At 36.1% G+C, this 144179-nt stretch overlaps 2 protein-coding genes across 6 annotated transcripts; both read left to right on the forward strand.

Moving 5' to 3' along the window:
- The first annotated feature begins 11342 nt into the window (after positions 1–11342).
- Positions 11343–107889, forward strand: MTHFD2L (methylenetetrahydrofolate dehydrogenase (NADP+ dependent) 2 like). 5 transcript variants are annotated; one of them, XM_033105293.1, is made up of 9 exons: positions 11600–11611; positions 13889–13977; positions 24921–25105; positions 25714–25836; positions 47141–47293; positions 48467–48574; positions 64144–64236; positions 89443–89568; positions 106557–107889. In XM_033105293.1, exons 3-9 carry the CDS (start codon positions 24952–24954, stop codon positions 106667–106669), a joined length of 870 nt encoding a protein of 289 aa, XP_032961184.1. In that variant the 5' UTR covers positions 11600–11611; positions 13889–13977; positions 24921–24951; the 3' UTR covers positions 106670–107889. The 5 variants fall into 5 exon arrangements, with proteins under 5 accessions (XP_032961181.1, XP_032961182.1, XP_032961186.1 ...); XM_033105292.1 differs by lacking the exon at positions 11600–11611 and adding an exon at positions 11650–11908; XM_033105290.1 differs by lacking the exon at positions 13889–13977 and having other exon boundaries at positions 11343–11611.
- A 5559-nt stretch (positions 107890–113448) lies between these two features.
- EPGN (epithelial mitogen) lies at positions 113449–120304 on the forward strand. The gene is made up of 4 exons (XM_033106425.1): positions 113449–113530; positions 116556–116676; positions 117390–117542; positions 119051–120304. The coding sequence occupies exons 1-4, from the start codon at positions 113473–113475 to the stop codon at positions 119103–119105; spliced, it is 387 nt and encodes a 128-aa protein (XP_032962316.1). The 5' UTR covers positions 113449–113472; the 3' UTR covers positions 119106–120304.
- Positions 120305–144179: the final 23875 nt, after the last annotated feature.

A 144179-nucleotide genomic window follows, 5' to 3' on the forward strand; every position in this document is an offset into this window, starting at 1 on the left:
CAATTACCTTTTTAAATAGTCTACCTCCAAATAAGGTCACATTGTGAGGTACCGGGGGTCAGGACTCCATCACATATTATTCTTTTTGGGGGGTGCGGGACAAAGTTCCTTCCATACAAGTGCCGCATTCATTTGATTCTTTATAAAAACTTGTATTATTTGTGCTTGTGATATGCTTCAACACATACTAAACAATTAGTTGGCCCAAGAACTGGCCAGTCTTCCTTGAACCTTTCAAAATGTAATAGTCCTGTGATAGAAAGCAATCCAAATTCCTAACTACCTTTATGATCATTTTATAATAGGCACGTTACTCAACATGCTGTTACTCATTCAAAAGCTAAAATTTACATCAAGTAGGTAAACCGGTTATACTTATTATTAAAGAATAAATATGTGCACATCGTAAAAATTCAAATGGTTACAGTTAAAAAGAACAGACAAACCCTCAAACCTCTCCTCCCACTCCAGAACTTCATTTCTCCTTCCCAGAACCTATTAGAAGTATCAATTTTCTGTGTGTCAGTATGTTATGTTAGATAAAATATTATACATAAATCAGCACACATGTTTATGTTGTGGACATGCACACACATATTCTCTATTTTACACATGGGGAAATACCATGCACACTGTTTCACACCTTGCTTGCTTTGCATAAAGATATGTTTTGGCAAATGTTCAATTTCGGCGAGTATTTTCATATGTTTCCCTAGAGGCAGAAAGATGTGAGTCATAGTATCTTATTTTTAGAATGTATCACTGTTTATTAAATAAGTTCTATATAGATATAATTTGGTTGTTTCTAGCCTTTTACTTTTATTCCCCTCTAATTACTGTATCTCTAATATCTTTCCCTTGTCTAATTGCTTTGTCTAGTACTTCCAAAATTCTGTTATGAAGTAATGGTGGTTACAGACATCCTTGTCTTAATTTCAGCTCTTCCTTCTATTGTTTCACCATTAAGCATGATGCTGGCTTTTGGCTCCTGTTATACATGTAGGTTGTTATTTTTAATATTTCAGAAATATCTATTGGGAAACACTATTCCATGACTCATGTTTCTTTTAAATTGAACTGGTCAATTTGCATAACATTCCTAATCTTTACTTTTATGATTCTGTTCAGAGGAGAAATATTTTATTTGGAAAGAATGAATCAGGCATGCTCAATTCAGTACTTTTTCTTCTTGGAAGCAGGCCCTCCATGTGGATGAGATACCTCTGGTTCAGTATTTACAGTGACTTTGTGGCTGTCTGCTTATTTGTGGTATTCAGCTGGCAGCCTATTAGACTCATATCCTAAGCTACATCTTCCAATGCTTATTTTTATCAATATTAAATATTAAATATTGATTTCATTTGACACTCATTTGACTTTTTATTTTATTTTATTATATATATTTTTTAGTGCTGAGATGGGTTTCTTGATCTCTTTATACACCCCAACAGTAAGAGTGCAATCATATTTTATGAAGAGTTTTAAAAATCTAGAACAGATCTTTAATGTATTTTTATCAATGAGTATAGATAATTTAATCCATTACCAGCTTATTAATGTGGGCAGATAGTATATGCTGAAAAAAACAGTTATTAAATTAAATGTTAAAATCACTGTATTTGTACGTTCATAAATAAATACATACCTGCCTTCACTATTACATGTGAATTTTCAGGTATGGTTCCCAAGTTTACTCCTATTTACACCAGACCTATTAAAAACTGTCAATAAAGAACATCATGGGGATGTGGTTTATTCTCTTCTAGTTTTAGAGGCTAAGAAAGGATTTCATTTTCACTCAAACATAGTACCAGAAAGGTGTCTTATAAAACCAATTAATTATCTGTACAATTATCTGTACATACAAATAATGTTATAGCTACCAAAATATAATAGCCTCTAGACAATGGAGATAAAGCAATCAAGTACAACAGCAAATCACTCGTTGTAGTGTTATTTGTTAAAGTAATAGATTTAAACCAAGAACCTCATCTTTGGTTTGCATTAGGAATGAAATTGCCCTTTGGAGTTCTTTTCTGGGACTGAAGTAAATATAATTTCTTTTAAGTTAATTCTTTAGGCTGAGGTTTCTCTGAATACAACATCATGATGGTGTTATACCTTGAAGTGGGAAAAAGAACTCTTGTTTTGAAAGGTTTATACATATATGGAAGTTCCTGGAAATAAGAGTGTGTAGGTTAAAGATATGGCTGTTATAGTCAGACAGACTTACGTGTGAACCCCAATTTGGCACATATTAGCTGTGTGATTTTGGAAAAGTTTGATTTTGGAAAAAGCTCTCTGAGTCTCAGATTCTATATCTGTAAAATGAGAAGGAAAATAGTAATTCCCCTTAAACCCTTATGAAGCTGTTGTAAAGATTAAAGAAAAGGTAATGATGAAACAGAATACCTACCATACCAGGAATATAATAATACATTTTCAGTGAATATTAGTAAATACTATTTGTTTTTAATATAATTAACATTCATATTAATTCTCTTCTCTTTATCCCTTCCATCAGTTAAAATCTACATATAACTCACTTGTGCCAAATGGATTTAATAAAAGTACAGGTAATTCCACAAACAAAGCTCAAAACTTACTGTTTATTATCCATTTCATTGTCTTCTCTACTTAAGCGTGAATATCTTTTTGTTATGTGGCAAGGTAAGCTGAATTAGAATGTATGTACGGTTTCTTTTTCTTGGAAATGTACTATAAGCCCAATATGTAAATTACGTAAAAGTTCTTTTTATCTTATATTTTTCCTCTTCATAGATTATATATTTTTTTTCCTTTAACACTTAAGTGGGGATTATTTATAATAAGGAAAAAGGATTCTGCCATCCACTGCCCACCACTTTCTAGTTGTAATGACTCAATTAAGTGTTCCTGCCTAAGAGAGTTAGAGCCACCTAAGAAATATGGACAACTTAACATAGCTACTAAATATTAGTAAGCTTTTATTATAAATTTTTAGTTGAGTACTATTAAAAATTAATTCAAAGACACAATTAATGTAATTATGAATGTTTCACATTATGAATATATATTTAATTTACACTTTATTTTCATGGTTAGATAGCAAATAGTGGTTAACATTGTGTTACATGTGATTACAATAAAATAAAAATAATGTGTAAATAAAAGCTCTGGGGCAATACACCCAAATATTAACAGCATTCTTTTTACAGACTGTGAGTATTGTGCAGTGGCTTCTATTTATTCTTCTCCTCTTTGTCTTTTTTTGCTTTCATTCAGCTTTTCTGTAACTTTCAAATTTTCTGTAATGAACATGTATAACTTTTGTAACCAAAAGTATAGCCTTTATTTTAAAAAATATTCCAAGGTAATGAAAGGAGCTTCATCCCTTTCATAAATAACGTATCTATTTTCTGTGCTATAATGGCCAAAAAAGGTTTTACCAAATTTTATTACTAAAGTCTTACAAATCTGTTAATGAAAACTTTTCATATGTATTATTCTTTCTGTGTATTTTCGTCCATAGCTGATGTGCTTTTCAAATCATTGCCAAACTTTGGAGTTCATGAAATATGGGCCCTCTAGTGGCCAAATTAATTATGGAAAAGCAATATATTAGAAAAGAGGCTTCTTAGCGAGTGAAGGATGTGGACTACATCTCTCACTCGCTAAGAATCAACAACGCTTAAGCTCTGTTTTTTGTCAATTTTCATTGAGGTATAATTTACATACAATAAAATGTTCCCATTTTAAGTGTGTAATTTGATGAGTTTTGACAAATGTATACATCATGTACCACATACCACAATCAAAATAGCATTTATATCACCCCCAGAAGTTCTTTTGTATCCTTTTACAATCAGCCTCAGACAAGCAGGACAATATGCAATAGAAATGGTAAAAACAGACATCTTTTTCTTGTTCTTAATCTTAGGGGTCTTTTACCATGAAATATATTATTTGTGGGTTATTTATAGGTGTCATTTTTCAGCTTGATGAATATATCCCTCTATCTCTAATTTTGTGAAATATTTTTATTTTTATCACGAATGAATGATCAATTCTGTCTGTCAAATACTTTTCTACATCTATTGAGATCATCCTTATTTTTTCTTTTTTTATCTGTTGCTATGGTGAATTACATTGATTTTTGAATGTTGAACCAGACTACATTCCAGCATGAACCCCACTTGATCATGACATATTACCGTTTTAATATACTGCTTTATATAATTTGCTATTGTATTGAAGATTTTTGTTACTATGTTGTTGAGGGATATTGGTATTTACTTGTTTTTTTTTTGTCATATTTTGATATCAGGTCAATGGTGGGCTTTTTTATAAAGTGGGTTGGGAAGTGTTCCTTCCTCTTCTATTTTCAAGAAATTTGTGTAGGATTTTATTATTGCTTTATTAAATGTTTGAGAGAAATCATCAGTAAAGACTACTAGGCCTGGAAATTCTTTGTCAGGAGGTTGTTAGTTACTAATTAGTATTTAAATTATTATATAGAGTTATTAAATTTTTAAATTTCTTTTTGGGTCACTTTTTGATGATTGTGTTTTTAAATAAATTTGTCGATTGTGCTGTCAAATCTGTTGCATTAAATTTTTTTATATTATTACTTTATTAATATTTAAGCTTTTTATATTATAACTTTATCAACATTTTAATGCTTTTAGTGTCTGTAATGATATCCCCTCTTTGATTCCTTATATTGATATGTGTGTTTACAAGGAAGTTAATTTTGCCTTACTTACAATCTAATAAGTTAGCCTTCCACAGTTTCATGAAGACTTATAGAAGACATGAGACTCCTAGACGGAGACAAAGAAATTTGTTACAGCAAAAGTAGTTGCCAAAAATGACCAATCCAGAAAGAAAATGAAGAGAATAATTCCATTTACAATAGCATTAAAAAGTATAAAATATTTAGAAATAACCCTAAACGAAGAAGGACTTGTACAGTGAAAACTACAAAATGTTGCTGAAGGAAATTAAAGAAGTCACCAATAAATGGAAAGACATCCTGTGTTCATGGACTGGAAGACTTAATATTGCTAAAATGTCAATACTACCCAAAGCAATCTATAGATTTAATCAAGCCCCTATCAAAATCCCAATGGTGTTTTTTGCAAAAATAGAAAAATCCACTCTAAAATTAATATGGAATCTCAAGGGACCCTGAGTAGTCAAAACAACCTTGAAAAAAGAACAAAGTTATAGGTCTCACACTTTCTGATTTTAAAAGTTATTACAAAGCCACCGTTATCAAAAGAGAATGGTTCTGACATAGGCAGTCATTTAGCACAATGAAATAGAAAAAGACAGCTCAGAAATAAACCCTTGCACATATGCTCAAATGATATATGACCAAAAAAAAAGTAAGTGTCAGTGTGTCAGCATCGTTGTTCCAGTTTCCTGAGCTCTATATACCACAGAGTGATGTGGTGGACCACAGATGAAGCCTGCATGTGTAGTGGGTTGGGCCACAGAAGAAGGAACTCGGAGCACATGGAATCCTTCACTGTGATGGCAAGCCTGTAAGGAAGCACTTTCTTTGCACAGAAAGAGACATTACCTCAACTCTCAGAATTATTAGCTTCATGAAGACTCTGGAGAAATTGTTCAGCTAAAAAGAGGTTAAGGTAGTGATAGGAGATGTGCAGTGATTCCTCACAACCTCTAGAACTATTTGGTTGGAATTGGAGAGTGGAATGGAGATTCCACGTGGCTACGTAGTGAAGTCAAATGTACTGTTTGTGACAATTACTGTGATCTAATTCTTTTGGTTCACATTGGTGTGGCATGGAAGCACAGGTTTGAATTAAGACTCTCTGAGAGCATTAGTCCCAGAAATTTCCATATTGTACTCAGAAGGGCTCTTGAAGGTTTGGGGAAGTGTCTCAGTGGCCAAAGACAGAAGGGGAGAAAGACTGAACAGGCAGAGTCACTTGGAACCCATGTCAGCTGAAGCAGTCCTATTTTTCTCAAACACCTTCGAAGTAAGATATTTCATCCAGACTTCATTTGCAGAATGTATTTCGCTGCTTAAAAAAGAAAATGGTTTGACGTTATAATACTAGAATATTGGTGAGGGAATGGATGGAGGAGAAATTTACTGGGCTATGGAAAATAAGACAAATTATACCCCTCAAGAGGAAAGCCAAAATTTTTGAGACTTGGACAGAGTACTTTAATCTCATTAGGTGCTCAATAGTAATGTAATTTATGAGAGAGGAAGAAGTATTATGTCCAGACAAGATAAAGAGAAGAATTTTAAATAAATATTTTTAAAAATTTCTAGTTGTGTGATTTCAGCACCAAGTTAGAAGTTGTGTCTAGACTTTCATTTCTGCATAAGAAGTTAAATTGTAAGCTGGAAATTGGAGAAGACTAAATCAAAGAAACATTCCTGGGGGCGGGGTACGGCAGAGAAAGTTAGCAATATGCCATGTGTACGTGGATTTGTGTACAGTGTTCTATATCCTACCACTGTGCTAGACTGTTGAGAAATCTGCTGTTCTTATCCATGTTCCTCTGTATTTAAAGTATTTTTTCTCCTTCTTGATGCTTTTTAAGAATTTTTCACTTTGTCATTGGTTTTGAGCAATTTGATTATGATATGCTTTGATACAGTTTTCTTCATGTTTCTTGTGCTTGTGGTTCACTGAGTTTTTTAGTTATATAGGTTTATACTTTTCACCAAATTAGGAAACTATTTTACCATTATTTCTTCAAAAAGATTTTTGGTCTTCATCCTCTCTTTTGGGAACTCCAGTTATATTTAGCATTTTGAAGTTGTCACAAGGCTCACTGATGCATTGTTATATTTTTTTCTCTATACATTTCACCTTTGATAGTTTCCATTGTTTTCAAGTTCACTAATCTTTATTTCTGCCACATTATTCTTCCATTATCTCATCCAAAAGAAGGAGCAGCCTTATGCCTATATAGCAGACCTATGCCTATATAGAAAGGTCATATAAGAAAGAAGAGGAATTGAAGATGAGGAGAAATGAATGGATTAGAAATAAGTGCTGCTGGTATAATTGTTATGCATAATTTTTTTAAAAAGGAAGTTGATTCCATACCTCACACTGTACATTGTAATAATTAATTAGAGATTTAAATGTGAAAGTCAAAACTTTAGAAGCTCTAGAATTAATAGGATTATATCTCTAGAATCTTGAAATAGGAGAAGATTGCTTAAACGTTACAGTAAACTCCAACCATAGAAGAAAAAATTGATGAATTTGACTACAATTAAGAAAATCTATATATAAGAGACTTGAAAAGGCAAGTAAAAAGAAAGCCACTGAGAGAAAACTCTTGTCACACATGTAAATGATAATGTATTTATATTAAAAATATAAATAATTACTATATCAATAAAAAACATGAAAAAGAAAAAACTAAAATGGCTAATAAATAGAAAACAGATGCTTCACACATTAGTAGTCAAGAAAATATAAATTAAGACTTCAGTGAATACTATTTGTTGCTCACTAAATTAAGTAAAATTAAAAAGACTGGTAATACAAAATGTGCTAAAGATGTGGCTCAATAACTCTTTTTCACTGCCATTGGGAGTTAAAAAGAAAAAAAAACTGTTACTAACTTTTAAATTTTTAAAAAAAATTTAAATTGTGGTAAAATATACATAAAGTTTATCATCTCAACCATTTTTAAGTGCATAGTTCTGTAGTGTGACGTGAGACATTGTTATATAACCAATCTCTAGAACTCTTTTCATTTTGCAAAACTGGAACTATATATTCATTAAACACCAATTCCCCATTCCTCCTTCTGCCAGCCCCTGGCAACCACTATTCTACTTTCTGTCTCTATGAGTTTGACTTCTTTAAGTACCTGATATAAATGTGGTCATACTTGTACAGTATTTGTATTTTTATGACTGGCTTGTTTCACTTAGTATAACGTCTTCAAGATGCATCCATGTTGTAGCACGTGTCAGAATCTTCTTCCTTTTAAAGGCTGAATAATACTTTACTGTATGTATATACCACATTTTGTTTATCCATTCATCTATTGATGTACGTTTGGGTTGTTTCCACCTTTTAGATATTGTGAATAATGCTTTTATTAATATGGAGTACAAATATCTCTTTGAGACCCAGCTTTTGATTCTTTTGGTTAAAAGCTGGATTTTACGGTAATTCTATTTATAACATTTTAAGGAATCTCCATACTGTTTTTCATAATGGCTGTGTCATTTTACATTTCCACCAATAGAACCCTAAAAGGGTTTCAATTTTTTCATATCCTCACACTTGTGTTTTTGTTCTGTTATGTTTTTTTGATAGTAGCCATCCTAATGGGTGTGAGGTGGTCATTGTGGTTTTTATTTGCGTTTCCCGAATGACAAGTGTTGTTGAAATAGTAGCCAGAATTAAGCTTATGTTTGCTGCTAAAGTTAACTTACAAAAGAAAAAATATATATAAGAAACTAGGATTTATAGTTTCAAAACCAAGTGCAATTGTTTTTGATTATAGGGTCATAATCAAACTTTCATACTTAGTACCTTGGGAAAGTCTCTTCTTCAAACAATTCCTCTCAATAGGTTGAAAAACATTTCATGTTCTCTGTAATGCCTTAGATTCATTAAAATCAACATTAATATATATTGCTCTCAGTTAAACAATTAAAAATGGCAATGTCACTCTTGTCTAGAAGTGATCCAGATTAGCTTTCAGGGGAGTTACAATTCTGTTGGCCAGGGCATCATCCAGAAACCTGGGGAAAATTTCTTATGGTACAACCCAGTTGGCTTTAAATTCCCCATTTGCAATAACAATAAGCAAAATGTTCTTTTTTATTAATTGAAAAGGGTATTTTATTAATTGAAAAGAAAACCAACATGTGCAAGAAAACTTATAGTCACCCAAAACCTGGCAGTGGCCTACAACACACATTCTCTGGTATACTTAAAATCTCTGGGAAAAGTTTAACTACACACACTAAACCTCCGGGTGGGAGTAGCAGTTCTGTCAAAATCTCCTTGGAGGTGACTCTGTTGGAGTTTGTTGGGCATTTCATTCAATTTCTGCTGAGTCTAGGTTCAATTCATTCATTCATTCATTCATTCATTCATTCATTCAACAGATATTTAGTGAGAACTTAGTGTGTGTCACCCATTGGGCGAGGCTCTGGGGATAGTGCCATGGAGGAGACACTGAGATTAGACAGTAGGCAGGCTTGCTGGTGGGGCTACCTTCAAACGACAGAAGGCAGTGGTTTTCCTTTATTTGATGCAGGCTGTTACCTCAAGATGACTTTAATGAGTTACTCAGAAACAGTGGAAGTTTATTTTTTGTTTGAATAGAATGTAAGTTGGGTTGTTCATTGGTAGGAAATATATACTATTTATGTGTGAAACAGAGAAAGGAGGAGCTGGCAAGGCATTAGCATGAGGCAGAGGATAAGGAAGAGCCATGATCAATGCATCTCCCTATGAGACATATTACTTGCAAGAACAAATGATTAAAGAAAGCTTTGAATTGAGGAGGCTATATTTTGAAATGTGGTGGTGAAATGGATTTCTTATAAAATTTAATTAATATTCAAGAAATTACTGAATACCCACTCTTGGCCAAATATTATACTAGGCATAATGGAGGTGCCAAAGAAGTGGATGGAGTATGTGGTACTGGGCCTCATGGATGGCATTCCTTCCTCCATTCAACAGAAAGCACAGAATACTGCCTACTTTGCTAAACTAAGAACTACTTCTGGGCAGGAATCCCTCAATCAGGACAATCACCCCTGGCCTAATCAGACCACAACCACCAGGGACAAACCTATAGCAATACAAACGTAGAATAATTGTCTCCTTGTATTGAGGGAGACTGCATACCGGAGGAATCCAGAAGTGTCTCATCAACTAAAACGAGACATATAAGTTATTATAGGATTGGGGGAAGTGGAATTTGAAAGCAGCAGTATTTTTGTAGGCTCAAAGCGAAAAAGCTGTCTGTAAAGGGGCCAACATCAGGTTGGACAGCCAAGTGGGCCTAGGGGCCTGTTTTCTTGGAATTGATAGTTAAAGTAGATGTGGAATGTGTCCAGAAATCCCTCATCTGAAGCTCTGTACCCTGGTTTGAAATAAAAGCTGCTTCTTTGTGTCAAATTCACTTACATCATCCAGGCAAGAGTAGGATGTTTCATTCTTACTGACAGGATTTTAAACAGAAAATGTTCTGGCAGTCTACGATTTTAGAGAACAAAGATTCCAAGTAAGAAAGCAGTGGTCAAAGAGATTGTGATGATACTTCACAGGCTGCAGCTTGACTTTGGGAGAAATATTGTCTCCTGTAACTTTGTAGCTGATTTTATCTGTGTCTACTATCTGTTAAAAAAAACAACAGGCCTCAAATGGAGTTGCTTATGCTAAGGCCATGTCACCAAACCGAAACTTAATTCCAGTTTCAGCTCTCCCAGAAATGGAATCTGAAACCAGTCAATCAAGAATCACCTAATCAGCACTAGTTAGGTAATACTGCCTAATAGACCCCTGCCATCCTTGTTTCCACTCCGTCCTGCTTATATAATTTTGCACAGCTCCTTTTTGCTACACTGGATGCTGCCTGATTCAAATCAATTTTTGCTCAAATAAACACGTAAAATTTTAAAATACGCCTCACTGGAGTTTAACATACTCCAGTTTAACATACTCCAGTAGAATGAATGACTAGTCTGATTTTTAATTTTTTAAAAGGAGGTGATATTTTGCTTTCTCACTGCAAATTCAGCACACAACAGCAGATTCCTGGGCTGTGTTAACTTGATCATAGACTTGTAAAACGTAGACATTGGTTAATTTTTTTCTTGTAAAAGTGTAAATTATAAGGTAGAGATATATAAATGCTAAGATCCAGGCCTTGTCCAGGCCACGTCCCCCTCCTCCCTCTACACAATCACACCTTTGTTTCTTTCTCCAGCTCCTAAGGTATGCCAAAGTCGCACAAAGGGCTTGAGAAACAAAGAACCAGTAACATCCTTCGGCTAAATCAAATTACAGGTAGCCTGGGAGGGTGCGGGTTGGAGATCTGGCTTGGGAGGAAGGGGGCGTGCTGCTTAAACTGATTAGTTTAGACTTCCCTGTGTCCTCGCTATGGGAGGATCAGCGGATTGTCGAGTGGGGTAGAAGCCATGTGGCCAGGTCACACTGCAAGCCACCAGCCTCCCAGACTGACCTTCCCATTTTGTGCCCAGAGTGTCCCGGAATTCTTTTAGTCCAGCGCCCGGCCCCCCCCCCCGCCCTGCCCGCCAGGCTTAATTCCACGGCCCCGCCTACCGGCCGTGAGCTTGGCTCCTGGCCCCGCCCCGGCAAGACGCCCCGGAACCGCTGCCAGTGGGACTCGTTATCCCGCAGGGCTGGGTGGGGCGGAGCCCGGGCTGCGGCTGTGAGGACCCGAGCGAGCGGAGGTAGATTCTCGGTTTGGAGGCGGGGGCTGCAGCCATGGCAGTGCCAGTCCGCCGCTTCTCGCTGCTCTGCGGCCGCCTGGGCCAAGTGCCGGCGCTGGGCGGGAGCGCGGCGCAGCTCGTGGGGGTGCCAGGAGCGGCCGGGCGCACGTTCCGGGGCTTTCGGAGCAGCGGCGTGAGGTAGTGGCACTCCCGTACGCTCGGTCTTCTCGCGTTTGGGTGCTTCCTGGTGTGAAGCCACTGGCTGTGGGAGGGACTGCGGGGCGCGAGCGCTTGGCGTGAGCCGGGCTTTGGCGCCTGGCTCGGGCCGGCTTCTGCTCGGAACTCTGCCCGGCGGAGCACGCGGGCGGGCCGAGTCGGCATCGGTCCCGCGAGTTGGACGTGCTCAGCCCTGGGCGCCGGCACCAGCACGTACGTTCCTCTTAGCAGCAGGTGCAGTTGAGCGTTTTAGGAAGACATTTGAGGCCCTCACGAAAGGTATCATAAATACTCACGATCTGCTTGTTCAAACATTTGTTTTTGTTTGGGTTCGTGTTTCGTAAACAAAGGAGTGGACGTTATCCAGATGGTTTACTAGCTTTTGAGTTTTTGAATTCCTTTGTTGGTGGTAATATTGAGGTCTTTCTCAGCTCTAAAATTCTTATTGATTTCACAAACTCCGACGTTAATCTTGATGTCTCATCCTTTTTCTATACGGCTCTTCCGGAACCTCTTCAACCTAAGATTGAAGTGATCAGGCTTAACATTACTTGCATCTCTTTGGACATTGTTGCTGGCTGGTACATTGCAAACAGAATAGTACTGTTTTAACTCTTCTGCACAGGGGTGCCCAGGAACACTTCATTTACTTGTAGTTGCAAACTCAGACCTACGAAGCTAAAAATATATCCGCTTCACCCAGAGCCAGTGAGTTCAAAAGAGGTTTTGTTTTCAGGCTGTCAGGGCTACCATTGATGCGCTTTTACATGGCCAGGGATGGTGTCTCAACTCTTCTTTGAATCCCCAGTGACCAACACAATACCTGCTAGAAAGTAATGATCAATAATGTGGGAGCATAGTTACTGCTTATTTAATTTAAATTGATGAACTCTCCATTGTATGCATTTGGACGTTAGTCTTGAGTAACTGAAATAACACTATTTCCTATAATTTGGGCGTAGTTTAGTTTGCGCCTAGTTTCCATGACTAGGTCTTTCACAATGATACGTGAGAAAATAGTGGTTCAGAGTTCTGGTTGTGTTAGTTCTCTTGATGTCTTAGAGATTTTGCCAGTTGGTTTGGAATTACCAACTCTACTAGGAGAAGATTTCCTCTATCTACATAGGAAAAGGACATTCTGTAGAATTCTATTTGTCTTACAAAATTGAAGGAATGATCTACTCGTCATTTTATCTATTTATTTAAATAAATTTAAAAAATTAATTGTTTTAGGTCTTTCCAAGGTGAAGATAACCTTTTCAAATTGTACAGGTTGATTAATTGCCCTTCGTCAGCTTGATCTAAATAACCTCATCACCCCATCCTCTCCATGTGTGTTGAATGGGAGTCACAACAGGTACAACCCAAACTGTTGGTTGTAGCCACTTGATTCCTGCCTATGTGCTCTTCCACACACGGATAATTCAGATCTTTTACAATGATATTTAATGGCATCTTTATACTTTAAAATAGTTGACTGCAATCATTTTTGGAAAGCTCTTTTAATATAGCTAAGAAGTATTACTTTTGATCCAGCTGCTTTCAGCCCTATTTGATGCAAATTACAACTGTATAAAAATAAACAATATTTTTGATAGTTTTTTTTTAAGGCAGCACTGATTAATGCGGCCGACCAGCAGCCACGAATCAACGCGGATCCTGAAAGGGGGAGTGGGAATGAAAAGACACTCACAATGATGATGATGCGGCCGGTCTCCAGTGATACTGAAGCACCTCTTTATTGAAAACTTCCACTTATATACCCTATGCATACGTGCAGCATCTATAGTTCAATGCTTACAGGAATGCGTGACATCACAAACAGTTAATCTTTACCCCAAATACAAAGTAAAATCTTCAAGCAAGCCCGAAACCCACTATCTTAAGGCAGAAGCTATCCATTATTCTGATAACCATCAGTGGTCAGCGACTGAGAGACTGACCATCCTCCCTGCATGCCTAGGCGGCTAGCACATAGCCCCCAGGTCCAGGCAGAAACAATGCCTCAGGAGCAGAAACAGATTAATTATAAACAGAGCTTGGCCGAACCAGTCTCCAAGGCTCCAAAGAGCTCAGGCCTTTGCGGCTCCCCACAGATTAAGTTAGGATAGGGTGGTGTTCTTGATATTGGCACTGAATACCATATATAAAGGTGAGGTTGGCTGTAAGGTTGAGAAACACCTGTGGACTGGCGGGTCTCGGGTGGGGAGGAATTCGGACAGTGTGTTGATGCTTATTGGTGTCTCTTTTCTCTTCTAGGACCAGCAGAGAGAAGAGATTCCATCTTCCAGAGGTTGCCACTGTCTGCCTCCCCACTTGTCCCCACCCTCAGTCATCATTTTTTAAATGTATAGTGACACATTAGTTGTCTAGTTCTTCATAGTAAATGTGGTTTAAATCTGACATCCTTCCAGTTGACTTAAAATTTGAACCTTAGTGTTATTCTTAACTGAAAATTGTCTTTGAGTTTGATAAACTCTTCCCCCAAAGATACTGTTTTAAATTAACAAGTTTATTGCCAGTATCTGAGCTATATAGAGCCTTAAATGACAAAGTATATTTGATTATTTTTTCATATTTTTGACTATATATTTATTATAATGGAACATATAAATACTTTTTTAGTGGAGTTTTTTTGTTTTTTGTTTTTTGTTTTTAACAAGTAGAATTTCAAATAATGTTTGATGGAATTTGAAAGTTACAAAATCTTCACGTGTCATTTAACATTTTTCTCTCAATGGTTTTTCCTTGAAGATTTGCCATGAGTTTTTTTTTTCTTCTTTACTCATAATAAATGTGATCTTATTAATTGTAAGAAAATGTATTTGGTGTCAAAGAAATAAATAAGCTCTTCTATTTGTTGCAGCTTATTGTTTCTTGAAATGAATGACCTAAACAGCCAAAAAGTTAAAAGTTAAAAATTCTTGGTGATTAATTTTTTCCCATTTTGCTTTGCTGTGTGAGAAGTTTACAAATCAAAATGTCCTTGGGTTTCAAACATCATATGAGTCCTTGGCCCAGTGCTTTTCAGTTTATGGAGCCAGGCAGCAATCTCTCCCATTTGGAGGGGAGGTCATAGACCTTACATTAATGTCACGCTTCAAGCAGATTTGCAGGTGTCCTACAACAGGGACTTCCTCCAACCCTGCTTTATTTTAGATCATTCTACCTGAACTAATTTGCAGTAACTAAACGGATATCCCAAGTGTTTGTTCCATGTTTACCCTGTTGCTCAGTGATTCCTAAAAATCGTGAATTTGGCTGATCCTTTCTTTTTCTACCTCCTTCTATAATTCCTTTGAGCATGTGTAATATTTTGGGTACTGCCCTACAGCTGTTTATGGAAGCCTCACCTTTCTGTATGTCTCACTGCCAATGCTTTGTAATTTTTGCATCTTGGCTGGCATTTTTTTTATAAAAAATCTACATTTTTGGAGCTAGTAAAAGACACCGGCTTATGTTATTTAAATATTCATGTCTTATAGAGTGGGTGGTTGAATTTAATAATTAAAAACAAATTTTATCAGTAAGGTTGTTCATTTTTCTTCAGGTTCTCCCTTCTAGTACTTACTATTTTCTATCTCTGTAGTTGAATTACTTCATTAAAGACCCTTTTATCGCGTGAGGCTTGAAGGACCCAGACTTCAATTAGGATCAACTAAAGCTGATTTTCTACAGACTGATTTCAGCCAAGATACAGTTAGTCCCAATGATTAACAAAGGCAGTCTCTCAAAATGATATTTCACTTTATTGATAAATGTGGTAGGGAGTGTGGTTTTCCCATCTTAATGCCTTACCTATTCTAATGAAAATGAGATATGATAGCTATCTCGCTACAATTTTGATTTCTAAGTGGTTCTTATGTCATTTTAAATTTAGAACTTAAATGTTTCACCATTTAGTGACATATATCTTAGTTTTATGTCTGTGCCCCAGCTAGTCAGAGATAATATGCTCTAATATATTGTTTCCAAAATCAAGTTTTCTGATTACAGTGGATCAGCATATGAAAAATGGAGACTAATATTAATCTCAGATTTTGTCAGTCATAGTTTTAGTAATAATTTAGCAATTTCTTTAAAGACTCGATCTTTGTTTTTCAAATGCTTTGAAGTTATGTTATCTCTTCATGTTAGTACCTTGATAGTATGATAAAAACAACAGGGAAAAAAAGCACCGGTGATCTTCCATGCTCACATCCTCTTGTGCAATTCCATGGAGCTCAGTGAAGAGTTTTAAATAGTTTGGCTTATAGATGATTAATTTGTGTGAGGAGGTTTAAAGAGATAGGAGTTTGGACGAAAGTTGAACTGTGAATGGGATAAATTAATGTTAGTAATAAATGAGATTTTCTATTAAGTGCAATTTGCTTCAGAAAAAAACATACCTAAAAGGTATAAAACTTTGTAGTCATAACAGAACTTAATCCAAATCTGAATTAGTTTCACAGAACTCAGGGTTGTATATTATTCTAAAAGGCTTATCCAGCTGCTCCACTTAACCTTACATCATAAGCATTTTCTGTGCTGCCATTGTTTTGTTAATATTTTGTTGGCTGCATCATATTATATTAGGTCAATTGACCATAATTTAACCTAATCATCTTGCTGTTGTTCAATGTTTAATCCTGGGAACATATGAAATAATTTACTTTAAGATTCAAGTCATGTTCTCGTCAGCATCATACCAACCAAGTTTTTTCACTCAATATTCTGAACTCTATCTAGGTGTAATTAATATTATTAAAGAGTGTGCCTAGAACTAAAAGACTATCCAAAGATTCATAATTCTATAGTGAGGGCATATATATATAGTTTAAAATAGATGATGGACTTCCTTCCCCTTTTGGCTATTTATGATTGATTTTGCCTTTAAGTAATTCAGTTGTGTTGTTGAAAAAATAAATTCTGAATAATATTTAATGAACCCTTAACTCTGTTAAGCACTTTGCTGACATATTTCTTATATAGTATATCTATTAAACCTCGCGGCAACTAAAGGAAGTAAACACTACCCTATTTCCCCGAAAATATTAGAGCTGATTGTCCGGCTAGGTCTTATTTTCAAGGAAACACGGTATTACTATTACCATTCAATAGATTGGGAAATAGAAGCTTAGAGAAATTAAATAATTTGTGCAAGTTAACACAGTAAATAACTAGTGAAGATAGGGTTTGAACCTACATGATCTACGCAGTGCTTTGCTCTACAAGAAATTTATAATTGTTGATATATCTCACTATTGTTTTTCCTCTTTTTGAAAACATTTATTAAATTTCATAAAGCTTTTGTGAATCAAGAAATTTTTCATATAAATCTTAATTTTTCATGTAAATCTAATTTTTCGTATAAATCTTAAAAATTATATTATCAAATTCCCTCAATACAGGGTATTTCTGAATCTGCGACTTCATGCATAGAATTTAGGGGATCCTTAAACTTAGATGGGAGGTCACTAATCTGTAATAAATCTAGTGTTTTCTCTAATTGTGAATTTTGGCAACAAACCACAGTAATATTAGCAGTATGTATGATGTTGCCGGTAAAAATCACAGATAATTTTAATATCACAGAGTTGATGCAGAGATCTCAAAACATCATATCCATGCTTCACTATTTTGCCTGTAGGTTTTGTTATTTAATGCTTTTTTTTTTTAAAAAAAGTGTTAACAATATTTCAGTAAAACTGGTTTCCTTGTAAACCTGTGTAGTTTATATTAAACATTTAAAAAGATAGTTCTGAGAAGGTGTCTATAGGATTCAACAGTCGATCCAAAGGTTCTCAAGGTATAAAGCATCTAAGATGCTGAAAAAGCATGAATGTTGTTTAGGTAGCTACTGATACTCTAATTTACAAGTTAGGGCCCTGAAAGAGTTAAGTTACAAAATTGAATAACAGAACAAATCATACATAATGAGAACTTGCTTTACTTTTTATTGATTTACAAAAGTATAATTTCTGATAAAATTACTTCAAGGTGTAAGTAAAGTATTTAGGATGTGAAATGAAATGTTTCTCAAAGGCCAGAAACTTAACATTCCTAACTATTCATTTTTTAAAAAGCATTCATTTACTTTGAGGAAAGGCTCCCTAGTACTAGTGATTGGCTAGTACATATGTAATTTTGCTCTGGTTCCCCTGGGTTTCATTTCTGTTGTATTGTTCAAACTCAAAATCTCTAAGTTATGCCCTAAGGTACAAAGTAATTAAATTATATTAGTTCCTGAAGAGAAATTTGAATTGTTGATGATCGTATGAGGCTTTTTCATAAAATATTTCATTGCAGTTCTAAAGTTGTGGTTGAAAATGAGATTGTAACCGATGCAGAAGCAATATGCCAAGTATGCAAATGAAATACACTGTTAATCTTGGGTAGATATTATTTGTTATTTTACACTTTTATGAAGGAGTATTTTGATACACAAGAAAAGTAGTGATTTCTTTTTACTACTTTCCTTTAGTTAAGTAAATACTTCATTTAGTTCTAGTAGCCATAGATTAGTATGGTTACAGTTTATTTTTTTGGGAAGTACAGGTAAATAAACAAGCTCAGAGAAACAATACTAAATGCTGTTGGCTTTCTGGTCCCATATTGTTCCAGGTTATCTGAATATTTCACCCTTTGTTACTTAACAAAGACTAGGCGAGAGAGCCATTGTTGCAAATCAGCCAATCAACTCTTAGCCAAATACTTTTATGTAAGGTCAACAGAGAACATTTCCATTATATGGATGAGGAAATGGCATGCCTTTGGGCGCTGTTAAGGGACTTGTCCAGCTTCAGTTGCTAGTGGTGACTCAGGGCTGACACTCAGGACTTCTGGCCTGGGGTGAACAATTTGTACTGTATTGTTCTGCTCTGTTACTTATCCCCCTCCACCCATTATTTATTGCTTTCTAAGGAAGCCACATTTAGTGCTAGCTCAGCAATGGTGTGAGAAGTACTGAAAAGGAGTGCTTGTCCTGCCTTCTTTGGGGGTCATTTAGAGCATTTCTACCTTTTCAGAAAATGTCTCCTGAGCTAGTGTGTAGTGTGATAGATATCTAAGGGGTCATATTGACTGCCCTTTTGATGTGTATTAATGGCAGTGTGCTATATAAGTTTTTGACCAAGCCAGCACATTTTTTTTTACTTCTGACCAAGCCAGAGTAAAAAGAGACATTAAAGTAATGAAAATGACATATTTAGAATATTTATTGACTAACATATATTAGTGGACCTATAAGAATTCTATTCAAAACTATTTTCCAAATTAACATTTTAAAAGGTAATTTATGTCCTTACATTTTAAAACAATTTAAAACTTTTGTCTTAATTTTATATATTTAATTTTTTAATTACGTGAATATTAAATTTTAACACACTGAATTCTTGATACACATTTACATACCTGAATAAGTTTCTTAGTCATATCTTGCTGTGTGTGGTGTGGGACTTGGTGAGCACCGTGTTCTTTAGCAGTGAGGCTAAAGAAAGTTCATGCAGGGGCTTGAAGCCACAGGAAATTTGGATTTTAGTTAAAACTCCCTTTTCTCAGTTTTTCAGGTCAACATTTTGAAGTCATATTTGACTTCTGTTCTTTTTCTCACACCTTGCACTCAATCTCAGTAAATTCCAGTGGCTCCACTTCAAAATAGATTCAGAATGAGACTAATTCTCCACTGCTACCCCCTTCCCCAAGCCACCATCATCTCTTGCTTGAAGAACCCTATGTGATCTGAGGTCTCTCTACTTTTCCCTCATGTCTGTCCTCACTTGTTCTTTCCAAGGTAGCCACTGGCTTCCTTGCTTCATCAAACATGCTAGGCGTGCTCTTGCCTGAAGAGCATGTACTTGGCCTAGAATTCCTTTCTCCAGATAGATCACATATTTCCTCATTTCCTCCCTTTATAACTTAAATGTCACCTGATTAATCAGAGAAGTCACACTGACCCACCTATATAAAATGGCAACTCTGGCCTCCAGATACGCTCTTTCCCTCCATTTTCCACATGATATGTTAAATATTAGGTCAGTGCAAAAGTAATTGCGGTTTAAAAGGTTGAAAATAATTGCAAAAACCACAATTACGTTTGCACCAACTTAAGAGTTGCTTTAAAAAAAATTGCTTATGTCTTCTTCAACTAAAAAAGTACAATATGAAAATGGATAATTTGTTTTGTGCACTATTATTTATGTTTCTGGTGCCTAGAATAGTGCCTGGCACATAGAAGGTAAACCATGTATTAAAACAATGGACATGTAGTGAGGAGTTTTACCAAGGAACTGATATGATTGTATTTGGAAAAATCACTGGCTGCAGTGGAAAATGAATTGGCCAGAGATCAAGACTTGAGCCAGGGAGAACTCTTAGGAGCTGTAGGCTTCTGTGGCAATACATTTGAATTCTTGCTGATATTTAACATTTTTCAAAAATGTGCGTGTAAAAATCTCATTTGTTTATTCACTAAGGACTGTGAGCTAGATATTACCAGTTCTTCCAGCATATGGACTGATACAGGCATCCTTCCATCAGGCCTCCACTAGTTCCAGGTTGCTTCATTTATCCTTATGTTGATTCCATTGCATTGATTCCCTTAGTCACTGCACAGCCAGGCTTGAGGCCTGCAGTGACTAAGGGAATCAATGCAGTGGGCCAGCTGCTCCTGAAAATACTCGAAGTCCCTATTCATAATTGGGTGGCTGTCTTATGGGTGTTTACCCATAAACACCAGCCAAGCCAGGCTATCTCATGACAGCTATAATTAGCAAGCTTACTTAGCGTTTTAGTGCTGTAATGTAAAGTAAGCCCTATCATCTTCTCAGACCCCAACATGCAGGGCACAGTAAAGTTAAATCTGTATATTGTCTCCTTGGAAGCCAGGAATCAGTTTATGCCATTGTCATCTCTGACATTCTCAGGGTCACGCAGCTTTGTACCGTGTTTCCCCAAAAGTAAGACCTAGCTGGACAATCAGCTCTAATGTGTCTTTTGGAGCAAAAGTTAATATAAGACCCGGTCTTTATAATATATATATAATATAATGTAATTAATACCGGGTCTTATATTAATTTTTGCTCCAAAAGACACATTAGAGCTGATTGTCCAGCTAGGGCTTATTTTCAGGAAAACAGGGGAGTGCCTAGGCCATAATTATTCTGGGTTGTGTTCATTGATTGCCAGTTTCGCAGTAGCCTATGAACAAATTATTGGATTTAACAGAGAATCAACTAATAAAACATGTCAGCAGCAGCATTGCCATTCATATGCTATAAAATATTACATGGAGTCCAGGTGGTTTTGTACTTTAAAATATAAATGTATATTCTTTACTGTGAGTGAATTCTAGCACATTAACAGATAAACCTGCTTCTATAATAGAATATTTTAGAATACTGATGAATGCTGCTGACACAATTTATGGGAAGTATTTATTTTTTTTACTACCTTTTAGAAATGAGTCATGTTGGAATTAGTTGCTGTCTCTGCAACTCTTAGTATTTGCTAATATAGGAGGTTCTTATTCTCTTAGTATTAAAAGGCTACTTGAATTAATTAATAAAAAATGAGCAACAGAAATTCCTAGTAAATACTGAAAAAGTTTGTTACTTAATCTTTAAAAATAAAATTTAAGCTCAAAAGTAAGTGTATTTTATTAACTTGATTTAATCTATCATTGTAATTATGCATGAATTATTAGAATGTGCAAAGACACAAGCTCCAAAAACTCACTCAAGAAAAAATAGATAATCTGAATAGCTCTTTGTATTAAAGAATTTAAATTCATAATTTTAAACCTTCCTGTGAACAAAGCTCTAGTACCAGAGGGCTTCACAGGTGAATTCTACCAAACATTTAAGGAATAAATAATACCAATTCTATAGAAACTCTTCTGCATATTTGAAGAGAGTGGAATACTTCTTAAATCATTGTATGAGGGCATCATCACCCTGATACAAAACCACACAATGACATTACAAGAAATGAAGACTACTGACAAATACCTCTCAAATACCTCTCAAATACATCAATGCAAAAAAATTAAAATTTTAGGTGAAATCCACAATATCCAGGTTTTTACAATTTTGATGTAAACAGTATTCTAAGAAATGATTCTGAAATGTGGCCTACGGATACATACATCAAAGTTGCCTGGGAAGCTTTTTGAACTTGTAGGTTCTCAGACACACCCATATAGGTACGTCATGACCAAGTGAGGGAATGGAAGGTTGGTTTAACATTTGAAAATCAATCAATATAGTTTATTATATTATCAGACAAACCAAAAATACCATGTGATCATCTCAATAAATACAGAAAAAGCACTTGATGGTATCCTGATACTAAGTCTCATCAAACTAGGAATAGAACTAAATCATGGAACTAAATGTATAACCTGAACTCCTAAAACTTCTAAAAGAAAACACTGGAGAAAACCTTGGTGACCCTGAGTTAGGCAAAGATTTCTTACATCTAACACCAAAGACATAATCCATAAAAGGAAAAGAGATTGAAATACATCAAAATTCAGAACTGATCTTCTAAAAAAACACTTAAGGGAATGAAAAGGCAAAACAGACTGGGAGAAAATATTTCAAATCACATATCCGATAAAGGACTTGAATCTAGGATATATGAAGAACTTTCAAAATTTCAATAATAAGGAAACAACTATTAAACAACAGGCAAAATATTAAATTACACAATCATGCAAGAAGACAGATGGTAAATAAGCACATGAAAAGATGCTGAACATCATTATTCATTATGGGAATACAAATTAAAAGCACATGTGAGATACCACCATATAGGCATTAGTATGTCTAAAATTTAAAAGACTGACCAAATCAAATGATGACAAGTGTGTGGAGCAACTGGAACGCCCATGTACTGCTGGTAGAAATGTAAAATTGTACAACCCGTTTGGAAAACAAGATGACAGTTACTTACAATTTAAACATATGCCTACCATATGATTCAGCTATTCAACTCCCAGGTATTTGCTCAAGAGAAATGAAAGCATATGTGTATACAGTGACTTGTACACGAATATTTATAGCAGCTTTATTGGTCATGACTAAAAACTGGAAATAACCCAAAAATCCATCAATGATTGAATGGATAAACAAATTTTGATAATCCATACAATGGAAAAATATTCAGCAATAAAATAAACTATTGATACATGCAACAACATTAATCTTAATTATGCAGAGTGAAAGCTGGATAAAACGGAATATGGAGTGCGTGATTTCATTTTTATAAAATTCATGGTAACACGAACTAATACAGTGACAGAAAGCAGATCAATGGTTGCCTGGGGATGGAGGGGGTGCATGGCAGGGACATGGGGAGTGGTGAGATTACAAAGGGGTACCAGGAAACTTGGGGGTGATGGCTATGTTAATTTCCTTGATTATGGTGATGGTTTCCAATATACATACATTAAAACGTGATGGTTTCCAATATACATACATTAAGACGTCAACTTGTACACTTTGAATACGTGCAGTTTTATTATATATCAATTATATTTCAATAAAGCTATTACAAGATTAGGACAGTGGAGTAAGAGTGATACATTGAATTTACCGTGTTCTTCCAGGTCTTGAAAGCTATTAAATTTTTAGTGAAAAGTCGACAAAATTAGAAGCAAAAGTAGAGTTTACTTGTAATTATCTAGCAGTAATTATATTGTCTGACCAGTTTATTTGCTCAGTTAATTGTTTACCCAGGGTTATGGCTGTTATTAAAATATATTTTTGCATTGAATTGAAGAAGTGGTTTCAAACAACATGGTCGCGTACAAGAATATTTGTGTGAACTTGACAGATGTGCATATTCCCAGGCTTCACGCACTAGGGATTCTGAATCGGGGGTGTGGTCGTGGGGTCTGGAAATCTGCAAGTTCAGCAAGCTTCCCAGGCAATTTTGATGTATGGATCCATAGGCCACATTTTGGAATTGCTTCTTAGCAGAACATTGTTTACATCAAAATTGTAAAAACCTGGATGAACACTAGGAACTACTGGGTCCAGAATGAAATAGCATATTGTTAATCTGGTTCTCTCTCTCTCTCTCTATATATATATGGGTGTGTGTGTGTGTGTGTGTGTATGTGTGTGTTTTAGCTATATCTATAGATATAGATAACCAACTTACTAGAGAGGGCAGCTGACTTATTTGGAAGGGGCAACAACTTTGCATTTTGTGTGTTGGCTGATATTCATGATGCTTACCCTCATTAGAAAATAAAAAGTGTACAAATACTAGAAAGAATTAAAGTAATACAAGATTTTCCTTTCCTTCTTCTTTCTCCTCCTCCTCCTCCTTTTCCTCCTCTTCACAATAATCATTGACCTGCATTTGGCATTTTGTGTAATAATCATGTGCTACAGATCATGCTTTCATTCGGCCTTTTAATAGTGAAAGGACAGGGGCAGCAGGAAGAAGGAACCATTTTATACTTTATTAGGTACCTTTAAGAAATAAACACACAGAGTAACATAATTCACCACTCTTTAAGTTTGATATCATGGATAGCATGATGCAAGTCCCATAATACATTTCTTTGTGCCTTTCCAGAGATAGACTTATGTCATCTATCAAAGTATAGCATTTCTTACCTTCTTCAGTATAATACTTATGTAAACTGCCAGGAAGTAATGTTTTTCCGCTAGAGCCATGGAGTGGGGAGCAACTGAGCCATTTATTTACTGACCTAGTCCCTACAGTAATCATTGACAAGCATGGCAAGACTTGTCCTAGGGCTGTGGAATAAAATTTTCCCTTGAGTAAGTTAAAAGAGTTGTGTAGTAAAGAGCTCATGACTTCACGGTCTTGTGCAGGGTGCAGGAACTGAGAATGAATAGACTTGCCTTAGAGTCGCAAGACTGGGTCCACGTCTATACAGCATGGTGCAGGGCTTTGGAGATGGGTGACAGTTTTAACTAGACTGCTTATTTATCTTCTGAAAAAATAGTGGAGAGCCTTTAATAGAGCCAGTTTTATAGTCCACATCTTGAGTATGTGGTTTGATAATTTAAAAAAAATATGAAAATTATACAGAAACGTATACTATAGATAGATCATAATATAGATCTAAAAAGCAGAGTTGGAATCTCACAAACTTATAAATATTATTTATCAACCTGAAGAATGGGTGTCAAATATACTTGAAAAAAATTCAAATTTTGGTTCCTCAGTTAGAGAATCATAGATGTTTTATTTACTCTTGTATCTTAAACTTATGTGGTTGAATGTCCTTAATGTCTTTTTAGTGCTACATTTATTCTTTTGTTTTTCATAGACATGATGCCATTATTATCTCAGGAACTGAAATGGCCAAACAAATCCAGGAAGAAATACAGCGAGATGTGGCATCATGGATTTCCCTTGGGAACAGAAGACCTCACCTCAGTATCATTTTAGTGGGTGATAACCCAGCAAGCCACACATATGTCAGGAAGAAGATCACAGCTGCCTCTGCTGTAGGTAGGGACGGTTTAGTTGTACTTGTTACTAAATAATGTTTTCAGCTTTTACTTCAAAGTGAAATAATTATGAATGATAGTTGTCAAATGAGTGCTATTTGAATAACATGTATTGTTCTTAAGGATTATTTAGTTACCAAAGTTTATATTCATTTCTTACTAACTTTCTTTAAATTCCTTATCGAATCAATTCAGTGTGATTTTAGATCCTATGGTAAGACGTGAGAGGAAAACTTTACATTTAAAGGGCCCATTTTTATTACATTTGCTTTAATCAGATAACAGACCTGGCCAGTTCACTCCATCAAACTTGGCCTGATATTGGTGGTGATGCTATTTGTGTTTCTACTGTATTTAAATTCACTAATAGAAGCTTATCACAAGTAAGTGCAATTTGCCACATGGGATACTGGGCCAAAGAATGAATTTGACTCATGAGAAAACATCTGTACTATTTGGTGGTGCTCTGAAAATCGTTTTTGTAGAAGGGCCTTTCCTTCCAGTGGGGCAGGAGCAGAGGAAACCAGTTACACACTGTGTAAGACTGCCATCAATGAAAAAAACTCATCTTTGTTCGTCAAGTAATTTTCTATGCTTATTTTCTTCCAGGTATCTGCAGTGAGATCATTCTAAAACCTAAGGATGTTTCTCAGGAAGAACTTTTGGATATAACTGATCAGTTAAACATGGACCCAAGAGTCAGTGGTATATTAGTTCAGTTGCCACTGCCAGGTATTTAATGCTCTTCTATATGTCTGGTTTGGTTAGAAGAAAGGGCATCTTTCAGCATTATGTCATGACACTGCAAGTAATTTACACAACCTGCTCAGAAAGGGACTCAGAAAGGGACTATACTATCATGAAATAGGCGACAATTTCTGAATGACATGCTCACAATGATTGAAATTGTGAAAGAAAAACATAGGCACTGACAGTACATGCAGTCCTTGCTTTGCGCAATTGTGCAAGACCATGAATAACTGTATAAGCTTAAACCGGGCAAAGCGATCTTAATAATCAAGGGCAAATATAACAATTGTTCTGTGACCTTTAAAATGTTTTCTCAAAACATTATAACTCCTCACTGCAGTTTATAAATGAATAGGGAAATGAAAAAATAGTAAACCTAATATTTGTTCAGTGCATTATATTTTAAAACATCAGAAACATTGAGAAGTAGAGTTTTCTTTCTTTGCAAAAAACTTGTCTAGAGGAGTTTGAACTGTGCTTGCCTTTTTCTCATCACATAATTTATAATATGGAGAAAGTATCTTTTCTATGCTTTGGTGACTTGAACTGTCACATTTCTTTCTAATTTCGGATCAACTTCTATTTTGTCTTTTGTATTTTCAAAGTTGTGAAATATCTCTGAATTTCTTTAATGTGAAGTTTTATGCTGGTCACTTTCTCTGGGACTTTGTCATTTTTTTGTCCTAATAGCTTTCCTCATTGATGTCGATAAGTTTGCCTTCTCTAAATTCCTGTGGCTGCGTAGGTATGTAACTCCAAAGGATGCAGTGTCAACATTCCAGGGTAACCTATCTCTTGTACAACCCATTTATATTCAATTAGAATCCTATTGAAGTGACTTAATTAGTTTTTTACATTCATATGTCTTACCTTCACTTCATGCTGACCTAGGTCTCTCCTATCTTTTCTTGGCTGTCGCCATTTTTTCATCATATCCAATTTAAGTTCTAGCATCAGCACATTTTGTTTCTTTGCTGCACTTTCATCTTTATAGGCTAATTCCATCTGTCTGTTATCCACTTTTGCAAAATGTCATGTGAATTTATCACTGGGAGAGAAGGAGGCAAAAACGCTTTGCCGTCTGGTGTGAACTGAATAACCAGTGTGGTGACCAATCATCACTAATGGACTTTGAAAGTAGTGACATGCTGGTCACTGCTCATGATGCTACATCTGTTATTTACATAGTGAGTTGTGGACCAAAGAGCCAGCAGATCTTATGTAATTACTCACAGTTAATATACCACGATAACTGACATTTGAACTGCGTTGTTGGAAGACTGGTGTTATTTAACTAATTGTGGCTCTGAAATTTGCACATTTTCAACTGAGCAAAGCATGGACTACTAGTTTAGTATAGGCTACAGTAGTTTTGTGCAGTTTTGAGTGCGTCTGTGAGTTTTGACTTTGCATGGGATTTTATATGATATTAACATTTTAATTTATCCAACAATATAACTTAGTATCTTAGAATATGTTATTAGTTGGTGCAAAAGAAATTGTGGTTTTTGCAATTATTTTTAACCTTTTAAACCACAATTACTTTTGCACCAACTTAAGATTACTTTTGTACTGATTAAATTATACCAAATACATTTCTAATTTTAATTCCCATATGGCTGCATTTTTAAAAAAATCATAAAGTTGGAAAGGATCTTAGAAGTTATCAAGGTTTCTGCTTCTGATAGATAATACTGTAGATTCACCATGTTAAAATTATTATACTGGTTTATCACTTATTTTTAGAACTAGAAAGGAAATTGAAATTCAGTACATACAACACCTTCATTTCATATCATAGGAAACTGAGGTCTAGAAAATATAAGGGATTTATTAACATCACAAAGCTGTCCAAAAAATCGTGACAGTGGGTTTAAACCCAGTTTGGCTCATGTGGAAAAAGAAAAGCAACAAACTCCTTTTTGTGCTGTATTTGCCAAGCAATCTACTTATAGTTTGCAGTTTTTGAAATATCCCCCATCTGTATTTGTACTATATTCAAATAGTTATATAAAGTGTCACAAATTTTCAAATAACCACATTAGATTTAGTTTGTCTTAAAACATTAAATTTGTATCTGTAGACATTTTACTGCTTTGAGGGCATCGCTCCTTATTTGGTGAAGCAATTAGCCACTAGATGGCACTGGTGATCTATCTGAACTGAAATAAATTGGCGTGAGTCCTGAGTTCATTTTAAAGGATGAGAAGCGTGGAGCCCAAGGGACCAGATTGATAACAAATATCTGGGTGCTCTGAAAAGTGGCAATTTTCAATCTAGCTGAAAAGCCAGTAATATACAAAATAATAGTGGCTCACATTTATTACATTAAGCATTTGTGTCTCAGGCACTTTACATTTATTAACTATTAAATCCTCACAATAATCTTGTGTGTGAGGTTGGAGCTATTATTGTGCACATTTTACTGATGAGGGATTTGAGGCACAGAGAGGTTGTGTAACTTCCCCCAAGATCACAGAGCTGCTAAGGAATTGCACTGGGATGTGAATCCTTATAGGCTGGTTACTCATGGCATTCCTTCTGACCGTTAGCACCCTCACCAGTTGTCTCTATGTTGGCTGGTGAATAACGTGTGCTTGTTATGTGGAAGGTGTTTCTTCATATGGATTACTCCGTTGAATCTTCAGCTTTATGGGTAGGAATTATCGTCTTCATTTTACAGATGAGAAGACTGAAACACACAGGTTAAATGAATTGTCCAGTATTACTTACTAGTAAATGGTAGAGGCAGGATTCAAATCCAGGCAGTCCAATTCCAGAGCCTGCCTTCTAAACCTTTATTAACCTATGTTATGTTAAACTTTAACCTTCTTAACCATTAGATTACGGTTAATTTATACGTTAACCTTCTTAACCAACTTTATACTGCCTCTGTGAACATTACAAGCACAATTTTTCAAACATTTACATACATACAAGTTGTTAGTGCTTGTAACTACCATCTCAACGAGAATTACTTCATTATTGTTCCTTGCTTTCCACCCTTGTAACCTATGTTTTTTATGGCTTTGCCCTGCTCGATAATGATGTTTCTATCATTCATAATTTCTTTTTGTAAGGTTAAAACTTAAAACCTTTACAGAATAAAGACAGATATTAAATATACTATTTCTCCGGCCTGAAGTGGCCCGTGTCTTAATTTAGGAATCATGTAGTGAATGGTACATTCTTGCTAGCAGAAGATACCCTTCATCTATGGATATATACAGTCTGGGTTTGTAATCTGGCCTTGTGATTTACTGATTGTTATTTAACTGATGAATCTTTTTTTTTTCTTCTCATTGTAAAAGGGGGATTGAAATTTTATCCAACTCATCTGGGACATATAGTTTGTTAATAGAAAAAGATGGTTAAAGTAGGAAGTCATAAAATAATGCATATTTACCTTAAACATTGTATTATAACATAAAAAATTTAGATACTCACTTATCCATCAATCTCTTTATGTAGGTCTAAGGCTCTTTGGAATCTACTGATTGGAATTTTGTATCATCCTCTGGCATTAAGAATACCTATGATTCACTGCCTTTAATTTTCAGTTTGATGTGAAGCTACATGAGTGAAAATTTGTCTAGATTTTTAAAATGTCTCCCATTCTTCATAGTTGTCTTGCCCTATCTAAGTCATTACTGATTCTTTTCAGTTCTCAAGAGTGTTTCCAAAACACTCAACTTAATTTTTTAAAAAGTAACAACTATTTTCTTTTCACACTCCATTGTTATTATGTTATACCATTTTAAATTAAATTACATAATTTACTGCAAAATAACTGGCAAAAACCGACTGGGAAATATACACAATTGTTTCTTGATTATCATGAAACTTAAATGATAAGGGCAGGGGTAGTTTATTAACTACTCTCTGATATTCTTTTCGGCAAGTCCTGGCCATTAGCCTGCATGTTTTACAGAAGAAATGGAACAGATTCGTCTTTTTGTTAGGTTGGCTATATGGACGTAGGTTGAGATAGCCTTTATATATCTTATAGAATTGTTATAATGAACCAATGAAACAAGGAGCAAATGAACAAAGGAAATGATTCTAGTCAATTATACCTCCACTTTTCTATTATTTGGTTAATAGTCTGAATTCCAAATTATATCATGATTAGAAATCTGAGATTATTTTTTACAATTAGGGCAATATCTTGAGTAAAAGAAATTCCAAATTAGGACTATAATTCTGATGTTGGAGGACAAGGTTGCATAAGGATTAAACAGAATGTACAGGCAATTTCCATGTATCTCATTTGGGTAGAAAGCAAAGGAATGAGATGGAATTCTGGCCTTTTTGGTGGGAATTAATCTGTCACAAGCTAAGCCCCTGATTATGTTCAGAAGCTGTGTGACTTTGGTCAGGATTGGAAGTACTCAGGATATAGTTGTGTGTCCACAGTCCCGCGGCCTAGCAGTTTGTCCTGTGCTCGTCCTAAAACTAGGGAGAAATAAAAACAACCATAGGCAGATGCTTCCCTATGCCTGTCCTGTGTATAGATTCTATCAGTAATAGTAAGTGATCATTTTTTAGGGTCAGAAAGATGCCTGCTATTCATGTTATATGTTTTTCCCTTCTAATTAGGTATTATTTGCTTTTAGCTTTTATTGAGTTATATTTATTAAACTGGTATATTAAAAGTTATATCATTTTTAGAGTATTTATCAGTATGTAGAGTAAAAAGGTGGAAAATGTTGTGTTTTTTTTTAACACTGAGAACCGGTGACATTCTTTTCAAACTAAAACAGTGAAAGGGAAATGATAATATCCATGAGCTTGAAGCACACTGAAATTTTGCTGTAATATGGGATTTGGTGCAGACTGAATTTGTTTTTTTAAAAAAAAAAACTTTATGAAAGCATTCAGCTGTAAGACTGGAAAACAGAAATCAATTAAATTTTAATGTTGTATTTTAAGTGCCAAGAAAGACGCTTGTTCATCCCTTCCTGTTTGCATGCTTTCTAAGAGTCTACTTCTCATCTATTTCTGAAACAAAATTATTAGGCAGAATGGGAAGACTTACTCCATTTTATCTATTTTCTAAATTACTTTCTAGAGTAGTTTTTCAAGTATTACCTTACAATTATCTAGTTTGGAGCCTTTGAGGATTAACATCTTCCAATTTATGTAAGGGAATTGAACAGAGAAATAACAATGAAATGTAGAACTAAAGAATTAAATCTGGAGGAGCTGAGTAAGAAGAGTTAGAATTCACTGTAGATTTTAAAAAGATAATTTTTTTAGTAATTAGTAGACATAAAAATCTGGATATTGATGTGTAGATATGTACATTTGACTAAAAATTGATTCATTTGGAGAAAAAAAATAGTCTTTCCATAACTTGATTTTTCATTTGAAGGAAAAAAAGTTTTTCCATAATTGCTTTTCTTGCACGATTATGAAAGTTATATATGCAGAACATGTATTGCTCTCTTTTTAATGTTCTTAACCAGAATGGGAAATTTTCATCACCTTGGACTCCTTAATGTTTGAGAGCCATTTATTGTGTTTATTTGTAAATGATTTATAAAATTTTGACTTGACCTTTGTTATAGAATTTTTCCCCTTTCTCTATGGAGAGAAACTTCAGTTCTGTCTTTGGGTATTTAGAACAATTCCTTATAGAATATTTCATTACTTTTTTAGTAATATGTTTCCTCCACTAGACTACTAGTTCCACCAAAAAGCAGGGAGAATTTCAGTCAACACTTTATTCCTAAAATTCAGCTTGTATCTTGGTAGACTGTTGGTGAATGTTATTAAAGGAATGGATGAAGCCTGTAGGTTTTCAGCCAGTGCTTTTTTGTTGTTGTTGATGTTATTCAAGTCTCATTCTTCTCCATATTTTTTTCTCCATTTGAGAGGATAGTGTGTAAGTTCTTCCATTGACTGAGATTTGGCGAGGACCTTATATCCCCATAACCTTGAAAGTTTCCTATAGCTATAGTAATTACTATACAGATGACATGCTAGGAAAATGCATTTATTTTATTACTTGACGATTGTATATGTTTATAGTTGCATTTTATTTTGTAACTTGAATAGAACTTTAGGCTCTGACCACTTAACTACATTGGTCATCTGTCAAACATACCAGGGCTGGCTTTTTTCTAACCTTCAGGTCTTAGTTTAAATACCATTGCCTCAGAGAGTGCTTCTTAGCTCACACCCTCTGAAGTTGTTTTAATTCTGTCATTCTCTATTTCAGACCTAATTTTTTCTGTGGCAGAGACAAACAAAGTTCTCTAAATATCCCCATGCCCCCTACACTTCCCAGGTTCTCTTGGCAAATAGGTTGGGGCCATATGACAACTGGCCACGGGATGGACAGTAAGGGGAAGTGACGTTTTTGAGTCACTTCTGGACTGTGATGTTTAAAACCTATTGTGCTCCTACCTGCACAGCTCTTTTTGTTGCAGTTATCATGGAACCCAGATGTTACAGACAGCTGTACATTGCAAAAGGGAACTGAGATTCTTATGGAGCATCACATGAATAAGAAATAAGTATCCTTTCATAAGTGACTGAGATTTCAGATTTAGTAAAAGGCCCCATAAATTTAATGAAAACTATAAGCCCACAGATCTAAGAATCTCAACAAATTTCAAGCCCGTGAAATATGAAGAAAACTATACCAAAGAACACCGTAATCAAATTGTTCAAAGCTAATGTGATAGAAAAAATATTGAAAGCAGGTGGGGGTGGGGGATATGTTATATACAGAGGAACAAAGAGAAGGAATATAGCAGATTTCTTGTCAGAAAAAATGTAAGCAAGAAGACAGTGGGACATCTTGATCTTTAAAATACTGAACGAAAAAAACCTATCAACCAATAATTCTAAACTCAGTTGAAATATGTTTTAAAATGAAGGCAAAATAAAATATTTTTTTCTGACATCAAGACAGGGGAGAACCCAAACAGAGTTGAAAACAATTACCAGCAGGCCCACAGTTTAAAAAATGTTAAAGGAAGTCCTTTCGGGAGAAGGAAGTAATACTAGATGAAAATACGTATCTATCCAGAGGAATGAAAAGTACTGGAAATGGTAACTTTTGAATGAAAAGTACTGGTAATGAGTAAATATATATGATATTTTTCTTATTATTCAAATCATTTTAGAACATAATTGATGTTTAACCAAAATAAAAATAACATAATGTGTGGTTTGTTAACATATATGAAAGTAAAATATATGACAACAATAACACAAAAGTCAGGTAGGAAATGTAGGATATTATTATTAGACTCTTATACATATGTGAAGTGATATAATATTACTTGAGGATAGACTGAGATTAGTCAAAGATGTGTGTTATAAAAACAAGCAGCTGCTAAAAAACAAAGATTTATAACTAATAAGCCAACAAAGGAAATGAAATGTAATCATTAAAAATATTGAATTATTCTAAAGGAGGGAAGAAAAAAGGGAAAGACAACAATAAAAATATGTAGCAGTTGATAGATTTAATCACATAAAATGTAATGTTGTAAATAACCCAATTAAATGTTAGACATTTTTAGTGGATAAAAATAAGACCTAACTATATGCTGCCTAAAACAAACACACTTCAAGTATAAAGTTGCAGTGAGGTTAAAAGCAAAATCATGGAAAAGATATATTATGCTAACACTAATCAAAAGAAAGTGAAGTGGTTATGTTAGTATCAGGCAAAATATATTTCAGAGCAATGAGTATTGTCAGGAATAAATAAGGTCATTTCATAAAAATAAAAGAGTCAGTTTGTTAAAAAAATAAAAATTTTAATCATTTATATACCTAAGAAGAAAGCTTCAAAATACATTCAACAAAAACTGATAGAATTGTAAGGAAAATATACAAATCTAAAATTATAATATTTTTTGACTTGTATGCCTCTTAGTACCTCTCCATAATTGAGAGAACAAGTTTGCAGAAAATCAGTAAGGATATAGATTTGAAGCACAATATTATACGAGTGTATCAACAACTGATTTTTGATAAAGGTGGAAAGATAAATTAGTAAATATATGATACGCTTTGTAACAAATGGTGCTGGGACAATTGGATTTCATGTGGATATGAAACAAGAACTTGATAAGTTAGACTTCATCAAAATATAAAACTTCTGCTCTTCAAAAGACACTTTTAAAAGAATGAAAAGATAAGATATAGACTGGAAGAAAATATTTGTAAAGCATACTCATATATCTGATAGCATTTGTATATACAGAATATACAAAGAGCTCTCAAAAATCAGTACCAAGAAAATAAAAACTCAAGTAAACAAAGCCCAACTCCTAGCCGTCTAACATAAATCCTCTTGTCCTTACAACAAGAAAAAGCTGAGCAAACTTAAAATCAATACTTTTCTTGACCTATCAGACAACTAAGTTTCGGGGCAAACCACCATCCGAAAATCTAGAGAGAGAGAGTCCAATAAAAATCACAACTGAGACCTACTTGCCTGAAAGAGAAACTACTGGAGCCATAAACTGATAGGAACACTTAAACAGTAGTTTTGATGAATTTCTAGAAAATAAATACATGCAATAAAATAAGGGAATTGTAATAAAGGATTCAGGATAAAGTTTACATCAGGTTGGAGCAGGAAAGGGAATAGATTAATGGGTGGATTATATACCGTGTTTCCCTGAAAGTAAGACCTAGCCGGACAATCAGGTCCAGTGCATGTGGAGCAAAAATTAATATAAGACCCGGTCTTATTTTACGGTAATATAAGACCGGGTCTTATATAACATAAGCATTTTTGCTCCAAAAGATGCATTAGAGCTGATTGTCTGGCTAGGTCTTATTTTCAGGGAAACACGGTAGCTAAGTATATGCTATTGTCAAAGCCATAACTTTTGGGTGGTGGATTTGCATAGGCTTACCTTATGAAAAATAACTAATTAATTATTTAAAATTGGATGGTGCTTGGACCAATATTGAGATTGTGTCACAAGTCATAAGTTATTATTCAACTAACTTACGCATTTCAAGTTTGTTCAAAGAAAAAAGGCCAGATTTTGAACAGAATATTTTATTTCAAATCCTTTCAGACAAGATTTTAGTGTTCACATAGAAACAAAGCCATCCCCACAACAAAATCTCATAGGTAAAAAAAAAAAATCTCATAGGTAACATTTTTATCAAACAATTTATGAGCAAGGGGGACAAAATGGAAGGTAGTTCTCCTGTGGAATGTTAACCACATGATAGAAAATCACATTGAGAAAGCAGTGTTTGTTTTTCTGTTGTTGTTGTTTTTTTAATGTTAATGGTTTATCCTGGAAACTGAGTAAATCACTGAGATATGATATAAGTTTTTATGGGATTGGTTAGTCCCTGTGGCCATTTATGTCTCTTTCCTTTCATACCCAGGTGGAATCTATCCCAATAGATTTTTAAGTGACTTAAATCTGTATAATTACATCTTTTTAAGTAGTTGCTATGACAAACAGGTTATATCATATAACTTGAGATGATTTACTTCTCAATGTATCTTCAAAATCTGGAGTTCTTGAACAATAGTAGTTACTTCTTTTCTTTCTAATCTTTCTTTTTCCTTTCCTATGATCTCCTCATCTGTTTTTGAGTTCATTCAGCTTTGGTCAAAAAGCTGGCAAAATCGAAAGGCCCTTTGGAACATCTGGATATTTCTTTATATACAGTTGTTGAAAAGATCTTTTTATACGATTACTCTGTGACCCTCTTTACTCATTTACCAGTTCAACAAATAGTTACCTAGAATTGAATCTGTATATATAATTCTGTGCTAGGCTTTAGGGGAGAAGGGTAGCTGGAAAACAATTTGAGACTAACTGTGCTTGAGGTTTGCAAGCAACGTCCCCCAAACACAGCCATCTTTTTTCCCTTGTGTGTGAAAGAAGCTTATTAGAATAGACATGCTCACCTATCTGAGTGTTTTCCTCTGTAGAATATAGACTGCTTTGAGTGCTGTACTGCTTGTTTTTTGTTTGTTTGTTTTATTGAAGTCACTTTGTACAGTGAGTGCCTAGGAAACTGGGAGCTTGATAAACCAGGGCGTCTTCAACACTGCTTCTGAAGAATAAGGCAAGTTTTGGATCTCCATTTACTCTCAGATCACTCAAGAAAATCATGCAGGGCAGAGATAGCCTATGCATAGCCTCTGCGTGATGTGTAGGTTCTAACTCCATAATTATTTTTTATAGCCTGTGAAGCCTGTCTGTGACAGTGTTGCAGTTTCTGTGGCTATAGGAGAAAGAGGCTAAGGAAGGGTGGAGAGCCAGGTCCTCCCCTTTCTGGCCTAGAAAACACCTCCCACTCTGTCTCCAAGCTCTACTGTGTTCTTAAATTTGGGGGTGGAGAAGCACAGTGATATTTGAGTCACTTCCCATTCCTTTTTCATCCCCTCACTCCTTGATGATGAAATAACTCTTAAATGATATTGGGCAAGGGGTAAGCACCTGATTTGAGTATTTCCTGTCATGAAACCTTGATGTAGAAGCCATAAGGTATAACTTAAATATTATTTATTAAGAATGGTGAACATAGCTTCCAAAATTATCTGTCTCATTTACTCCTAGAAATTAATTAACTCATTAAGAGGTTGTAGCTAAATAATTTGACTAGGCAGACATTTATTTCATTAGAATGTATGTTCCAGAGGGTAAGGATTTTGTCTATCGGTTCTCTTATATGTGTATCCTAAACCCTTAGACAAGTACCAGGCACATGGTAGACAGTACGTATTTATTGAATAAATATGTAAATGAGTGAATTTTTGAGGGCCTTGTATTCACATTTATTATATAGCATAAAGCTTTGCTTGAAATTTCTGATTTTTCAAGTCCTGAAAGGAAGGAATAAATGAAAAACAAACATGAATCTATCTCTTACATTAAATTTACATCAGAAGACATAAAAGTGCTAGGTATCTAATAATGTACATGCAAAGGTATTGACAAATCAAGATTTTAATGAAAACCACCTTTGGTTTTTTATTATATTTTAAAAGGTAGAAGTCAGAGGTTATAGAAGATATAAGAAACATCTTTTCCTTATGGCAGCCTTCTCTAATTGTCCTCAGCTGTCCACTAATTTTGTCTCAGTTTCTTCATTTATTTAGTAAATGTCTAGGCACTGTTCTTTGTGCTAGGACTGCATCAGTGGAGGAAAAAAGATGAAAATTTCTGCCCTTGTAGAGTACTAGGAAAGACAGACAATAAAAAATAAACACAATCCATAAGCAGTCATATTTATTAGAAGTTGATGTACTATGGGAAAAATGAAAAAGTAGAGCATGGCAAAGAGGACTGGGATGTTGGGGTACAGGTTGTGTTTTTGCTTCGAAAAATTTCAAACGTACGGAAAAGTTAAAAGAATGGTGCAGTGAACACCCATATGCCCCCAACCTAGATTCTATAATTTTTAACATGTTGCTATATTTGCTTTGTCACATCTATCCATTTATTCCTCCATCAATTCATCTTATTTTTGAAGCATTTAATGGTAACAAAACTTAATGTACCCCTAAAACTTCAGGGGGCATATTATTAACTACTGTTAAATGTTTATATTTTCATGTGAAATTTACGTGCATTGCAATGCAAACATCTTAAATATGCTAGTCTGTAAGTTTTGAAAAATAAAAACTCCAATCTAACTTAAACTCTTATCAAAATATAGAATATTTTTATCAACTGAGAGCTTCCTCTTTACACAGTCAGTCCATGCCCCTGCTTTCCATCCTCCTCCTCAGGTAACCACTGTTCTGATGTTTTTCACATGCATGTTGTCTGTTCAAAAAAACTTCCTTTGTAAAGTGCATGTTAAAGAAGCTCATTTAAAAAAACTGAGATATTTTTAAAGATTGAGGTTTGAGGATTCTTTATCTGTCCAAATATACATATGTGTTCTTTGTCAGATACGTGTTTTGCAAATAGTTTCTCCCAGTCTTTGGCTTGCCTATCCGTTTTCTTAGTGGTATCTTTTCATAAGCATATCATTTTAATTTTTTTTAAATCTAATTGATATTTTTCATGTTTTACGCTTTTTGTGTGTTGTTTTGTTTTTCCTAAGAAAACTTTGCCTGTATGCAGCACACAAATTAAAAGTTTTTCTCAGATACTATTTAGTTTTATCTTTTATATTTAGGTGTATAATCCATTTCCAATTAATTTTTCTGTATGGCATGAAGTAGATAATCGTGGTTCATTCTCCCCCTCCCCCAGTTTGGCTATCACGTTGTTCAAGTATTGTCTATTGAAAAGACATTCCTTTTCCCATTAGATTGCTTTTGGAACCTTTGTAAAAAAAAAAAAAAATCAAATGACTGTTTAAGTGTGAGCCTAAAGCTGGGTTCTCTATTCTAGTCCATTGATTTATTTTTCTATCCCTACATCAGTCCCACACTGTCTTCATTACTGTAAATTTGTAGCAAGTTTTGAAGTCAGGTGTTGTAACTTCTCTAAATTTGTTCATTTTCAAGATTTCTATGGTTATTCTAAATCCTTTTCATAGCCATATAAATTTTAGAATCAGTTTGTCAGCTTTTACCAAAAAACCCTCATAGGATTATGACTGAGATTACATTGAATCTAGAGAACAATTTGGAAGACTAGACATCCAGCAGTGTTTTGTAGTTTTCAGTATAGAGGTTATCTTCAAAAATTTTAAATTTCTTCCTAAGTGTTTTATGATTGGTAAGCTATTGTAAATAGATTTTTAAAAATTTCATTTTCTATTAGTTGCTGCTTGTACAAACATACAATTGATTTTTTTGTATATTGACTTTGTACTCTGTGATCTTGCTAAATTCACTTTATTGGTTCTTTTGTTGTTTTGCAATTTTTTTAGTGTATTCTGCATAAACAACCATGCCATCTGTGACTAGAGAGTTTTACTTCTTCTTTTTTGATCTTTAGGCCTCTTTTTTTAATTTCCTTACCTTATTACACCAGCTAGGATCTCCAATAAAACATTGAATAGAATGGAGGGAGTGGATACCCTTGCCTTCTTCTGATCTTGAGGAAAAGGTTCAGTATTTCATTATTCAGTAAAATGTTAGCTGTAAATTTTTTTGTAAATACCTATCATATTGAAGACTTCAAGCGTTGTTTTAATCTTGGTGAGCCACAGCTGCAATTTGTTTAGTTCTCTTAGCCTTAGATGGACTTCTTGGAGTTTGCCTCCTATGCGTGTTGTTCAGGGGTCAGTCAGAGATGTGGGCAGGGTTTGTAGACACAATTTGAATCTCCCTTCTGTGGCTTTCTCCTTTCCTGGTTATATCCCTTCAATTCCCAACTACTGTAATTGCCCCAAACTTTGTCCTTTGATTCCTTATGCCAGTAAGTCTGCAGATTTTTATCCATATTCTGGCTGTCCCATGTCTAGAAAACCTTAAATGGGAAACTCTATCAGTGACATTCCTTTCTTTCAGATGTCCACTTCTCTAAATCTGTCTACTTTTAGTGACTCTGCAGTGTTTTCAGATAGTTGATTTTAATACAATTTTTCCAATGTTCACAATTGTATTCTGTGAGAAGTTTGGTCCAGCATAAATAATTTCAACATTATCAGACATGGAACCTATATTTTCAAATAATGTGGTTGGAATAGTCTTTAAAGAGAATGTGGAATTTAAGCAAAAATTTGAAAGAAGAGAGGGACTTAACCAAAGTGATTTTTGTTTTTAAAATCCTTCAGGCAGACAGAAGAGTGATAGCCAAGGTGGGGGGGAATACCTAAAATGTTGGAGGAACAGCAAGAGGAGCAGGGATTTGAGGAGAAGAGTGGTATGATCAGACATGCATTTTAAAAATATAACCCCTATTTTTTTATTGTAAATAGATTGTATGGATGCAAATGCGGAAGCAAAAAATTAATTAGGAGGCTGTTGCAAGAATTCATAGGATAGATAATGGCTACTCAAACCAGAGTAATATCATTGGACAAAGTGAGACTAATGAAGTGCTAGGTAATGTTATGAAGGAAGAGCCGGCACATTTTCCAATTGATAGGATGTTAGGTGTGAAAGAAAGTAAGGTGTTTAGAATGGCTCCTGGATTTTTTGGCAAGTAGCACAAAAGAATGGAATTGCCGTCAGCTGAGATGGAGAAGGCTGTGGGTGAATCAGTTTAATAAGACAAGGTCTGTGCCCTAAAAGACTCACCATCATAAGTGAGAGAGATAGTTAAAAAACTAATGTGATCAACTAACTGAACTCACGTGCTAAGAATGTTTTATAGTAGTTCTGTGGGAGAGCAGAGGAGAAAAAAGTATTTCAACTTATGATGAAGGAACAAGTGACAATGGATCAATGTATTGAAGAATAAATTGAGTGTGAAAGAACAGGGAGGAAGGAATTAGTAATGGAAAAATAATCATGAGCAATATCACACAAATGCAAAAATTAATGCTAAGAGCTTGGGGATGGGACACAGTTTTGTGTGACTTGAGTTAAAGATGTGTAATGAAGATGGTTGGAAAAAGGATGGAGTACTTTACAAGAGGAAATGACAGGGAAAAGATATAACCAAGCTAAAGAATATATTATTTACTATGCTAATGAGCTTGCAGATCCAGTAGGCATTAGGGAAGTAGAAAGAGGTACTTTTAAGCAGTAATGTAAAATCCTTGGGTGGAAAATACTCAGTAATTTGTTTTGTTTCTTATTTTTCTGTTCCTTGTCCAAAGGCAATTAAACATATTGTAAATAAATCACAAAAATATAGATTCAGTGTTGTAGTTGTATCAGACATTTCCTGAGCTGTTCTATCTCAGTGTTATGAATTTAATTTGATGTGTGTGTTTTCTGGCATGATTTAATGACTTCTCATGATCTTAAATAGAAGGGAACAACATACACTTACAAAGTGAATAATTCCAGTTTCTTCAGTAATTTGGGTAGGGAATTAAGTGATTAGTCGTTTGCTAACTCATTATGAGTCAAAATTGTTTTATAATCATTGTGAAAATATTAATGCTATTGAATCTTGTGGTTGTTTCTTCTCTTCAGATTTTGGGCCTCAGGGCTGAGACATCAGGAGATTTTCAGTAGCAGTCAGTCAAAAGCATGACACATATTTATTTCTCTTACTCATATAACAAAAGGTAGTATTGGTTGTAAAATGTTTGATGCTTATTTTGCATGTTTTAGATATACGTAGTAGTTAATCTAGGAATAGTGTTGTTGGAAGCCTAGAAGAAATAGTATATTCCTTGAGATATTTTAGAATTATCAAATGTCTTGCTTAGAAAGGGTGGGGGGGTCGTTTCTAATTTTAATTTTTGAGCAGTATTGAAAATGCTTACTATTTACGATTTCTGTGTAATTCAGAAGGAAAAACTGGTTTTAGGACAAAAAATGTGGATTTGAATTCTGGATCCTCCTCTTAGTAGTGGTTTAAGATTGACTGAGTCTTAACTCTGAGTTTCCTTTTTTTTTTTTTTTTTTTTTTTTTAATAAATCTATTCCTGCTCACCATTTCCTGGAGCCATTTTATGTTTTGTTTTCTGGTAACGTGGTGTCTCCATTATTTCTTTGCCCATGTATTTCTCTCTGTTATTTTAGTGTGTAGTAATTTATGTTATTTTCCCTCTATTTCCTCTTTTTTTATGTTATGTGTCTCAGTTGTGGATTTTTTGTGTGTGGTTACCATTAAGTTTATGTAAAAGAAAGTTGCATATATACAGTAGTCCATTTTCTTCTGCATGCATCTTATCTCCATTCCCCTTTGCAAATTCAGACCTTTATCTCCTTCCCTTTTATGTTTTTATTATCACAAATTATCTCTATTTATGCTATGAGTTTATTTCGGAGTTGCAGTGGCTGTTATCTTCTTTCCTTTTTTTTTTACGATTTTACCTCATTTAACCTTTATGTTATACTTAAGTATATAGTGCCCTCCCTATTCTGAAACAGAGTTGCAATTTTCTGTTTCTGTCTGTCTGTTTTAGTTATCTTACTAATAGTTGTGTATCCTTTTGTCTTTTTTGTTCCAGGTGCAATAACCTCCTTCAGTATTTCCTATAATGCTGGCTTTGTGGTGGAAAAATTCCCTCAGCTTCTCTATATCTGGAAGGGCCTTTATTATTCCTTCACATCTAAAGGATACTTTTGCTGGATAAGTTATTCTTGGCTGGTATTTTCTCTCTTCTAATAGTTTGAATATTTGATTCTACTCCTTCCTAGCTTGTAGAGTTTCTGCTGAAAAATCTGATGATAATCTAATGGGTCTTCCTTTATAGGTTACTGTCTTCTTTTTTCCTGGCTGCCTTGAGAATTCTTTCTTTGTCATTAATTTTTGACAGTTTTAATATAATGTGCCTTGGAGAAGGCCTTTTGTATTAACATAATTAGGTGTTCTGTTTGCTTCTTGGGTTGGATGATTCAGTTCTTTCCATAGGTTTGGGACGTTCTTGTTGACTATTTGAATAGACTCTCTGTTCCCTTCTCCCTCTGTTCTTCTTGTACGCCCATTATTCTTATATCACTCTTTGATGGAGTCAGACAGTTCTTGTAGAGTTCTTTCATTTCTATTTACTCTCAAGTCTCTCTCTTCTTCCAGATTTCTATCTTCAATATTACTAATTCTTTCCTGCATCTGGTTAGGTCTATTTCTTGAACTCTCTATTTCATTCTTCATCTCTTTTATTGAGTTCTTCAGCTCCAGAATTTTGATTTGATTCTTTTTTTAAAGTTTCAGTCTCTTTGGTAAAATATTCCTATTGTTCATTGATTTTATTTGTGAGTTCATTAAACTGCCTATCTGAGTTTTCTTGCATTTCATTGAATTTTTTCAGAACTGCAGTGTTGAATTCTCTGTCATATAAGTCCTTGTCTAAAGTCCTTGTCTATTTCCTTGTCTTTAAGTTTATTTTCTGGAGATTTTTATTTTCCTTTCTGAGATGTCTTGTTAACTTGGTTTTCATAATATTGGATGGACTGTTTTTCTGCCTAGACATTTATAGGAGTGAACTCTGCAGCTGGTTGATAAGAGGTCTTTCTTTTATTTTCCAGTAGGTGGCACTGGAGCACAAGTGTTTGACTTTCTCTGGCACTGTTCCCAGTTCTCAGATCTCTGCTGGGTGGTGGAAAATGCCTTGTATTCCCTGGGGAGCTGCGCCTCTCCTCTGTGACCAGGTCGCCTCAGTCTCAGGGCACCACCCCTGTGGGAGAATGTGCTGAGCACTGTGGTTCTGAGCCCCTGAAATTCCAGTGCTGCCCCTGCAGCCTGACACAGTGCTGTGCTGCGTGAGCTGTGCCAGGAGCCTCTGCCTGGATCAGTGGGATGGGTGGGGGCAGGATGGGCTGGGAGAGGTTGCTGGTGTGTTTGTAGCTTTTTTCTCCTCCCAGTAATGGCAACTGTCAGACCTCTTCTGCCTCCTCACCTCTGTAACTCCACCCCTCGTTGGGATTAGCTGCCCTGTCAGCCTGCTGCTCAGGAACTGTCTTTCCAGTTCTCAGAGCTGTAGATACTCTGCTCTATAACCCAACACTCACTGCTACGGATTCTTCTGGGTCCCTCTGCCAGGAGGTGAACCCTTGGAGGGAGAGGGGAGGCAGCCAGGGTCAATAGCGTTGTTTTCTGCCTGGCATTGGTGGCTGCTAGAACACGGCTGTCTCAGTATTTGCACTTCTGTATTCAGTTCCTACTCTGCTCGCTGGGTTCAGCCATATTATATGCTGATCACTCAGGCAGGAATGGTTGGGGGAACAGAGAGTGCACCAGCAGCCTGATTCCTCCCCTCTCTCGAGACCTGCAGTGAGCTCTGTACTGCATCCACAGTACTTGTCTCTGCTCTTCTCCTTTCCTGCCTCCCCTGTTTTCCCGGATATGCCCACCTTCAGATTTTCAATGCACAGATCTTTCAGACATGTTTGTGTGTTGTGCATGGAATCCTTTGTTGACTTATAGCTGTTCAACTTGTTGTAACTTCAAGGTGAGAGATCAAGGGTACCCCTTATGCCGCCATGCTTCTGGCGTCACTGCCACATTAACCAAAATTTTGAACTTAGAATTGAACTAATTGAAGCCCCAGCTCAATAATGGAGATTTCAAATATAATTGTTTTTCTTTTCATTTACAAAGCTTTTGATTTCATTAAAAAATATCTATGGCATGAACCTTCTGCATGAGTGATTATACAGTTAAGTGGCCGGCTACAAAATCTACATACAAAGTCCATTGCATTTCTATAAATTAACAATGAAATCTCAGAAGAAGAAAAAAAAATCTTTTTGATATTGCAACAAAAAGAATAAAATACCTAGGAATAAACTTAACCAAGGATTTGAAAAACCTATATACTGAAAACTATAAGACATTCTTAAAAGAAATTGAAGAAGACACAAAGAAGTGGAAAGACATAACATGTTCATGGATTGGAAGGATCAACATAGTTAAAATGGTCATATTACCCAAAGCAATATACAGATTGAATGCAATCCCTATCAAAATCCCAATGGCATTTTTTAAAGAAACAGAACAAAAAATCATTAGATTTGTATGGAACCACAAAAGATCCCAAATAGCCAAAGCAATGCTAAGAAAAAAGAACAATGCTGCAGGTATCATACTCCCTGACTTTAGCTTGTACTATTGGGCAACAGTAATCAAAACAGCATGGTATTGGCAGAACAGACACACAGACCAATGGAATAGAATTGAGAACTCAGAAACAAATCCACATAAATATGGACAGATAATTTTTGACTAAAAAGCCAAAACTATACAATGGAAAAAAGACAGCCTCTTCAGTAAATGGTGCTGGCAGAATTGGGAAGCCACATGCAAAAGAATGAAACTAGACTGCTATCTGTCACCATGTACCAAAATTAATTCAAAATAGATCAAAGACCTAAACATAAGACCTAAAACAATAAACTGCTTAGAAGAAAACATAGGTACTAAACTTAAGGACCTTGGGTTCAAAGAGCATTTTATGAATTTGACTCCAAAGGCAAGGGAAGTAAAAGCTAACATAAATGAATGGGACTATATCAAACTAAAAAGCCTCTGCACAGCAAAAGAAACCATTGACAAGATAAAGAGGCAACCAACCGAATGGGAGAAGATATTTGCAAACAACTCCTCCGATAAGGGGCTAATATCCAAAATATATAAGGTACTCATACAACTCAACAACAAAAAAACAAACAATACAATTGAAAAATGGGCAGAGGACCTGAAGAGACATTTCTCCAAAGAGGACATACAAATGGCAAATAGACATATGAAAAAATGCTCAACATCACTAATTATCAAAGAAATGCAAATAAAAACCACAATGAGATATCACCTCACCCCAGTTAGAATGGCTATCATCAACAAGACAAATAGTAACAAGTGTTGGAGAGGCTGTGGAGAAAAAGGAACCCTTATACACTGTTGGTGGGAATGCAGACTGGTGCAGCCCTTATGGAAGGCAGTGGGGAGGTTCCTCAAACAATTACGAATAGAATTACCATATAACCCAGCAATCCCTCTCCTGGGTATCTACCCAAATAATCTGAAAACATTTATCCATAAAGACATACGTGCTCCAGAGTTCATTGCAGCTTTATTTACGGTGGCCAAGACACAGAAACAACCAGTGTGTCCTTCGATAAATGAATGGATAAAGAAGTTGTGGTATATATACACAATGGAATACTATTCGGCTGTAAGAAAAGATGAAATAGTACCATTTGTGACAACATGGGTCAATCTTGAGATTATAATGCTAAGCGAAATGAGTCAGACAGAAAAAGTAGAGAACAATATAATTTCACTTATATGTGGTATATAAAACTGAAAACAACCAAAGAACAAGACAAACAAATGAAGAAACAAAGACTCAGACAAAGACAATAGTTTAGTGGTTACCAGAGGGTAAGAGGGGAGAGGAGTGGTAGATGAGGGTAAAGGGGGTCAAATGTATGGTGATGGAAGGAGAACTGGCTCTGGGTGGTGAGCACACAATGTGAGATGTAATGATATATTACAGAATTGTATACCTGAAACCTATGTAACTTTACTAACAGTTGTCACCCCAATAAACTTTAATTAGAAAAATGAATCATCAACATCATCACCATCACCATTATCATCCAGATTTAAAAAAAAAACTATTTTTGTCCTCAAATAGTAAATTAATCATGTAATTTTTTAAAAGTTCTGCTAAAACCTATATAAGTTTTCTAACTGCAGAGAAAACAGATGGAGTTCTTACTCCCAGATCATTATAAAATGAATACAATTCTTGAAATTGAAAAACTATTGCTTGGAGTGACCCAATTTCTATTTGAATATGATTTAAAATACTACTTTTTATATGTAAAGGACTTTGGTAGTCTAATAATGACAGATTGGATCTATTTAAAGTAAGATAGCAGGAGTGGCACTTTTAGAATATCAAAGATCTTTGATACAAGGCATAGATCTTTGAAAACAATTTGAACTTGGGCTTTGATAATGTTTTAAAAATAGATTCTGAATGGAATCTGTTATATAATGGGCAAAGAAACTTTAATGTAGCAAATGTACCTTTATTTTGATATTTTATGCACGTGGATTAATTGTTGTTTTTAGGGTGAGCTAAGCTACTCTGCACAGAATGGTGAAAGCCTATTTTTTATTTCTGTAGTTACTACTTTTCAGAATGAGATGATTGGCATCTCATATCTCATTTGATTATTTCATCACTGAAGTTGTATTCTTTTTCTTTCATATAGGGAACCATAATGATATTTTGGATTTCAATGTTCTAATGCTTCTGGGAAGTGTGTGTGTGTGTGTGTGTGTGTATGTGTTTTGTTGCTTTTTTGTTATGTTATTTGGAAGCTAGGCACTAATAATATTATGATTATTTTTAGCACTAACAAAGTCCTTTTAATCTATAATGCTAGAAATATTTAATGAAGCCTATTTGAAAATATCTTGTATAGTAAAAATGCAAATTTATTATGCAAATAAATTACACAAATTTAAATATGCAATTTATTTAGGAAAAGACTTATCACCTGGCTGTTCCCAGATCTCATTGGTATTGTTTATTTCACAGATTTTTCCCTTTCACTAGGCCAGCCACTCTGGCCCTGTACTTGCATACTCTCTGTTGCATAACAACAGTTAATTACAGCCATTGGTCAAAAGCACTTTGGCTTACTGTTTTGGTGGCAAGAAAAGGAACACAATAATGATTTTATGCCTTCACTGAAGCTGAGTCATAAGTGATCTGGTTGTAGGGCCTCAGATTTCATTTTCCAGACCTCCAAATAAAAAACAGTTATAAAATGAGACCAATTTTATTTACCTTTCAGACCATGTGGATGAACGAACAGTATGCAATGGAATTGCCCCTGAAAAAGATGTAGATGGATTTCATATTATCAATATTGGAAGACTGTGCCTTGATCAGCATTCTTTCATACCTGCCACTGCCAGTGCTGTTTGGGAAATAATCAAAAGAACAGGTTGGTAACTTGTGGTCTACAGGTCGTGGGCGCTAAGTGCCAAACAAAGTGTTTGTGTTTTGCCCTGATGGGACCATCTCAGTTCCACTGAGTGAAAGAATATGATAAGCCATAAAACGTCAATCTGTAGAAAGATATAAAATTATGTAAGTCGAAGAATAATTAAAAACAAAACAAAAACAGGTGATATGTAACTGCTCTTACATTTTGTATGGAGTGAATTTTCTAAACAGTAGATTTTCTTCCCTACTTTTAAACTAAAAACAATATATTTTTATGTACATTTTCCAAAATGTATTATTTCTTTGTCTTTAAAAATAAAATGTGCTGAACATATTTGAATCTCTAGTGACCTAGGTTTTAATATAAACATTTACCCTTGAATTGTGTTCTACATACCGTATGTAGAGTCCTTATAGTACCTCAAGGTGTGTAGAGATGTTACTGCTGCATTAATTGACTCCATACTGCTTTTTAAATCGGTGATTCTCCTGCCTCCCTCACTGTCACTTCTATGTCTGACAGCATTTTCTCCTTTCTAATTTGCTGTTTTCTAATTAAAGGAGAAAATTTCCAAGGGAAAGCAGATCCTGGAATCATCCTAGAATGTTAGTACTTGAAAAAAATCTTAATTGTAACTTCTTCATTTTACTTATGAAGAAACTATGCCCAAAAGAGGTAAAATGTGTTAAATCTGCAAGTTTTATCCTTCATACAGTTTTAAACCCCTAGTGCTTCTCTCCTATGGAATAAAGTGCATGAACTTTTTGAAAAATACTTTTTTCCCTATTCATTTTGTCCCAGTTGTGGTCAAAGTGTGATTGCCAATTAAACTTGACATTGTTGTACTTTGCTTATTTTATAATTAGCAGTTAATATATTTTTAAATCTCTGAGCTTCTAATTCTGCATGTGAATCTCAATGTTTAAAAGTAATTAATGGCAACTTTAAAATATCTGTGTTTTTTTAGTTGAAGACATAATTGAGAGAAAGTGACAAATGCACAAAGTGTAAAAATAAATATTTATAAATAATGAATGTGGATACATTATAGACAAGCCACACAATAATCCAAATTTAATTAGAAGTTTTTAAAGAATGTTTCAGTTAGCTGTTCAAATGTTTGATTTGCTTCTTGTTGTTCTTTATTTAAATTAAACTCTCTGTTTTAAGGGATTGAAACATTTGGAAAAAATGTGGTTGTGGCTGGAAGATCCAAGAATGTAGGGATGCCCATTGCCATGCTTTTACATACAGATGGAGACCATGAACGGCCAGGAGGTAGGTGGCACCTTGGAGATTCTCTATACTTTTACAATTTTCTTCTTAAAATCATCAAATAAAGATATTTGCAATTGTGACTTAGTGTATGTGTAGGTTTATGCAAAGATTTCCCTTATTCCTCATCTGATGACATGAGTGCTTTGAAGAGAATAAAGGAGATACTGGAAATAGGTGGCCCCTTTGTTCCTACTTTTCCTTTTGGCTGTACATACTTTCTTTAAATCCTTAGCAATATAGACATTAAGAAAAATGGAAAGCCATTAGATACATAAAATCACATGTTGGTAGACATCTGCATGCTCATACGCACACACATACACACTCACACAAACACCAACATACAGATATATAGATTTGTTAACCTCGGCAAATTCCAGTTTCCTAATCTCAGATTTCCAAATATAATACTTGTCTTAGGATCTGGGTTGACATATGCACATGAGATAATTTTTTAAGCTACAAAGCCCTATGGAAAAATATGCCCGATGATAATATATCACTTGTCTAAAATGATGAACGATGAGACTATTGAATATTATTTTTCCTTCCTGAGCCTAAGGATTTAAACATTGTCACAAATCAAAATGTGTATGTGGATCATAGTAAATTAGAGCCTCGTAGTGACTCCAGGTAACTAAAAAGTCTCAGTTTGAAGAGCTCTTTGAAAGACCAAATCTGATGGATTGAGTACGGCTTTTTTGATAACCATCTACAAAAGTACATTTCTAATTTTACTATTCACTTACAACTTAATCTATTTAGTACTTACCTATCTATCTCAGGGTATAATGAAGATATTGATTCATATTTGCTTTTATGTAAGAGTTTCTGTGTTAAACAATGGAAAACAACCGGAAAATTTACCTGGGTATAGTGTTTTTGTTGGAAATTTTTGACAAAGAGCCAATGAACAGATTTTTCTTTTTCAATATTTCGTTTTCAAATCTCATCAATGACATAACAATAACATAGCTGTACAACTTGCAGAATACTTTCTCATGAACTATGTTATTTAGTTCTCAATAATTCTGGCATATATTAATATTATTTTCATTTTGCAGCTAAAGGAAATGAGCTTTAGAGACTTCAGGTAACTTAGCCAAGGCCACACAGGAAGTAATGAATCAGCGCTGACAGCTGGGTGCTGACTGTATGGTTAGGAAGATAGACTTGGAGTCAGACTCTCTCCTGCCAAACCCTGTGTCCTTGGACAAGTCTTTTAATCTGTGTAAGCCTCTACTTCCCTCATCTGTAAAATGCATATAATATTAATATTGCCTGCACTGGATAATTATGAAAATTAACCAAGATTTGAATGTAAAGCACTAATTAAAGTGCCTGACACAGGTAAGTAAGCCCGTGGTACATGTGAACTGTGGCTATTATTTCCATTATTATGCATAAGTTCACAATCTGTGACCATGCTAATCATAAAGTTTAGAGTAACTTGATCCAAGATTAGTGATGTATTTTTCACCTTCATTTGAAATTCTTTTTTACTGGTGGGTTTTATGTTTGTTTTATTTTGGATCAAATCTAGTTTTTGTTGTGATAATTTGCATAAATGTAGACTTTAAAAAGCCTATCAAGTATTTGATTAGAAATATGATATCATAACACTCCAAATCATACTTTAAAGTGCACTTCTTCTTGTAGACATAAATATATAATATGCTAATTTCTTGATACATTTCAATTTTGAATTATTTGTCTATATAATAAGAAAATTAACTTACTATTCATGCAATTTTAAAGTATATATTCCTATGTCATAAAATATTAACTTTTAAAATATTTTATACTTTGTGTTATAAAATATTTTTACTTGACTATATTATAGAAGTATGGTTAGTTATAGTACTGGTTACTTCCAAGCCAGGTAGTTAAATTTACATTTATTATAGCGGCTCTTAGGTGCCGTTATAATTACAGTATCTAAAAGGTAATAAATTATATTAAAAATGATGTTGGACAGTATGTAACATGCGTGGTGTTTAATTTCATGCAAATTTAATAGGAGTATGATGACCTATATGATTAATGTAATGAATTGTTGAGAGCTGCTTACTGAAGATTTGGAGTCTGTGGGAAAGTTAATATTTCAAATGTCCATGTCTCTTAGAGCAGTAATTATGTGTAATGACTATGTGTGCATTGTTAGCTAATAGAGGTAATGAAGGAGGATTAACTCCGCCTATTTGTATCTATAGACCTTGTTCTGGTGACACTCACAATGTTGAGCATTCAGTTCACACTGCATTTCTTTGCCAAAAGAGAGTCAGAACCCTAATGATTCATTTGTGTCTTAAAGCCAAAGATAATACTTTAGAAGAAAAATGGCCATAATGTAATTTAACTTGATTAATATAGATCTACTCATGGCTGGCTTTTAGTCTTGATTATTTAGGATGTGGATCCCAGCTGTTTGGCGAGAAAGAGCACCTTTTAATTCTTCAAGAGCTTGAAATATTTAGAGGACTGAAAATGTGCTAAAATCTTGAGGTAACGAGGTAGTGCAGGTACTCCATTCTGCGGAATACTGCAGGGTGATCATCTTCTGCTTAGGACATGTCATCACAGAAGGCTTTGTAGAGGGCATGACATTAGAGCCAGTACGTAGTTTATACAGAGTAGGTGAGAGATGGTTCCTGTCCTCCAAGAGCTTCCAGTCCTGCTGGTGGTGCTGGGCATGATATACAAGTATGGATGATTTATAATCAAATGCATATAATATTAATATCTCCTCCAATATAACATCTGGGAAAGCAATTATAAATATGCAGTGGCACAAAATAAAATTTGGCACCCTTAAGAAAAATTATATTTGCATTGGGAAGCCCATGATTGTTGGGGGACATAAAGAGAGTGACAGTGGAGAGTCTCGTCTTATGAGCCCCACTGCTTACGAGGTTTGAGTACCATTGTGATCATCTATAGACCACGGTGTATTCTTTTAACTTCTTTGTATATAATAACCTACCCAGTTTCACCTTCTTTCAGAATGAAAATTGAATACCATTGGCTTTAGCACAACGTCTTTAGTTTTAGTTTCACTGTGAGGAAGCAAGAGAGAAGTTCTGCAGTTTCTGCAAAACAGTTTTATTTTTCCTTCAAGATAACAAGGTGCCATGATGATTAGTAATCATCAGCAAAGGAATACAGAATCTGATTTTATTTCAAATTCTTTTAGAAAATTAGTGAAAATTTTTCTTGCATGTTTTTATAGTCTTATGTAGGACATCTCATCTAAATAGATCCCCCTAAATGGCCACAACACGGGCCTCCTTTAACTAAAAGGTTGTGGTGTCCTTGCAGTGGCTTTGATGCTGGGACGTGGCCCGGCAACCAACTGATTTTGCTTCGAGTCTGTGGACTCCAGGATGTTCTTGATTTCATTCAGGCAATATGCATTTAGTACTTATTCTCTATGGAACACTGTGGGTGACAGTGGCGAAAATGACTTAGTCTTCGGTTTCCAGAAGGTGATAGTCTGCATCTGAAGGGTTCCTTTTTGGATACTGTGTTTTCTCAAAGCACTGCTTCTGCACTGGTGTTCACCTTTTGCACTCAAGCTGCCCTTCTGCTACAACAACTTTCTGTATATCAGGTATGTTTTATTCAAGGAACATCCTATCTAAATGGAAAAACACAAGATATTTTGCCAATGGAATGTGTTTCCTTTGTGAAAATTAGTCCCAGTTGTGAACATGAACGTGTTTGCCAGCCCAAGAGCATTGCCTCCCACCTACAGGAGGTGCCTTCAGGTAGTCCTACAGGAGTGGATGTTCGAGGCCATGCAATGTGATGTGCATGGTATGTGTGATTAAGCTCAGCCTAATGTCAGATGGGGCCAGACACTCTCGGGTTTCAAAGAGAGGAGCCAAATAGAAACACCTAGAGGAGCCAAATAGAAACGCCTAGAGGAGCCAAATAGAAACGCCTAGAAATGCAGGACTGATGCAAAGCGATCATGACTGAGATTCAGCCTTGGCACTGGAGTAGAGTAGGATGTTTGCTGCCTCTGTAGATTGAACTATTGTCAAACTGGGGCAGGGAGGATGGCAGATATTTGGTCTCTGCTCCTCCCATCCTACTACTAAGTTAGAAGTCCTCATGATGAGATATTGGGATATTATGTTTTGTGATGCCTTCAACTTTACTGAATTACAGCTTTGAGTTTACATAGTGGAAAGCAATAGACAAGAACAAATACTTGTCCTAGTCTGGTTTTCTAAACTGAATAACAAGAGTGCTGTTTCATTTTCAATGTCTCCTAAATCCAGCCAGTTAGGATCTGGAAAGCACCGTACTTGGAAAATACCATATATTCTCACATCACACAACTGGGTCTATTATGTTTAAACTAACATTAAACATTATTTAAAATGTAAAGTGAAGTGCAAATCTTTCTCTTTTCCTTCCGTTTTCTCTCTTTTGCCATGACCTCAGAGGCACTTACTTTATTACCCGCACAAAACATCCATTTTTGATGTCTCTAAGGCTGATTGTTGAAAGCATCACTCATAAGGACATGGTGGTCTGCTCCACCCTACCTTTTCACCCATTCCTTCTGTCCCTTTCTCCCCGGTACCTTCTGCTGAAGCTCCATAGAACTACCCACTCTTCCCCAAGCACGCTGTGTCTTCCATGGCTCCTTGCCGGTGTATACCCTGTTCCCTCTCTGGAATGCCATTTCCCATCACTCACCTGCTTTCCTCTCATCTCCCACCGGTCTTTCAAGATGCCACCCAGATTTTCTAAGTTTTAAGCATTGTATTTGCTGCCATCACAATAATCGTCCTACTCCATATTGATTATCTACCTGTTCCCTTTTCCTACACTCACAGTAAACATGAACTTATCAATGACAAATATTTTGTCTTAGGCTTTTTGTATTTCTGAAATTTAGCACAGGGCTTGACCTGTTATAATGCAACTAGTCAGTCAATCAGTGAAAGTTTATTTAGTGCCAGGGATTGTGCCAGTATTGTAGAAAGTAAGATCACAGGCAAGGGATTTAAAATAAAACATCGTCATTTATTGCAGAAAAATCCCCGTTTTAATACAGCTATTCCCTGTATAATGGAAGGAAGGAGAAGAGGGAGAGAAGTAGCTAAGTGCTTCCCACACACTAATTCCTTCACATTTTAAAATTATAGGCATTTACATACAAGCGTTACTTAAGACTCCTCTTTCCCCAAGAATCTGGTTACAGGGGAAGAGAGTGCCGCGTGACCATGACAAAGGGGAGAAGAGATCTCAGGACTCTGGGAGGGGAGGGCAAGTTCTTGCTGATAGCCTTAATCGAAAGGTCGCAGTGTTTTTCTGATAAAACATTTAGTATTTATCATTTTGTTTCCACTAACGTTTTTCCCTCAGCTGCTGACATGTAACGCTGCCTTCCGACAGAGGGGCTGAGTTCTTTGCCACTAAGAATGGGAATGCTATGATGAATAAATTAGATATTGCCCTGTCTTCTTGAGCTTACACTCTAGTAGGAAAGACAGTCATGAAACATTTAGGGATAAATGGCTAACCATTGTAATTTTGCCAAATGCTGCAGAGGAGAAGCAGAGCTTTCTATAATAAAAATCTTAGTTGTAGGAAGGAATGAATGATTTCTAATTATATTTACATATGATTGTTATACCCTTTTTTTGTCTACCTTCTGTTACTGTTGTAATGGGATGTTTTTATTGCATACTTTCTGTTACTGTTCTTCACTTCAAACTAAACAATCCCACCTCAGGCAAAAATAAAATTATCTTCCACTTGAAGTTATTAAAAATTCCCAAAATCTGGAAGAAAGTACTTTGCTCTCTACAAAATAAATAACTCATACCATGAATATAAATTATTTGATTATTTAAAAAATCAAATTAATGCCAAGCAGTGTTACGTAAAGGTAGCTAAGTGCTTAAAAGAATGTGGACTGTATTCTGTTTGATCAATTGATACCTGTGAAGTTTCTTCTATTTTTTTATTCTTCACTTGCAGTTTGTTGCTCTTCTTTTATCTAGGGTCTTTTTCTGTCTCCCTTTGTGAATATTTCTGTAGACTCTAAGGACTTTCCAGCATTGCTTCTATTTGCCCCCTCCCTCATTGTTCAAATTTAAGCTCTTACCTATCATCCTTCAGCATCCCAAATCCTGAAGGTTCCCTCCTGCTCATCCATTATATCTCAGCTCAGATGTAACTTCCTTAGCAGGATTCTCTGATAATCCCTCTCACCCTGCTCACACACACTAGTGAAGAACTTTTCCTTTGCAACATTTATCAGTTTGTGATTGTCATTTATTTGTGTCATTATTTGATTAATCTTCATCACACTCACTGGACAATTAATTTCACAAGAGCAAAAACCAGATGTGTGTTTCTTCCCATTTTATCTCTAGCATCTAGCTGTCTAAAAAGTCTTCATCCAATACATGAATGAATAAATTTACCTTATTTGTAGACGAAGAGTATCATGAAATAATACGGCTATTCCTATACTGTATTTTTAGGAACGCTGATATACCACAAGATCTTAAATAGGTTTTAATTTTTTAAAAAGGGGAGAAGAGTTGGTCAAATTAGTTTGGGAAATCTAGGTCAAACAAAATCAAAGATAACTTGACTGTGATATTTCCAAAGGTATTAATATAGTAATAATTAATATATTATAATTAATATATAATATAATATATATAATATAATATAATATATTATAATTAATATAATATAATTAATATAGTAATAATAGAGTAATATTACTCTGACAGAGTAATAGTATATAGTATTGGACGCTGGAAACTGTTTTCATATATATATGTATATATATGGCACAGTGTATCTATTTGTATTTATATTTGCTCTATTTGTACTAGTATATCCCAGAGGTCTACCCTTTTTCTAGGAAAGGATGAATAGGAAGGCAGTCAACAGCACATTGTTCTTTATGACGTCTCATTTTTCCCTCTCAAATGCAGGAGCCTGGAGAATACTTATTTAGTTTTAGTCTGTGATCTTATAAGCATGGTTGCAGAATCAGGCGTTTTAGTAAGAGTCCTGAGTTTATTTTCATCTGTTAATCGTGGAAAGCAGAAAGTAAATACAAACTTTATACAAAGCATTAGCAAGCAGACCTCATACACACACCTAGTCAAAACAACTAGAAAAGGAAAGGGCAGTGCTTTTGCTCATGCTAACACTTGCCTCTGTCCCACGGCTGAGCTCACTGGCTCATGTTGGGTGGGCATCAGCAGGATCCGATTGCTTTAAAATTCAGTTTTTTTATAGCTTAAAATCTGTTTCACATTCAGGAATACTACTGTCAACCTGACCTGGTAATTTGTTACCATGGAGTATTTGGTCACTGATTCATGTGGATGATTCAACACGTTTCACCCTGATTAATAGGAAAATAATCCTAAAAATATAAGACTTCAAAGCCAACATCTTCATTTATAACTGCCAACTTGTTCACATCATAGTTGCAGTCTTGATGGATAAAGATCAATTCCTGGGGCACGAGGGCCTAGTGTTAAATAGCACAGGCTCTCTTAGTGCACATTCTGTCCTTGCACTTCCCTGCAAGATAAGAACGTATGAGGTCCTTGGGAGAATTGAATGAGCTAATTCCTTCAAAGAGCTTGGGGTTCACACATAGTAAGTACTTGATACATATGTATTAGCTACTACAGTGTACTTATTCTGAAAAGTATTTAAGGTGGACCACAGCAATATCTAATACAATGCAAATGAGACATAGTTAAGAAAATGGAAAGCAAGGCCTGGAACTAAAATGGAGCCAAGAAAAAGGCTATTACTAAAAATAGGCATATCATTAAATCCTTATGGGTATATTCTCACAGCCAAGCATATTGCTTTTTATATACTAGTGCTGAATATATATTTGGTGAACTTATTTAATTGAGTATAAACTATGCTTTCTATGATTGGGTTACTAATTTCGTTCTGAGAGCTTTTTTGCAAGGGAAAAAAAAATGACTACCCAATTAAGTGTCTTTAAGATTAAAAATAAACACATGTTCAGGATAAATAAAATATTTTCTGATATTAAGACCAAAAAGTAATTTCTCCTGAGGGTTCTTATAGGCAGGAGACTATGTAACAGACTGAGTAATATTAATAATATGCTTTTAAATTTAATGAAATGGCCACATTTTATAGAGCTATTAATTTTATTATTTAAGCACAGATTAAAGCTACCACTGGCATACATTTATCTTAATTTCACTAAACATTTCTTCTCATTTTCTGTTTCTGTTTCCCAACTTCTAAAGCAGTGGTTCTCAATCCTAGCTGCCAACTACAATCATCTGGGGGCTTTTTAAAACATAGCTGCCTGAACCCAACACAGAACAATTAAATCAGAATCTTTACAAGTTGGACTTCAGCATTAGTATTTTTTGTAAGCTCTATAGATGATTCTAATATGGTCAGGGTTGAGGATAACTACTCAAAACATTGGAGTGAGCCCAGGGCTTCGCTTCTTATTCCAGAGCTATTCCCTAAGTGATCCTTTCCAGCGCCATGGCTTAAGTACCATCTGTATTCCCCCTTGTACACTGACCCATGTAACCACCATCCGCTTGACAGCTCTTGGATGTCCATTAGGCACTTCCAAACTTATCATCTACAAACCTTCACTCTTAATTTCACTCCCCATAGTCTTCCCATCTTAGTAAGTGGCACCATCACTCCACCCAGTTGCTCAAGCCATCCTTGAATTCTCTCTTTCTCTCACACCCCATATCTTATCCATTAGCAACCTGAGTAAAATATACCCGTGATCTTACCACCTCCACTAATAAGATCCTAGTCCAGATAGCCATAATCTCTCACGTGGTTCACTATAAAATTTATGAAATAGTTTCCCTGCATCCACCCTTGTCCCATCTCCCATACACAGTCTATTTTCCATGGTGGGGTCTCAGTCATCCATGGCTTTCCGTAACACTCAGAACAGTGTAACACCGAAATAAAATCAAAATTCCTCACTCTGATATGAAGACCTCTTGTGATCTGACCTGGGCTCCATCTCCTTACTCATTTCCTACCATTTTCCCCCTCCATCACTGCCCTCCAGCCACAGCTGTCTTTTGCTTTCCTAGAACATATCATACATGCTCATGTGTCAGGGTCTTTGAACTTGGTTTTCCTTCTTCCTGGATACTCGTTTCTGAAATTATTTACATAATTTATTTGCTCACTTCCTTCAGGTTTCTGTTCACATGTTACCTCCTCAGGCTATTCCTGACCACCTTATAAAATAGCACCCATGCTATTATTCTCTACTCACTTACTCTACACTCCTTTCTTCATAGCACTTATTACTATGTAAAATTGTATTAGATATGTATTTGCTCATTTGTATATTGTCTTTGTTGAATAAATTTATACATGATTTAGATTCAATAATTTTTTATCACATCTTGGAACAGATTTTTAAAATATCTAGAGACAGTGGTGGTTAGCATTCAGTCAGTCCTCCCTAATTGTCTTTCTCTCAAAGGAACTTTGAGATAGGTGTTTTAAAGGAGTTAGATTGAAACAGTATTTTGACTAGTTAAAAGTGAAATCAAAATCCTTAGCTGTCATCCACATAGTGGCCCAAGGGTGTTTGGACGATAACTGAGGGACTTATAAACAGCAAATCAAACCAGTCAAGTCTTGACCAGATACAAATGCATGAAAGCCTAGCCCATTTTAAGCATGGACAGAGTGCTTAGATCTGAATGCTCTGTAATGATACCTAAAATTTTTTGAACAATTTAATGCAGAAAAAGCAGCTGAAGTTGAAATAGCAAGTGTACAGTAAATGGAATTCTGAGTCAGGACAGTGCAGTGTTATTTTAAGGTCCATGGAGTGCTGTTCTGGTGATGAGTACTGAGTTTTCCTTCCTGCATTTTTCTCAGTGAGTTTTCTCTGTTAAACTATTGAGAATGACTCCCATTTTTCCTTATCCAGAAAAAGTAACAAAGCAAAACCCTACACATGAGATTCTAGCTCCTATTGGGTTTTCCCTTTTGATTCATTTACTGATGCAGGTACAAGCAGGTATTTGAAGATTTGCCTCATGGCAAAGGAAGTTGAGACTTGTTCTATGTTGTTAAGGATAGATCTAGAATCATGGTAAAGGTTGCAAAAAAGTAGACTTCAGCTCTTATAAGAAAGAAGTTTTTAACTGTCTGGGCTAAATAATAGGCCCTTCTGATGTTTTTATGGAAAATAATTTACCATGGGAAAGAATGGGCAAAGCAAAGGGGTATTGAAGCAGAAGCAAAACAAATTCCTACTCCTACCAAGAATCTGTCTTCTTTAAGATCTTTTAACGGCCCCTACACTGTTCTCAGCTAGAGTAGATGGCAGTCTGTGCCAGTACTGTAACTTACGCCTCCTTTTAGCATGGAACTCGTCACACTCTATTATAATTCTGATTTACATATCTGTTTTTCACATGAGAGTATTGTGTATCTCCATTGCTTAACATGGTTGTGGGATTCTTTCTTGATCATTAAATAAATGAAGATAAGGAATGACCTGGAAGTGTCCAACAAAAGTAATCTCTTCATTTAGGTAATTTTAACGACAACAACAATAAAAAATGATACTTTAAAATGAAGCATTATTGTGGTGTTTGTTCTAGCTTTCTTTTTTCTAATAGCAAATATTATTTTCCTCACATTGGCACTCTGTGTGTTGTCAACAACTCTTTGCTGCAATCTGCAATTTTGCATAAATTACAGAGGTAATGATAGCCCAGAAAACTGCCCAGGTGGCTCCTAGCAGATAATTATTGATCGACTGTGGACTTTTACCTGGTAAGAAGCTTATCCTGCCCAGCAGTCAATTATTGAATTCTAACAGAACTCTAAGATTCTAGGAGATAGGTTCTAAGTCTTTTATTCTTGCTGTATCTTACAAACATGAAATAAAACAGTGGGCACAATGACGTTACTGAAGACTCTGTTTATAAAAACTTTTTATCTGGATCTGTGTAATAGAAAAATTAGGTCCTCATCAGGGCCATTATTATGAGCAATAAAGAGATAAAACTGAGTGTGGGAAAAAGTCATCTGAGGGTCAGAGATATGCATCATTCCATGGAATAGCTGCTGCAGCTTCTTAGTACTGGTTATGTGAGGGGAAAAGCCAAGGAGACAGAATAGTAGGGATTAGGTGCAGTAAGCCAGAGGATTCATTGAACAAAAGTAATGGGACACCAGAACTGAAAATAGGAATGACAAGAATTTTCTCAATGCCAAGTAAAACACGTTAAATAAGAATATTGTTAGCAGGTGTCAAAAGTGCAGACGTAACAGAAGAAAAGCCAGTGATCACCAAAGTAGTGATTAGTGCAAGTTTATTGTGTGCACACCAAAAAAAGGCCGTTTGCAAACCAACACATGGAATGAGGCGTGGGTATATTATTACAAAGATGCTTATATAGTGGGAAAGCAATGACTGTTTATTCTTCACAGTGATCAGTTATAACATTAGAATTTTCTTAAACGATAGGGAATTGGTCAATAGTTACTTCATATCAACCTTGGCAAGCAGTTCAAGTTTTGCTTATGATTTCCAGAAGCATAAACAAAAATGATTCAGGTCAAGTTAGTCTTGTTAAATAAGTTAAATTTAAGCTTTGCTTGACTAAAATGGTTTTGTCTGCTTAGGGAATTTTCACGGTTAATCTCCATTTGTTTTTTATTTTAACACAGGCTACCTAGCTCTCAGAACCAGGAACAGGCATGTATCAAGGGGCAAAGGCAAAAGAGTCTGAGTCATTATTTGCTTTTAAGTCCCGTGGTTCACCTACCTCTCTTTGCTATCATCATCTGGTCTACTGAATAGCAGGCTAAAAACCTTTCCATGGTTTGTTATCACCATAATCAGAAACAAGTCTAAATATGACTTTGATATTTCCCATGGGTCTGTCTAGCCAAACTTACCTAGGAGTAATAACAAGTTAACTAGATATTATTGAAGGGGAGTGGAATTACCTAAAAGATCACTCCATATTGATTGAAATTCATCTCAATATATTTTTTATTTTGCCTGAAATACATACATACATACACACACACACACACACACACACACACACACACACACACACACACCGGGGGTGGCAAAAAAATGTAGAGTGGACACTTTGGTCAACGTTGCTCACGTAGTAGTTCGTCATAATCAGAAGTGTCTGGAAGCTGATGGTAACCACTTTGAGCACCTCTTCTAATTGCAGATGTCAAATGCGACTTGCATTTATCTTTTGTTATCGGTATATATTATTACCATTTTAATACAGTTTTCCTTTCTTACTGTATCTTTCCTTTCCTTTCTCATATATATGTCTATATATCTATATATATATATGCCACTGGATTATGATGCATCTCTCAATTCCTTGCTGAAAACATCAGTACTGATGAAGAGGGTGGTTTTGGTTTCATTTTGGTTTTAATTTTGTTTTTTTTGTGGGGGTTTGGGAGGCTCTCATTTGGAAGCAGAGAAGACTTGAGTGGGTTGCTAATGTATACGAGGACCTTTCTGAATATAGGAGAACTGTACTAAGATAGAGATGGGAGGATGCTTCACAATGTTGGTGCCTTGGGATGGTTCTAAACCTATACTCTACATTTCCTGATGGTTTATAGCATATGAAAGAAAGAGAAAAAAACAAGGGAGACTTTTACTCTGTGTAACTGGGCAGAAGATAGTACCATTAACTGAAATGAGAAAGACTACTATATCAGGTATTTCTAGTTCCCGCTCATTGTTCTTTCTTTTCAAAGATTTTCCAGTTGTTCTCTTTTATTTTTTCATATTAACTTTAGGATCAAGTTATAGTCATCCAAAAAAAGTAAAAATTCAGTTTTTTATTGGAGTTGTATTAAATTTGTAATGAACATAGAATTGTTACCATGATGATGTTGAGTCTTTCTACCCAAGTACATAGTTTATCTTTGTAGTTGTGTCTTATATAATGTATAGAATTAGATTTTGCTTTGTGAGCCAATTTGAAAATATTATTCTTTTAAATAAGATAACTTAGTAGGAAGTTTATTGTTATGGTAAATATATATGGTCTGCAGTTATCGTATTATTTCCTGTTTTGTTTGTGGTTTTTATGTTTTTTATTTTTTACATTTTTTTGTGTGTAAGTGGTTCTTCAGATAGAGAGGTTTGTGGCTATCTTAGCAATTATAATTTTATATAGTTGTCTGAGTTCGCTCCTTCTTTATACGGTATCTATTGGTTTTATTCCGTGATTCTGTTTCTGTTGTCTCCTACCTGGTATTTGCCAATAAAAATTATCTTTATAATGTGTTTACCGTATACTTTTAAATATTTTTATGCTTCTATTATTTGATCAGTCAACTTTAAATGATATCTATTGATTACAGTCATTAGATATTAGGCAATAGCAAAGTTTCTCATCTTTGCCCTTCCCATTCTAATTTTGTTAGTTGCACCATTTCTATGTAACGGAGCAAATAGCGTTTGCATTTTGTCTGTCACCCCAATCCTCACGATTTTTTTTTGTCTTAGTTTTGAAATTTGATATATTCAAAACTATCCAGTATTCCTTTTGCTAGCTTCTTCAGATATATTTTGATTCATTAAAGTTCATCTTTTAGCAAGTTCCATAGGAAAAAGTCATGGAAACAATATTTCCTGAGTTCTTTCAAAATCGTTTGCAGTCTTTAGTATTGAAGGACAATTTGACCTGATATAAAATCCTCAGCTCCCAATATTTTTTACATGAGTCTTTTGTAGTTATTGCCCTGTTTTCTGCAGTTAAATGTAAAAATTTGAATTTTTGCCTGGTTGCTCATAGGATTCTTTTTTTAATCTTTAAAACCCAGCTATTTTACTGAGATTTGTCTCAGTATTGACCATTATAAGTCAGTTTGTATGGAGTCAAGTCTTTTTTCCCTAATTTTTGTGACTTTAAGTTTTGTTTTGTTTTGTTTTTGGCATAATGTTTGGTCATAATGTTCAACTTTTTTATAACATTTACCTGTTGAGCTTATTAGTACGTTGGTAAATTCTTAAAAGAAGTTGTTTTGCTTTTGTTTTTTCTTGGGTCTGCCACTTTTAAAATGTATCCTTTTACTTTAAAAAAATTGCATATAGTGAGATTTTCTCTTTTTGGTGTACAGTTCCATGAATTTAGACAAATAAGTATAGTCATGTAAACTACCACTAGAATCTGAAGAGTTCCATTACTACCACAAATTCTCCTGGGCTGATCCGTATATAGCATCCTTTTATTAATGCTTTGTCAAATGCTTATTTTATTACTTATCATTGAATGAGTTGGATCTGCTATTTGCAGGATACTTCTGCTAGGGGTTGGGGAGGAGGTGCTGGGCGGCCTTCAGATTCCTCCTTACCACCTGCACAGAGTTAAACTGCTTCGGGTTGAAACAACTCCCTTGTGTGAGGCTTTGTTACCACATACTGTGAACTATACTGGATCCAAGAGGGCTTCTTCTGCCCTTATTCCTATTTTCTCTGCTACAGATTTTTTCATTTTGATGTGAACCCTTCATCCTCAGGAAGTATACTTTTGCAGTCATTTTCAGAGAGCTGCTGCTGCTGGCCATATTGTTATTATCTGTATTTCTTTGCTGCCTTTCTCCCTATATGGTATTTACTAACTCTGCTGCTCCTGGGTAACTCTTACATGTTTTGGGGGTCCGTGGAAAATACATCTGCAAGCTTTGCTAAAAATAGAGATTGTGCAGTTTTTGTTGTTGTGTTCAGGAAGAGAAGAGAGAAGATACTGTCTCACACAGCCCTGTTCTTTCTGGAAGTCCTTCCTTTGACATCACTTATCACTGCCTTTCTCACATTCCTCTTCCTTGGCTCACACTTTAAACACTGGAATCCCTTAGGTTACTAACCTCTCTTATTCATACATCACTTCCGTAAGCATGCATGAATACTTCCTGTTATAGCCTAGACTTCTTCATCATTCCCTAAACATATAATTTCAAAGTTGGTCCATTTTTTCCCCCGCTGTTCTTTTTGGCTTGGGATGCCTTTTTTATTTTTCCCTGATTAGTGTACTCCAGCTCATACTTTATGACCTAAAGCAGTATATTGTCTCCTTTAGGAACTCTTCTTGCTACCTCATCAAGATGAGGCAGAGTTAATCTCTCATCTGTCCTCCCACAATATATTGCCCTATTTTTAGTGCACTTATCTGGCAGTTTTCAGTATTTATATGTCTTATTATCAAACCAGTGAGTATCCCTGCATCTATCTCTGTAAATAGGAACTTGGTTTCTAAGATCCTACTTATAGCTCTCCTACGATGGCCAATACATACCCTCATTTGGCCTCATTTGATTTTTCACTGGTCAGTTGAAAGGTACCTTATGGATCATCTATATTTCTTTATTTAGCTTTTGTTCTCAAAGTGATTTAATCATTTCAAAGCAGTTTTCCTACTATTAGAATGTGACTGAAACTCATCTAGCATTGAAGCATTCATAAATTATGAAAAAGCTCAGTAATCAGTAATGGAAGTTCTTCTGCATTTCAGGTGATGCAACCGTGACAATAGCTCACAGGTATACCCCCAAAGAACAACTGAAGATCCACACTCAGCTGGCAGATGTTATCATAGTAGCTGCAGGTAAGTCTTTACTGGCTATTATTTGGTGGAATATCGTCATTAGAGTAATTCCTACCCTAATTGCTAACGTGTCCATAAGAACCACTTCTTGGGAGAGTTAGGTACGTGTATGATGAACTTTCATCAACTGGATTCAGTCCCTTGGCAATCATCATACTGGTCCATGGTGCCTATGTTGGCATTTGTCACTTCATCATGGAAAACCAGGACAGCCTTTGGAATGACAGATTTAGCACAAGAACAAATGTGCACTTTGCCAATTCCTTTGGCAGACATAATAGATTCTAAACATGAATGAGTTGTGGGGAGACTGGCAGGAAATGCTGTTGAAGGGCTAGCCAGGGCTAGCACACGTAGGACCTTGTAGGCCATAGGTAAGGACTTTGATGTAAGCTAAGATGACTGAGAGCAAGAGATTGACATGGTCTGGCTCACGTTTTTAAAAGATGACCCCTACCATGTCAAGGAGAATTGACTCTAGAGAGGCGAGAGTAGAAACAGAGCAGTTATTACATTTTCATTTAATGGATCCAGATTTCTTTCCTAATTTGTTTTGTATTTGAACATACAAAATAATTCTACCCTTTACTTTTACCTTTACTCTTGCCACATAGTATTTCTATGTCGCAGACTTTGTGACTCTTCTTACTTTATCCAAGTTTTAAATGTGAGCCTTTTTCATTTTGTTCACCAATTAGATATTATTTGTAATTTCTAGACTTTACATTTGAATTACTGAGTATTTACTATCTGAAGAGAGAGTAAAAGTTCCAGAGGAAACTGAGTTTGACAAAGGGAATAATGGTAATTTAAATTAGTTTCAATCAAATTTAGTTCACTTTCTTTTTATAATATAGACCCTTTTTGTGGACCTCAAAATATATATGTGATAACTTCAGGTGGAGTAATTTGCCTCCTTTTAAAGTAAAAATAAACATATTCCCATTTCTAGAAATTACCAGTAAGCTGGTATACCTAACCACATTTCCCGTTTTTCTGAGAAATTATATTCAGGTGATATCAAATGCAGGTTTTTTAACTGGATTGACAGAAGTCAGACAGATGTTTTGAGAGGCAGTAAACTTTTTCAGACCATAAATCAACATTAAGTGAAATACTGCTGCAGCAACTGATAGATTCATGGAAGACAAATATTTCATTGACTTTTTTTTTTAGAAACACTTGGATTCATACACAATACTCAGAATTTAGTGAGTAGATAGGGATTTAAATTGTCATTTTAGTTCATCTCTAACTTTAGACAGAATGAAATTTACATTATCTTTAAAAGGTGTGCTTGACTTTCAGGTTAACAACTTGTAGAAAATATTTCACAATTGATTTCATTTCCCATTTATCAATTATTGCATTGAATATTTTCTTCTAGTGGATCAAAATCCCTCAGTATTCATTCATCCTCATGTTTTTCTTGTCATGAGAAATGACAAATGGGTGATCATAATTCTCTTTCAAGAACCACTGCCATTCTGTTGTGACTAAATCAAACCTTATGTAAACCAAATCACAAGTCATTATGCCAACACTGTCATCATCCTTGAGTTTCTCCTATAGACGCACCATATGCTCCTTTGTAAAGGCCTAAATCAGCACTGTATACAAGTTATTAAAAAATAAGACAGGAAAAGAAAAAGGAAAATAAAGTAAGAGAAGGGGAAGGAAGGACCGATCCTACATAAAATTAATAAAATAGGAGCCAGGAGGTTCTCAGGTCTCTAGGTGGTGATACAGTATCTAGGCTCTATACTGCAAGGTATCCTCTTACCACCAGAGGGCGCCAATGAGATGTGCAGGTATTTTAGGCAGCCAGTTGGCCACACACCATCCTAATCCTGGCGGAAAGACATTTTGAATGAAGGCCGTGCAAACAGGTCTTATTCTTTGCCTTGTATCCCAGCTTTAATGCCTTTAACTAGATACAAAGGTATGCTGAATGCTGGAAGACAGCCTGTATATAGCCATGCAGTCATCCTGAGAAAATAAACATTGGATAATGGGCAATTTCAGGGAAGAATATGGAGAATTTATAAGAAATAACTAAGGATTGCTACATTCTCACTTACTTCAAAACCACTTGGAGAATTTAAGGATCAAATATGTAGATATTGGTAAATTACAGTGAAATTATAGAGAAAGCATGAATTAATGTAAAAAAATTCATGTAACCAGATAATAAGAATGAAATATAACTAAAATGACCACATTATGCATTATGTGTGGGAAATAAACAAATACAATTAGCAATGAATATTAAAGGAGATAGTGATCTAATAGCAGAGGTAGCTGGAACAGGGAGGGCTGGATTGTTGTCATAACTAGAATGTCAGCATATATGGAAGCAGTCCCATCTAGAAGTCGGGAAGAATAGGAGGAGGAGGAGTGTGTGATGTATCAGAAACACTGATAATGTCTGAGAGATGACAGTAAAGAATGTGGTGATGAAATCTTGGAATACACTTACAGAAGAAAAAGTAAAAGAGGAAATTATGTGTGAAGATCCTGGGGCATGAATAAAATTAGCTTATGTTCAGATTAATCTCACCCCTCCAGTTTCTCAAATCCCCATATTCCTAATCTTATTATTTTGACGATATCTCATTTACCTTTTAAACATTCACCACAAATTCAAGATTTAGACTAATTTAGAAACTCAAATCTGAAAATCAGATCCTATCCGACTATGCCTTTAGAAACAAAAGGCTTTCAGTCGCTACTCAAAGCTACCTCTCTGAGTTCACAAAGAGAATGAAGCTTTTTCTAGGGCACTTTGCTGTACCATGTTATAACACTTAACATCTGTTTATAGTTGTCTATCACCTTCACCAGACTAGCAGGGACAGGACTTATTTTTTTAGCTTGGTAGCCAAGTGCTTAGAACAGTATCTGTCACACAGTGTGTACTTACTAAATGTATACTTGCATTGGTTTTGAGATTATAGCTGGAACAAAGCCTTCTTCAGATTGATACAAATTTAGCTGATAAATTTTTAAGAATTTCATAAAAATGGATTTTATAAGTGATCTAGTTATTGGTTAATTTTCGTAGTGGTAGCATTATTTTATAATAATGTGAATATATAATGTGAACTACTAAACATTCTTAGTTTGTCATTGTAAAGCAATTGATAAAGCCATAAAAGTGAAAGATTTTTTAATAAAAGAGTAGTTTTATTAAGTGGATGAATGGACTGATCTGAGTATAAATGTTAAGATTAAGAAATTATGAAAAGGGTGAAGAAAGTAAATTAACTGTTATAGGTGTCTAAAGTATAGAGTATGAAACATTTGAATGGAAAGAAGTATAATCGTCTCCCCTCATCCACAGTTGATACGTTCTAAGAACCCCAGTGGATGCCTGAAACCACAGGTAGTACCGAATCCTGTATATACTGTGTTATTTCTTATACATATATACCTATGATAAAGTTTAATTCGTAAATTGGGCACAGTAAGAGATTAACAACAATAATTAATAATAAAATAAAACAATTATAACAATATAGAGTAATAATAGTTATGTGAATATATGCTCTTTTGTTCTCTCTCACTCTGTCTCTCTCAATATTTTACTTGACTGTGCTAACCTTTTCACTTAAGAAAGTGCTTCACAGCTTCTCTTTGGCATATTCAAATTTCCAGCATCACCACTCTTGCACTTTGGGCCATTATTAAGTAAAATAAGGGAACATGAACACAAGCCCTGCGATACCGATAACCAAGAGGCTCCTGAGTAACTAACGGGAGGGGAGCATGAAAAGCATGGATACACTGGACAAAGCGATGATTCATGTCCCAGGCAGGAGAGAGCAGGACAACACAAGATTTTATCACACTACTCATAATGATGTACAATTGAAAACTTATGAATTATTTATTTCTGGAATTTTTCATTTAATGTTTTGGGACCTACGTTGACCGCAGGTAACTGAAACCACAGAAGTGAAACCAAGGATAAGAGGGGAGTGCTATAGTTTAGGGGAAGGCTAAATTGGCTTGTGTAAGGCTAATGATAAAAAAAGGGAAAGCTGGCTAGAATAGTGCACCGATTCTAAAACTGTGTTAAAAGGTCCTTTGGTTCTCTCATATCTCATGTTTCTAGGAAACTGGGGGAAATCCTAAATTTGTACAAGTTTTAGGAATCTTCATTATCCAGACATGGTAACCACATTTTTTCCAGACAGTCTCCAAAGGACCCTCCAGCCATCTGAGTAAACTTGGCGGAACTAGCTTCATTCAGAAGATGAGTTGAGGAGTCAATGCCACTTGCATATTAACCTCTGGATACAGAGTGTCATAGTTAGTGAAAGCTGGCATTTTGTCTACTACGCCATCCCCTCCAGCATGATGAATGAACTTTCACAATCATAACTCTAGCGTCTCTATTGCAACATTTTAAATGACGGTGTAATATAAAACAGGATAAATGGGCAATTCAGTAGAGTAATTTGTAGTATTCGTACTTGTCATAAAATACAAGGTGCCCAATCAACTTCTTTTCACCACTTCTCCCATCATATTAATTAAGCTTTAGATACACACCCATCAAACATCATCCTAGGTACTCAATAGAGTATTTCCCTCTGTTGGATTTCCTCTTCCTTAGAGCAGGGTTAGTAATTTTCAGCATGCCAGGACAATGAGAAGTTCCAAGGGGTGCGGCATAGAAATAGTCTATTCCACCATCCACAGCTCATGCAACTCGGAAGTGGAACTGGCTCCCTTACAGCCTTGGGTGCTTCTTGAGTGGATGCCAGCATATTTTATGGTTTTGCTAATGCTATTCTTCCCATATCCTACCTCCCATTCTCTATCTTGTCCCTTTTAGCTTCTGCTTCTTCACTTAGCATCCCTTCCTGCCTTCCTAAATGCGTCCTTTGTCCTAATTTTGTCAACTATTGTCCATGGAATTAAAGTAGTATAAATGCAAAGGCCTTGCTAGGTAAGAATTCCAGAATTTCAGTCCCAACTCTACCTCTTGCTAATTGTGTAACTTTGATCAAGTCACCTCATCTCTCTGAGCCTCGATCTCTTCAGTGTGAAGAATAATAATAACCTCTTAACATAATGCTGTTAAGCCAGTCAGTTCATGTAAAGAGTGTAGCACAGTCTCTAACATATTGCAAATAGTCAATAAATGTTATATGCTAATATGTTACATGTTATTCCTTCTTAGGCCATTGCATATGAATATTTAAGCAATAATTTAGAAATAACAAATCACTTGATTATTAAGCTACAACTTTAATATAACTAAAGGAATATATTTTTGGTTCCTTTTGATACTAATATACGATCAAAGTTGGCTGATTATCATAAACACAGTTTAATCTAAGGAGTGATTTACCCATAAGAGACCAACATCATAAAAGGTTAGTTTTTCTTTCAGATTTGTGGCTTCTCAGGATGACAACAGACTTTTCTCATAGCTGTGTGTTCTGTTGTCCCTGTATAAGTCCCTGGTGGCCTCTCTCTCTTTTGGGACAGTCTGACTTTGTGAGGGGTTTGGGAAAGTAGAGGGATTTGCTCTCGGCCCTTTACCCACCCTCCCAGTCTCCTACTTTCTCTTTCTACCTCCTCTTACCTCTTCATTCCAACACCCACAGTCCACCCACAGAGCTGAGTTACCAAGTAGGCAAGGCCTTCCTGAGCCACAGCGAGCAAGCTTCCTCAGTATCCAAGAGGACGTTTGACCAAAGAGTTTTTCCTGATGTCAGCAATACACACCTACTGTAAAAACCTAGAAAACATGGATAGTAAGAAGGGGAAAGAACACATACCGCCAGCCAATGCCAACCACAGTTAACAATTTGATGTTTGGCCTTCCAGTGGTTTGCACAATTTGTTCACCCTGTACATACTATTTGTATTTTACAGCTCCACATGGTGTATATGTTTCCTCATAAAACGTATTCTTCTATAATGTGATTTCTCATGACTCCATACTGTAATTTATATATTCAATTCTTGATTGTTGGACCTTTAAATTGTTCCCAGTTTTTTACTGTTATGAAGAATGCATTGAATAACTGTGAACATCGCTGTAAATACTTAAGACTATTTGCACAAGGGACCTATAATATTTATTATAATATTCTTAAGTTCTTTATTTGCTTATGAATGGTTACTTATATTCTCAAAAAACAAAATTAACATGGATAAATTTAAGCTTTATTAATAAATGTTTCTCACTGCCTGTATTTTTCATTCATGCTTGCATTTCTGGTCTGCTCGTGGTACATTTGTCATGACCATCCAGTGCCTTTACCATCAAATGTGTTTGATTTCCATTATATGACTTTGCCAGGTAACCCAATTGACCTGCTCTTTCCAGCATTAATTCTCATAGCCTAGCTTCATAGTATTCTTTTCACCACAGAAAGCCTGGTTTCAGTAATGCATTTCCCAATGCAAAAAGAAATTCTTTTCTCAATCTTTTATGGTCTGATTATCTGATTTCTGAGCCTATGTTGCCTAATTTTTGCTTGAAACATCTGTTGACTTATTCATTCTTGTTCTTTAAAAATTAAAACCTGAAAAGGAAAGTTTTACATGCTTTGGATATGCTCTGTAGTTTTTCCTGGCCATCCAGTCTGTTTTTCTGGTCATGCAGTCTAATTTTTTCTGTTCTTTCATTTCTTTTATTCTTCCAGCTGTGCGCTGTCCAGTCAACTCTCCTGAGGCTCTAGTCAAGGCAGACATGGTTATGGTATTCAGAGTGGGCATGCTAGTAGGGATTCAAAGCCCTGTGTCCCTCTGTTAGCAAATGATTATCGCTACATTAAAAACAGGATAGATTCTGGGGTAGAAAATCCATATCCAATAAGGAGTGGTGTCTACAGCCATGATATTTTCCGTGGTGTATTAGTAGATGATTTAAAATCTACTCTAAGGCTCTGTGCCCTTTTTAAAATATGTACCTTGAATATTATCACTCACTTCAACTAGTGATGCCAATAAATTCTGTCTGGACTGAAAAGGAGGTTTAAGGCTTTTTTTTTCTGCCATAACTTCACTGGACTTACATCTTTCCAGTTTATTAATTTTTAATTGACCTTACATTATATAAGTCTGTATCAAGTCACAGTTTATAGTTGTGAAAACAGTACTCAATGTAAGGTATGGAGTATGCCTTAATATGTAAAGTTTAAATACATACTAACATGGGATGACAGTGGGTGCCTTTATTTAGAAAGGTCCTCTTTCAGAGACATCACATTGTGAATTTTGAAACGTAACAAAATGATGAGAAGGAAAATGGAAATACAGAAGACCTTGGTGAGATATGTGATGAGTGAAGAACAGTAAGAATCACAGGGGACAGCACTGAACATGACTGCACTGAGGGGCAGCGCTGAGTGACTCACACCATTGTGAACACCAGTAGCCAGGACCACGGTTCGTTTATTTTTGTATTCCCTGTACCTAGTGAAGAACCTTGCACTGGGGATTAGAAAACTCACTCTCGAATGAATAAACTTCCTTCTTTAGAAGTCAGATACTTATCTTGGTTTCAGCTTTTTTCCTAGAAGTTGAGGAGGGCCTTTAATAGGGGCAGATGATCTCTTCAGGATCCATTCAATCTTAGATTTTCCTTAATACCTTGTTTGGGGCTGTTCCACTTCACAAAGGCTTAATATGGCATTGCATCAGCACCATTGACTCAGAGCTTGCACCTGCAGAGTTCAAAGGTAAGGTAGGGAGGAGGCAGAAAAACGACTGAGAAATGGTGACTGTCTTCCATGAAAGAACGAGAAAATGCTTTGCTTTACTGTCTAGTGTGGGTAGGAACAGGACCTCTTCTTTGGTGAAGTCATCATTCCCGGGGTGTATTCAGTGTGTGGTACTGCTGAATGTCTTCCAAACGTGTGTTAACCGGCAGGAAGTGAAGTGATTGCACTATCTATAGCTCTTCATTATTAGTTGTGCCTTTGCAGTAGCATTCACACATCTAATGAAAATCCAGGGAAATTGAAAATTAAAAAAAATTCAGGTATTAAAATGTCATGCATTAACACTTGTGTAATAATCGTACAGAGGTGGTGTTTAAAACGGGCTGTGGAGAATCTGACTGTGCACCTGGCTACCTGCTTTAGGTGTGGCTTTGGTTCTGAAGGACAGCGATGAGACAGAAGGAATCACTGTGTTGGCATGTGTCTCCTCAGACAGCTTTCTATAAAAGCCCCTTCTTTTTACCCGTTTATATAGTCAGAGAAAAGTTTCTGGCTCTATCTCTTCATCTTTCATCTAAATGCATTTCCTCCAAATTTATTTGATTTGGTTAATTAATAATTGCTTATTTTAGAATGACTTACCTTTGTTACAAACCTGAGGAGTAATGGGTACTAATGCCTGAGTGTGGGCTTTACGACTGGTTCTGCTCTCATTGCTCTTCTCCGAGTATGCAGGCAATTCACTCTTAGTGTCTTAGCATCTAACATGTGCCCTTTCAATCAGGATAGTAATCAATATTGGGAATCAGCTATTACATTGCAAAAAAGGGCAGGTGCATTCCCCTAATGTTTCTATTGAGTTTCTATTGTGTTTCATAATTTATACTTACACTTATTTTAAAGATAATCAGGAAAACTTCCTGTCTTTGTAAAATACACACACACACACAAACACACACACACACACACACACAAACACACACACGATGACTCATTATGATATGCATCCTTCCCAGGATAGTTGGTCACAATATTCTTAAAAATAATGTGGCACGCCATATCAGAATGAATGAGAATTCCTTCATGTTTACCAAGAGTTACATAAGCTCTTTAGGTCGCTAAGATATCACCCCAAATTTACTTTTTTTTATTAAAAAAACTATTTGAAAGGTCCCCCCTCACACAAACACTTTATGATACATTTTCTGACTTTTTAGTGGAAGCTCTGCAAAGGTACTGAATGGTTTGAAGAAACTTAGAAAATGGTATTAGTTTACCCTGGGCACTAGATGAGATAGTAAACTTGAGTACATGTCTTCAAGTACAATACATAGATTTTAAAACTTGTTTTGGATATAAGCTTGTGAACAGACATTATCTCAGTTCCCAAAATACTGCATCTAGGAATGTATCCTAACGAGAATTGTAATGAGACTTACAGAGATAAAATTCAAGGATATCCATCACAGATTTATTTACGATAGCAAAAAGTTGAAAACAGTCTAAACATGCAACAACATGGGAACATTTAATGAATGGTGGTGTATGTATAAAATGGAATTTTTACAGCCAATTATATTCTGAAAAATAATTATATTAAATTACATCCATGATAGAAATCCAAATATGCCCTCCCGTCCCCCCTGACCCCCCCACACACACACCCTGACAAATAGAAAAACAAGATGGAAGAAGAAAAAAAATGCAACTTGAGAAGAGTGGTTTACCTCTGGGCTAATGGATAATAGGTGATAGATAAATACTGATTCCTTCTTTATCTTTCTCTGAATTCTCCAAGTAAATTCTCCAAGTTGTGTTGATTTCATAATTATAAAATGAAATTTAAAAGTAGTAAGATAACCCATTCCCAGTTTGTGGCAATATTCTGCCTGCTGTCCATGTTGTCTTCTGGGGCTGTTAACCTTTTAATACAGAGGGAGTGGTGTGCTACACTGAAATGGGCTGTCTCCTACAAAGTACCAAACATGTTAATTAATGGCTTTTCTTGGGAGCAAAGAAGAAATGAAAAGAGATGTGAATTAAATGGATGACTTGTAATGGGATGTAAATTGTATCTCAGAGCTTATTTAAAAAGAGAGATGAGAAACAGAAAGACCTAGGGATGCTACAGTTGCGGGTAATTTTGGCTTTTAAATTCATTTGCAAGTATATAATAGAAAGAAGTCACTTAGTTTTCAGTTCGCACCAAGAGGAAGGATTGGGGCAAGTATATGAGGGAAAGAGGCCAGAAGAGAAAACCTCTGTCTTCTCTCATTTGAGTTCTTGACTTTTCTACCTTTGCCATTCTACCGTGTACATCGCATGCTGCTGAAGCTCTTTCTTCTTGCCTCAAGCCGCTTGAGCTATCCAGATACCATGAATGCAATGTCTACTATAGTGAGCAGAGGACAAATCCAGACTTTAACTGAAGTAAGCTCTATAATAAATAGGGGCATATCCATTTTTTGTCTTTATGTAAATATTTTAAACCTTAGAAAGACATATCTAGTTTCAAATTTATCTGATTCATCTCAGTGCTAGCTAGTCCTTGATATTTCTAAAAAATGTATCGGGACATTTAAAAAAATTTTTCTATGTGATTAAATAATTAAAACGTTTCCTATTTCTGGGTATTATGGGGCATTATTTTTAAAAAATTAGTGGTTGTTACCAAATAGATTTTAAAATAATCTTTGAATAGAGAGTTTCAGCATACGCTTTGTAACCTTTTCTTTATTTAAATATCAGTGTCCATAATGTTTATTATAATAACAATAATGACTAGTATTTATTGAACATTTTTGAAACATCACCTTATTTAAACCTCACAACCTCTTGATGGAGTCAGTAAGGTTTTTATCCCTATGTTATAGATGTAAAATGTTCAGGTTTGGAGTGAATGAATTCATATAATGCAGTGGATGAACCAGGACAAGGAACCATGTCTTATTCTCAATCTCTTGATCTTGATTCTTCTTTCTGCTCTTGGCTGTTGCTGCTTTTGAAAGTGGGATGTGCTTTTATTTTCCTTGTTTATCTTACGTGCCAGTGTTATAATAATTGAAGGAGCAGGCATCAAGCATGCATAAATGTTTTCCAAGAATTTATGGTTACGTTGATCACACTCCACATTTTATTAGTAACACTTTTTAATAGACCCAAAGGGGCATATTTAAAGAAGACAACAAACCAGCCTGTGTTTAACTTGCAAAGCTTTCAGAGTCCACTTCTCTAACTCTGTGCCAATAAATAGTACTTCACATTCATATATTTAAGTAGTAAAAGATTTGACATTTTCATAAGCTAAGTAGAGTATTACTACATTTTTATTCCAATTCTGCTTTTACAAAACACAGCCTGCCACATGTGTCCCTCTCATAACGTGTGGCAGTTATTCAGAGCACACTCTCACTGAGTGATGCTGACATTCTTTAGCGATTAGTAATCTATTGAAAGGGGCAAAAATTATCCCCCATCTCCATTCCTTTTTGTCCTGGACCCGTATTTGTTTCTAGCAAAATATGTGCTCCAACTGGAAAAATGTAAGCTCTTGGGACATTTTTTATATGGCTTTGATGGCCAAGGCATTACTTTAGAAATCAAATCAAAATCTTTTTTTTTTTTAACCCGTTTTTCATTCTTGCATATTTAGTAAATGTTTTCTCACCCCCAAATGTGCCTCATTGCCCTTAGGGATCCTGGCCTACAAACTAAATGGAAACTCGGTGTTACACCACTAATCCTAGAATATTAATAATTATGTTAAGGAAAGGCTCTCCCTTCCCCCGCCCGCCACCCCACCAAACAGACAAAAAATAATGGCTCACTAATTATGACATTGGTTTCCTGGAATCAGCTGGAGATCATAGTCACGTAAGAGTGGCTAACACAGGAAAAATCAGGGCCTTTTTAGTTCACTTATATATGACCTTTTAAGCTATATTTGTTTTTTACCCTAAAGAAATAATGGGATATTTGCAAAATACAATGAATTGCTAAAAATGCCAAAAGGAGATCAACAATGCCAGGTATTTATGGGAATTTAATTATACTTTGACATTTTTGAAAGAAAAGTTTGAAGCAACTCATAAGAAAAGAGACATTTTAGTTATATAGGAGGAAGGTAACTTAGCGTAACTAATACCAGTAAAGCTGTAAACAACACAATGTTCATATTGTGTTTAAGATTTCAGTTCGAAAACTAAGAAGCCAAAGGCAATTGTCATTCATCAGATGCTACTGTTCGCCAAGCACCATGCTCTGTGCTGTCATCTACTTCATTTTGTTTTTACAGCAAACCTGGGACAAGGGGTGTTTATTTTTATAAATGTGGAATGTATTCTTACTATTAGTGTAAGATCACACAATTTGTATTGTCCAGGTGGAGATTTTTTTTTTCCTCCAAAGCCCAAGTTCTTTCCAGTGACTCAGGTTGCATGCTTTTACAGACCTAATGGCAAACGTGATTACCCTGCTGGGTAACTAGTAGTTCTTAACGGAGAATTATCAGTGTTATTCCATTTCCCCACAGGAAGAATTACTCAGACCACGCTTTGTCCTACTATGCCACGTGGAGCACAATAACTGTATACCTCCACATTTCCCCCTGGGATTTGGGATTTGGAAACTCCTAGGATTTCTACTCATGTCTTTCCCCCTTCCTGCCAATCCTTGCTACCATTGCCAGTTAAGACACTCCCAAGACCTGCAGGGACACAGCTGTTTCACCTTGTCCCTTCTGTTCAGCCCTGTAGTGCCAGCCAAGCCAATTAAATTATGAGGCACAAATGAGATAAGCTACTCAAATAATGTTCTCTCTCCTCTTGGAAGTGCTTACTTCCTCATTGCCAAGAAAAAAGAAGTATTTATCACAACGAAAACTTTGACTTTATTGGTCAGAATTCTGAAGATTTATCTGTCACCTCAAGAAGTCTAATAGGGGCTAACTGAACTGTATTCTATTGCTTTCTCACATTAATTCATTTTCACCAAAGTAAAGTATATAGTATAAGATCTTCGGTGACTTTCCTATTTTCGTATGAGACTCTTTCCTTTTGTTTTTCTCCTGATTAATGTGCTTCTTTCTAAAGCTACACTTTCCTTCCCTCCCTTCATTTACTCAACACATTTCTTGAGCACCGAGTAGTGCCAGGTACTGAGTTAAGTGCTGGGTGTATAACAAAACTTAGTTTCTGTCCTCATGGAGCTTGTAGACTACTCTTAAAAGACATAAATAACAACATGTAAAGGCAATGGCAAAATTTGAAAACTATAAGAAAGAGAAGTGCAGGGGCTATGGGTGCATATATAGAGGGGGACTTGGTCTTGTATAGAGCTTGCGGTTGTGACAGAAGGCCTCCCAGAGGAAGTGGCTGTTTGGCTGGCATATGCTTCTTAAGGCTTTATTAATAATAGGCAAGAAAGACCTTTGCCATTTTCTTCCCTTTCACCAGATTTAACTAGGCATCTTGCGTACATCTGGTATATTTTTATTACAGTGCATTTCAGTTTCACCAGTGATCTTCCACATAGTACATTCAAGTTCCAGAAGGATAGGGGTTCTGTCCGTTACCCTCACATTCCCAAATGTCAGCCTAAATTCTCTTTAGACTCCTCTTAGGCTACAAGGGACGGGGTTATTATGGTAGGAGAAGGACTCTACCACAAAGTCTTGAAGATATCCAAATCTGTTTGTGGATTTTGTTCATTTTTAAAAACAAATGTTGGCCTTTTGGTATTTTGTTTGTTTTCTTAATAAGCATTTTTAAACCTCAAAAAAATTATTCCCTTAATTTCCCTGGTTTATCTCAGGTCTATCCAGAGTTCCATGCTCTATATAATTTTAGTGTTTCCAAATGAGTAGGATTGTATTGCCCTTTTTTTTTTTCATCCTTGCATCACAAGACATATTATAAGCAACTAGTAATTAGTAATTCTCTCGAAGCAAAGCTTGTAGGCAAAGTAACAGAGCCACCCATTAACTCTCTAAGAGAACAGAAAGCTTTTCTCATTCTCTCAAAGTGCCCATTCTTTCCTGACTCTGGCTTGTACACTGACCTCATCTATGGCAGTGGACTCACTGAGGTTTAGCCCCAAATATTGTTTAATAATATTAGAAGTATTGATAACACCATTCAGTTTTTTGGTAGGTGTGACAGAACAATCTTCTTGTTACTATTTGTTCCAACTGTTGCTATGTGATTATTTTATGTTTAAGGTTGTGACACTCCATTTGTGGGAGGTGGGGTCTTAAGTGAGAGTGAGGTTACTTTATTATATTCAGTGCCACAGTCTTTCTACTCTACCGGGAAGTGATATGATCCTCAGACCAGAAGGATGTAGGGAGGTCTTTTCGTAGTGGTAGAGATACACCCTTCTGTTGGCTTTGAAGGAATTGGGTCAGAGTGCCCAATAGCCTGATTTTGTCAGTGGGAAGGAAGATACGAAAGCGAAGACGGGTAGTGGGTACAAAAGGCACCCACTGAGTTGTGGTGAGCTTGTACTAGCCCTCTGGACTAAACTATTGTTTGATTCAAACAAACTTGAAATTTTACAAAAGCAGTGTCCCTACTGTGAGCTTGACAGCTTTTCAATACTTTTTTTTTTCATGAAATCAATGGTCGTATTAACGAACGTGATTTTTAAATATTATATAATGATATATGACAACATTTGGAAGACCTGCATAACTCTATGAAGTGATATTTTTCAAATAAGCAATACATGATATCACTATATCCATTTAAAATACAAGGTAGAGCGATTTTAATAATACCAAGTAGACTGGATTTTAATATACAGAGTATGGAAAGCTCATTGAAATGTCTTCAAATTCCACATTGCAACTAACCTTCACTGATATGTGGGATATAAAACTGAAAACAACAAAGGAAAAAGACAAACAAATGAAGAAACAAAAACTCATAGACACAGACAGCAGTTTAGTGGTTACCAGAGGGTAAGGGGGGAGGGGGTGGGAGATGAGGGTAAAGGGGATCAAATAAATGGTGATGGAAGGAGAACCGACTCTGGGTGGTGAACACACAATGTGATTTATAGATGATGTATTACAGAATTGTACACCTGAAACCTATATAACTTTACTAACCATTGTCAACCCAATAAACTTTAATTTTTTAAAAAAGAAGCTATTGTTTATCAAGTGTTGATGTATATTCAAAGAAAGATGACCACAGTTATCCTAAAAGTCTATTAGAATGCTCCTCCCTTTTCCAACTACGTATGTGTGTGATGCTGGATGCAAAAGCAGATCTGAGAATCCAGCTGTTTTCTATTAGGCTGGACATTAAAAGGTTATCAAAATTGTAAAACAGTGCCTCTCTTCTCAAAATTTTTTGTTTTGTTTTGGGATATGTGGTTATTTTAATTAAATGATTTATTTCTTTTAACATATAACAGGATTATTATTGTTTTCTCTAAAGAATTAAATGAATATTTAAGCAATTTATCAGTTTTAACTGTGTATATAGTAAAGTTAATGGATATAAGCCACACAAACAAAGCTCTTTTGGGTCTTCAATAATTTTTAAGAATGTAAAATAATCCTGAAACCAAAAAGTTTGAAAGCCACTAATTTGCATAATAACACTCTTCTCCTTTGTGTCCCTGTTCAGATGTTAGAGAGGCTTATCTAAAAATAACAGCCTTTTTTTTCTGGCACTTATCATTACCAGACATTGTATTATGTATCTATTTATTTATTTGCTTCTTAGCTATCTTCCCTATGAAAACGTAGGCTCCATTAGAGACGAGATTTTGGTCTGTCTGATTCATTGCCTTATCCCCATTACCTTTTCTGGTACCTGGCACATAGTAGCTATTCTGAAAATATCTGTGGAAATAATGAGAATATTTCCTATCTGCATATTTTCTTTACAGTGCTAAAACTTTAGAGATTCTCTGTAATTCTTTTTAATTTTGTCTCACACCACCTTTGCTATTATTTTTGAGTCTCTCATAGGTTTTTATACTCCCTAACAAATACAGTTTTCACATGGGGTTCTCTTCTGCTTCAACCCCTCGTCACTCTCTCCCCACAACACACGTTCATATACAAGATATAGTTAAACAAAGCTCTGCTAAAACCACTGTCATCTGATGGTGATTGTGTGTACGCCCAAGGCTGTGCTCTCTGAGGAGTGACATCAATTTTTATTCCAAAAGACGCATTAGAGCTGATGGTCTGACCAGGTATTTTTGGGGAAACACAGTAGCATACAAAGGAGGCAGATGGGAGCAGAGCTGTAAGCAAATGACACTAGATAGTTAAGTTGAATCCACAGGAACAAATGAATAGCAACAGAAAGAACATATAATATTTCCTCTAATTTCTTCTCTCAGATATTCTAAAAGGTATAAAAATTATATAAAATAATATTTTGACAACATACTTTGGGTTTGTAACATAAAGATGTAGTAAGATGTGGTATTTATAATAATAGAATTTAAAGCGTAAAGAAGGAATAGAACTTTATATGATTAATGTTTCTATCTTTCATTGGAACTAAATTAACATAAATCTGAAGTTAATTCTGATAAATTAATAAGTGTACTGTAAATTCTAGAGCAACCACTAGGAAAATAAATCAAGATTAAAGTTAAAAATATATTAAATTAAAATGTTACAGTAGAAAATATTTCCTTAATTAAAAAGAACACAGTAAAGAAGAAACAGAAGAAAAAATACATATATAAGCATATACAAAAGCATATACAAAAAACATGTAAAATGACATAAATCCTATCAATATAACACTACATATGAATGGATTAAGCAATGCAATGAAAAAGCAGAGATTGTCAGACTAGTATGAAAGCAAGATTGAATTACATATATGTTGTCTACAGGGTACATATTTCAGATACAAAGATACAAATAGGTTAAAAAGTAAAAAGACATATTATGCAAGCAGCAACCGTAAGAAAACAAGAGTGGCTATACTAATAGACAAAATAAACTTTAAGACAACAAAAACAATAGTTATTAGATATAAAGAGGGATATTTTACAATGATGAAAGTGTCAATTCATCTAGAAGATATAGCAGTTATAAACATTTGTGTACCTAAAACCGTACCCCAAGTCCGTGAAACTCAAACAGATGGAAGTGTCATGAGAAATAGCCAATTCAACAGTAATAATTGGAGACTTTAATGCCCCACTTTCAATAATGGATAGAAGAGTTAGGCAAATCAATAAGGAAACAGAAGACTCGAACAGCACTACAAACTAACTAGTCTGAACAGAGGTCTTTAGGACACTTCACACAACAACAGAATACACATTCTTCTCAATCACACATGGAAAATTCTCCAGTATAAATGATATGTTAGGCCATGGAACAAACCTCAATAAATTTAAAAGGACTGGGATCATACAAAGTATGTTCTCCAACCATAATGAAATGAAATTAGAAAGCAATAACAGATAAGTTTGGGAAATTCATAAATGTGTGAAAATTAAACAACACATTCCTACATAACTAATGGGTCAAAAAAGAAATCACAGGAAATTTAGCAAATACTTTAAATTAAATGAAAATGAAAACATAACATAAGTTATGGAATGCAGTTAAGATAGTGCTTAGAAAATTACAGCTGTAATGTCTATATTTAAAAAAGAAGAAAGGTACCAAATCAATAACCCAACCTTCTGACTTGAAACACTAGAAAGGCAAGAGCTGGCCATACTCAAAGGAAGCAGAAAGAAGGAAATAATAAGTATTACAGCATAAATGGAAGACATAGAGAATAGAAAAACAATAGAGATGATAAAGAACACCAAAAATTGGCCTTTTGAAAAGGTCAACAAAATTGAAAAAATCTTTACCTAAACTGACAAAGAGAAAAGGGGAGCATGAAATTTCTAAAATCAGGAATGAAAGAGAGGACATCACTACCAACACATCAAATTTTTAAAATCTACAGAACAAGTGCCCATTAAAAAAGTTTAAATAAAAGCACTATATTTTGACCAAACATTTAAAGCTTTGCCTTCTCCTTTGATAAGTTTCTAGAGATTGAATCATCCCCCTCCTCTGGGTAGAGTAAGGAAGACACCATTCCAAATGGAGATTTCCCTTGTGCATTTAAGTGTCTCTTACAAAATGGTAACTTCTCAGTTTTTAGAGCTTCTTCTATGCCTGCTGTTTCTTAAAAAAATAACCAGCCTAAAATAATCCTTATGCCAAAGAGACATATTGTAGGGGGGCAAATTCTGCTCTCCTACACGTCTTTCTGAAGTACTTTAAACATGTTAAAGTCAGGTATTTATGCTTGAAATTCTGATTTTGTAAATCTGATTTAATTCTAAAAACATTTCAGTTATTTGGTGACCCATTGTGCAAACCATTGTATCCTTAAACATCTCTAGCACACCCCCCAGTGTTAATTGACTTTTCTATTAATATCTTTGAAGAGTTACTAATGTAGCTTCTGTTTAGGATGCATTGAGCTGACATCTGACTCTCTCCAAAACAAATAATGCTGAAGAAAAAATTTCTAATCTAGAAAGAAACATATGCATTCATATAAATTCCATTGTAATTACTCTTGTAATTTATGTAGTAGGACAACTTCCATTGAAGGACGATCTACCTGAATAAGCATTTTTGTGGTGTTACTTTTGTATCTGAACAGTACTGGTTTTGTTCCCAGCCTTACCTCTGACTCATCATTGTGAAACTAAGAAATCATTTAGCCTCTCACACCTCAAAATCTCTCTTCTGTGAATGGGGATAATGGGTCAGCCTTCTCTTGCTTCACTGAACTGTTGTGAAGTTTAATTAGATTATGTTTGCATAGCCCTTTGAACTCTGCTAATTAAATTTATGTGTAAATATGGTGCTTCCTTTTATCAGGATGCCTTGACTGAGACACTTCATAAACACTTCAAGATGACGGCAATAGGAGGATTCATTGGGAAAGGATTATTTTTTTTTTAATTCATGTCAACTCAATTCGGAAATTGACAAATAGGCACGTGAAAATACCCAGTTGGGGTTCTAATTGATAAGAATAAAGATTTAGCCTCACACTTGCTCAAAGGGTATTGGTCATAACTTCCTATCAGGGTAAACTTAGTTCCTAGGATGTAGAATCCTGCCCACTCTGTGCTTTAGGTATTGGTGTTGTTTATAAAACACTATGTTTATTCAGTACATTTTGCTAAGACAGCATTGGTGATTAATTTCACAATTGTCATATAAGGAATCGCAAAAGAACAGATTTGTGTCACCTAATAAGAAAGTCATAACTTTTGAAGTAGTGTGATTCTGTATAGATCATCCTTTGGTTAGTCTGCTAATCAATCAAAGAGATTTTCAGCCACAACAGAAAAATCTTAGATGAATCAGAAATCTTTTTACTAAACTTCCTGATAAGAATAGTTCACCCTAAAATAATTATCTCAATTATTGCTGAAAATCTGCATTAATAATAGGCCTTTTTCTTCTGACAGAAATAAATTCATGGATGGATTAATTGTCTTGGGGAGAAGAATACAAGCCTACCTCCATAAACCTGCTTTGGGCTTTAGTGTATAATTATATTTACCAGCTAGAATTTTTAATGATGATGTTATAAGCATGTAACAATTAAATTTCATGTTACTGAATATCCCAGGATATAGAGTTGATATGTTTTATCGAGAACATAGACAACTATTATTAGAGTTTTGAAAACTACTAAATATAAACGTGGGAGTTTGCAAATGTTTCTGTAAAATGTAGCTAGTTTATTGTACTGACGGTGTTTTGTATTACCTAGAACTTCAGGAATATATCTGACCAGCATAATATAAAAGTACTTTGAACTGTTAGAAACTTCAAGTTCAGCTTCTGATTCCTGTCTTATGAAATATATATTCTGCCCCAAATTCCTCATCTGAATGGTCAGAGTAGAATTATAGAGAAATTTCAAATTCTTTAGGTCCTGTTTGAGGACTTGTGAAAAGTATAAGGGTGCCTTAGTAAACTCCTGGGCGTAACAGCCCAGGTAGGTATACTGTTGATATTTCCAGAAGAAGGCAGGTAAGTAGTGATTATTATGATCTAAAGGGGCACTAAAGAAAATAAAATACAGATCTAAAACTAAAACATAGAGCCTCAGGAGCCATAAAAATAAAACAGAATTAAGAGTATGCTACTTACTACAGGGAACCAAAGAATGAATACTCAATTTATGGCCCTAAAATTCTGAATGAATCTGTATCTTCACTTACTGAGATTTTTAACTAAGAGGATGAATGTTTTAAGAATCAGGCCATTCTCTATTAGTTTTAGTCTTTCTTTAACTTGTATTTTGAGTATTATGTAAGTTTAGATAGAGGTTTAAAGAGGGTAATCTGAATCTTGATGGGTTCAGCTCATTAACCCCGCTGATATTATAACAGTGTTACCCACAAAAACTCTAGCACTTCTTTGAGATCTCCAATTTAGGCTTGATTTAGTCCCCCAGGTACCAGTAACCAGTAAGTCTAAATCACTATTCAAATTAGCTGTTATGTCATGAATAGGGAGTCTTCAGGGATTTTAGGAAAGAGACCATCAAGCTATCAAGGAATCTGCTGGCAATTCCATGTTCAGGGTACATCTCTCCCTATTAAGTTAGCAGGTGTGGTGTCACGGAGGAGGAAAGACTGTACCTCTGCTCTCGGTCAGGACATGCAGAATATCTGAGGGGTTATTAGACACCGATCACCTGAGTAGTTTGTTTACTCCAAGAGAGATGCTGAATAAGAATCTCAGATTTTTTTTTTAATTTATTGGGGTGACAATTGTTAGTAAAATTACATAGATTTCAGGTGTACAATTCTGTAAGAATCTCAGATTTTAAGGCTAATAAAGTAACGCCCAGATCAAGCAAAAGTTTGTCTTTCACATTGTAAGAAATTTCTCCTTGTGAATTTCAGGGTAAATGGGAGACTGGACATTTGATTCCTCCTCCTCTTCCTTTTTACCAAGTGAATCTCTTCATATTTAAAAATTGGGAGTATCTAATTGTTTTATCTATAAGGTCATACATTTATTCCAAGTCTTATTAAATTTTTATTCTTAGGCTCTTTCAAAATGTTTAGCAAAATGCTGCAGGTCTCGCAATGGGGCAATTTCCCATTTAGCTTTTCTTGGGTATTAAATCTTCTATTTCAGGCTTAAGATTAGTCACAGACAGTCAGCAGAGAGCTCGCTACATCTGTATCAGGAGTTACTTCTGAATGCTCTCTAAAGGTATTAAAGAGCCTGTCTCTGAATTCTCCAATGGATGGAGCCTCTCTGTGGATTTGAGACTGAATCAGAGTCCAGTCTGTGTTCACAGGAATGATTTTTGGAGATAGTTTCCAAAAGACCTTGTCAAATATATACAGCTTTTCTAAATCCCTCTGATTTCTTATACAATTTGGGTCTCTGATTCTACCTTTCCTTCTAATTCTTTGCATCGGAACATATGTACTATTTGATATATCTTTGGGAGTGCTGGATTATATGTTCCCAAAACTATTCCTAATTCCTCTGCAAATTTTATCTTTCTAAGTTTTGGAAAAATCTTAACACTGGCTTTCAGCTCAGAACGAGACTGGATCTTAAAACCTAAATGGTTTTCCCTGTTCCAAAGGGAATTTAACTTTATGAAGTAATTATTCTTTGGAGGTTTCTGGCCAGCCAGGAGGAAAAAGGAACAAGTCAGAAGGAAATGGAAAACCATAGGCTGGAGGAAGAGGAATAATAATATAAAGGTTATTAGATTTGTACTGAGATTTGGAGGAATCTAAAAGACCATTTTTAGTTTTTCACACCCCTCCCTTTTTTTTGCCTTGGCCAAGACATCTTTTAAGGGAACAATTTTAGAATCTGAATACCTTTGGATACTTCCTCAAAAACATTAAAAAATGCAGACCATTGAATATTTGGCAGTTTATTCCTTTATGTTCTAAAGAATATCTCAAAGGAACACTTTGACACATCAAAATTTCCTCAGAATGGCTATTATAATTCTAAATTATCCTTGGTGAAATGATGCTATTTAGAAAGGTAAATATAAGAATTTGGGATATGGTATAAATACACGTAAGAAGCAGGAGTCTACGTCAGAGGGAGCATGGTTTTAGGTTTAGACAAAGGCAAATCCAGGAGAGTCTAGAACTAGTCAGTTGAAAGGACGGCTTGTGTACCTTGTGCCTCAGCACGCCCCTCCCCCACAATTTCTGGCCCATCTCCAGCTGCAAACCTGATTAATTTTCAGTTCCCAGCAGATAGAAAAGATTGGAGAGATTTCACAGAAAAAAAAAAAGAAAGAAAGAAACAGACAAGACTGAGGAAAGTTCTCACAAACTTTCACTAAGTGGTCTGAGGCAAAGTTTTCCCATAGGATTTTCCAAAGTTGAAAAGACACCGAACCTCTCAGTCCTCAGGGTCAGTTTGAAAAATGGGTTTATCCAACTCACCCCCATTCCCTTCCTGTGAACTTTTCCCTTACAGAGATACAACAAAAAATCACAAGGACTGAGACACATTGTTGTACGTAGTAAGACTGATTTCCACCAAGGATAAAAGTTTTTTAAGTTGACTGTATAATCAAAGGATTGCTAAAAAGCGTTCCTTATTCATAAAACACAAAATAAACTTAGCATTTGGGGAGCTGTAATGCAAAGAAATCAGTTCAGATTCAAGCTGAATCTGAGAGACCAACAGCTTCCTATCCCAGCAAGAGGTTCAAGAGGCCATCCAGACACGCATGGTCTTGGATCATGAACAAGGGAAGTTGTGGATTAGATCTTCATAGATCCCCAATATTGTTGAATACTGGCTCCTCCCAAATATCACCCAAACAATCCACTGACAAAAGAAATCTGAGTGTACTGTTAAAGAAGCTGGCGAACACCACCTTGACAGCCCCTCAGCAGCAGTGGTATGCTGGAGCGAGCGCCTATCAGCTTGCGAAGGTGGATTCTGAGAATCTCCTTCCATGTTCAATGATGTCACCTTGCTAGCTTGAGGTCAGCCATAATAGAAGTATTCATACCACACAAATCATCAAATTCCACAAATCAGGATTTTTTTTTTTTTTTCCCCAGAGTGCCAGATTACTTTAGTAGCACGTTTGGGTGTAGAAGCAAAGTTGGGATATTTAATAGATGTTCTGGTGTGTTTTAAGGCAAGTCTTTTAATGCAGAGCCTTGGTTACGAGTGGGTAAGGATCAAAATATAGAAGTTCAGGAATGGTAAATACAACAAGGAGAGGTTTTTGATGCAAGGTTTTCTAAGAGTCCTCAAGAACAAATAATCATGTGATACCATCTACTGAAAAGTCAAAGAGTTTGATGTCAATTAAAGTGGGTTTTTCTGTAAGTTCCTAAGACAATAAAATTACTTGCAACTTTTATCTTTCTGAGCAAGAGGTTCCTGGAATAATCAAGTCATGTTGTTGAAGACAGTGGAATAGGAAAGTCATATTAATGTACACAGTAATCAAAGGATTGCTAAAAAGGGTTCCTTATTCATAAAAGACAAAATAAACTTAGCATTTGGGGAGCTGTAATGCAAAGAAATCAGTTCAGATTCAAGCTGATTCAGATTTAAGTGGATGTTTTCGGTTCTCACGTGCAACATTTGAGCCTTCAAGTTATATAAGATTACATTTCCATGGAATTATCATACGCAAAAAAACATGACGCTCATGAAATGTTCACATGAAATCACTGTTCATTATCAATTTTTACAAAAAGAAAAAAAAATTTTCTGACTCCACATTGAAATGGTATGTATATGTCTTTTCTTCACCAAATATTTAAATAGTTCTTAATGCCATTTCACTGTTATCAAGTGATAAGAACTTAAATATCTCGTATTTGTTTACTTTGGGAACTAAATGCATCAATCATTTGCCTCTACAAGACAACAGTGTAAGTGGATGACTTAGAGTATTTAACATATCTGAAATAGAGATTGTGTATGTTCATTTATTGTAGTTTCAGTCATTAAGTACAATTTGTATTATTTCTTTCTTTAGTAAGGTCTTTTATGGGGTCAGAAATCTGCAAGGGTTCAGAAATGAATTAGTTGAGAGAAGAAAAAACTTTTTTTTTTCAATTTGACTAGACGAAACAATGTTTAAATCATAGACTTGTAAGGCATCACTAACCTTTCCAATTCAATCCCTCCTGTAGCCTATTGTGAATTATTTCTAATGAGGAATAACGACAATATAAAGTTTCTCTTTGTGGCATATTTTATTCTTAAAATATTCTTAATGTTGAGCTAAAATCTATTCCCTTTGTTCCCTCCTTCCTTTATTATTCCTTCTAAAAACATACAGAATAAATCTGCTGTCTATTCAGTTTAACATATTGAAGACACTACCACAATTACTGGGTTTTGATTTTGTTTTTAGTTGTATTTTTTTCCAAAATAGGCAGCCTGAGTTTACTGAACTATTCCTCTATTTCAGAGATATTCAATGTGTGGACTAGGACTAGTCCGTGATTGTTTCGTACCTTCTGGAACTCTGTGTTATAGGTCCACAACAAGTTAAGGAGCTGTGCCAGAATGTAAATCAACATAATGCTTCTTTCATTGAAAAAGACTTGCTATGAAAAATTAAAACTAGCTGAATTAAACAGTGTGTTCAATGATACAGTTGCTTTACACTGTGGCACAAATTGGTAGTAAACAGTTGAACCAACTAGTTTGATAGCACTTCCTCCATGCAACATGACTTCTAGATTCGCTCTAATCATTCTTCTTTAGACCAGCCTCTGAATGTAAGCAATGTTTCCAGATAGTCTGCTAAAAAATATCATGGAAAACTGTTGATGATATTTTTGTACTTGAAATAAAAATTGATAAGAGGTTATAGAAAAATAGATGGTGATATAATATCTGTAGAGCTGTCTTTCAAACTGTAATGGAGAAATAGTGAGTAGAGTTTATATCTTACACCTTTCCAAGACATATACGGATGTAATCAAAGAAACCAAGAAAAAATAGAACACTCAAGATAGCATTTTATATTTGGAGTATGTGTATGGCACTTTACAGTTATCACAATCCCAAGGAATGGGAATTATTATCATCCTTATTTTTTAATCTTCCTCCTTCTCTCCTTTCCTCTGCCTCCAATTTCCAAGTTGTTTTCACACCACTCCACTATACCAAATGTCAACAGTTTCACCTCCATAATCTACCCATGCTGTTTGTAGTAGATGAAATACAGAAACATGCTGCTCAAACAGGTATCCATTTAGAGCAATCTGGCAAGCAAAGCTGAAAGCGTGAATCTTGGCAGGATTTTATCCACAGAAGCCGACATGTGCTTCCTTTGTCCCTCTCTCGATCAGAAACTGTCAAATGCAGCCGTCCTCTTCCTTAGGAACAGTATATGCTGTTTATTTTTAAAAGCCATAACAACAAAAAACATTAGATGTATAAACCTTTGCTATACTCATATTCAAGGACAAAGTTTAAGGTTTTTTAGAGTGTTTTACAAGTCTGTTTTGCTTTCAGGTATTCCAAAGTTGATTACGTCTGATATGATTAAAGAAGGTGCTGCTGTAATTGATGTGGGTATCAACTATGTCCGAGACCCAGTGACAGGAAAGACAAAATTAGTTGGAGATGTGGACTTTGAAGGTAATAAACGATGTCTCTTTGGATAAGTGAAGATGAAGATTCTATTTTGCATGTTTTGATAGTAGAGAAACTTTTTATTTGATGGCGGCATTATTAAGTTATTAGTCATTATCCCTCTTTCCTCTGAGGGAAAAGAGTTTAATCACACTTACATACTTTTTTCCTGCCTCCTCCCTCCGTTTCCTTTTTCCTTTCTCTCCTCTCCCTCCCCTCCTTCTTTCCCCATCCCTTCCTTCTTTTCTTCCTTCCCTTCTCCCTTCCCTGCCTCCCTCCTTCCTTCTGTCCTTCTTTCCATTCTTCCTTTCCTCCTTCTCTCCCTTCTTGGGAGGAAAATATAATTGCACCATTAATATTTAGAATTTAGAATTTAAGATTAAATTCCTTGTAGTGCAGTGTTTTGTGAAAGAATTCAGTTGGCCTTTCATAGCAGGCTTTGTTTTGATTTCTTGGAGCATGTCTCTCTACTTCGCCATTGGTGCTCTATCCTCAGCCATTCTCTGAGAGCCAAGCCATCTTTGTGTGTTTGCTGACCCTAACTGTGTTTCTGGACAGCTCTGGGTAATTCAGTATTCTTCTCTTGTGTTTTAAACAGACTGAGGGAGAGGAACTCGGCTAACATTTCTATGGCCAGTGAAGGAACTAAGGCAGCCAATATGTAGTAATTAAAAAAAAAAAAAAATCTAACCCAATGCCTTATCTCTACAGATGAGGAAACTGAGCCTCGACACAGATACGTTTTTGGATGCCTGACTCCTAATCCAATATCTGTGTCAGCTACTTATGTGCATTCAGGTTTTCAGTCTAGTCTAGGGATCTTAGATGTCTAATAAAACAAGAATATAGTAAAGGAAGTGGAGACCTTTTCATATTAGAAATATTTTATGTATGAGATTGATCATTCTGTCCAGAAAAAGCAGGTCCATGCCAAGAACTTCATTAGTTATAGGTGTGTTTTTACAGACAAACTGAAAGGAATAGGTGAGGCAATTTAGAAAATAATTCAAATTTTACATTTCCACGTGGAATCTGGTCATCAGCTCATGGGTCACCCAAGTCCTAGCATCGTGCGGAATAAAACTGAACATGCAGGCACTTGGAAGTGTCGTAGGATACTGAGCCCATATATGTGAGACTCCAGGGTCCGTCAGGGACTATATCCAGGTAGGCAATCTGAACCTCATGCTAAAAAGGAAAACCTCAGGGCACGTATATGCAACACAATGGTGCACATTCTGAGGACAGAATGGTGAATGAGAGCAAAGTAAAGACGGACCTTATCAGAGAGCACACTGCTGCCCCCCTCGGCTGTCATTCGCAGGCTCCCTGCCAGGGCCGGAGCTGCCAGCCTCGCAGGCGGCTCTCCAAGTGCACGCGTCTGCCTGTATGTCTGTGTGCGGTGTGTGAACATGCTGGTCTCTTTAGGAAGTGACCTCATCGCTTTAGTGCACATTCACTCACTCATGTCAGATAGCAGTAATTTATTTGAATTTCTCAACTTGAAAGAGTAAGGATAGATTTCATTTTAAGACTTGACCTTATTTCTTATATTTTTTTGCACTGTCATTCGGCTTCTTGATAACAATTACCATGTGTTAATTGCAAAATCACCACACACTTATGATGCACCCAGATGGCACAGACAGCACATAATAACCAGCTTGAGGCAAGAAAAGCAGAGGTTTTCAGCTCAGAACCTTGACTGCTTGTGGGGAAAACTGAGCCAGCACTTCACCACATCTCCCAAGACCCTCCCTTCTCTTATATGGTAGCTCATTGGTTTCAGGTCATTTCTATGCATTCTTGTGTTTCGCTAAGAATGTTTTTTGCTTATGTGGATATTCTGAAAATATTTTAAAATGAGCATTTTGGAGTAAGTACCTATGCTTTGTCACACATGGATATGCACTTTAGGTTGCATACTTGGTAGAATGTATTAAAATGTATAAAGTGCAATTTAATACATATCTTGTGTACATATCTAAGTATATCGTGAAATACAAAAGGAAATGGCAAAGAGAAACAAAGATACGCTGTGAACAGAAAAGAACATTGGGCTGGGAGGCTGAAGAGGCTTTTAGACCTAGTATTGCAACCTCTCTGGCCATCAGCATTGTTATCAGTTAAATGATATCAAGGGCAGCAATGGCTCCTTTTAACTCTAATGCTTAGTGTATCTTGGACATTCAAGTGAGTGCTGCCAAACGATTGTCTAAACACAGAACTTTCAGAAGGTCAGATTTTTCTGATGCTGTCATAAAATTCACCCATACTTGTGGTACCTGGCTGGATCACGGGGCCGCAGCCCTAAGGAAGATAAAGGCCTGTACTTGATAAAGAAGGCCTTGCCAGCTAGGCCATGACTCAGCCACCCAAAGGAGCAGGTAAGTGATAGGATTTGACATGTCGTTCTTCAGGTTGTTCATCAGGAATTAACCTGAGGTGAGGGATGATCCCTTAACCTGACAGGGAGGAACTTTAGCTTGGGTTATGCCACAAAACTCATAGGTAACATGTGGCTGAATTGCCAAAGGGAAAGTGTGGCTGCTTTGTGAGTATCGGTGAAAGTTTCGCTCTAACTATAGCCAAGATCAACAAAACGGATGTAGATAAAATCAAATGATGCACTAAATTGTCCTTGCAGAAATCTGTGGCTCACTAATAAAGGAAACAAGACGACCTATTTCAAGTAGATTCCTTTGATGGGAATGACTTTTTTAAAGAATAATTTCGTCAATGACCCCATTTGGGGAATTTTGGCAATATGTAAGTAATTGCAAATTCAGTGATCTGTAAAACCAGGAGTTATTTTTATCTATTTTATTCCTAAGAATATACAGATGCCTATTTGTAATCTTCTTCATTATTAGACGTTTTGGCTTCAGTTTTGAATCAGGCTCCTCTCTAAGAAGAGTGACATATTATATCAGGTACAGCATGAGGGTTGCATCACCACTTACAATGGTTCTTGACAAAAGGAGACATAAAAACTTCCTAAGTATTTCTTTTTGACTTTAATGTCAGGTTTTTGTCTTGGTTTAGATATGGTGCTCTCCAAAGCCCATCTTCCTTCATCTACTAGGGTTTCCTGCTCTCATTTTTTCCTGTGCTCCCTTCTCTTCTTCCTTCTTTCTTCTTTCTCCTTTTCCTGAGCCCAGAATAGGATAGAATAGCCCTTCCTGGACTCATGTTATTATATGGTGGTCAGGACTAGGGGTGGCAGAGAGACAATTGTTGTCTCTCCTTCCACCACTGCTCCAACAATTCCCTGCCACCTCAGTCACAGAATTGCCAATATTCTTAGAGAGGTAGCAGGTAAATCTAGTAGAAAATGATATTGAGAGTAACGAAGGTGTGAGAGGCTTTTCTCCATGAGGACACACTCTTCTCAGGTCAGTTGGAATTATTCTTCATTTAATAATAATAGTCGCTAGTGTTTGAGAAGCACTTACAATGTGCCTACGTACTATTCTAATTCTTTTACATACATTATTCGTCTAATTCTTACTATAACCCCATAAGATAGGTTTTGTTATTTCCCCCCGTCACAGAGGCACACAGAGCCTGGGACGGTTGCCTGAGATGACACAGTCACGGGCACAGTGGGTTCATAGACAGCGCTCATAATTTCCACCCTCTATTATCTCTACTGTCCTGCACTTTCACTTAGTTCATACTTTCCTTTGGGAAACAAAAAAGTTACTCCTTTTATTCCCTTCCCCCCAGAACATGTATCATAGCAAGTGTTAGAAGTGCCTGGACGATGGTGTGTGTGTTTGGTGGTCCTCACTTTGCTTGGCTTCGCTGTGCAGAGATTTCAGTTACCACTGGGCTGGCTCGAATTTCAGTTCGCTTGGCATCTTAACTGTAGCTGCACGGAGTGTAAACTTCTCTGCCAGCGTCTCAGTCCACAGATTATTATGTAAATACCGTATTTCCCTGAAAATAAGACCAGGTCTTATATTAATTTTTGCTCCAAAAGATGTATTAGGACTTATTTTCAGGGGATGTCTTATTTTTCTCATGTACAACAATCCACATTTATTCATGTACAAAAATCTACATTTATTCAAATACAGTCATGTCATCTTCTTCTGGAACATCGTCATAACTCTCCAAACCCTGAATTCCTGCTTGAATTTCTTGCGACTCTATCTCCTGTAGAACCATTAATCCCAATCTCTCATGTTCAGCGATGGAGTGCTCCTTAAACGAGCACTTCTTGTCCATGTAGCCTGCTCGTAGTGGCAACACAGCTGTCAGTGGTTTTATCCCAGGAATTCTTCACCCAAGTCACGACCTCTTGCAGGCTAGGCTTCACGAAGTTTCCACGCTGATTTCTCTCCATTCTATTTTCAATGTAGTCATTGATTTCCATGCACAATGGTCCCTGAATGGCTTGTTTATTGCAATATCAAGAGTCTGGAGATAGGCAGTCATTCCTGCGGGAATCATTATTTGATCTACTTTCTGCAAGGAAGCTCTTCATGTCTTTAGCGCAGTGAGTGCTGGTGGAATTCCAGACCACCAGCCCTCTTTGGCCACCTCACAAAACAAGTGGCAGCATCAAATCGACCCACTTCCTTATAACTGCTTGTGTGCACCAGGCTTTTTCGGTTTCAAGAACATAAATGCCTGAAACATATTCAAACTTATCTTTCTTGCCATTAGTGCTGATTAGAGGTGAGGCTTTATTTCTTTCCAGGCAAATTGCCAAAATACACGTAACACTTGCACTTTCGTAACCACTGGAGGGAATGTAGATTGACGAGGCACCCCTCTGATCAATTGTCATTTGAGATCCTTGGCCCGTAAACACTGCCGTTTCATCCATAGCGATGAACTTGAACAGTTGGTATTTAGAAAAGTCGATGCCATCAACAAAGGACTTGAATGCAAGTGCACGTTTAATAACTTCAGTACCTTCCAGCTTGAACAGTGTTGTCGATCTTAGAGACAGTTCATATCGCTGAAGGAAGCCATCCAGCCAGTGTTGGGATGCTTTGAATTCTTCTGGGGATATTTCTAACTGTGGTGCCATTGCAAGGGCAATGCTTGAATATCAGCCCTGCGCACAACCAAAGCCTTTGCTCTCCTGTCAGCAGTCCATTCACAGATGATGTCTTCCGGCTCAGGAAATAATGGTTGCCGACCTGATCCACACTTGGACTTCTTACCATTTCTCCCATCCACCTGTTGACTGAGGTTATCATACTCTGCTTGCCATTTTTGGACCACTCAGAGATCCAACTTCTTCTCTTTGCAGAAAGCCGTAAGATTCTTGCCTCGGGAGTCCTCCATGATTCCTTTCTTGTACTCGAGAGAATAGCTCTTTCTTTTTGCACTCATCTTGTCTGGGGGTCAAAATATTATTCCCTTTCAATCTACCATTAAATCAAGTGTTAATTGAGGACTTATGAGACAGGAGTGGCAACAAAAATGATGACAGTTAAGAATGATGGTCCACACAAAAGCGACAAAAAATTGCTGGCACCAAAATTCAGAAAACGTTTCTTTATTTCACACGAGTGCATTAAGTACGTCCATTACAACACACAACATATTGAATTATGAAAATTCATATTGGACACAACCCCATCCGTTCGTTACCAAGTGCATACGTTATTCGTGCCTTGTGTCTATAGTCCGATTGGTCATTTGGCAATAAGTCTTGAGTTCATCTGTTTACATAGGCGTTTACCTCTTGTCCAAAGGTGCCCACTTGGGTATTTACAAATACTTAATTATAATTTATATTATCATTTATTTTAAGTGTTAATGTCAATAATATTATTTATTTATATATTAATATTATTATTTTATAATTCAGTATGTCCGTCGTGTGTTATAACAGATGTACTAAATGTGTCCGTCTGGCTGACGATCTTAACTGGGGCTTATTTTGGGAGTAGGGCTTATATTACAAGCATCCTGAAAAATCATGCTAGGGCTTATTTTCCAATTAGGTCTTATTTTCGGGGAAATACGGTACCAAATGTGCGTCGTGATCTGTGACCAATCGTGTCACTTCTTTCAAAGTTTGTTGATGATTGGTCATGGTCCATTCAATTCAGACAACAAAGTGTAAGCTTTGTGGACTCTTTGTCTCCCAGTGGTTATAGATAATGGAAAGAGGGAATTGCCAACAAGAAAATGAACAGTGATGATATTGAAAGTAAAATTTGAAATAGCTGATGTGGGATGTTGACAATGCTATTCTCAATGCTCTGCTTGCCCTCTGGGTCCTTCTGTGGGGACCTGTGTGCTACCACTGCAGCTCCCCTTCCCGTGGACAGGCTGGGAGGGCGATGGGGCATCGCCCTCCTGGAGCTGGGTCTCCCCTTAGGGATAGAGGGGTGCAGGACCAGCACCGGCCCTCTGGGCTACTGGGGGAGCAGTTTTGATGATGGAGTCAGGCTTGAGCTTTGGGAGAGATGTGTAAATGAGGAACGGGTGGTCCTAGAGAGGGAGGGCAAGGGGGCATTTAGCCCAGCTTCCCTGGAGAAGCGAGGGAAAGAGAAGGCCCAGACCCGGAAATGGTCCATCTGTCCACTTTTGGGCCTACAACCCTCTCTTTCCTTAAACTGTGCCAGGAATTGGACACCCCTAGGCGTGGAGGGGACACACCAGCTGAGCCCGCCTCCTGTTAGCCACTTCTTCCTGGCTCAGGATTCTCAGCACAGTAGAAGCCCAAGTTGTTCTCTGGCCCTCACAATACCCCTTTGCAAACAGAGCTGAGGAGGACGATGGGAAGAGGAAGAGCTGCCCATGGCCCGCTCAGGAATTCCTGGAGGCCAGAGGGGAGCTGGGAGCTAGGATGCAGGAGAGGACGGGGGATGCTGTGTGTCAGGCATGATTACAGGCGCGAGGGCTACAGGAGTGACCCAAAGGCAGAGGCCTTGCAGGTAGCTTGCCTCTGGTTGGAGAAGACAAACAAACAAATATAGACATCTTCACATATTAGTCAGTGTTTAGTGTTACAGAAATAAAAGATAAGGGGACTAGAGAATTATGAAATGAGGTTGCTTAGAAAACGGTGGCAAGGGAAGGCTCACTGCTGACCTGAACGAAGCGAGGGAGAGAGCTATGTGGATATGTGGGGGGAAATCGTCCCAGGCACAAGGAGCAACATGTGAGAAGACCTTGCGGGGCACTGTGCCTGGTTGATTTGATGAGCTGCAAGAAGGCCCTTGTAATGGGGACAGAGTGAATAATGATGAGAAATAAAGTTAAACAAGTAGCAGCAAGGGTGCCGTATCATGTAGGGCCTAACGACCACAGAAAGGAATTCGGATTTTGCTCTAAGTGCAATAGAAAGCCATTGGAGGATCTGGGGAAAAGAAATGACAGTCCCTTTGCATTTTATCAGTATCATCCTGGCTATTGAATGGCAAAGGTCTCTTAGAGCAGTAAGGGTATAAATAGGGTACCTATCTATGAGGAGGCTATTGTAATCGTCCAAGTAAGAAATTATCCAAGATGGGCATGGCCCAGGGGTAACGGGTGAAGGTATTAAGAGGTGGTTGGATGGCAGATATAATTTAACAGGAGAGTAAGAATGATGGGTAAATGATTAGATGTAAAAAGAAAGAGAAGAATCAATTATGACTCTAAGAATTTTCAAATAAGCAAGAGTGATGGTGCCAGTTCTGGAGTCCTTTTGAGATGAGTCTGAAAGGATCAGTGAATTTCACCTAAGTACGAGTACATTAGGTAAAGAGTGGGCAGAGGAAGAAGGGCTCTTTCCAGGTGGAGAGAACAACAGATCAAAGGCAAGGGGGAAAAATTACAAACAGCCTTTTGTAATTTTGGGTACAGCCTTTTGTACCCAACGTTGTTAGTTAAATAAGGGAATATGGTATTGTAAACCCTTGTGAATTGTGCCCCAAACAGCTGGAGCCATACCTTCCATTCATCAAAGAATTTCCACGGGACAGGAAATCTCTCCTGTAGTAAAAAGGACCCTATAATTTGGGACTCCATTTGGTCAGAATTATTCCTCAAAATTGCAACCCAATAGTTGAAACATGAGGACGGAGATAGTCTAGAATCACATAGAAGCCCAGTATGATTTTTCTAAGTGCTAGAAATGGAACTAAAATCCCTGGAATGCTTTTAAGGCATCTTTTCACCTATATTTTCTATTATTTTACTACAGTCTTATATACGCATCCCACTCCACATTTGAAACCTAAGAGTTAACTTTTCTCTTCATGCCCTTTTTATGGTATGTCCAACTTTTCATAAAAGATTATAGAGTCAGGATGACTGGGGTTTGAATCCTAGCTCTGTTGCTTAAAACAATTATGATCTTGGGCAAATCACTTCACCTCTCTGGGACTGGATTTTATCATCTGAACCCTGAGATAACAATACCTATCTATCTTACAAAGTTGTTATGAAGATTAAATGAAATAATCATCTCCCATGAGCTAATGTGTGTGATTTGCTGAGTATAATGCCCAGCAGAAAGCAGTGTAAGTATGTGTTTGTGTTTCTTTCCATTCCCACTGCAGTCCTAATCTGGAAATACGTAACTTTAGATTTGAATTACCACGCTGTTTCTCATTACTGGCCGTGATAGTTAACATGGTGAAAAAGGAGAGTCCATTGGTGGGTCATAGACCGAGTTCGTGGAAAGCAATTTCAAACTTTCATCAGGTGATTGATTGGCTGTTTGGTTCCATTGAATGCCTTCTGAGTGGTATGAGCAGCATTTTTAATTATTCACATCTGTGAAGCAGGTAGCTAGACATATATGGATTTGATTTAAGGAACTAAGTAACTAAGAAAAAAAAAAGGCTTAGCCACCCTACATATACAGATAGTATAGGAAACAGGATCTGTGTTAAGTACAGACCACCAACTGATGAAGCCGGCAGTTTGTACAGAAATGTGGATCACAGTCCATTCTCTTACATCCCACTAGGTCGTTAATCCTGTCTGTCCCATTACTGGCCACAAGGTGCTGTGATAATGAATGTCTTACTATATGTAGAAAACTTGTAGAAAGCTGGGGAATCAAGCAACCAGATAAATGCCAGAGAAAACATAGTAAATTGCCTCTAGGGCACCTGCTTCCTTGTTGCCTTTTCAAGAGTTCAGTGGTGAGCCATTCACTTGTCAAGGAGCCTTTTACTCTCTCTGGCTCATCATGCTTTTAAGTGTCATTTTTTTATCAACCACATGAGAAAGTGGAGTATTTTCCATATTACCCACTGAGTCATACTATATCTCTAGTCCTGTGCCAGTCAGGTTTTTCTGGTTGTTATTCATGTACTTCATTCTCCTGAATGAGGCTTGTTTCCCCTTCATTATAGTGGATATGTTTGAGAGGTCATGCCTAAATGGCCTGGGTTTAGAAGCATGGGAAAATTCTCCAAGCATTTAATTTAGACAATTACACAGAATACTAGGAGGCTTAAATTTACATGAGAGGAACAAAAAATTTTTCTTCTGTTGCCTTGCCACAGATAAGGGATCACCCCCTTTCTTTTTGGGGAAAAGAGGTTGGTTTTAAAAGTAAGTTGTAACATTGCTAGGAATCTGACATGGGCCACAGAGTACTTCCCTCAAAATGACAGAGAATTGGACAATATACAAAGGGAAATAAAACAATCCTATAGGAACTTGAGATGTAAGTTCTTCTTCCTGTACCCCAAAAATAGAATTATAAAGCACAAATGTATTCTTTGACTTAGCCAGGATATGCAAGCTCCTAACCATAGTCGCAAAATTAATTCTGTTTAGGTACATCTGGAAATTCCATTATTTGGGACCTCTGAAGTAGTATATAATGGACTAAAGCAGAAATGCACTATCTGCCTGAGAATCAGTGAGTCTTCCCAGCAAAGTATCTTAGATGAGAGTTTGGATTGTTAAGCCCAGGCCCTGGGAACTTGGGCACATAAAGTTTCCAAAGAAAATAATGACAGAACATACAAGCCAGCGACACCCTGTCATGAAGCATGGGTTGCCAGTGCCAAAAGGTTAATGATATACTTCTTCCTTTATTCTTGCCTAAATTGTTAAAGGGCACTTTAATGTCCTTTATGTTGCTATTAGTATCATTCATGAGTAATCTTTCCACACCTTGTAACGTGTCAGTCCTGGAGTTTTGGGAGGCACACACATAAACTGAACACTTAGTTTCTCTCATCATCCCTGTCATCACCTCAAATTTTAAACATGAAATGACTTCTGCTCCAAAGCTATTGTTCTTATCTTGACAGTGAAAAATGGTTGTCTTCAAGTAAGAATTATGAAATGATGTCAAGCCAAGCCTGTCTTACTTCTCCCCTTTAGAAATCTGAAGCCAATAATATGAGAGAAAAAAAAAATAGCCACCCACATAGTGGAGTAAAGGGAGCACAACAGATTAGATATGTATTCCAGGCTGAAAGAGAATTTATTGGATAATAATTTAATAACATGCAAGAAGCTGAAACTTTGTGACCATACATGAATTTCTCCTTCATTTTAATTTTCTTCTGAAAATTATTTAGTAGTACTAATTTTTCTCTTCTTGCTCATTTTGCAAAACTGGCTATTACTAAATATACAAATAACCAAGTTCATTCAAAAAAGACTTCCTGAAAAGCCGATTCACCTTGAGCACAGTAACTACAGCTGCCATCTCCCACCCTGTTTCCTAGGCCCCTCACCTAGTGGTCATGGAGCCCATCACCACCTCCCACCTTCTTCTCTTTTTACTCTGTTTTCAGCATATTCTTTGGTTATAATGAACTTCTTCCAGCTCCTCCATTGCATAAGGTTCATTGTCGGGTCCAACCTCTGCTTTTACTATTTCCCAGGTCTACGCTGCATTCTCTCCTTCTTTCTTACCTTCCTGGGCATCCATAAGACTTTGAAGCTTTTCTGTCACTTTACAAATAGTTTTCTGACCCCTATATCCAATTTCTCTTCCTTTTTGACGTGCTCACACAAGTGCCAGAACTTATTCCAATCTTAGCACTTCTCACTTTATGTTATTACTTTATTGTTCTCTGTTACCTCTACCCTTGATGATAAAGACATTTCATTAGAGAAATGTGCACAGAACAGGCAGTTTTCCCCATTTGATCTATCTATATATATATATGTGTGTGTATGTGTATTTTCCCCTCAATTTTAGAAATACTTTAACTTTAATTATTCTTAGGTTAATATCCAAAATGTGTGACGTTATCTGCTAGCTCTACACGAGCTGGACTCTTCCTGCCCTGCCCCACAGTTCTTCCCGTCACTCCTATGTGTCATCCTCACTGGCTTTCTTGTGCTGTTTCCAAGAGTGCACGCTACTTTTCACCTGCAGAAAGCGTCTTTTAACCTTTATCACAAACATTGTTCCCCCTGCCAAGAACACTGTTTACTCCCCACCTCTCCATTTCACCTGGCAAAGTTTGATTCGTCCTTCAGGGTTCTGAACTTGACATGGAGAGATGCCACACACACAGTGGCCAGGCTCGGATGGGTCTTGCCAGCATTCACGGTGCAGTGAGCATTTCGTTTGTAGCACCTTTCCTCGTCTGAACTCAACTAGTATTTGGGTAATTGTCTTTGTAACGTGTATCTCCCAACTAGACTGTGAGTTCCAAGGAACAGTGGCTGGGACTGTCTTTATCAAGAACATCTGTTGTGAATCTATCTGGGCTGGTTTGTAGCATGTGTGGAAACTGAATAATTGAGTTAGGAAAATATGCAAGGGTTAGAAAATAATGCAAGACAAGGATGTGAGGCTAGATTATAAAAGACCTTAATTGCCACGACAAAGAATTTATGTTTTATCCTAGAGACAGTGACGATCCATCGGATGTTTATAAACTGAAATGATCTAATGTGTTTTAAGGACTAAATATGGCAGCAGGCTATACGGCGGGTATGGTACAGACTGGAAACCAAGAGACTATTGTAGTAGATTATAAAAAATGACTACACATCCCTTCTGTCCCCATATGCACATCCCCGTGGCAGTGTAACTTTGCTATTCTCCCTGTCCCAAGCCTTTAAATTTGATTGACCATGTGAAATCCATAGAATTTACTTTGCAGGGTCTAATGTTTACAAACGGGTCATTCAAATAAATTGTCATGATAATTACTGTCTTTCCTCAAAATATTCTTATTTTCAGGAACCTTATTTAAACCTGCCAAGCCATTTCCATCTAAATCTCATTCCTTAGAGCAAGAGCCATGCAGATATCAACAGGATTTGAGGATTGTTTTGTTTGCCTCCATTGTCGGTTTCAGTAACTCTAAAATTATGTTGACTGTATGAAATTGAATCTAACCCTGGTTTGCAATACCTGTTCATGAGTCTCTTGTGAAAATGCTGATACGAATCAAGATCTAATACCTGATTCCCATACATACAGGACTTTGGGTATTTTCCTTAAAACACACACATAGTCCCTCACACCTAAACACACAGTAAGTAAGCATCTGAAGGAAATTACTGCCTTAAAATGCTTCTGTATTTCTTTTCAATGGAGCATGTAGAATACCTTTTCCCCACGCATTATAGGATTAATCTTTAAAAGCATCATATTCTATAAGCAGGTGCAAACCCTTGTCCTCCCTCAGGGAAAGACCAGCCAATGAGAATTTATTCTGGTGATGTAATGCTTGTTAACTTACTCTCTTGCAGACATAATTGGGGAGGATGCTTTGTAGAGTATCAAACACGTACTGAATTAACTCTTTCTCACATGACTAATTTGAGCTCATAAGCCACCTCTGGTCCTTCATGAACACATAGTTTAGGCCAGCTCTGAAATAGTTATGCAAAGTCACTAGACTAGAGAATTTCTTTTAAGCACTGGCATCCTGTACCTACCAGTATTTGCCAGTGATAATCCCCTACCTTTCTTGAGAAATCACTTACTTCCATATCCTGGTCCTTATGTAAATAGACAAAGAACACACTAACACTAGCCAGCAGCAGACAAATTTATATGTCTTTCTCAGACATAGATTCTTATGAAAATTTAATCAAAAGGAACAGAGACCTTAATATGTTTTTTTCAATCAAATTCATCACAGCCTGACTGTGTATAAACTTCATTTTCACATTTCAAAGATAAAAAATATTTGAAAGAGCATTTGAATAGTCATGTGTGTTCCCAGTGATATCATAAACCTCTGCCCTGTTGATTACGTAAGCATTGTAATTACAGTGCTTATGAACGTTCAGAGCAGCTCGGCTCAGGTCAGGTGAAGACCCAGTAGCCATCACATAGTCTAATTCTGTGAAGTGATAGGTAGGACAAAATGAATGTGTGTTAGTTTCCACACATTTCCACATAAAGTATGCAAAAATGCAGACACCAAGCTACAAATTTCAGACAGGTATTAGTTCATGCAATAGGCCATTTCCATTCCCTCTTCCTCTACCGCAAAGCTCACTTGTTCAGCAAACAATTGCAACAGTAATCATGTTGTAAAAAATGTAATTTGGTGAAGGAGAGTTGTGATACCTGAGCAGACTAGGGGTTTATCTTATCTGATACCCAAGAAGAAAACAACTCTGACTAAGCCAGCTGTGTAATTTGAAGTGCTGGATATAATCCAAAGATGATGAGCTATGAGCACTCATAGTAAAAAATGTAGGAAAATTACTACATTAGAACTTTTTCCTCTTTGTTTCTTTTTTCGGTAACCCTTTGAGAAAGCAGTTCATTTTTGGCACATGAGCCTTTCTTGGGACTTTTCTACTTGTTTAGGTCATGGTAATACAGTATTGGGATGGGTAGGATTATCCAATCATAGAATGTGAATGATGCCTCTAAAATATAGGAGAGCGATAAGTCAGGGACTTCAGTGAATCACATTTTCCTCATCTATTAAAATGAAACAATAATTAAATACTTATTATTAAAATAATGTATATAAAATTCTTGGCAAGTAATAGGGACTCAGTTGATAGTAGCTGTTTTTACTATTTTTTTAATACACTCATAATTCCAAGCCACTTCATGTTTCAAAATTGAAAACTAACTTATATAAAAATGATTATACGCCATAACAGATTGCCTTATATAATTTTTTTTTTCTGCTAACATCACTGTGGCTTAAAGACTCAACTGTCTGATCACGTGGTTGGACTTTTGGGCATGACCAGTTCTCATTCTGAATCATCTCCTTGGCATAAACTCAGATATGGTCCAAGGGCCACCGGGAATAACAAAGGCACCCTTATCACTGGAGAAATTCAGTGAAATCATATGGCTCTCTACTTTTCTGTCTGACTTATTTCACTTAGCATATTAATCTCAAGATCCATCCATGTTGTTGCAAATAGCACTATTTCATCTTTTCTTATGTCAGAGTAGTATTCCATTGTGTATATGTACCACATCTTCTTTATCCATTCATCTATTGAAGGACACTTTGGTTGTTTCCATGTCATGGCCACTGTAAATAATGCTGCAGTGAACATCGGAGCACATGTATCTTTATGGATAAATGTATTTTTGGGTAGATACCCAGGAGAGGGGTTGCTGTGTCATAAACTAATTCTATTCTCAATTTTTTGAGGAACCTCCACACTGCCTTCCATAGCGGCTGCACCAATCTGCATTCCCACCAACAGTGTATGAGGGTTCCTTTTTCGCCACAGCCTCTCCAACACTTGTTATTATTTGTCTTGTTGGTAATCAATTTTATCCACCTTTTGATTGTGAAATACACCATTCTGTTTTCCACTGAAGATTTAGTTTGTACTTGATTATTAATTTACTGTATTATTCAGTAATCTTTTATTTTTATCTATTAATATTTCAAAGTTAATGTTTTGCAAATACTTGATTTTATGGACTGTTAATATAAATAGTGGTAGTATAACGCACTTCTCCTAGAGGCCTGCTGAAATTTTTAAAGGCATTCCTTTTCCAATCCCACAGAAAAGGTCCTGGAAGGCACTGCTCATGCCAGTGAGTCAGTTTATTGAAAAGTGAAAAATACAGTTCAATCGCCCTCAAGAAAAATGAGTAGCTTGAATTTTCCAGGAAATTAAACTAAATTGTTTTGATATTGCTTGTATCCAGTCAAAAGCTGACATTCCTGCAAGTTGCTTTTGGACTGTAAATTTCAAGGGGTATTTATTTTGCTTTATCAAAATGTAATGAATACCTAACATGAGCATGAAGAAGTTCTAAGATTGAAATGACAACTGCCACCACCACAAAGACTTGGTTCTGCCTTCTAGATACTGTTGTCTGGTTAAGGGAATAACAGCACAGTGTAAGTTCCACAGTGGAGGTAGGTGTAAAGTTCCTGGAAACAGAGAGAGTGGAGCTTTTGAATTCAATGTTGGTGGGGTGAGTTTTTGAGAAAAATTATAGGCAGGTGACATTTTATTGGCTTCTAAAGACTAATAAGGAGTTTCTTATGTGGATAAAGTAGAAGAGTGTTCCAGGTAAAAGGAATAGCTAGAGCAAAGGAAGAAAGGACTGATAATTCATAACTATTTATGAACTGGCTGTTGACCTAGTCTTAGGTTTTTACAGCATAGAGTACATTGGATGGAAGTATGGCAAGAGTATGTCTTCATGTAGACAGAAGCTTTTTGGAAAACTAAAATATTACCTTCCAAATCATAGTATTTTTATCTTTGTTGTATATCATGAGAGGATTCCTGATACACACTAGCTGGATTTTGTGTGTGTGTGTATGGCGATGTCTTTGAGCTTATTTGGACTTTTATTCAAGTAAAAGAATATTTTTCCTTTGCTTTTCCTATGATTTAAAAAAAATTATTACAATGTGCTACTATACTTCAAACAAGATAAGTGTAAATTTTATAAACCGTATTTCAAGAAAGCAATATAAGTTGTACAAAAATAATATTTAAGATCTAGAAAACGTGTTGGTTTTGAGTCATGTGGAAGTACATACGAGCAAACTTGCAGAAGGCAATACATCTAAATAACGTGATTAATAATATCAGATTATGCGTTAAAGAAGTATTGTCTATGATAATTTTGTAAAAGAGTTATTTGGGAAAGCTTGGTTGTTCTTACTCATATGGTCAAGAACTAAATCCGCAGATCAATGGAGCCATTCACCTGTAATATTTTGGGTGGGAAAACATTCTTAAATAAAACTGACTGAAAGTTCTCTGCCATTTTTTTTTTAGTCTGTTCACTGAATAAGTTATCTTCATACGTTAGAACAGGCCTATGTATATATGCTCAGTAATTCAAATATGTTTAATCATTTTTATTAGACTTGCACTGGAGTGTATGATCCATATATACATGATGCTATTGTTACAACAGGAATATTCCAATGTAATGAGTGGTCTGTCCTTTGTGACCAGTGTCAAGTAGTTTAGAGGTACTTAACTGGAATTACAGGTAATTGAGTCAATCACGAATTATAGATTTTCATCATATAAAACTGACCTGCATGGAGAGTCAACCTACAGTTTTAGTCTCTATTCTTTCTACCCACATTAGATATCACACAAAGAAGTGTTCGTCTAAGTTGTGTGTGTGTGTGTGTGTGAGAGAGAGAGAGACATCTTACTTCAGTCTAAAAATGATTTGAGGTTGTCTGAGTTCTATGTATAATGCAGGAAAATTCACTATATTCTGTTACTTAATTAAGGAGGTCATTAGACTGCGGTGGTTCTAACGCCTTGGCAGCCTATGAAGCAGCTCAAAATCTAAGCCTGTAAATGTCTCAAAGTTATGAAGTCAAAACCTCAAGACAACCAGTCAAACAGCCATGTAGGCTTTAAGCTATACCCAATCAGTAATTTCCTGATTTTGCCTCCCACTTTTCTCTGTAAAAGCCTCTCCCCAAGTTCCTGTCAGTGGAGGTCTCCTAACCACGTCTGGTTTGGTGCCGCCCAATTGCAATAGCTAAATGCCCAAACTCCTAAAATTTGTTACGCCTCAGTTTATCTTTTAACAGTTCAGCATATTTAAAAATACGAAATTCTCAGAAAAATTTAAAAATGAAAAACAAACTTTCTGTTTCCTCCATCAGCTGTTAAGAAGAAGGCTGGCTTTATCACTCCAGTTCCCGGAGGTGTGGGACCCATGACAGTGGCAATGCTTCTGAAGAACACCCTTTTGGCGGCTAAAAAAATCATTTACTAGATCACATGAAAGGCTACAGCAAACGGAAGTCCGGAAGTCATGCTATTTATTTAACAAAAGGAAAAATACCTTTATATTTTACTACAAAGCTATTTGTTTCTACATTGTATTTATTTTTTCATGGATGGAATCATTGTGGATGAGATGATTCACACAACTGTATGCATTTCCTGCTGACACATTTTGAGTTTTAGGCAGAAAAAAAAACCAATTCCAATGACAACTTTGGTAACACTTGTTTATTTTGTGAATGGTATTTGTTTATAAGCTTAAAACAATAAAGGGCTCATAATAAATAATATATTTTTGACACAATGAAATGCCACATGCCATATCTTTTCAACAAATGTTTTTTCAGCCACATGGCACCCATGTAAACTGTAATTTAGGTTTTGCCATAAGCATGATCAATTTTTATATGTTTTATGTTCTATATGGTATGCCGAAAAGAAGCTAACTTGCTAAAAGAAAGATAAAATATAAAAAATAAAATTTGATCTCATATATCTCTCAAATCCATCTAGGAGCCATTATAATAAGAAATGATGTTCTATTCAAGGAAAGAAAAGTATACAAGGAAGACAAAAAAAAATATAGTGCTACTTGAAAAGGTAATGATTATTTCAAATTGTGAATGACTACTTTTCATAGTAAAAATGTAATAATGTATTTGGTTTACATGTAATTGATTTGTTCTTCTAGAAAAATATGTGGAAAATGCCTTCTTTGAGAAATAATGGAAATTCCAAAAGCAAACAAATACAAAAAACAAAACTAAGGTGGTCTTTTCTCACAAATATCAGAAAAAAAGGCCTAGTATGAGTGAGGCCTTCATTAAAGAACAGCTGTTACGTTTTTTTCACAAATTTAGAAATCTAATGGGAAAACACACCTACAGTGCGCCAATGCTAAGCCTTAGGATATAACTAAAGATCTATTGTTTTCTTGCCCACAGCTCTTTCCTCTTCTTTTATAGCTTTTGGTTCTCACAGTAGATGCCATATTTCTAATACAATCTAAATTAGGAAAAACATGTGTCTTTCAGTTCAAGGCCATTTTGAGACTGCTGTAGCCACATAACTGTATTGTTTTCATACCCAAATCCCAATATATTTATGTCCCAATAATGATTCTTACCTAATGCATGTCTTACTGTGTACACTTGATCATTTATATGAAAATAGACTAGATGTTTATAATAGTATTTCAACTGTCTAATAAAAGCAATTTGAATAAGAATACCTGTCTTCTTCTTCCTTAAGATATCTATAAATTTCTTTGTTCATATATATATATGGTCTATTTCTTTACAGCATCCTGGGAAATGTACAAGTTTTTCAAACATGGAAAAAAAAATGTTCTATAGCCCATTTTACAATCAGTCCAGATCAATCTTTGTCTGAGAACCCTGACAGAAGTTGAAATTTAAAGCTCCCAAGCAAACATTTCAGAAAAGAGCCTCTTTAATTTTTAAGAGCTGCAAATTCACAAAACAAAACAAGGCCCAAAATACATGTACATGGAAAAGGTGAAGTCTATGATTTTGAGCTCACCTTCCATCCCCCTCAAAGTGTAGGAGGAGTTATATTTGAAAGGTTCATGTCCCTTTGCGAAGCTAACATTCAAGAGTGAGCCTTTCCAGAAACATTAAAGCACTGTAAAAGAAAAAATTATCCTGACATTTGTTAAAAACGGTACGGAATACAGCATTCAAGACTATTCAAGCAATAGAGCGTATTATACTCAACTCTGAATACAGCAGAGACAGCTGTGGATTTGTAGGCCAACAAGCAGAATGAGGGGATCAGTGGGTGAAAAATTACCTATAGGAACTTGATTAGATATCAAGGGTAGGGGGATTCTTGCTAAACTATCTTACCATGATTCTTGCTAAAGACAGGCCACTGACTTAGATATCAAGGATGGGCTTGATCAGATATTGGGACGGGGGGGCCACAAATTGTCATCAGGATTCTTTTTTAAAACTGCTGAGCAGGCCAAGTAGAGGCCTAGTGGAGAAGAGACTCAGAGCATGACTAAAGTTTGGTCAAGAAGTAAGCCTTTGTCAACACATAAAGATAAAGTCGGTTTGTTGCTACCATGACTGTATGGATATTTGGGGTCCATAAAAGATAGACACATGATGACCGTGTGCAGGAGCTTTGGAGAAGTAAATTTCCTTCTCCTACAAGTATCTGCCAAAAGGACTCTACAGAATTAATGGGGATTGAACAATAATACAAAGATGGAGGGGAGAATGAGCTTAGCATATATGAAGGGTGCCAAAAAAAAAAAATGCATACACATTTTAAGAAAGGAAAAAACTATTAAAATTACGCTGATGGTAACCACTTTGAGCACCTCTTGTAATTGCTTAAGTCAAACGTGTCTTGTATTCATCTTTTGTTATCGGTATATATTCAGTATTACGATTTTAATAGTTTTTTTTCCTATCTTAAAATATGTATACATATTTTTGGCACCCCCTGTATATCGCAAAGCAAGGCAATACTACAATGAAAAGTGTGTGTTAGAGAGTAGTGGAAATGCAGCTGGATAAGTATGCAGAAATAGATTAGAGAAAGCTGAATAAATTAAAAATTTAGACCATGTTGAGTAACTTACGAGAATTGTAATTACAGCTTGGAAGATGTTATCATTGATTAACATGAAGTTGTAAAGGGGAAATGATTTTGGAGAAGAGATAACATATTCAGTTTAAGACATATTGAGTTTGAGGTGATGATAATATATAAATAAAAGCCCTGGTGTCATATCAGTCGAGGGAGAGAATGAGAATTCATGGCTAGTGATGAAAATTTACGGCTCATCAGCATGTACTAACCACTGAATTCCTGACCTTACTGACTATTATATATACCCGGTGTCTTTCTACGCTTGTTCAATGGTAACGGTTATCCTTAATTGAGAGCTCATCACATGCTAAATGCTTTCCTTTCTTTATGTTACTGACAATCCCCCTTTGATACATGAGAAAATTTACTGTTAGGGTTATTAAAAAGCCTGAGCCAAGGCCAAATGGATAGTAACTGTGGAATTAGATTTCAAAACAAGTCTGTTGGGATGATGTCAGCCAGAACCCACTCTCTTTACTGCACCATTTTGCCTGCTCTTAAGTGCCCTTCTCTTCCCCACCAAGACTCTTTTATCTGATGACTCACTGTATGTCTGAATTCTACGTGTTATTTAAGATTCACGTCTAATGAAACTTGTCCATGAAAACTGCTGTGGGAGTTTAAGTCCCACCCCTGAACTCTCCTAGTCATTTATCTACACATTCATGATAATTATCAGCCTTACCCTGTAGTGTAGTTATGTATTTTCCTTAGCTCCCTTTAGTTCCTTGAGGCAACAACTGTCCACGTGTGATTTGTCTATTTGTCTTGCAAACATCGTATAACACCCAGCCCAGTGCCATGGATGTTGTAGGCATTCAATATTTTATTAATGCATAAATGAATGAATGACAACTGAATCTGTGAGAATTAACAGTATAAGATTAGAGAGAGAGCAGCAATGACTAATAATTATTTTCAGCCAATGTCCAGCAACAAATTTTGGTTGACTTAGTGAAAGAACAAGAAAAAGAAAGGAGAGGAGAGGAAAAGAATGGAATGAAAGGGGAAAGAAAAGGAAGGAGAAGGAAAGGGAACAGGAGTGAAGACATTTGCAGAGACATAACTACAGGAACAAGATGAATAAATTAAAAAAGACATAAAGTGGTAGGAGGAAAAAATGAAAGTGGAGTGCCACAGCTCTCAGCGTTCTCTTTTCTCCTTTCTCGTCCAACCTGCTCTAACGTGTATCAAGAATGAACAAAGAGATCAATGAGGCCAACTTTACAGCACCCATCTCCCCCATTCTTCAGGATTGGGGAAAAGACTTTCTGATGCGAGGACTGAAGAAGCAAAGGTAGGAGACGCGCCTATAGAGAGTGTAAGTGGGATCCATCAGTATGAGTTCCAGAGGAAAAGAGGCACGTGGGACGACTTAGAGCTATGTTCTGGTATAAACCTTAAACTGAAGTGGTGGATGACTTTCTGTATTATGTGGCCCAACTCACGAGAGTAGGAAAACATCTAGAGAGACAGCAGTCCATTCCTCTCAGCCCAACCACATGTGTGTGAAAGCCACAGTTCATTTAATATTTAGATTTTTATGATAATTTACTTAAAATTTGATTTTAGGAGATAATTAAGAAAGCTCCTCGAAGAGCAGTGTTCCAATTTCTACTAGAGGACACAGCTGGGGAAATGGAAAGGGCATATGACCTGGAATTCAAACATAGATTCAAGTCCTGATCTGGGCGGGGCCTTTGTCAAAGCACTTAATTCTTTTGAGCCTCTATTCCTCATTTGTCATATGGGAGGAAAAGGAAAACCTGTTGTTTATTTCTTTACTCACTCAAGACAGATTCACTGTCAGACGGTATGACAGGCGCAGCATTTGTCGGGGCCAGGATTACTGAAGACAGAGGGAAGATGTGCGTGAACACCTTTTGTAAAATGTAAAGCACTATGGAAGCACCAGTTAATAGTTATGACAAAGATGGTTATAGTACTTCTGTGCCTCAGTCTTAGAGATAAAGATAGTGGACATTAGTCCTAGCTTCTTCGTCGAGAAACTGCAATTGCTTGTGATGGTTTAGGTAATCCTTTGTAAATAATTCCTTGTTACATTCTCACCAATGGTACAGAAGATTATTTGACTTATAATTCAAATATGACTTGCCTGGGGAAAAAAAAATCCAGAAATTATTTTAATAATAGTTTAAAAATCCCCACAGAAGTAGAAATACAAAATGTAGGCACATTTAAAGTGAGCTAAGCACTATATATTCTTTTAACTTTAAAATGATTACGTCTGTGATGATTGCCTAAGTTATAATGAGTTCAACAAGCTCACTCTTGAGTGATTTCTAAGCCAAATTCATATTTGAATAGTAATAGGAATCCTGGGAAATTGAATTTGCTGGATGGACATGATGCAAATGATAACCTATCTTGACTTAAATAGCTTTTCAAGGTACGGAAAATGTGAACAATTGAAATTCCTGAGAATAAGGCACAACACCTCCACAAAACATATTTATTTATAAAGTGTTCATCATAATTTGGGGCAAGTGAAAATTTATGGGAAGTTCCTTATAGTCACAGTATGTAATAGCAATAATTACATGTTTTGGCCTTTAAAATGATACTTTGATAATCATAACTAGATTAACAGTCAGAAAAATTTGAATGTTGTGTTAAATTTAAAACTTTCTATTCATTAGATATAGCAAAACTAAATATTTTAATTATATCTTAATGAAAACTTTTATTATCATCATCATCATCATTTTGCTTCTTTGCTTGTCCTCTCTAACCTACTCATTGGGGCACAAATTTAAGCATTGTCGTTCCCAGAACTTGGTAGCCCATTCCATTTACTCAGAGAAATATTAAGCGGCAGAATGACATGATGGTAAATGTTATACTATTAAAATAATTATTTTTATAGAACTTGTAATAATAAAACTAGATAGCAAAAACTAAAATGAAATATTAAACCTGTTTTTACACAAATGTAATTGTTCTCCCCTGTCACTAAATTACAAAATATCTTCATTTTCAGTGAAACCCAGGCTGCACTGAAAGCAGTGTAACTACCTGATGGCAGATTCAGAGATATTCTTTTATTATTTTTATTATTCTTATCATTCTTTTCTTTATTATTTATTCTATTCTTTATTATTCTTCTATTATTTTTATTATTATTTTATCTGTTTCCTAGTTTGCAAATATAAAAAATCCCTTTGTTGGAATCCAATCAGGTTGTTAGCCACTTTGGAGCTAGTACAATTCTGTTTAGACCAATGGGAACTTTGCTGAATTCAGATTGTTTTTTGTGGTTTTAAATACTTTGACTTCCCAGGTTATGCCCACAGGTTACAGGAAATCGGTGTTTCAAAAGAAACCTGATCACATTGTGAGATAATGCAGGTATCCTAACCGAGAGTGTGAGCGCCTCGGGGCTTAGGCTGCTGCCAGAAGTACATATTTTTTTGATTGGTAAGAACTGCCAGATGACGCTTCATGAAATATAAATGCAAGAAAGGCTCAGAGGGCTCCATAAAACCTTCCACCCGTCAGTCTAGGAGGATAAGAGCAAGATACTGTTAACAAGTGCAGGAGATGGCTTTTGGTGGCGTTTCAATATCTGTCTATATCTTATTCAATGGTAGGTAATTTCTTTTTGTTTTGTTAATTCTGTATCAGTGTAAAATGTGAATAGGATTTGTTTTCTCTGAATTAGTGAGAAGTTGGCTTTTAACAGCTGTTCTTCATGACAAAGATTAGAGCAAGGAATCTTAATTAATTTAGTTTCTTATGTAATGTATGTTCTTCTCCTAATATATTTTGACACCTCTTTTTTTGAGACCTTTAAATGTTTGCTTCATAAAACCAAAGAAGGGTTAATTACATTTTAACTACTATTCAATAGCATCCCTGTGATTGAATCAGTATATAAGTGTATTTACTTTCTCTTAAATATTAATGTGTTTCTATTTTCTATAATTATAATATAGTCAGTGGACTTAGTATGGATGGAAAACTGTCAGGAAATTGCCCCAGTCAGATTATGGATCTCAAACATAGATGAATTAAAACTAGAACATAAGTGGGAACAAATAGAATAACGTTCAATCTGTTGCTTGTACATAGAAGGAGGCTCACCTGCTAAAGATGCTTTTTCCCCCCATTCATACAGCAATGGCAGCACTGACTGAAGAGGTGGCCATGAATGTAACACCCACAATAACTCAGCAAAGTAACTGGACAGATAACAAAATAGAAGGTATTTTCTTGGCACTTTTGTGTTTCAAGTGACTTCTTTTTGAGAGAAATTTGGATTGTGATAAAAATAACACTGGAAAATTGTAAATATGTATTTTATTATTAGATAACCAACTCTTAGCATGATGCTGTTAAATGGAAGTGACAGGTAGATGTCAGCAAATAATTGCCTTTTAAAAAAGAGGAAGTGAAGCAAATGAGAGAAAGAAAAGTTGTCTTCAGTTACTGTCCTGAATGTGAAACATGACACAATTTCTGCTCGATTCCTGTGTGATTCCCAATAACCCATGTGTGTCCAGAGACAGTTTGTCACCATTTGGCATTCTATTTTGATCTGTGACTATGAGCTTTGCAACCAAAGAAATTATGGCTACAAGATGAAACCGTAATTCACGTCCCCTCGTCTTTGGAAACATCTTTTTTCTTGTTTGTTTTAGGGAGGCTTTTGTTGTGGTGGTAACATAGGCTATATTTCCTCAGCACTTCTACCTAATTTTGTTGTTGATGATGATGATAGGTTTTCTTTCTTATTTTATTATTACTATTAGAATAGCGTCTGGCTGCGGTCGAGCATCAGCATTTTTTCAAACCTGTTTGAACTCTTAGAGGTGAACTTGGAAAGCTTGTTCCTTGCCAAGATCTGGGTACTGGGTGGTTATGATTCTGACACAAATCACATACTGCCCTCTACTGTGGAGATCAGTGATGTGACATAGGACAGAGGAAACCATATGTTGCTCTCAGAGCCAGGCAAATAAAAGATCGAGTCAAATATTTTGCTTCTGAATATGAAAGATAGTAATATTTAAGTATTCTTCATTTTACCAATAATTTTAAATTTAAAAAAATTACTTAAAATATTTTTGCCCATTTGAGTTTTTGAATATCTACCAATTTGCAAAACAAAATCAGTGTGGGTTTTAGAATAATTTTTACAACTTTGTCTTCTGAGACTTTGAGCAAAGAGAAATACTTTCGTTAGAAGATCATACTGCAGAAAATTAAACTCTGGTTTCTCTCAGTGACTGAGTTCATAACACTATGCCCAGAACCACTTTTTTTCTTCCTTAATAGGGAACTGCAAGTAAAATTCTCCAAGTTACAGGTAACAATGATGTAAAAAAGCAATTGAATGTATGGTCTCTATAGTTTTCCTTTGCTTTCTTGATGAGGAACTTTCAAGGGTTTTTCCTTGCTTTTTATTTATTGCTATTTATTTACTTAAAAATCTGAATTCAGTATCTCAGGACATTCTTTTTATAAATGTCCTTCTTCTTAGAGGAAAGATGAATCTCTCTACTATATGCTTCTTCTTAGAGGAAAGAAGAATCTCTCTATTCTTCTTTTCAGAGGAAAGATGAATCTCTCTAGTATACGCTTTCTTTGGAAATGTCTTCTTTTGGTTCTCACGTTTTCTAGCAAATCTTGGTTCAGGCTTGATTAATTGAATTTTAGTTTTGAAGTAGGAAGAACCTACTTCAACAACCAAATTCTCACTACTTTACAATTAATTATTAGAATGAGAAATTAGATTCACTACTATACCCCATTCAACAAAATGAATGTGAATTTTAATGTAATATTGTGTATTCTCAACCAAAAGGAAGTTATATAACAGAGGATCTTGTTGGTGTCTTAGTACCTAAAAAGTTAGTATTTTCAACATAAAAACACATGGCTTTTTAGATCTGAACAAATAAGTAGGAGTCTCTTCATCTACTTAGTAGGGCAAATATGGTGTAACATAACTAAGGATGAGGAGATATTCATAACATGTTTACTCATAACAATGACAAAATAAACTCCCACTAATTCTGCTTGAGAAAAATTTAAGAATCAGCAATTAAAGTATACCAAAAAGGACCCAGTTACAGTCCTACCTGTGTCATTCCCACTACCATGTTTCCCCCAAAATAAGACTTAGCTGGACCACCAGCTCAAATGTGTCTTTTGGAGCAAAATTTAATATAAGACCTGGTATTATATTATGTTATGTTATATTATATTATATGTTATTATATAAGACCCGGTCTTATATTAAAATAAGACCGAGTCTTATATTAATTTTTGCTCCAAAAGATACATTACAGCTGATGGTCTGGCTAAGTCTTATTTTAAGGGAAACACGGTACATAAACCCCAAGGATGATATAAATATATGTCTTTCATACATTAGGGAATGAAGAGTAAGCATCCTGAAATATATACATTTTGCCACAACACAGCTTCCCAAAGGGAAGCTTCCCATAAAGAGGCTTCTGGACACTTGACCATTAAAGTTCTGCCAAGTATGGTCACTTACGTAGTATCAGAGCTAGATATCAAAACTCAGGTTTTTAAATTCCAACTCCAAGACTTTTCCCTTTATTTCATAAAGTCTCTTAACTGAGTAAAATTCCTAATTAATATTTGAAGGTATTGTCTTAACTATGTTAAGCCTGAGCCATATGTTGTTTCTGGCTTCTCGTATAGGTCATAACAATACCTCTTTTGAAATGAGTTAGGGAAATGTTCCTTTTTTAATTAGCTACTCGTGGTGTCCATATAAAAGGAAGGAGGAATTCTCATCTCACTCTCCTCTGGGAGAAGAAAAGAAAAATCAAGTTCATTACCTAGCAATTATAAATCCCAAACTCCCTAAGCACTGACTTCGCATGTATAAAGGGGAGAATGAAAAAACCATGAGATCTTTTAACTTACCAGCATTGAAGCGTACATTTGGGAAGCCTTGCTCAAGATAACATGCTAAGACCACAATCAATGCTGCCACCTTTTGGCAAACTTGTATCAATACCTTATTATGTAGCTTCCAAAGAATGGAACAATCAATCAATTTACCTCCACCCCTTAATTAATTAATGAGCAGTCTAGATATATTAACCCTTGTGAATAACCTGCCAAGGGAATCAATCAATAGTTCAATGCACACAGCACCTAAAGAACATTCTTAAATTAAAGGTCTCTTTACACATGTTACAAACCTACTATAAAAATGTATCTATTTATATTGTTTCTCCTTTTCCTAGCTGACTACACAGAAGGACCAATAGCCTTGAAGTTCTCACATCCTTGCGTGGAAGACCACCACAGTTACTGCATCAATGGTGTTTGTGCTTTCCACCATGAGTTGAAGAAAGCCATCTGCAGGTAATGGAAAAGAACTCTCAAAGTCCTAGAGACGGGAGAAGGTGAATTTATGCCTGTGGTGTTTCACAGTGTATTTCCACACACCTTTTATGGAGCAAAAAGGGTACATGACCTGAACATGACTCACGAATCCTCTTTGCATTTGAATATCTGTGGAGTCTTTTTCTAAGCTGCCTAATCCTCATTACTCAACAATATGGTTCCCAGGTTAGCGGCATCTGTGTAACCTGGGAACTTGATAGAAATGCAGAAGCGTGTGTTCCACCTCAAAACTACTGAATTCATATCAGCATTTTAACAACATGCAGAGATGATTCCGAGTTTTCATGGGGTTGATTATAGAATGAACTGAGACAAACAGGAACATAAAGTTCTAGAGCAACTAAAATACTATTTTTATGATCATTGATTTGCTCGGTATCCTCCTATGAAAGACTGAGTTAATAATTTTCTGGATCAATGCATGGTACGTACTACTTTTCTCTTCTACCAGTGAGGAAATTTGCACTGATATGGGGACTTAATGAAATTATTATTGTAAAATACATAGCTTCTTCAATACCTGTAACAGATTGGCTTTCATTTGGTATTTGCCTCTTTAATTTAAATGACATATTTTCCATTGAAATTTTTTCATTATTTAAAATTGGTCATTTCTTTGTATTTCTATCATAATGACTTTTAAAATTATGCATTCTTTTCTTTTTGTGAAGGTGTTTTACTGGTTATACTGGAGAAAGGTGTGAGCATTTGACCTTAACTTCATATGCTGTGGATTCTCATGAAAAATACATCGCAATTGGGATTGGTGTTGGATTATTATTAAGTGGTTTTCTTTCTATTTTTTACTGCTACATAAGAAAGAGGTATGAAATAAAACAAAATATGAAGTCACTGGGCACTCATTCACTTGACAAATATTTACTGAGCTCCTACAATGTACCAGGCATTGACATGTATAACTTTTTAGGAAAAATACAGCTGTAAATCTGGCAATTTCCTACATATTTGTTTTGATGCTTTTTCTCAGACAAGTGGTAAAAATTTACCTGCAGTTGTAATAGGATAGTTCCAATTTACAAGTTCCCTCCATCCACATCTCTGGGTGCCTACATCAAAGTTATAAATGAGGGACAGAGTAGACCCCACAAAGGTAGAGATTAAGTGTGTCTTATTGACAAGTATATGTTCAGTGCCAGATATCACAGTTCAGTGCCTGGCACACAATAGACACTCAGTAAATATTTGTTGAATGAAGAAATCAGGAAATTAGTATTAAATGAATGAAAGTGTATGACAAACAAAGACCATTTACTTGCCAGACATCAATTGAGGGTATATTCAGGAGATATTATCTACTACTAACAGCCTAAGAAGATAAGCTTGATCCACTAAGTATAAATTACTTATGTATTAATTCTTATTTCTGGCATATCCACACTGGTAATTTTTTTCCTTAAGTCCATGTAATTAGGGAAAATCAAGATAATAATGTGACATAAAAAGAGAAAAGTATAAATACATTTCCCTTGCTGTACTCTATTAACCAAGTTGTCCTTTTAAAAATGACTAAGACTGTACAAAATATGACAAATTTTCACATGCTTACTACCAGTATGTTGGACCACTGCTGCATCGATCTAACCTCAAACATGCTGCTTTCATGGTGTCTATAAGAATGTCATATCAACTATTAGGATGAGATCAGTGTTATGGAACCTTAATAATCACATCTTAGAATAAAATCTGTTATATCAATTGTAAATCACTTAATATAAAATCTGTTATATCAATTGATATTATTATATCAATTGCCTAAGAGACCAGAAACAAACAAACAAAAAAGATGTAGACCTTTTAATGTTAACAAGACAGCAGCTGCCTGAGGTCAGTTTCCTTAGAAGCAGAAGCTAAAATTGGGATTCTTGTGCAAGTGATTGGTCAAGGGACACCCTAAGGTGAAACCTACAATGAAGGAAGGAAAGCTAGAGCAGAGGAAGAAAAGCAAAGATGTGGCATTAGCTGAAGTCTAGCCTGAGCCTGGTTCCACAGGGAGATCTCAAACTTGGATGGCATTATAGACCTATCCCAAGATAGTGAGGGATCTTGGCTTTAATATCCTATGTCATCAAGCATGGATGGTGCTCCTGGTGGGGTAGGAGGCAGGGGCCAAGAATCTCCCTGAAATCTTCTGGCAAAATGAGCTGTTGGCCAAGGGCAATATTTTGGAGAAGGACGCTGGGGATGAATCTACCAGTGGGTAAAGGGGACCTGGGTGGCGCACCAACGGCAACTGCTATAGCATAGCGTTTATATCATCTTCAACAAGCTATACATACAGCAAATTCATATGGAAATCAATGCTCTGTTTTAGGTGTCTAAAACTGAAATCACCTTACAACATCTGTTCCGGTGGAAGTCCACTGTGAGGCCTTTGAACGAAATTTTCATGAGGTTTTGTAAAAATCAGTCGGCCCACAATTGAAACTTTCAAATGAAACAACAAAACTTCCCAAGCTGACTAGACTTGTTAAATAATGGAAGCTGGGATCATGATGAAATGAGAGAACACATTTCAACACTGGTCTTTAAACTTTGCCTTCACTGGGGTGCCATGGGAGCCAATGGAACAATCTTACAGCGACAGAAGTTCATAATACTACTCTGGATCTGTTGCTCTTGTTGTGTGATTATTGTTCTCACCACAGAGAGACTGAATTTCGTACTTCTGACCATGTCAGACGTGAGTTTTCACAGGAATAATTATCAACCTTGCAGCAAGCCAAAGCAATGTTATGCTTGGGTTCTTCGTGTACTCACTACCAGTATTTTGGACCACTGCTCTATGGATCTAACCTCAAACCGGCTGCTTTCATGGTGGCTATAAGCACGTGATTTCAACGATTAGGATGATATCAGTGTTATGGCCCCTTCAGTGAACCAAACATGTGCCTGGAGTCTAAGCCAGGGACAAGGAAATGGGATATCCAAAGCAGACATACATCATACTCAGCTTGTGACAACACTGTGGAGCTTTTACCTGTGAAATATGGAATAAGCTAAATGTTTCTGATGACTGAAAGCTATCTGGATATGGAGCCCTGAGTTGGCAAAACATTTCTGTTTCTGAATGGATTATAAAATGTTGTGTTGGATCCACTGGTCTCCTAATGCTTATATGTGCACCACTTCCTTCTATTGTTAGTGGAATTACCTGGTGACTATCCATTTGGACTGAAATTCTACTATAAAATTCTACAATTGGCCCTGAAAGAGAAACTGAAGAATGAGACACAGGAATTTTTTCAGCATGTGGAAACTTTTCAGCATGTGGAAACTTTCTTTACCATTTCTGTATACTTGATAGCAGATTTGCACATAGAGAGAGAAAATGGAACAATCATAGAAATAACTATTTGGGAATTAGGTTCCTTCCTCTTTAACCATATTTCTTCTATGTAATTAGAATAATCTTGGGCAGGACCCTTAATTTCTTTGGGCTTTGGCTTCTATTTCTACAAGGCCCTTCCTTCTAGCTCTATTTGACAGTGGGAGAAGAAAGAAATTTTTTCATATCTGTGCTGCAAGTGGGATTATTCTTAACCTCACCTCTAAACCCATAACACACCACTGGCTATCATCTTAGGTGTATATTTTCGTGTTTGTTTTATAAAATCATAATTTAAGAATTTGTTTTTAAAGCAAGTAAAACAAGATTTAAAAATGATATCAATGATTTTTCTTTTAGATTCCATCTAAAACTCTGGACATTTTTTTCCATTGTGATGCAGATAAGCAAAATAATTTTGACCATGAGATGTATTAAAAGAGAATCAAATGTGAATATTCTTACAATGGTAGCTTAGTAACAAGCCTTTCGCTTATATTAAGTTATAGCTTTTTATTCACTCCAAAACAAAACTATGTTCTGCTTTCCTTCGAGTAGAAGGTATTTCGCTTGCTTTGTTTTGCCTACAGAAGGAATTTAAGGCAGATGAATTGCACATCAGCACTTTCTGCATGTCCTCACAAAGTATGTAAAGGTTACCTCATACCAAGGAGTGGGGAGCTGGAGGTCCCTCCCAGTGACTCCAGCAACCACACCCAGAAAGGTGTTAAAAAGCTAGGGAGAGTCCGGGAAGAAAGAAGACTTAATTAAGGACTGCCTCCTGATGAAAGGAAAGAGGAATTAATGCTGGAGTCTGGAGCAGCAATAACCTAAAAAGTTATAAATATATGCAGTTTATAAATATTTCTAAATTATAAGCACACTATCATTGAAACTAAGATAGAGAATTAAACATGCCCAGATAGCCAAAGAAAAAGCACAGCAAAACAAAAACAAAAAATTGAGATTCAAATTTTTTCACCTGTGGAACAATGTGCATTCACAGTATAAAATCCACCCAGTTAAGACGGTACAGAAATTGAGAGCATGGCTCCTGAGAAGCCATCTGTGTATGACTGGTCATACACAATGATCACGTGATCCCATAAGTCCTAGAGTTAACTTTTCAGGGAGGAATCTCTAGCATTCCCTTGGAGCTAGAGCCACACCTGGCAGTATTTATGTATGTAAGCAGGACTTAAGTGGAAAAATGCATAAATACAATATGTTCTGCAAAAATTTTCACCTTTTACTTTTTCGCTATGTGCACTCAGACCCTGAAAAATATGCCTACCAGTGAAGCCCTTGCAGCAGAACTACATTTTCAGATATCAACCTATGGGTCATTAGGTGGGGTGGGTCATTTAGAAAAGAAATGAAACATGTTTCTGGCATTTTTTACTAACTCAAATTGGCCAAGGGGTTCATCAATGTCTTTCATCTTCCATTTTGTCTCCTTCCTGTGTCAATATCCTTCAATTCTTCAAGAACACATTCTAGGATATCAATATTCATGAATCTTTATTAGTAAGTATTTTGGAGCATGATGGGGTTGGGAGCAAACACTAATTTCAGTCACACTTGAGTCAGTAAACTGACAAAAAGGAAGTTATGGTTGCTTGTTATTGTATCCTCTTTCTCTAAATTAGATTTTTGTGTAACTATGTTTTTTATAACATTTGAAGTGAATGGAAATTATAACATAGTTCATCTTTTGGGACATAAGACAAATCTAATCCTTTAATTTGGAAATTTAGGATTTTTTAATTAGGAAATTTAGGATGTCATTGTGGTGACATCAAGAAGATTTTTATTTGTTATACGTAATTGAAAAAAAAAACACACGTCTTATCTTAAGAAAATCACAAGACAAACACCAGCAATTTAGGCTTTTGATGTGGAACATAAGGACAATTCCTCTCGGCAGGAGACAATGAGGAAACCATCTGACTTCTCTGTATTACAAAATGCAACACACTCTCTGTGGTGTGCCGTAAATATTGATAGCCTGCAACTCACACTCATGGGAAGGGTTACCAAAATCTCTTGCAAAACACCACTCTTTTTGGCTTACATCATGGCTGCACGACATCGGGATACTAGCATCTGCCAAAATGAACTAGAAATGTTGAAATTTAATTTGTCAACGTCTGGCGCTGCTAATCTGAGTGAGTCCACATTTCTGTCCAAATCTTTGGCACAGCCCAATGCAGTAGCACATTCAGAAGCATATCTTCCAAATTAGCTCCGAATTTCTGCTAATTATTCAATCAATGAATGGACAGCTCAGAGTATAAGAGGCTCAGTAGTTAATTTCCCAAGAATACGAAGGCTAAGCCCCTTGAGAATACCCATGTGAAAAAATGTGTCCTTCCTTATATTTCACTCTTCTACCAAAGCTGAACATGATAGTTTCCAGATTGTGAGAGATACCCACAGCTTGCAAAGAGACATCTCATAAAGATTAGGAATGTGATTATATAGTAACAAAGATAATTTAATTGTTCAGTCAGGACTTATCTACATACCTTATGTCCTTTCTTTGTGATTTTTATGTCTTGGATATTACTAGAGCATAAAACATTTAGATTGCACTTAAGTGAAGACAACAGTCCAGCAAATATCAAACTTGCCGTGCTTTTTGATTGTTAAGAGGGTGTTAATTAGGCCTCATACCTTTCTGGAAAGAATGGCATCTCTAGATCTTTAAAATCACACAAAAATATTGAGACAATATTAAGTCCCTTCACAAATCAAGATGAAGTAATTGTGTAATATAGCTACCATTTATGAGCACTTACAATGTTTGAAAAGCATTATTAGCATGATTTTAATTAATCCACGCCTGTGTGTGATTGAGGCTTAGAGAAAGCAATTCACTTTTTCAAGGTGACATAGCCTTTAAGTGCAGAGCCTAGACCTGCACCAGGTAGATCTGAGCCAACATCTCTCATCTGAACTCTGTGAACTCTACATATTTTATGGAAAACATTAGTGTTGGGGGTTAATGTCTTGATGATCTAGAGATATATCGAAGTGATTCGTAAGCAAATGGAAAAAGTTCCTTTCTTTAAAATATGTAATATAATCACTTTTGTTGTGGATCAACCACAAAAACTCCCTGCTGTCGTCTGCTGATTATTAAGACACGCATACCACACGTAGGGTGGGGCCAGAACAGACCTCAAGTGCCTGCTGACTGTTGAATGTAGTCTGGGAAGCAAATGTAGACTGTAAATGAACCCTGGTTTACCTTCAGAACTCGAGGGAGGAGATGGTTACTTGGTAATACTTGACCCCAGCCTGTGGACAAGGTCTCTGGCGCTGATGGTCCACTCACTGTGACACGCCTGGCTCAGCTGGCTGGTGGGATGAGGAATGAGTGGTTTTCGCATCTCCCATCAGCTGCCTTTTCACTGTACCACCCTCAGTCTCATCCCCAGCCCACATCCACCTTAGAGGAAAAGTCAATGATGGTGGTGCCGCTGGGAGCCAAAATTGCAAGCAACATTAATCAGTGCAATGGATGGATACCTCAATGACCTGTGATCTTGTGCAGCTGTGTGATTATTTAATTTTGCTGGGGCCCTTTGGACATGATATTCTCTCTCGCCCGTGAAGAGGAGAAGTCAGACTCTAAAGGTGATCTCCACAGTCCCTTCCTGGTTGTTGAAATTGTATGTTGAAAATGTGCAGCCCCTAAGGCAGATCCAGCCCACAGACATGTGTACTTTGGCTTTCCAGGTGTTTGTTTTAAATCAAGCCCACATCTAGAAATCAAGATGTTTTACTATAAAAATCTAGCTAGTCTGGCTTCTTTTGAAAACTAGAAGATATAGAGAGCACTGGGCCTATCTTCTTACAGAGCTTTGGTGAGAAGTCGTGTGCCTTGGACACCCAGCCTGCTTCTGTCACGATGTTCAGGGTTCCTATGGGTCTTTAAAAAGTCTGCATGCAGCCTTGGTTCTTTGACTGGATTAATTTTAAGATCCTGCCTCATCCAAATTCTTCTGAGTCTAGTCATCAAGATGCCTGTAGAGGGCCCTGTTGCACTACAAACTGCAGGAGCCAAGAAAGGATGGCTTGCCCTGGACTGTGCTCTTCAGGAGAACCCACATTCACCTGGAAGCTGGCGGGGATGGCATCCGATGACTCAGACACTGCCCAGCCCACGCCCTCTGTCACTCTGCTACAATCTTCACTAGATTGGTTTTCTCAGTGTTCAGCCCTGCTTATATTGCCTCCCTGCCCCAAAGCCAATGCTGACTGCCCATTGTAAGCCATGTTTAGAAAACTTCCTCTCCTGGCAGTCTCCCCAGGAGGCTCAGGGAGTCTCCCTTTCTCATCTGCCCTCCCAGTGCTCCCTACACAGATGCTACAGTTTCTGTGTGTTAGGGTCTCTGCTGTTTCTTCCACATGTTTTACCCTCCTCCGTCTGCCAAGATCCTACACAATTTTTCTCGAATTTTGCCTTTCCTTTGAAGAATTATGTTCTTTACAAATGCCATCTCCTTCTTCTTTGAATTTCCTGGACTTCCTTTAAAAAAAACAAAACCCAATGGTGCTACCTCCTGCCTTCTATTTAATGATTTATGTTTAAGATCCAGTGGTAATCATATGAATAATGGACTTCATTCATTAGATTCATACCACAGACTGGGCACAATGTAAGTAATTTATATACGGCATGTTCCACAATCCTCTGAGACAGCCAGAGGAAGTTTTCCTGGGGGCTGTGGTGAACAGTATTTAAGGAGATGCGTCTATGGAATTTAATGGACAGAGGTTTAAATCCCAGCTCCACCGTTACTAGCCCTGCTAACTTGATCAAGTTTCTTAACTTTTCCAAACCTGCTTTTGTCACTTGTAGAAAGGGGATAATATGTGTCCCCTAGAGTATTTTGAGGGTAATAGTTGGTGATCAATGAATATTAACTATTTTATTAGATTGCATTCTATTTTTCAGATTAAGAAACTGAAATTATATAGTTTAAGTAACTTGTTCAATGATATACAACCTGTAAGTAGTGGAACCTGGATTTGACCCCAAGGCTCTTCAGTTCTAAGGCCTGCTTCGCTCAGAAAGTACTTTGACCACGGCTATCGCATTGAGTAGCCCAGTGTGTCTGGAGGAAGATCTGCAATCTCAGAGAGCTAGGTTTTTGAATCCCAACTATTTATTAATTTTGTGATGGAGAATAAATTATTTAACCCCTCTAAATCTCAGGAGCCTCCATTATAAAATGGAGATAATAATTACATCTAACCTATAGGGTCACTTTAGGATTATGTTAAATTAGATAGCTAATGTGTATAAAATATCTAGAACACAGTACTCATTCAGTAAATATTACTTATAATTATTAAATATTTGAAACTGCTGTTGAAGCTCTTATGGGCACTGAATAGGCACTTTTATTATAACATGACATACTGTAAAACTGAGCAATAAAAATCACAGGGTTTATGGGAAAACTGGGGTTAAGGAGTATAATGCTCAAAAACTTTGTGACACATGAAAAAAAATAAACCTAATAAAAAGTAGCATAGTTTTATACATTTTAAATGGTAAATAAATAAATAAATATTTATAGGTTTGCATGGCATTTTATCTTGAAAAACACCTGGAGTTTGCTTGTGAAAGTGGGTGTCAGAAGGGTTGTCGTTTGCGAGTTATTGTCAAATGATAGAGGAAGGGGTGTAGAAATTGAATGAAAAGTTGTAACAGCAGATGTGGATGAGTGTAGCTCATAACACAAATGTGAACCAAGGTGTCTGGCATATGTTTGAGATTTGTCCGTGTGTGTGTGTGTGTGTGTGTGTGTGTGTGTGTGTTTTGTGCAGTTTATGCTACTCAGCTCATTAGCTTTGTGCCTTCATCTAGTGGTTCTATCAGATGAAATCATGAATAAGCAAACACAAAACCCTCTTATGCCCAAATTGTTCCTTTATCTTGGAATAAATTCATGCTTTCAAAACAGGCATTAAAACAGAATTGACTGTGCCTTGAAATCACCACACTCCTTGTCTCTCAACCTAAATCTCAATTATAATTATTAAGCACTTCAAATATTCTGATTTTATTAGGTACTCCAGACCTCTGGACTAGGTTATGATTACTTTCGTTTCTCCACCTAAATTTTCACAGAATGTCAAGGATATAACTCTAAGCCCCATGTTACTGTGGACTCAAATTCTCTTGGACAAACTTGTTATCACAGTGTTTGGTCTTTGCCTTGGTCATGCTATAAATACAAAACCGCATAACTGTATTTTCCTTCCTAAATTATCACTATGAAGAGTTCCAATTCTTCCTTCTTTCATCATGAATTATTTTTTTCCACTTTTTGCAGAATTAAAAAAAGTTTGGCTTCCTTCAAAATCTGTATTAGGCAGTAAGTTATGCCAAACGGCAGACCTCCAGCAGCAAGAACTTGCTTAAGAATTAACAAAACATTTAATACAAAGAAGGGGTCATTAAGTAAAAGGAAGTCTGTAAGGAAGAAGAGAGTCAAACTTGGTACTGTTAGGGTCCCTGCTTGAGCCTAACACACCTTACTGTCTGGGTTCAGGCCTATCTAGGTGGGCTGGGCAAACAGGTGTGTCTGCAAACTGGTGCTCTGGTGCACTCCATTTACTTGAAAGACTAGGGAGCCTCCTGTGAGTGTGAACACCTTCCATGCTTCTCAAACCTGATCCAAATTGATTTATCCTCTGGTGGCTTGTGGTTGCAGTGCTAGGGAAATATGCGGCGTGTAGTAAAATGTAGTAAAAATGTGTCTATGTGTTTGCCTTTCCAGCATGAATACCTCTTCTGAAAACAGGACCCCAGTTTTGCTTTGGAGGTCCATCCTCCTTCACCTTCATTGCACCTTGTCTAGGTGTGCTTCCCTCATCTCTAATCCTAGGTACAATCAGAACATTTCATCATGCCCAATACTAGGATTAACCAAGAGGCAGGGATGCAACCTGATCCAGATCAATGAAAATTAGTCCTGGGATTTTTATTGGAACCCTTTGGGGAAAATGTTCTCTGTTTCAGATTGCATTGCTGACATAGTAGAATGAAATCTTAGATTTATCCAATGCTACCACAGGACAATAACCTGCCAAAGAAGGAAACTACAATAGAGAGAAGCAGTGAGAAGTATGAAAGTAATCCCGACCCCTGATGACAGTTTTTGAGGCCCTGATTCAAGCCCTGTTTGAAGTTCCAATCCTGTCCCTGGACATTTTAAGAAGTATTAATCAATACATTTCATTGTTAGCTTAAACATTGACCATCTTCCTAAACCATCAAATTTATTTAAAGATTAAAGTAGAAAATTCTGAGTATTTTGCTCCTTAGAGGTTTTGTAAGACATGTACAGTCTCACTTTTCCCTTTCCCTAGAGACACAACTCACTCTTTTTAAAATTAAAGCTCAAAGACTAAAGTACAATAAGTGATATACAACGAGTGACAGAAAGATATCTTTTTTTTTTTTTTTAACCTTTGGAAGATCTGGATATTAACACTGCAGTTAGTATCCCACATGACTATGCTGGAAAATACACTTTCTAAATGTATCTATCCAGAAGTTCTGCACAGATAGATTTTTCTGAAAAATTAGTTTATAACCTCGTAAGTTAGTGGCATTTTTAAACCTTTAATTATATAAACACCTGGCTTCCATAATTCAGTTTCACTATCTGCCAGACCTATGCTATACCAAATGTTTTTCCTTATTAAATGTATAGAGTTTCACTGTTCTGCAAGAAGTTCTCAGATAACACAAATAAACAGAAAACTATGTTTTTTAAACACTGTTCTTCATATACTTAAAACGAGACATTCAACTAATATGCTTATAGAGAAAAATATTCATGATGAGAAAAATTCAGAACAACCTGAAATCATGAACCATGTTGAAAAAGAGTAATTCGGCTTCCTGCCTTGAACTTGAAAGTGAAGCAGTTGAGAACAGGCTTTTGACCACAAATAGTGAATCAGTAGTGGCCAGCAGCAGCAGATCTAACAAATTCTAAGAGGTACTTAGATGCTTACTCAAAGATCAGTTTTATTGCTATGAAGATACACATGATACCTAATTTTGGTGCTTCTTTGGTGAGAAAAACCCCAAGATAAAAATGCATGAAATTATCAATCTTACTCCACGCACATTTGAAAGAAAACCATCAGTCTGGTTTGCAACTTCAAAGAGAGAATTCTTAGAGAACCCAGAGGGCCAAATTAAATTTGTTTAAAACATCTTTTGAAGTCAATCTCAGAATCACCTCGAATGGTAAATTGACTATAACTGGTAAATACTTTGTGAGCTCCGCATTGCTCATCAAACCACAGGTTGAAGCCAAGATGAAGACACTGCCTGCATAAAACAACTCATGTTTTAATATTAAACAAGTGACTGAAAGGTTGAGGTCAATTCAATTTTGTTTAATCTAGAAATTGGATGGAAGCAGAGAATTTAATTGCTGCATATTATGTTATTATTACATTTGTGGATGTTTGTGATGACATAAATTGGTGAACTTGCTTTATGGTAAAACAACTAAAGACATTTTAAAGACTATTTTGGTATTCCTGGTATCGATTGGAAAAAAAGTACAATGTTTACATATATGGGGAAAATTTACGACACAAAATTTCTGATAAAATAGCCCATTACAAAGCCACTGTGCACTGTAGTTGGACTCTCCTTATCTCAAAGAGTTTGCTCATGATTTTCTCAGTATGTCTGATGGGTTGGTATTGTCAACCTCAAAATAAAAGGCCAAAGTGAGAGGCAACAAGCATTTATTTGAGATCCAAAGGAATAGCTATTCTGGAAGCACTGATTCAGGCAGAAACCCAAATAGTGTTCAGATTAGGAGGTAAATGCAAGGAGGTATTTATGAGAAAGCGCAGGGGAATAATTATATGAGCAGAAGGAAGGAATTTCAATGGGTGTTAATAGGCTAAAGAAGCTACAGAGAAGCAAACATATTGATACTAGAGCTAAAGAATCTCTATAATTTTCAGTCTGGTAATCATAATGTCTGCTTTCCTGTTCATTGTGCAAATAGTTATTTGGAATACAGCACTGCTTTAGGCCCAGGCTAAAGGTTATTTTGCCCAGTTTTAACATTCCCAATATTTGAAGAGTAAGTTGTGCAAGGCAATTCCTTGGGGATGGCAGCTCAGACTCCATTTTGAAGTGGCTCATTCACATTATTTTTTTTTTACAGTGTAAATGTTAACATTTATTAAAACAAAACAAAATAAAAATTATCATCATTTGGAACTAATCAGAAACAGTTTGGGAGACAATGAGGAAAAACTGAGGGTTGCTAGATGGGCGGGAGGGGTGGGGGGTGGGGGAGAGGGTGAGGGGATTGGAGGGTAGTCGGTGACCACAGGATGGCCACGGGGTTTGAAAATTAATCTGGGGAACGTAATTTGGTGGTTACCAGAGCATAAGGGGGTTGGGGGGTGGGGGATGAGGGTGAGGGGGATCAAATGTATGGTGATGGAAGGGGAGCTGACTCTGGGTGGTGAACACACAGTGTGATTTATGGATGATGTGATACAGAATTGCACACCTGAAATCTATGTAATTTTACTAACAATTGTCACCCCAATAAATTAAAAATAAATTTAAAAAAAAATTATCATCATTTGAATTTTTGTTTTAGACAAATGTGTAATAAAATCAGAATAAATTCAAAAGTAATGGAATAAGAAGACTTTAAAACCTTGTTCTACTCATATACTGGCATAGAGGAGCATAGGTGCTTATCCATTTTCAAACCTAAAATTGAGTAATTGTTTTCTATATGAATAATAATTATTAAAAGTAAAAATATTGCAACAATGAATTAAAAAAGAACTAAAAAGTGAAAATGACCATGGATTATAACAATAACGTAAAGTTTAAAAGCTAGCTTATTTAATAAGTAATATTTTTTAGACTGCCCAACCAATTTATGTAAATCCTTTCACGAATAATAAATTTGATTGTATATAGTTTCAGCTCTTCATTTTATGGGTAATTTCTACCCATTTTCTGGTAATCAGGTTACTTCAGTTACAAATTATAGTAATTTATGTATTTCTTACCATCAGAAAATTGTAAGCAGTTCCCATCAGATACGTTAGGATTGATTAATTATCAAAATCCCTCATAGGTCTTAAAAATCTTCTTTATATTCATTCACATTTCAATCTCTTCTCTGGTGCCATTTTTCCTTAAAAACTATCCATGCGCTTGGTCTTTTCCTAATTGAATGAATCTCAAACTGCAGGGTGATACATTTTTAATTCCACTTGCCTTTGCTATATGTACCTTGGATGAAACTGTTCACTGAGTTCTTAGTAGCAGTTCTTCTTCTAAAATGTAACATGACCTGGCAGTCATAAAAAAAATGACCGAGTTCCATAGAACTCTTGGTGCTCGGAGTGCGTGTCTTGGGGTACCGACTACCATGCTCTTTAATGCAGCCTCTGTGTCAATGGTTCTCCAAATTTAGTGTGCACAGGACCATGAGCACGAGGGATAGAATCAAGTGAAGATTACTGGGCTCCAACTCAGATCAAGAGGATCCGAATTCCAGAAGGCAGTGCTGAGGAGTTGATATTTTTAATGGCATTGTACATCCCCTCCCAACCCCAATTAGTCATGGAAACACACTGTTGGAGATCTTTGATAGCAGAGATGGAAGCAAGCAATGCAATCACTTTCTTTGCAAGGAGAATATTGCTCTTAACTCTGTCATTTTGTTTCTATGTTTTTAAGATGGGGGAAATCTGAAATACTCGGCACCAGAGATTTTCAAACAGATTGCTTTTAAAGCCTCTTGTGTACATGGATAGGGATGTTGATGTAAAATTTAGCCATAGGATTTCTTTTTTGGCTTCAAAATTATACGAGTATATTTGTTCTAGCTTGTTGAGCAGCAGCATGAATAAAACAGGAAAAACAAACCTTCTTGCAGTGAAAATTATGTGTCATGGCTTTTCCTATGTGTCATCCATGTAAAGTTTTTCATATGCTAATTCTTGTTCATGTGAGGCTGTCAGACAAAAATAAACATGTGATTAGAGTCACTTTCACCAGAATAGAGGGGAAAATTTCCCTTTCAGTATAGGTCTGAAAATGTTCTGACATGTTATTGGATGCCAAATCCTGTTATGCTAGCACTACAAACATTCTACACTTTCTTTCATATTGATTTATTACCTGCTCAGCATATTCATTTCAGTAATTTGACTTTTATTGCCTATCATGTTATCAAAGCAATATCTTCTCTAAAGTACAGATGGTCATTCTACCATCAGTTCTCTTTGAACTACCTTGAAAACTTTGAAATACAAAGAGAGACACATTGAACTTCAATAATATCACTTCAGTGGGAATGTTCATTTACCACAAAAACAACTCTGTCACCACAAAACAATGCGTTGTAGATTTGCTATATTTCTCACTTAGCACAGTAGCAGGTTCTGCTGCTACCGTTGGGGTTCAAAACATAACTTTCTTAGATTCTTCTTCCATGATTTCTGAGATCATTGTAATTGTATCACTTTATGCTTACATTTTAACTTGGAAAATTATTTTAGTGTTAGGAATTGCTACTGCATGACTGAACTCAGAAGAAAGAAATGGATATCACCAGGTATCGACAAGAGAATGATCCCAGAGTCATAGAGCAGAAGTTGAAGAAGCTATAATGGAAAAAAGGGATAGAAAAATGTCCTAGGGCGCTGGATGTTAAGATCTCACGGGCAGATGTTGAGAGCCCTGAGCTAGGAAAACTCTGCTCTGTTTATGAACAGGCATAGAAACCTGCACAAGACAGCAGCCAAGATCACAGTGCAGATGCTCCTGGACTTATGATAGGGTTATGTTCCAATAAACCGAACGTTAAGTTCAAAATGTCATAAACCGAAAACTCATTTCATTTACCTACCTACCAAACATCATAGCGGACTTCGCCTAGTCTACCTTGAAAGTGCTCAGAACACTTACCTTAGCCTACCATTGAGCAAAGTCATCTAAAACCATGAATGCACTGTAGGGTGTCAGTTGTTTACCCTCATGATTGCGTGGCTGACTGGGAGCTGGGGCTCCCTGCCACTGCCCAGCTTAACAAGAGAGTATTGTACAACATAACACTGGCCCAGGAAATGATCAAAATGCAGTTTCTACTGAACACATATTGCTTTTACACCATCATAAAGTTGAAAAAATTGTAAGTCCAACTATTATAAGTTGGGGACTTATGATAAGGGGAACGTTTGTAGATAGAAAAATACTCTTCTCAAGCTGTAAGTAAAAACAGAATCAACTTCAAGAAACCAGAGCTCGAAGATATACCAAGCAATGATACAAATCACATTACTCACATGGTAAGGGCATCCCAAGCTGAGAAACTGAGTGTAAGACAAAAGAGGAAAAGATTCAGAACCTATGGCCCTCGTTGTGCTGAACCAGAGTTCGTCATAAAGGCTTCTAGAGAGGTCTCCATAACCAATGGTACAGGATGGCCTTCCAGAGAATGTATTTCTAGAGAACATATTAGAGGAACTAATATGAGTTCTAAAATAAACAATAGGTTAGAGGAAATATTCAAGAACTGATGGTTAAGAACTTTCAGGATTGAAGCAGGATGTGGATGTATAAATTGAGCTCTCAAAGATTTTATAATAACTATGCTTAGTATTTCAAGGAGATAAATTACTATTGAAAATTTGAGCAGAGAATAACAAAGAGAAATAAAGATATATAAAATTTGAAATGGTTTACACACACACAAACACCAGAATTATATATTATACATGTACACAAACAAAGTTTATGGTAGTGGGTTGCCTCTGAGGAGGCGGAAAAGGGAATGAGGATGGAACAAGGCATACATGGCCTTCTGGTTAAGGGCAAGGACTTCAGTGCCAGGCAGCCTTTCTTAGCTCCACCATTTACAATCTGTGTAACCTTGGGCAAACTACTTAACTCTTCTACACCCCAGTTTCTTCATTTGTCAAATGGGGGTAATTGTAGAAGCTAACTCATAGAATTGCTGAGAGGATCAGTTAATAGCTGAGTTAATACATTAGTTCACCGAGGGAATTATGAGTTAATATATGGAAAGCACATCGAACAGAGTTTAGCACAAAAGAAATACTATACAAAGTTAGCTGTTTGCATCTATAATATCTTATTTCTTTTATTAAAAAATGTTGGAAGCAAATATTTAAAATTTCCATTTCCAAATGGTGTGTGTATGTGTGTGTGTATATGTATGTATGATAAATCTTTGAATTGTTTAAAATTTTTAAATGGTAGGAGAAAAGAAAGGGAGGGAGAGAGGAAGAAGAGAAGAAAAAGGGAGCAGGAAAACTTCAGGTAGCTAGGCAGTGGGAGCAAAAGATGGACATATTCCTATTGCTGTTCTTGTGACCCAAAAGCTTCTGAGGCCGACCTAGTAAAATGAAGATTACACTTGAATAAAATACAAACATATTAACATAATTACATAAATAGTTTAATGATGAATATTGCAAAATGGAAAATATTCACCTAAGAATGTCCAATCATAGTTACCTGTCTCTTAAAACTTTTGCTCTTAAATTGAATGAAAGTGTCAGACAATCCAGTTAGTTCAGAGAAGTTTTGCAATAATGCACACTGAATTCATAACAGTTAACCTATGTCTTCACTCTCTATCATCCTTATCCTGTCTCATTGTCTGGAGCCATGAACTGGTAGAAACATTTAAATGCTAATTTTGATAAATTGCTAGAGGCTGAGTGTGGACTAGTGTGGGAGGAGAAACCCCTGAGGATTGTGATCTTAGGAGGAGACCCCATATTTTAATGAGTTTTATATACATGAATTCATTACTTTCTTATGGTGAAGAGCCAAGAAACTAACGGAGGGGGAAATATAAGCCTACAATACATGCACAGAGCATTTGCCATAACAGAGGCCTATTTTCCATAGGAAATACTTTACCAGAGCCTTATCCCACCAGGGGTCGGGGGAGGGCATTTATCCCACTCCAGCTCCTTTCGCTTTTTATAACTCCTCTGAGGGAGGGAAAAACAAGCTAAGGGACAATTTCATACCTCAGAACCACAGACTCATTAAAAAGCAGATATAATCATAAGATTATAGAACACTTCCCATCCCACCAGGACAATGGATTCTAACATAATAAGGGTGGATAACAGGTGAAAGAGCTATAAGACGTGCAGACTCTCTCAGAGGGGGAGGACTTACAGAGGCCCAAAGTAATGAGGGAAGACAAATTAAAAAAAGATTCTAGAGGAATTTTAAGACTCTCACACGTACAATTGCAGCAAATATTCCCTACACCCCAACTCATAGCCAGATTAACATAAAATCACACACTAAAGGCCTATTTACCTAAGTTTCTGTTACCTGATACTTCATGTCTATATTTCAACAAAAAATTGCAAAGCATGCAAATAGGCAAGAAAAAACACAGACAAAGTAAGTGACAAAACTTAGATAGGACACAGATGTTGGCATTATCAGGTAAGGAATTAAAAATAACATGATTTAAAAAATAACATAATTAATATATTAGAGACACTGATAGAAAAAGTAGACAATACACAAGAACAGAGGGGTAATGTACACAGAGAGGTTTAAAGCGTAAGAAAGAACCAAAGGAAATACTAGAGATCATAACACTGCAATAGAAATGAAGAACGCTTTTGAGGGGCTCACTGTTTTGATGGGGACACTGTTGAAAGATGAATCAATGGACTTGAAGATAAATCATTGAAACATTTCAAAACGGAAATGCCATGAGAAAAATAATAATAAAAAAGAACAGAACAAAATTTCAAAAGGTGTAACATACCCATAACTGGGATACCAGAAGGAAAAGAAAGAGAATAGGGCAGAAGGAATATTTAAAGTAATAGTGGCTGAGAATCTTCCAAAGTTAATGACAGACACCAAAGCACAGATCCAGGAAGCTCAGAGAATATCCAGCAGGATAAATGACAAAAACAAAAAGAAAACAAAACAAACCTACGACTAGGCAAATTATACACACTGCAGAAAACAAGACAAAGAAAAAAGTTGAAAAAAACCAGAGGAGCATATTTCTGTAGAGGAATAAGGATAAGAATTGCAATGAACTTCACATCTGGAATCATGCTAACAATAATAAAGTAACATAATTAAAGCAATGAAAGAAGAAACAACCACCTAGATAGAACCTTATATCCAGCAATATTATCCTTCAAAAGTAAAGGAGAAATAAAGACTTTCTCAGAAAAACAGAAACTGGGAAGTTATTACCAGAAGACTTGCCCTGTAAGAAATGTTAAAAGTAGTTCTTCAAGAAGAAGGAAAATAATATAAAACTTGGATCTACAAAAAGAAAAGAAAAGCACTGAAGAAGGAATCAATAAAGATAAATTGATCTACAAGACAATTGTTTAAAATAATAATAATAATAACGTATTGGGTAATTAAAACGTGGATAAATGAAATAAATGATAGTCATGGTTGGGATGAAGGGAGAAACTAGAAATACTCTGTTATAACATACTTGCCCTATATGCGGAGCAGTATTACCTTATTTGAAGATGGATTTAGATTAGTTTAAAACGTATACTTCAAACTCTAGAGAAAGTGCTAAAAAATATTTTAAGCACTATATTTGATACACTAATAAAGAAAGTGAAAGGAAATCATATTAAATGTTCAATTAAAAGCAGAAAAATAGTAGAAGCCAAAAATGGAAACAAAGAACAAATGCAATGAATGGGAAAAAGTTATAAACATGGTAGATATTAATCTAACTTTATAAAAAACCAATTTAAATGACAATTGTTTAAATATAGCAACTAAAAGAGAGATTGTTAGAGAGGATAGAAAACAAGATCCAACTATATGGTGTCTATAAGAAACCCACTTTAAATATAAAGACTCAGAAGTAAAGGGACAGAGAAAAATAACATGTTAACACAAATAAAAAGAAAGCTGAAGGAGCTGTATTGATTTCAGAAAAAGTATACTTCAGAATAGGGAAAGTCATCAGGAATAAAGACATGCATTACATAATGATACAAGGGGTCAATTCTCCAAGAAGACCTAACAATCCTAAATGTGTATGTACCTTATAATAGAGCATCAAAAAAGTGTGAGGCAAAACTGATAGAAGTAAAAGGACAAGTAGACCAACCCATTGGAGATATCATTCAAGTCTTCAACACCTCTCTTTCAGTAGTAAATAAATCAAGCAGGAAGAAAATAAGTAAAGATATATTTGATCTAAAGAGCACTATCATCATGCCCTAATTGACGTATACAGAATATTCTACCCAACAACAGGAGAAAACACATTATTCTGAAGATCACATGGAATTATTCTGAAGTTCACCAGGAGAGACCACATTCTGGGCTATATAACACACGTCAACAAATTTAAAAGAACTGAACTTGAAATGGAATTGAACTTGAAATCACTACCGAAAAATAGCTGGAATATCCCCAAATATTTTATAACTAAACAATAAACTTCTAAATAACACATGAGTCAAAGAACTCTCAAGTGACATTAGAAAACATTTAGAACTAAATGAAAATAACAACGCAGTTTATCAAAATTATAGGATATAGTGCCTAGGAGGATCTCAGAAGCTCTTCTAATTTGGATGGGCTTCCTAATGAGTCTGAAATTTGGTCGGAGGTGGACTGATCTTGACTGGTTTGGGCTACATGCTTAGCTCTGCACTTACAGGGCTCCATCCTTCCTCTGGGACAAGTGGCTAGCCCAGGCATTGTTTTTCATTATGATGGCAGAGGTGCAAGAAAGCAAGCCTATCCATGCATGTACTTCTCAAGCCTTAGCTTGCATTTTATCTGCTTACATCCCATTAGCTTCAGCAAGTCATATGGCTGAAACCAAAATTAAGAGGGAAGGAACTACCTTCCACACATGGAAGCGAGAGGAGGAGAGAGAATATTTTTGAACAATAATCTGTTACAATAATTGTGCCAACTTCAAAGGATTGTTGTGAGTACAGAATGGGATATTAATTGATGCCAGTTATATAAGCTCTTCTCATAGTAGCTGGCACATAGTAAGTGTATCATAATTTTTAGCTCGTTTTATTAGGCTCTGGAAATAATACAGGCACTGTACTTGTCCTAATAGTGCTTATTAGGATAACAAATATGAATATGTACTTACAAGAAGTGTCAGGAGCTGAGGGCAGTGTCTTGAGGCACACTCTTCAGAGAAAAGATTCATCTCACATACAAGTCTAATGGCACTGGCAATTTAAATTCATGCATAAGTCAAGTTACAAATTACTCCAAGTTACAACCCGTAAGATTGATAATAAACAGTTAAGCTTAAAATATTAAACACTTGGATGCCATGGGTTTATTATATTACATTAGCCTTTTGTCCAACCTTGGTCATTTTAAAAACAATAGAAACCTTGTATGGTTCATAGTTTCCAAGTTGCTAAATTCCATGTGACTAAACTTTACTGAACCCTTACCATGGTCCAGGCTAAGTTAAGACCCACAACATCCTTGAGAGATGGTAATACTATCATTTCTGCTTTATTCTGTCTTTATAAAAACAGAGCACAAGAAGATTAAGTAGCTCACCCAAAGTTACAATTAATAAAAGGGATAATCAAGATTTGAACCCAGGCAATCTGGCTCCAAATCCGTGCTTTTAACCCTCCATCTTCTTCAATGCTTTCACGTATGTCACCCCATTTAATGCCCTATACATTCATTCACTTAAAAAACATAAATGGAGCACTGATTATGTTCCAGATACAGAGCTAGGCAGCAGAGTATATGAAAAAAGTGCAAGACATGCGACCAGATTCACCATCCAGAAAATAAGAGAAACTTAAAACGCATTCCTTAGACCTTTCTAGCAAGGCCTGGGGTAATTCAGTTCCCTTCCTCATGTCTTTCTCTGACCTACAAAAGAGGAGGGTCTTTGGGGAAATTCTATGCACCAGAGTTCTCCAGATTGTTCTGACGGGAACCAAAGTTTTGCCACCCTAAAGCTGCCTTTTGGGATATTGTTTTTAAGTTGTTTATTAAGAACAAAAAACTCAGAAAGAATCTTCGACCTTCCCTATTCTTAAGAGTGTCAGATGGAAAGGCCTACTTCAGGAAGGAGGTCTTAGGATGCTGCCTTAACCTAATTTGAATGAAGAATGGTAAATAGGAGGGCTTCAGGGGCTTGTTAGCTGGGTACAGCCTGTGCCCCATTGTTTCTGAGTTGCCAGCAAGAGTGTTCCTGCCCGGCATGTTCCCCTCTTCCTCAACTACCTATAAAGCACCCATTCTCACTTCTGAACTTTAATACCCTGTTGCCCCTCTCTTCTCCTTTGTCCAAAATGTCACATATACCCAATGTTACCTCACTGTCTTTGGAATTTTCATGCTTATGTGAAATCCCCATATGCATGTATTAAAAATTGATTTTCTCCTGTTAAGCTCTGTCTGTTAATTTGATTATTAGTCCAGCAAGAAGATCTTAGATGGTGGGAGGAAAAGTAATAATTTTTTGCACACCTCCCCCCACCCCCCGCCCGTTTCATATGATCCCAGGTACAACAAACCTCCGTTCCTAATGATCTGTAGTTCACTTGAAAAAAAAGCTCTGGATTGTTTTCTTTTCCTCAGGCTTAAAATTAAGGAGACATCTCTTTTTCCTTCAATAGCAGGAGATCTGTTGTTATGTCCCAAAAAAACCCTGCCCTTGTACTCCAATTTTCTACAAAACCAAATGCTATAGTTTCATGGTTGATTTACTCATCATTCTGGTCTTTTCTGTTCAGCCTCTGGCTAGAAAACATTCTGAGTTTTCTACCCAACATTTAACCAGTAAACCTCTCGCCCCACAACTGCTAATGTCTTTCTCACTTCAAGCTTCTGCCACCCAATCATCCTCCCCTATGGGTGACCCTCTCCCTTATCAGTTAGGGTTGGGAAGGGCTGACTCAGCTCTGATGTCTCTGAGGGTTTCATTAGGAGCTAACTTTTGACCTCAAATATCTTCCTCTTTGGGTCTCTCAATTCTCCAGCTCCTTTATGTCTCATGCAAAGAGACTCTTGAGGGGGAGCTGACTTTGCCACCCCAAAACATGCCTTTTTGGGGTTATTGATTATTTTAAGCTGGTTATTTTTAAGAAACAAAAGACTCAGGAAGAATCTTTAACCTTCTCCCTAACTACCTAAAATAATTTTAGATAGAGAATCTGCTCCAGGAAGGGAGCTGTCATCATACGAGTTCTGACAATTCAATTAGCGAACTTGTTGCAACAATGTTGCTAACTTTTTTGATATCAGAGGGATTATTCATTATGAATTTGTACCAGCTGGACAGGTGACCAAGTTTACTATTTGGAAGAGCTGAAAAGGTTGCATGAAAAAGTTAGATGACCTGAAATTTTTGCCAACAATTCATGGCTTTTGCATCACGACAATGCACCATCTCACACGGCACTGTCTTTGAGGGAGTTTTTAGCCAGTAAACAAATAACTGTATTGGAACACTCTCCCTACTCATCTGATCTGGCCCCCAATGACTTCTTTCTTTACCTGAAGATAAAGGAAATATTGAAAGGAAAACATTTTGATGACATTCAGGACATCAAGGGTAATATGACAAGCGTTCTGATGGCCATTCCAGAAAAAGAGTTCCAAAATTGGTTTGAAGGGTGGGCTAGGTGCTGGTGTTGGTGCATAGCTACCCAAGGGGAGTACTTCGAAGGTGACTGTCGTGATATTCAGCAATGAGGTATGTAGCATTTTGTCTAGGATGAGTTCATGAACTTAATTGTCTGAACTTGTAGCTAACTATGAACTGGTGTGATAGATGGAGGCACCTAGCTAGGCCTCTTTGATGAAAGTCCTCTTTGTGGCCCATAGTTAAAGATGGCCCAGCAAACATTTGTCCACCAAACATGTGCTTCTTCATCTCCATGTGAATTGCCCTTCTCCTCTTTGAAGTCTAAACCACTATGCATCTTTCTCTTTAGCTCAAGAGGGCATGTAGGTCTCCAATGCCCAATTTGTCCTTGGGTCCCATATTCTTGCATAACCCTTACATGTATATACCTAACTAAATGTGGTTATTTTCTCCTGCTATTCTGTCTCATATCAATTTAATTCTTAGGCCAGCCAGAAATACTAAGAGGGGAAAAAAAGGAAATTTCCCCCTCCTTCACATCCTAAAATTTTGGACTTCAATGATTTTTCACCAAAGCCTGAGTTACTACTGTAAGGTGAAGTGTCTGCATGTGTATTAATCCTCTCCTTTGGGGTCCAGCATGAATTGAGGAGATAGACTTTCTCGCAGGAGGAATCCTCAAAGTGGAGCTCTGGTCCTGCTTTAAACCAAGAAGCGTATTAACCTAAGGTAGCCTGATATTGTGTAGTCAAAGGTTAAAGCAACCTAGGGTCAAGTGGAAGCTAAGAAACAAGGCGGCCCTGTGCTGTGTCTGGAGGGTGAGATAGGTCCCCAGAAGGAAGCAGGAACCTCAAAGGGATTGGTTATAAGAGGATTAAAGGAAGGAAGAGCAGAGGGAATGTGGCTCAGGGTTCTGACGGTGATCAGCGAGAGGACCTGTGCTCGGGCAAGAGTGACGGGCATAACCTACAGGAACCATGCAGAAATAGGACCGTCTTTGGGAAGCAAAATGAATACCAGGAAAGACTAGGGATTTGAACTCTAACAAACCTAGTTTCAAATCCCAGTTCCGTCACTGCTTGACCTTGGATGTATTATTTAACATTCAGGTCTTCATCAGTTAATTGGGGATTATTATATCTACTCACTGGATTGTTATGAGGATGAAAACAAGGAAGATGTGTGATGTCCTTAGCTTAATGTTCCATACATAGTGAATATTCAATAAATACAAGCTCTCTCCTTTCTTCTGCTTCCCCATCTTGATTCATCTTTACAAACTGGCTTTGCTGCCCCTGTTCCCAAACAGATATGATTTTAAGAAGTTCTAATAACAATTTCAAATTCTAATTAGTTCCAAACTGTGGAATGTCACCCTTGTGCTTGAAATAACACATAACTCTCTGGGAACAATGTGTTCCCATTTCTGACAGATAAAAATCTAAAGAAATATTTGAATTTTCCCTATGACTGAAATGTTCATTATCTGAAAGGTCATGAAAAGTAAAGCAATAAATAAACTATTTTGACCTTTAAAGAATAAAATAGATTCACTTATCAGAAACAAAACCATGACCTTTCAAAATTAAGCATTGAATTCTAAGCAAAGGAGTTAAAAAACCATGTAAATTACCTATGCCAGATTTAAACCATGCCAGATTTAAAAGATGTAAGGAAAGCTGTATTATAGGGACCCAGACAAATAGTTCAGTTCTTCTGCAACTTTTTTCCTAGAATATTGCTTGAAATAAACAGCACATTGTATGAGAAAGCTTTTATTTTATATAGTGATTTCACAAGTAGTGTTTTTTGTCACGATAGGATTTAGCCTATAAGGTAAGGATATTATAATGTATAGAGGTAACTGTCAAACTTTTAAAAACCAATAATGGGCTTTTTTAAATGAAATTTTATGTGGAAGATCTGTATACACAACCAAAAATAGTAAAAGTGGGAGTAAGAACTGGAATCCCCTTGCTCCAGGAACATGCATTCTCTACCATCTCTGATCCTACAGAGACTGTGAGTCCCCCATCCCCTCACAGAGCTCCTAGGGCTCCACTGGAAAACCACTGTTCTAAAGCGTCATTGATCTACTTGTTTTGGTTGTTGTTTTTTATTTTTGTTTTTCCTAAATTACATATTGTAACAAATTATTGTGTCATTAAATAAATTGTAATCAATCTCAGCTATTATTTTATCTTTCATATTAAATAAAATAGATCACACAACATCTTAACAAGATAAAATACTGCTTTTGAAATATTTATTTCAGATATATATCAGTATATATGACTGGCTATTCTACATCATAATGTAAAATGATTTTCAGTCTCTCAGTAAAGAAAAATCTGGAAAGATCTCCATACCACTTAATGAGGTTGAGAAAACCTCATGAAAATTATAACATTTTGGTGAAATAATTTGAAATGACAAACTTCCAATTCTAACAAAATAAAATGGGATTCTACTCATAAGAGAAGTTATGATTAAACACACGTATAAGCCAATCAATGAATTTGCAATGAAGAATTCTGTTAGCAATAAAAAAAGGAGCTGGTTCTTTTAGCAGTTTATTTATTTATTTAGAATTTATTAAAAATGTATTAATTATGACTGCCATGTTATTTTTTTCCTATCTATCAAAAAAAGTGTTTTAGTTTCAAACCTAAGAATGTTGAATGACTTGGGCTAATGCTCTCTCTCACAGTCTCTAAGTCCTTCATAAATCAGGGATGCACATATAAAAGTATTTAAAATGCTTCAAATATAAAACATGGCAATAGCAATAACCTAGTCAATCCATTGAATTGGATGATGATGATTCCCTTAATAACATTGTAGATGTGCTTTTATCTTTCCGGTCTCAGTATCATTCTTGTGTTAATTTTCATATAATTGTCATCCAAATACAATCAGGTATTTTTCATGTGGAGCACAAGGGGATTGTATTGGTTGAACTCCTGATGACTAGGGTGCCAGTGAAAGAAGTCCCTCAGCTCCTTAAGCGTCACATTTTCTTGAAATGATTCATCTCATCCCTGACTGGTTCTCAGCATGATTCAAGATATTATAGTCTTCAACAAGCGGCATATGCTAAAGATTGTTTAAAGTATTTCTTCTGCTGAACAGGCTTTTGGCTATCCACACCAAACCCATCTGTATGACACTGGGACTTGTAAGTGGTACCAATCAACGCAGAGAAGTATTATTAAGAAGCCTGCTTAGTGGGCAAGCCTTCCTTACCATTGGCCCTAAATTTATTTGTAGGTGTCTAACAAAACTGGTCCAGGAGCTTGATGAGATAATATGCGATTAGCATAACAGGAGTTACAGTTGCAATAATTATTAACATTGCAATGTCTGATCACCACCAGATATGGGGCAACTGAGTCCCAGTGTAATTTCCTTCTCTTCCTATAATTTAAAATATGGAATTCACCCTTGGTAATCAACAAATTCATTCAACAACTATGTATTTAATGACTAGTATATGCGAGACAATAAACTAGAGACAGCAAAATATCCAAATGCAAGTAAGGCATCACTTTGGCTTCAAGAATATTGGAATCTGATATGGAGAATACCACTTTTAAATCACCACTAACAATACTAATAGTCAGTACTTAATTGCATAACTTACTATGTGCCAGACAAGGTTCTAAAATTTTTAATTTCGTGTTTTAGAACCTTGCCTGTCATATAAGTTACTCAATAACCATAGTTGTTGATCCCTTCCTCCTAGAGCTTATCTTTCCATAAGAGAAGCAAAGAAGCAAATGCATGAAAAACTGATAAGTTTCATGATATACAAAGTTCAGGATGTAATGCAAGGACATCACTCAGCAGAGTGCCTAACATGGTCTATGAAAATCAGGGAAGGCTTCCAAAGGGAGGAATATTAAAGTTGAGACTCATTTGAGTGTTAGCCAGAATAAAAATATGCAAATATTATATACATAGTATCTGTTGCGTATATCTCACACCCCTTCCCCCACGCACATACAGAAATAGTGGAATTGTGACAGGTGGGAAAGGAGTAGAGGAAAGGCTAATATATTTAAAAGGAGTGAGTGAGATAGTGAGTAGAATCTTAGTATCTCAGAATATCACTTTGTCCCTAATCCCTCTATTATAACATATAAGGATAACTTCTTAAAGATATGTAGTATTGAAGGAAATTAGTTTTGATATTTCCCTCTAAATTAAATTAAAAAAAAAAACCAAAAGAAATACATGTTATAGTAAACCACGAGCAGCTTCTCTATCTCATTCATTTGAATATAGTATGGGTTAAACAAAGATCTGAATGGAAGAGAGTGACTCATTTCTATTACGTGAGTTTTACCCTTAGTTTTGACAATTTATGAGAGGCTTGTGCTGTAAACATTCCCTTGCTGAGGCTCACAGATGACTCATCTCTG

The sequence above is a fragment of the Rhinolophus ferrumequinum genome, chromosome 5 (assembly GCF_004115265.2).
Source record: "Rhinolophus ferrumequinum isolate MPI-CBG mRhiFer1 chromosome 5, mRhiFer1_v1.p, whole genome shotgun sequence".
Classification (NCBI taxonomy): domain Eukaryota; kingdom Metazoa; phylum Chordata; class Mammalia; order Chiroptera; family Rhinolophidae; genus Rhinolophus; species Rhinolophus ferrumequinum.

Coding starts and splice junctions, on each gene's coding strand:
- MTHFD2L (XM_033105290.1), top strand. CDS start 11,469: ATGGCAGTGCCAGTCCGCCGCTTCTCGCTGCTCTGCGGCCGCCTGGGC. Junction 47,294..48,466: donor GGAAATAATCAAAAGAACAG/GTTGGTAACTTG, acceptor CTCTGTTTTAAG/GGATTGAAACATTTGGAAAA. Junction 89,569..106,556: donor TGGAGATGTGGACTTTGAAG/GTAATAAACGAT, acceptor TTCCTCCATCAG/CTGTTAAGAAGAAGGCTGGC.
- EPGN (XM_033106425.1), top strand. CDS start 113,473: ATGAATGTAACACCCACAATAACTCAGCAAAGTAACTGGACAGATAAC. Junction 113,531..116,555: donor GACAGATAACAAAATAGAAG/GTATTTTCTTGG, acceptor TCCTTTTCCTAG/CTGACTACACAGAAGGACCA. Junction 116,677..117,389: donor TTGAAGAAAGCCATCTGCAG/GTAATGGAAAAG, acceptor CTTTTTGTGAAG/GTGTTTTACTGGTTATACTG.